The sequence below is a fragment of the Lissotriton helveticus genome, chromosome 3_2, assembly GCF_964261635.1.
Source record: "Lissotriton helveticus chromosome 3_2, aLisHel1.1, whole genome shotgun sequence".
In the NCBI taxonomy this organism is placed as follows: domain Eukaryota; kingdom Metazoa; phylum Chordata; class Amphibia; order Caudata; family Salamandridae; genus Lissotriton; species Lissotriton helveticus.
In genome coordinates this window covers 429,807,614-429,951,792 of record NC_136062.1, presented here as the reverse complement: position 1 = coordinate 429,951,792, position 144,179 = coordinate 429,807,614, and positions in this window count along the sequence as shown.

Below are 144,179 nucleotides of genomic sequence, written 5' to 3'. Positions count from 1 at the left end.
GATCCTGCCGAAAAAGGTCAAAATTACTACAGGGGCAAACCTGAAAGTCATTGCAGTGCTCTATAGTTTATATGTTGTGCTTTTGTACATAAAGAAATGTGTGAAAGTATAATATCTGCCATTTCTATTAGCGTTTTTGCAAGATCATAGTAATTGGCATCTCTACACGCAAAATATTGTTGTAAAGATATCAGTCAACATTCTTCCTTAATGCTTTAAAGCAAGTGTATAACTCCACAACATATAAGGTATGAAATATATTTAGTTTTTTCTCTCAAATATCGTCTTCAAATGTATGTCAGATATCCTTAGAATCTATCTCTTACAAAAGATCTACATTTGTTAACAAAGGACTTTAGGTACAAATAAACAAATTCCAATAGGTATTCTGTAGCACAAACTGATTTCAAATGTAGTCAGTCCTCCCGGTAGGAGTTGGATTTGTTTGTGAACTTAAGGTAACATATAGGTAATGTTACAAATGGGGATCTTTAGTTGGCAGAGGTAGGTACCTTTGTCCAAATAGGGGCCCTTGCCTATAGTCAGGGTAAAGGGAATATACTCCTAAAATAACCCCTTCTTACCCCCTTGGTAGCTTGGCATGAGCAGACAGGCTTATCTCAGAGGCAGTGTGTAAATCATTTGTGAACACATACAGTAACACAGTGTAGACACTACAAATGGACACCACACACGTTTAGAAAAATAAATATTCTTTGTCTAAACAAGACCAAACGGCAAAAATCCACAATACTATATCAACATTAGGCTCTTCAATGGTGGAGATAGTTCCTTTCAATGCAAGATGTAAATGCGACACTTTTCCAACAAAGTACCTAAGATGCGTCACGCAAAACAAACAAAAGGGTCACAGGGAAGGCGATGCATCAGTTCTTTGCTTCAGGGGAGGCTGCGCACCTGTTCCTTACTGCGGCGCAGGGGCGACGATGCGTCTGTGCCTTACCGGAGAGGAGGATATGGTTCAGTTTCTTACTGCGTTCCGGGTACGATGTGACAAGATGGCGCCTCGATGCGTGCGATGATCCAGTGCGATGAGACAAAATGGTACCCTGATGCACTGATCGAGACGATGCATGAACAATTGCAGCCGCAAGGCAGGTGCTGAGACGATCTTCTCCGCCATGCGCAAGGACTCAGTGTGGATGCGGCGCGCTACTTCTCCGGGGCTCGGCAAAGCATCGGGACCAGGTGTGGCTGCGACACGCTTCTTCCTCATTGCGTCAATCTTCCAGCTCCCAAAAACAAACTGTTTCTAGAGGTCCTAATCAGCAGCAGGCACCTCTTTGCAGGTTGGAATCGCCAGCAAGGGAATTCAGGGGAGCTAGGGGTGAAGTCTATGTGTGCTGCGACGATCCTCTGGGCGATGCGTCGGAACCCCAAGTGGCTGCGGTGTGCTTCTTCTCTATGACTCGGCGTTGCACTAGGAATCGATGCGGATGTGACACATTACATCCTTCTTGCATTGATCTTCCATTTTCCAAAAACAAACAGTCTCTAGAGGTCCTTAACAGCAGCAAGCACTTCTTTGCAGGTTGGAATTCCAGCAAGGGAATTCAGGAGAGCTGGGGGTGAAGTCCTAGTGTCCCGAGACTTCAGACAGGAGGCTAGCTCAATTTCAAGCCCATGGAGATCTTCCTCAAGGTGAAACAGCAAACAGCAAAGTCCTTTTCTCTTTTCCTTGGCAACAAGTAACCACTGCAGGCCAACCCCAAACAGCAAACAGCACTGGTGCAGTAATCTTCCTACAGCTTCTCCGGTTTCTTCTCCTTGGCAAAGGTTCCTCTTGATTTCCCAGTAGTGATCTAAAGTTCTGGGGTCTGGGTCCCTCTTTTTAAACACATAAATCCTTTGTCTCTGAAGGCAGAGAGTGTCTGTACCCAGTCCAAACCTCTTCTGTTCTCTCTGGTGCAGCTTATTGGCAGGAGGTGGAGACAGCATAGTTGAAAGCAGGCCTATCCCAGGCAGGTGAAAGGAAATCTCATACCCCTACTCTAAATTCAACCCATGTCCCATTCAGCCCTGCCCTGTCTCATCAGACTGTGTAGCTGCAGCCCTCTCCCACCTCCTGTCACTCACAAGCCAGACATGCAATACACAAACCTAGCAGAGGCATACTGGATGGTTAGGAAAGAAAATACCTACTTTCTAAAAGTGGTATTTTCAAACACAGAACGTTAAAAATCACCCACACTAAAAACTGCACTTTTACACTCTGAGTTCAGGCAAACTAAGCTTTGTTTTCCTTTCTTGTTCCCTGGTTCAGTTATGTTTATTATGAAACTGCCCATTCTGGCCTATGGGAACAGATAGCCTTGCAAAAGTGAAACACAAAATTGGCTGTAATTCACTATCAGGACATGCCACACACATCAGGGCATGTCCTACCTTTCACATGCAATGTACCCTGCCCATAGGGGTACCTTGGGCCTACCTTAGGGGTGACTGACATGCAGAAAAGGGAAGGTTTAGGGACTGGCAAGCGTGCGCACTTGCCAAGTTGAGATAGCAGTCCCAGACTGAACACAGGCTCTGCAATGGCAGGCCTGAGCCACATTTTACAAGCTGCTTATGTGGATGGCACAATCAGTGTTGCATGCCCACAATCAGTATTTGATTTACAGGCCCTGGGCACAAATGGTGGTCTGACAAGTAAATCAAATAACCAATTATGGAGTCACTAATCCATACAACAATTTACAACAGGTAACACTGGGACTGAACAACAGTGGTAAAGTGCCCAAAGCATCTAGACCAGCAAAAACAGACGAGGCAACAGCAAAAAGTGGAAGGGAGACTCACGCTAATGGTGCCAAGTCTAACAGGTAAGAGCATCATGGATGTTTTATCTTAAGATATCTACATTCCATATTACTTTTGAACCCCATCTCCTTTCAGTTATTCATTTTAGAGTCCATTAGCCTCTCCTTAAACTTTGCAGGGTAAGCTATTGATTCTTGATAATAGTCTTAATTCTCCTGCTGTCTATAACCTTCATTATAATAATCAAATATGTTCATTATATCAATCTTCCTGTCGTTGTCACCCTTGCAGATGCCTTTTTTATTATCAGATTTAAGACTAGCCCAATGAAGGTCCACTTTCTATTTTTGGGAATTTATATTCTTTTTCTCATTGGAAATCAAGTGTCTTTCCTATATTTTATGTTGATCTTCTGTAACCTTGCTTGCAAACAGATCAATACCAACAAATTGAGGAACGTGTGGAGTAAAGTTAAGAGAATGGCGTAAACCACCATCAAAGCTACAGTTAGATATAATATTCTTACAAAACCTGACGTGTACCAAATATAATCTTGTAACCTCTATGGTACCTTTATGTATCTAGATAGCAGAATGTGATCAGTTCCCATATCAAATTTGTCTCATCCAGGGGTTCTATATTAAACCAGGTTTGCAGACTCATTGCAAATAGACATGGTTTACCCCAGTTAACGTGCAAGCCTGAGAACAATCTAGCCTGACAGCATTTCCGCAGTGCCTACATTGATGGATGTGGGTCGATAGCCTAGATACAATAGAGTTTTGCTGGCTTCAAGCAAAATTACATATATCTGCCCATCATTCTTTTTGCCTCTATTAGAGACACCCATACTCATCCTACTGACCAGTGCCTCCATGCTTAGAGCAAACAGGGGTGGTGATAAAGGGCAATCAGACCTAATGTGCCTGTCCACCCTCCTGATGACATTTCACATGCAATCATGGACCATAGGTCTGCAAAAAGTAGTGTGACTCCACTCAACAGAACACTATCTATGCTGTTTTTTTTCCAGGACTCTCAACAAATAGCTCAAATCAAGCATACTCCTTGTCTATGTAGACTACCACCAGAAATCGGTCATTATACAGGCATTTTCTAGGACATAAATTAGGCATCCTGACATTAGCCAATGTATTTATCCCTGAGACAAACCTATTTTGTTCAAAGTAGACCACTTCTAATAATATAGGCAATAACCTAGTTAAGATCTTCCTCAATATTTTGTGGTCAACATTGAGCATTAAGAGTGGTTCATGGTATTTCTTATATGAAGGACCCCGCTTCTGTTTCAGGACCTCATCCCAAACCACTGTTTTGGGCCATAAACTGGGGACCTATAGGTAAGTAAAATATGCCATTAAGGGGTATGCTAGTGTTATGCTGATTGGGGTGAATAGGCACTTTACCACGGGTTTGCAGGGTAAAGTGCACCCAGTTCAATGGCCAGCAAAAATTATGTTTCACAAATAGGCATAAGATCCATGGTGATCCTGCCGAAAAAGGTCAAAATTACTACAGGGGCAAACCTGAAAGTCATTGCAGTGCTCTATAGTTTATATGTTGTGCTTTTGTACATAGAGAAATGTGTGAAAGTATAATATCTGCCATTTCTATTAGCGTTTTTGCAAGATCATAGTAATTGGCATCTCTACACGCAAAATATTGTTGTAAAGATATCAGTCAACATTCTTCCTTAATGCTTTAAAGCAAGTGTATAACTCCACAACATATAAGGTATGAAATATATTTAGTTTTTTCTCTCAAATATCGTCTTCAAATGTATGTCAGATATCCTTAGAATCTATCTCTTACAAAAGATCTACATTTGTTAACAAAGGACTTTAGGTACAAATAAACAAATTCCAATAGGTATTCTGTAGCACAAACTGATTTCAAATGTAGTCAGTCATCCCGGTAGGAGTTGGATTTGTTTGTGAACTTAAGGTAACATATAGGTAATGTTACAAATGGGGATCTCTAGTTGGCAGAGGTAGGTACCTTTGTCCAAATAGGGGCCCTTGCCTATAGTCAGGGTAAAGGGAATATACTCCTAAAATAACCCCTTCTTACCCCCTTGGTAGCTTGGCATGAGCAGACAGGCTTATCTCAGAGGCAGTGTGTAAATCATTTGTGAACACATACAGTAACACAGTGTAGACACTACAAATGGACACCACACACGTTTAGAAAAATAAATATTCTTTGTCTAAACAAGACCAAACGGCAAAAATCCACAATACTATATCAACATTAGGCTCTTCAATGGTGGAGATAGTTCCTTTCAATGCACATTGTAAATGCGACACTTTTCCAACAAAGTACCTAAGATGCGTCACGCAAAACAAACAAAAGGGTCGCAGGGAAGGCGATGCATTAGTTCTTTGCTTCAGGGGAGGCTGCGCACCTGTTCCTTACTGCGGCGCAGGGGCGACGATGCCTCTGTGCCTTACCGGAGAGGAGGAGATGGTTCCGTTTCTTACTGCGTTCCGGGTACGATGTGACAAGATGGCGCCTCGATGCGTGCGACGGTGCGATGAGACAAAATGGTACCCTGATGCACTGATCGAGACGATGCATGAACAATTGCAGCCGCAAGGCAGGTGCTGAGACGATCTTCTCCGCCATGCGCAAGGACTCAGTGTGGATGCGGCGCGCTACTTCTCCGGGGCTCGGCAAAGCATCGGGACCAGGTGTGGCTGCGACACGCTTCTTCCTCATTGCGTCAATCTTCCAGCTCCCAAAAACAAACTGTTTCTAGAGGTCCTAATCAGCAGCAGGCACCTCTTTGCAGGTTGGAATCGCCAGCAAGGGAATTCAGGGGAGCTAGGGGTGAAGTCTATGTGTGCTGCGACGATCCTCTGGGCGATGCGTCGGAACCCCAAGTGGCTGCGGTGTGCTTCTTCTCTATGACTCGGCGTTGCACTAGGAATCGATGCGGATGTGACACATTACATCCTTCTTGCATTGATCTTCCATTTTCCAAAAACAAACAGTCTCTAGAGGTCCTTAACAGCAGCAAGCACTTCTTTGCAGGTTGGAATTCCAGCAAGGGAATTCAGGAGAGCTGGGGGTGAAGTCCTAGTGTCCCGAGACTTCAGACAGGAGGCTAGCTCAATTTCAAGCCCATGGAGATCTTCCTCAAGGTGAAACAGCAAACAGCAAAGTCCTTTTCTCTTTTCCTTGGCAACAAGTAACCACTGCAGGCCAACCCCAAACAGCAAACAGCACTGGTGCAGTAATCTTCCTACAGCTTCTCCGGTTTCTTCTCCTTGGCAAAGGTTCCTCTTGATTTCCCAGTAGTGATCTAAAGTTCTGGGGTCTGGGTCCCTCTTTTTAAACACATAAATCCTTTGTCTCTGAAGGCAGAGAGTGTCTGTACCCAGTCCAAACCTCTTCTGTCCTCTCTGGTGCAGCTTATTGGCAGGAGGTGGAGACAGCATAGTTGAAAGCAGGCCTATCCCAGGCAGGTGAAAGGAAATCTCATACCCCTACTCTAAATTCAACCCATGTCCCATTCAGCCCTGCCCTGTCTCATCAGACTGTGTAGCTGCAGCCCTCTCCCACCTCCTGTCACTCACAAGCCAGACATGCAATACACAAACCTAGCAGAGGCATACTGGATGGTTAGGAAAGAAAATACCTACTTTCTAAAAGTGGTATTTTCAAACACAGAACGTTAAAATCACCCACACTAAAAACTGCACTTTTACACTCTGAGTTCAGGCAAACTAAGCTTTGTTTTCCTTTCTTGTTCCCTGGTTCAGTTATGTTTATTATGAAACTGCCCATTCTGGCCTATGGGAACAGATAGCCTTGCAAAAGTGAAACACAAAATTGGCTGTAATTCACTATCAGGACATGCCACACACATCAGGGCATGTCCTACCTTTCACATGCAATGTACCCTGCCCATAGGGGTACCTTGGGCCTACCTTATGGGTGACTGACATGCAGAAAAGGGAAGGTTTAGGGACTGGCAAGCGTGTGCACTTGCCAAGTTGAGATAGCAGTCCCAGACTGAACACAGGCTCTGCAATGGCAGGCCTGAGCCACATTTTACAAGCTGCTTATGTGGATGGCACAATCAGTGTTGCATGCCCACAATCAGTATTTGATTTACAGGCCCTGGGCACAAATGGTGGTCTGACAAGTAAATCAAATAACCAATTATGGAGTCACTAATCCATACAACAATTTACAACAGGTAACACTGGGACTGAACAACAGTGGTAAAGTGCCCAAAGCATCTAGACCAGCAAAAACAGACGAGGCAACAGCAAAAATTGGAAGGGAGACTCACGCTAATGGTGCCAAGTCTAACAGGTAAGAGCATCATGGATGTTTTATCTTAAGATATCTACATTCCATATTACTTTTGAACCCCATCTCCTTTCAGTTATTCATTTTAGAGTCCATTAGCCTCTCCTTAAACTTTGCAGGGTAAGCTATTGATTCTTGATAATAGTCTTAATTCTCCTGCTGTCTATAACCTTCATTATAATAATCAAATATGTTCATTATATCAATCTTCCTGTCGTTGTCACCCTTGCAGATGCCTTTTTTATTATCAGATTTAAGACTAGCCCAATGAAGGTCCACTTTCTATTTTTGGGAATTTATATTCTTTTTCTCATTGGAAATCAAGTGTCTTTCCTATATTTTATGTTGATCTTCTGTAACCTTGCTTGCAAACAGATCAATACCAACAAATGGAGGAACGTGTGGAGTAAAGTTAAGAGAATGGCGTAAGCCACCATCAAAGCTACAGTTAGATATAACATTCTTACAAAACCTGACGTGTACCAAATATAATCTTGTAACCTCTATGGTACCTTTATGTATCTAGATAGCAGAATGTGATCAGTTCCCATATCAAATTTGTCTCATCCAGGGGTTCTATATTAAACCAGGTTTGCAGACTCATTGCAAATAGACATGGTTTACCCCAGTTAACGTGCAAGCCTGAGAACAATCTAGCCTGACAGCATTTCCGCAGTGCCTACATTGATGGATGTGGGTCGATAGCCTAGATACAATAGAGTTTTGCTGGCTTCAAGCAAAATTACATATATCTGCCCATCATTCTTTTTGCCTCTATTAGAGACACCCAAACTCATCCTACTGACCAGTGCCTCCATGCTTAGAGCAAACAGGGGTGGTGATAAAGGGCAATCAGACCTAATGTGCCTGTCCACCCTCCTGATGACATTTCACATGCAATCATGGACCATAGGTCTGCAAAAAGTAGTGTGACTCCACTCAACAGAACACTATCTATGCTGTTTTTTTTCCAGGACTCTCAACAAATAGCTCAAATCAAGCATACTCCTTGTCTATGTAGACTACCACCAGAAATCGGTCATTATACAGGCATTTTCTAGGACATAAATTAGGCATCCTGACATTAGCCAATGTATTTATCCCTGAGACAAACCTATTTTGTTCAAAGTAGACCACTTCTAATAATATAGGCAATAACCTAGTTAAGATCTTCCTCAATATTTTGTGGTCAACATTGAGCATTAAGAGTGGTTCATGGTATTTCTTATATGAAAGACCCCGCTTCTGTTTCAGGACCTCATCCCAAACCACTGTTTTGGGCCATAAACTGGGGACCTATAGGTAAGTAAAATATGCCATTAAGGGGTATGCTAGTGTTATGCTGATTGGGGTGAATAGGCACTTTACCACGGGTTTGCAGGGTAAAGTGCACCCAGTTCAATGGCCAGCAAAAATTATGTTTCACAAATAGGCATAAGATCCATGGTGATCCTGCCGAAAAAGGTCAAAATTACTACAGGGGCAAACCTGAAAGTCATTTCAGTGCTCTATAGTTTATATGTTGTGCTTTTGTACATAAAGAAATGTGTGAAAGTATAATATCTGCCATTTCTATTAGCGTTTTTGCAAGATCATAGTAATTGGCATCTCTACACGCAAAATATTGTTGTAAAGATATCAGTCAACATTCTTCCTTAATGCTTTAAAGCAAGTGTATAACTCCACAACATATAAGGTATGAAATATATTTAGTTTTTTCTCTCAAATATCGTCTTCAAATGTATGTAAGATATCCTTAGAATATATCTCTTACAAAAGATCTACATTTGTTAACAAAGGACTTTAGGTACAAATAAACAAATTCCAATAGGTATTCTGTAGCACAAACTGATTTCAAATGTAGTCAGTCTTCCCGGTAGGAGTTGGATTTGTTTGTGAACTTAAGGTAACATATAGGTAATGTTACAAATGGGGATCTCTAGTTGGCAGAGGTAGGAACCTTTGTCCAAATAGGGGCCCTTGCTTATAGTCAGGGTAAAGGGAATATACTCCTAAAATAACCCCTGCTTACCCCCTTGGTAGCTTGGCATGAGCAGACAGGCTTATCTCAGAGGCAGTGTGTAAATCATTTGTGAACACATACAGTAACACAGTGTAGACACTACAAATGGACACCACACACGTTTAGAAAAATAAATATTCTTTGTCTAAACAAGACCAAACGGCAAAAATCCACAATACTATATCAACATTAGGCTCTTCAATGGTGGAGATAGTTCCTTTCAATGCACGTTGTAAATGCGATACTTTTCCAACAAAGTACCTAAGATGCGTCACGCAAAACAAACAAAAGGGTCGCAGGGAAGGCGATGCATTAGTTCTTTGCTGTCTCAAATGCGGCCGAGGGGTTACATCAAGCTACTCCACAATTAAATAACGCTAATGTAATTAATGCAACTGCAAATGCAACTACAATAATTAGTACAGCTGAAAATGCCGAAAACGCCGAAACCGCAATGACTTCTGGTAGCTGTAGGACAGGAGCAATACCGAAAATTCCTGGCATGTTTAGGAGAAAATCTGTTAATCCTGATGTAACCCAGAAGTCTTTAGATAAACAAGTAGACGCAGAAGGTTCTAGTGGCGGCGGAAAAAATAAAGATCTAAGTCAAAAGCTAGTAATTCCAGCTGATACTCGAGGAGATGATACAGGCAGGCGCGGCCCCTACTTAAGACGAGCGTTCGGGTCAGCTCGGTCCTGGATAATGTTTGTGCTCCTAAATGCGGATAATGATTGAGTTTTGGACACCACGCTTAGAGCGACATAGTTTGTGATAGCCTGCGCGCTTTTTAAAGATATTTCCCTGTACTGTCTAAATATTATTTAATATTTCGTTATTTCTCCCTGTTTTTAAAATTCTAGAGTAGCGCATACTTGCACTCTAATTGTTATCCTCACCGCTGTTTTTGCGGGTCTTTAGGCAGCTCTATTCGATTGCCGCCATCTTGGGGGTAGTTAGGGACGTTCTGCTGGCGCCATTTTGTGAGCGCTCTAGTGCTCTTCACTGCAGGCAGGCGCGGCCCCTACTTAAGATGAGCGTGCGGGTCAGCTCGGTCCTGGACAAGGTTTGTGCGCCTAAATGCGGATAACGCTTGAGTTTTGGACACCACGCTTAGAGCGACATAGTTTGTGATAGCCTGCGCGCTTTTTAAAGATATTTCCCTGTACTGTCTAAATATTATTTAATATTTCGTTATTACTCCCTGTTTTTAAAATTCTAGAGTAGCGCATACTTGCACTCTAATTGTTATCCTCACCGCTGTTTTCGCGGGTCTTTAGGCAGCTCTATTTGATCGCCGCCATCTTGGGGGTAGTTAGGGACGTTCTGCTGGCGCCATTTTTGTGAGCGCTTTAGTGCTCTTCACTGCAGGCAGGCGCGGCCCCTACTTAAACCTCGCATGGCGACGCGCAGCGGTGACGCGCAGCGGGAGGGCCGTTATCGCGCCGGAGTCACACCAGAGTCCAGCCCGTCTGGGCCCGTCCGGGCCCAGACGGGCTCAGGGCCAGGTATTCTGGCCATTAACCCAGGAATAAGGTTGATATATTCCCGTGCGGACATTATGTCATTACGCCCTCCTAAAGATTCGCTGTGTAAATACGTCCATAAAGGATCCAAACCCTTCTCTGGCTGCAGGATAGGTCAGCTGATCCAACCCGACAAGGGAATGAATTCCCTGGCGATGGCTTTGCTGAATTGTAGATCTCTCCCGAACCACGCACTAGAAATTACCTTTCTTATACAAGATCACGACCTAGATATCCTGTTCCTAACGGAAACGTGGATTACATCTAGCTCGGGGGTAGATATAGTGCGAGCCCTCCCCCCAGGCTTTCTAATATATCATCTGGATAGACCTGTGGGGCGAGGGGGCGGCATTGCCATCCTATACAGGGACAAGTTTGTGTGCAGGGCTCAGATTGGTGCGTTGTCGGACTGCGAGAGCTGCCAGTTTTCCCTGCGGATGTCTCCTACGCTGTCGGTGTCAGGCATACTGGTTTACCCTCCACTGGGGTGCGTGGGTAATTTTGTCAGCTCCCTAATGGAGACAGTCACGCTTTTGGCCTCTTCTACGACCAACTTTATAGTGCTGGGAGATTGTAATCTCCACTTCAATGATCCGGCCGATCTAGTGGCATTAGATCTGCAGCGTGATTTGAAAGCCTTTGAGTTGAGTCTAATTAATGAAGGGGCCACGCACAATAAGGGCCATCTGCTTGACCCAATTTTTTCAAATATACCTCGTCTCATAGCAAGCCCCTCTTGTCCTCTCCCGTGGTCAGACCACTTCTTGGTCCCAGCAACCTCGCCACTTGCGGCCCCAGGGTTCGTACTGTGAAAAGAGCATGGTCCAGGTTACTGGTGGACAACTGGATCACTAACCTGGAAGGTACGCGCCCTCCCCCAGAATTGGACCCGATAAAGGCAGATGCTAACTTTGATCAGTGGCTGACCAGCTCCCTTGATGTCACTCTCCCGAAAAAGAGAGTGCTAAGCAGGGAGAAGAGAAGGGGTTCTGCCCCATGGTACACTCCCGAGTTACGTATACTGAGGAAGGGATGTAAGAAGTTGGAAAGGACCTGGAGAAAAGAATGGGGGGTAGCTAGTCGAGAGGAGTATCGCTCAGCAATCAGGGTGTATAAATCTGCTCTTCGTCATGCTAAAGCCCAATTCTTTGAAGAAAGAATAAAAAGTTCCTCCAATTCCTCTAGAGAGACCTTTAGAGTGGTAAAGGAACTTCTCACGGTTCATGAGCCTCTGGCAACTCATGACAGCCCAGGTGTGAAGTGCAAGGAGCTGGCGGACTATTTTCACACGAAAATAGAGAACATACTAAGCGCCCAGCCTGTTCACAGAATAGATATGGTGAGTCAGCCAGGAGGAGCTCTTGTCCACCTGGACACCTTTGGGCCAGTATCAGTGGCCGAAGTCCTTAAGGTATTGGGTTTTATGAAGAGTGGTTCCCCTAGGGATCCTGCCCCTATGAGGTTCTTGAAACAGATTGCAACTACTATTGCGTTGCCTGTTACCGACCTATTGAATGCATCTTTTTCTCAGGGCTTGGTGCCACCGAGCTGGAAGAGAGCAGTGGTAAAGGCTCTCCTGAAGAAACCGAATCTGGATCCCTCGGATCTGACAAATTTCAGGCCCATCTCCCTGCTTCCGGGACTCGGTAAGATTGTCGAAAGGTTGGTGACCCGACAGTTGTCTGGCTTCTTGGAGTCTAATAGCCTGCTGCAAGACTCACAAACTGGATTCCGGCCAGGTCAGGGCACTGACACCGCTCTTCTGGCAGTCGTTGAGGAAGCCAGGAGCATTCTGGATTCAGGAGGGTCAGTGGCAGTGATCCTCCTATACCTCAGTGCGGCTTTCGACACTGTGTACCACCAAGTGTTGATTCAGCGACTGTCTGATGTAGGGGTGTCAGGTGTGGCTCTGAAGTGGCTCAGGTCATTTCTCAGAGGTCGGACATACCAGGTTTGGGAAGGGAGTGAATGGTCAGCATCTATCCCCCTCCAGTGTGGGGTGCCACAGGGCTCCTCTCTTAGCCCGACATTATTTAATGTTTATATGGCCCCTCTGGAGGACGTGGTGGCCACATTCGGCATCAAAATCGTCAGCTACGCTGACGATACTCAGCTGGTGGTCGCCCTATCCCAACTGGGGGATAATATCGACTTGCTGCACTCCTGCATGTCCAAAGTTCACACCTGGATGTGTGAGTTAGCCTTAAAGTTGAACGGTTCCAAAACCGAAATAATGTTGCTAGGGCATAAGATCCCCTCACTTCCTTCGACTATCTGGCCTATCTGTTTTGGGAGAGCTCCCGAGTCCTAAAGAGGAGATTAAGAGCTTAGGGGTCTGGTTAGAACAAGACCTCACTTTTAGGACACAGGCGAAAAAAACGGCAGGAGTCTGTTTTGGACTTCTCCGTTCTGCTCGCAAAATTCTGCCCCTTCTTCCTCTGACATCAAGGAAGTTGCTTATCCAGGGGCTTATTACATCGAGACTCGACTATAGCAACGCTATTTTTTTGGGGGCCCCTGTGGCAACGTTTAATAAACTTCAGCAGGTCCAAAACGCTGCTGCAAGGTTGCTTGCGAATGTACCAAGGACACAATCAGCTAAACCAGCCTTAAAGGTATTACACTGGCTCCCGGTGCGGGAAAGAGTCAAATTCAAGGCGCTTTGCACTGCACATAAAATTCTTCAGGGGAGGGGACCGCCTATCCTGGGGAATCTAGCTGTGCCCTACAAGGCTAATAGAGCGTTGCGCTCTGACCAGAAACATCTGCTTCACATCCCCAGAGTGAAAAGGGCCCGCACCGGTGGGAGAAGATTTTCGGTCAACACAGCCATCCTGTGGAACGTGCTTCCCTTGAAGTTGCACACAGAGACCTGTACTCTGCGGTTTCGCAAACTCCTTAAAACTCATTTGTTTCCTGCATAATGGCTCTGAACCCGCCGTGTGTTAATGGTTGACGTCTGGAGAAGCGCTGGGATGCACGAGGGTAACTACGCTCTATATAAAACTCGTAATAATAATAATAATAATATGCACACACTGTGAGTTGCTTATTTATCATGAGCAACCTGATAAAATGTTTCTTTTGACCAGTGCACGAAAGCAAATCACCGTATTCACCCTTTAATGATGTCTCCAAACATACAATGAGGCAGATTTACCAGCCACTTGCGAGACTTTTACTTTTTTATGACACAGTGGTGGCATAAATAATATTATGCATCTAGGGAGATGCGTCAGGTTGTATAGCCCTGCGCTATATTATACATGCGTCAGGTATAATGTATGCAGGGTTGGTGTTCCGACGTAAGAAAGCCCTGTAAAAGTGATGCAGTGAAACCTACAAGATTTCACCGAGTCACTTCTACGACGCCACTGCGTCAAAACCTTACTCCTGCTTCGAAGTAAGCGTAAGGAGTGACGCAGCCTAATAGGAATAGGCATTCCTAAGTATTGCTGGAGTTGCACCGTGCTTGCGACACAGTAATGAGTTGCCTTTACGCCAACAGATGCGCCGGCATCTGTCAATCCTTGCGCCACGGTGGGCCGCATTGTAAATTCGACGCATCCGTTGTGGCGCAAGGGTTTTTTGACATGACGTAAATTAAATGACGCATCTCTGCTAAGATGTAGAGATGCGTCAGTTCTTATAAATCTGCCCCAGTGTGTTTTCCCCAGTATGACAGCGACATTAACATCAATTGAAAATAAAGGGTTTGACTTTTACGTTCTCTGGATACAGCCATCAAGGGGTAAAAGGAGGCAGGAAGGAGTGAGGAGCATCAGGAAGCATGTCAAATGTCATGTGCACTATTTCTGTATCTTGAAATCTGTTTGAGTTAGAATGGAAACGGTTTTTTTTTCGTTTTTTTTGCTGGAATCACCTGATTGTGCTGAAGTTGATGGATTGTGTGCAAAGGTAGGAAATCCCTAATGCACAGGTTTCCACAGCAGAAAAACCACATAAATCGAGTTCTGTCAATAGTTTATGAACATTACCTATGTGGCTTTGAGGCACTCTACCTGCTCTCCCAATGATGCGAAATAACTGCTACTATGCTTGTAAGAGAAGCATGCGCAAAAGAAACATTGTTGAGTTTCAACGTATCTGTTTTTTCCAAGCTGCCTGTGCTTGTGTTCTGAAGAGGGACATACGAAGAATTTCTTGGAGACACAGCCTCTCTGGATTGAATAGAGTAGCTCGCTGTAATGTACGGTATTCATGCATCTGGCTGACCAATGGCGAACATCCACCATATATGCTTCTGAGAATCATAGCTGAATTTCAATGTCGTATAATTTGAGTCTGTGACGTGATCACATCTGGAGTTGTTTTTTTGTTCTAATTGATACAATAACCCGTTTTGTGTTGTATCATTACTGTGAGAAATTGGGTTATTGGTTGAGGAGATTGAAACTCTACCTAAGCAACAGTGATATTCCCCATCAGGGTGTACAACAAAAAGGTATTAAATTAAAATGTGCTTAACCCTCTGGTAGGTTGGCACAAAACAGTGAGCATTTACTTATACAGAAGAAAAATCCCACATTAATTTAGACAAACAGTGAATGTTAATCAATTATATGACACCAAAATGACAAATATCCAATCAGTAGAACCAGAGTTATGAATTTTTTATGGTTAAAGTGAAAAATAGCACTTCCGTAACTTCTAGGAGTGCCGTCTCTGTGCTGTAACCAGCACTGAATCCGGACTGCGTATGATGCAGAAGATTGTTGGTTTCTAGGAAATTAGAAAGTCGTTTTTGTACCTCCTTCTGGCAGAAGGGAAATGGGTTTAAAATTTTTAGAATGAGGGATCTGCATTTTTTTTTAGGATGGGTTGAACGAGAGCTGTTTTCCACAAGGACGGATAAATGCCAGTTTTCAATGAAGCATTCCATAGCACATTTAGTGAGGGATTGATCAGGTGGGCCAGTGTTTTAAAAAATCTAGCCGGGAGAGTATCCAAGGGGGAGGCAGGTTTAATTTTTTGCAGTAAATTAAGCGAGTTTTCGGGACTGAATGGGCAGAAATACGACCAAGTTTCAATGCATGAGGACCTAGGTGTCATCGAAATCTCATTCTCAGTAAATGAGGTATAGATATCTTCGATCTTTTTGTGAAAAAAGCTCTCTAGTTTCTCACAGAGAGTCTCAGACGAAGTAATATTGCTTTTCATAGTCTCAGGTTTCATAAAGCTTTGGACATTTTTAAAAACTTCTTTAGTAGAGTTATTTGATGCTCTAATTTGAGTAGCAATATCATTTTTTATGGTGGTATGTTTTTATTTATGTAATTAGTTCATTGCTTTCCTGTAAATATTTTTTGTTTCAGTGCTGTAGGTTTTACGCCATATTCTCTCGGGGCTTTTACATTGGCTTTTTTCAATTTGGAGATCCTGCGTGAACCAAGGTGCGGAGTGTTTATGCCTTGCTGATTTCATATCTTTCAAAGGGGCAATAGTGTTCAAAGCAGAGGTTACCCAGTGATTAAAAGTTGCCACAGCGCTGTTAGGTTCACCCAAGAGTAATAGTGGTGTATTATAGAGTGCAGGGCCAATGGTTTCAGTGGTGATTTTCTGCCAGTTTCTACGGATCTCATGTTTATTATCCCTACTGTCTTGGCTAGTAATGAAGATAAATTTGAATGGAACCAAATGGTGATCGGACCATGCCAGTGGGATGGGTTTCTCAACCGAAAGAAGGATAGAGATGTTTGTGAAAACAAGAACCAATATATGTCCGGCTATTTATGTACAGGTTGTGACCATTTGGTTAGGATTTAGCCCTTTGAGGGTATCGACTAGGCATTTTCTAGGACATAAATTAGGCATCCTGACTGTAGCCAATGTATTTATCCCTGAGACAAACCTATTTTGGTCTAAGTAGACCACGTCAAGTAATATAGGCAATACCCTTGTTAAGATCTTCCCCAATATTTTAGAGTCAACATTGAGCATTATGAGTGGTTCATAGTATTTCTTATATAAAGGACCGCTTCGATTTCAGGACCTCATCCCTATCCATTGTTTTGCGCCTACCATGCAACCTTAGTTTGGACCCAGATATATACAAATCAGTCTTGACCCTGCTCGTTATGGGAACAGTGCAGCCAAAATTGCCAAGCCAAGTGTACCCTGATTCGGTACACAGGCAACCTAGGACTAGTATTGACCTAGTTATGATTTTTCACCGAGGTGTAGCTTGGTTTCAGTGGCACAGTGAGGCTGGGGCATACATCTGAGCATACCAAGGGCACTTAGGGCATCAAATACACAAACAACAAGGTGATAGATGGAATGCTTGAACTAATCTCAGCCAGTGGCAACATCTCTGGGCCGCATCCCAATCTATCGTTTTTCACCCACCATGACACTTTTGTTTGGACCCAGCCCTATGCAAATCAGTCTTGACCCTGCTCGTCATGGGAACAGTCCAGCCAGAAACTTTCAGGTAAACTCATCCCTGAACTGGAACACTAGCAACCTACACTGGTTTTGCCCTAGTTAGGAAATTTTAGCTAAGTATAGCTAAGTTTCAGTAACACCATGAGCTAGGACCCACGACTGAGCACACCCAGTGCACTAAGGGTGTTAAATACATAAACAACAAGGTGGAGGATGGAATGCTTGTATAAATCTCTGCCACTGGCAGGCAGGATCACAATAGCGTGTTTTTCACCCACCACGCGACCTCAGTTTGGACCCAGCCATATGCAAATCAGTCTTTACCCTGCACCGCATGAGAACAGTCCATCTCAAAGTTTCAGAGAGGCCAATGGGAGCCAACAGCAGTCCATCCTCTGACATTGACATGGACAGACATGTTGTGGCAAAAACACACTCTGAACATGCCAGTTAAGTTTTCATATGCTTCTCTCAATAAGAAGCTCTCAACAATTAAAACAAATCGGATCTTGAAAATAGATATGCATTTACTGTATATTGAGGCCACTCACTTAAAAACAAAATTGCTGCTTTGAGAATATCATTATGTATTTTCTTCATGGTGGAACACAACTTTCAGAGGTCAGTGAGAAATGAAAGTGTAAGATAGTTCGAGTTCATCACCAGTTCAATGTGTGGAATGTTTGTATGCACACACTGTGAGTTGCTTATTTATCATGAATAACTTGATAAAAATGTTTCTTTGAACCATTGCACGAAAGCAAACCACTGTATTCACCCTTTCATGATGTCTCCAAACATAAAATGGGGCAGATTTACAAGCCCCTTACGACACTTTTACGCCGCCATTGCGTCACTTTTATGACGCAGCGGCGACGTAAACAATGTGATGCATCTAGGGAGATGCATCAGGTTATAAAGCCCTGCACTATAATACACCTGAGTCAGGTATAATGTATGCAGTGTGGGTATAATGTATGCTGGGTGGGCGTTCTGATGTAAGAAAGCCTTGTAAAAGTGATGCAGTGAAATCTACAAGATTTCACTAAGTCACTTCTACAACGCCCCTGTGTCAAAACTCCTGCTCGAAGTAGGCATAAGGAGTGACGCAGCCTATTAGGAATAGGCATTCCTGAGCATTGCTGGAGTTGCGTTGTGCTTGCCACACAACTCCAGCAATGCGTTGCCTTTTACACCAACAGATGAGTGACGCATCTGTCAATCCTTGCGCCACGGTGTGCCGCATTGTAAATGCGACGCATCCATGGTGGCGCAAGTATTTTTTTTTGCATGACATAAATTAAATGACGCATCTCTGCTAATATGCAGAGATTCGTCAGTTCTTGTAAATCTGCGTTTTCTCCAGTATGAGAGCGACATTCACATCAATTGAAAATAAAGGGTTTGACTTCTTCGTTCTCTGGATACAGCCCTCAAGAGGTAAAAGGAGGCAGGAAGGAGTGGGGAGCATCAGGAAGCATATCAAATGTCATGTGCACTATTTCTGTATCTTGAAATCTGTTTGAGTTAGAATAGAAACGGTATTTTTTCGTTTTTTTTGCTGGAATCGCCTGATTGTGCTGAAGTTGATGGATTGTGTGCAAAGGTAGGAAATCCCTAACGCACAGTTTTCCACAGCAGAAATACCACATAAATCGAGTTCTGTCAATAGTTTATGAACATAACTTGTGTGGCTTTGAGGCACCCTACCTGCTTTCCCAATGATGCGAAGTAACTGCTACTGTGCTTGTAAGAGAAGCATACGAAAAAGAAACATTGTTGAGTTTCAACATATCTGTTTTTTCCAAGCTGCCTGTTCCTGTGTTCTGAAGAGGGACAGACGAAGAATTTCTTGGAGACACAGCCTCTCTGGATTGAATAGAGTAGCTCGCTGTAATGTACGGTATTCGTGCATCTGGCTGAACAATGGCGAACATCCACCGTATATGCTTCTGAGAATCATAGCTGAATTTCAATGTCGTATAATTTTAGTCTGTGACGTGATCACATCTGGAGTTGTTTTTTTGTTCTAAATGATAACATTCCAATAACCCGTTTTGTGGTGTATCATTACTGTGAGAAATTGGGTTATTGGTTGAGAGGATTGACACTCTACCTAAGCAACAGTGATATCCCCCCTCAGGGGGAACAACAAAAAGTTATTAAATAAAATGTGCTAAACCCTCTGGTAGGTTGGCACAAAAATAGTCAGGCTTTACTTATACAGAAGAAAAATCTCACATTAATTTAGACAAACTGTGAATTTGAATAAATTATATGACACCAAAATGACAAATATCCAATCAGTAGAACCAGAGGTATGAATTTTTTATGGTTAAAGTGAAAAATAGCACTTATCAGATCAAAGCGCCAACCGCAGATATCTAGTCACGTGCTCCTGGGGTAAGGTCTAAAGTTATTGCTGCAAGCGATAGAGCACGTTCTGGATATACGAAGTGTATTGGGCATTGTCTCAGCTTACTGGAAGAAAATGTCTGAAAAAGTAAAGTTCAGTGGGGCAAGGCAGCCAGCAGTGTCTAAGGAGGAAGGGTCGTCACTGATGAGCCACTGGAGGAAGATTTCTGCCACAGTCTTAGCCTCTTTTTTGGAAGTTGAAAATCTACAGTGGGATGTAGCTGCAGGCATTAGTCGCTTAGGGCTCCAGGAGGCCGGAGACCCTGTCTGCGAGGAGCCGCTGAACAGGATTTGCTGCTGTGGAGAAGAACATAGCGGTAGCTGCAGCGAAGTCAGGCCAATCAGCGATACACCTGAGAAGGACTGGCAAGCAGGTAGGTACCTGTCTCCTCTTAGTTCTGAGAGCACGTTTTCAAAGACAATTTTTAAAGTCCAATGTTTTGGACTTTCACTATTTGGGCACCTTTAGTAACACTTCCAGAGGTCCAGGACTAAAGAGGCCCCACTTGAAGGGTTGAGGACTCACTCAGGCTGGATCCAGTCCGGGTTCAAGGTGGTTGAAACCTTTTCTGTCCCTAAGGCTCTGATCAGGAGGCCAGTCAACTAGCCCTTGGAGTCACTCCCGAAATCTTGTATTCAAGCAGGAAAACATGACTTAAACAGTAGGGAAGTCCTCCGAGAGCACGGGCAGTCTTAATGCTACTGGCCACTCCTCCTAGTACAGCAGGGTAGTGTTCTGAAGTACAAAGCAGGCCATAGGCAGCAGAACAGTGTTCTGAGAGTCCTTTCCCCGGTCAAAAGGGAACCGAATAGTGGTTCTGAGTAATATCCCTGGTTGTCTTTTTGAAGCGGAAAAAACTATTGGAGTTTTCCCTCTACAGAAGTGTGTGAAGTTTCCGCGTTCTCTGCCATGATCGGAGTCTGTCTGGTAGCGCAATAGGCTAGTGTGAGACTCTTTGTGTGTAAGATGCAGCAGAGTCTTTGAAGTGCAAGTGGGAGTGTGCACAGCTCTGCGCTCTCCCCACCTCCCCCCATCATCCTGCTGTGAGTGGTCCAACCTGCCTAGTGTGGCACAAACTGTACTTTGTGTGGCTATCTGGGAGGAATACACAAATGACAACTACCAACTACACCTAATCATGTGACCCAGGAAACAGGCCGCTGGCACCATATGGTTAGGGCAAGAAAATGACAACTTTATGAAAGTGCCATTTTCAGAATTGTGGCTTAAAATCTGATTTTACCATTAAAGATGACTTTAAATTACAATTAAATGTAATAAGGTCACCAAATGTTATCCTTTATCTACACAGTAGTAAAAAAAGAATTTGTCAGTTTTCCACTACCAGGACAAGTAAAATATAAAAGTAGATGCCTGACCTTTTAAATACTAAGCACCCTAATCTGTGGGTAGTGACTTATATGTACTAAAAATGGTGTTTTAGGCCTAACCCAGGGGTTATTTTGACAGTTTAAAACTACTCAGGGGGCAATGTCAGACCTGGGACATGTTTTAAGAGGCTATTTATGTGGGTGGCACAGTAAGAGAAACAGTCCCACTAGTAGCATTTGTATTACCTGCCCTGGGCTTATGATATGCCACTGTACTAGGAACTTATAAATACATTAAATAAGCCAATAAGGTGTAAGCCAATTTTACCATGTTCTAGGGAGGGGACACAGCACTTTAGCACTGGTTATCAGTGGTAAAGTGCACAGAGGCCTAAGGCCAACACAAGTGAATTCTGCAAAACAAGGGGAGATCGCAATTAGTTTAGGAGAATACCACCCTACTGCTGACAGGTTTAACAATTACTATATATAATAACTGAAGCATTTAAAGATTAAGAATATATATACAGACAGTGATTGTTATACCTATGAGATGATGTCCTCTTTCCCCACATTCGGAGAGTAAGCACATCTAGCAGGAAAGCATGCATAGTGATAACTCTCCAAGTAAGAATAAAACTATATACCAGAAATGTACTGCTTGCATTTAGCAGCCTTGGTGACTAGGGGAAAAATAATTGAGTGTGTTTTTTGAATGAATCACAGGCATGGGCACTACCCAGCGACCCCGTTTCTGCTGTCCCTCAGTGTTCCTGCTTCCTGTACTACAAGGCGGCCTGGTGAATGCTGAATTTTCCAAATGGCCGACAAAAAACTCCCTCATTTTCTTTACAATTGTCCCCATCACCTAACCAGACTATATCTTCTAGAGCATCTGCATAGGCCGTCCCTTCCTTGACTTGCATACCATAGCCACTATCTTATTACAGCGCTTGCAGGTTATTTTCTTTACTGGATCCCTATTTGACTGCCACTCTTCATCTTTCCCCAAGCCCAATGAACCTTCCTGATCAGCTGTCCTTGCTCTTACCTGCACACCTGTTATGTTATTGGTGTTCACAATTATTGGCTTCTCCTCGACTTTTACCGCCACCACACCGCATCCCTATACACTTCCTGTATAGTTCAGCTGCCATGTTTTGCTGCTAATCACATACTGTTTTTGCAAGAGGTCCATTCCCTCTTCCAAGGTCCCATGTATCTCCTAATTTCACCTCTTCATTCTTCCGCTTTTGATCTCTTTATGATCATACTTTCTCTCTTTTTCAAAATTATTTTTTTCTTAAATTATTTTCAGGTGAGAAACATAGCAAGCAATCACTGGCACAGGGCGCATCACATCACTGGATACATTATAATTTACTTCATGCATGTATCTCTCTATTAACTAAAATTAACAGAATCAGTAGTTAATCATCAACTTAAGAAATGTCTTGAAAATCACCATATTTTGCACCCTGCATGGTAGGAAGTTGCAACAAAGCAGTAAGACTGTTTTGGCAAAGGCCACCAATGACATCCACTTAATTAGGGATAATGGAGGAGTGGCAGACTACAGGTCCCTGCACCAGATCCCCACAGGCTGCTAGTCCTGCCAGTCTCCTGACTCTGCCGCTCGTGTCTCGCTGCCACCTCGTGCTGCCTCAGCCTGTAATTGTTCTCTTTAGCTGTGTTTAGACTGTAATTGCCAAATGTCAGTATCTGTTTAGCCATGTTGTTGTCAATTTTTCACTTGCTTTGTTTGTCCTCACTGTACTCTGTTTGTTGTTCTCACTCTGCATCTGTTCTGGTGCTATTAAGCCAGCCCACCTCCCCTCTGTTTTTTTCCCCGCCCACTCCCCACTTCCGTTTCCTGCCACCCAGTACCCATCCCAGGACCTACTTAAAGAAAGCTGCAGCGTGACCCCATTGAGCAGGTCTCTGAACCTGCCTCCACTCCTTGCTGCCAGTCTTACAGTCTCCCAACTCTGCTGCTCGTGACCCACTGCCACCCCCTGTTGCCTCACCCTGTAATTGTCAATTGTCAGTATTTGTGTTTAGGTTTGTAAAGTGTCAGCTGTAGGTAACTATTTAGCCCTGTTATTGTCAATTTTTCACTTGCTTTATTTGACCTCACTTTACTCTCTTTCTCCACATCTGTTCTGATTCTATTGTGCCAGCCGGCATCGCCACTCATTTTTCCTGTCTGCTTTGCTGCTCCCGCTTACCGCCACCCAGCGCCCCGCCAAGGACCTACTTAATAGAGGCCACAGTGTGGCTGTGCCACCGGTGTGCCATTGGCGCATCAAAGGCAAGGTTGTCTGGACCTGTCAGCGCCAGCATTGTGCCCAGCTCCAGGAACCCTAGCAGAGTACAGAGTTCTGGTGGTTGGGTATCATTTGAAAAGATGCCTCTAAATATCTGGGCCAGTATTATGCAGGACTTTATGGGTGATACAGAGGGCTTTGAATTTAATATGGCTTCTTACTGGAAGCCAATGTAATTTGTAGATTTCTTAGGAAACAGACTGGAATTTAGATATTCCTAATAGTAGTCTAGCAGCTGCGTTTTGAACCATCTGCAGTCTATTAAGGTGCGGAGCCTGAATGTTCATATAGAGTCCAGTGCAATAGTACAGCTTACATAACACTAGGGCAGTGATGACAGTCCTTTTAGTGTTAGCTGGAAAAACAGGAAGGATTTCGGTGATGATCCTTATTGTAAAACAAGAGGAGGAAACCATAGCATTAATTTGCTTTCCAAAAGGGAACAACTCCAAGTCATGTCCTCTAACCAACAAATAGTAGATTTGAATAAATTCCCACAATCACCCGGTTAACCAAAAGAAACCTGAAAAGTTTGGTTTAGTCGTTTTGAAAATCACCTTGTGGCTATTGACGTTGAAGACTACTCACCCCTGCACAAACTAGCCTTTCTTTTAAGTTATTTAGGCAGTGCTGGTCGACAACTTTTCGACACTCTTCAAGTATCTAGCCCCGCTGGTGAAGGCGATGGGTGGAATGTGTATACCGACGTCATTCGAAGACTTAACAATACATTTCTAGAGCAACCAAGTTTGATTTTAGAAAGATTAAAATGTATGAAAAGTATACAAGACCCAAGTGAAACTGTGGAAGAGTACATTTATGCCTCAAGAAATTTGGAGGCTGACTGTAACTTTGGTTCCTCATTAAATACTTATATTAGGGATCAATTTCTTTATAGCTGCTACTACAAAAAGATACAAGAAAGAATATTAAATTGTAGAGACCCATCTTTAGCGGAAGTTATTTGCATGGCTAAAAGTATTGAGAGAGCTATAGTTTCTTCTAAATGCATTGCTAATGTTTAATGTTTCCTCTGTTAATGTAGTTGAATACTACTCCTCTATTAATTCAGTTACTTTCAGAAACTAATTTTCTAAAACTTTTGTTAAGAGAACTAATACTATATGCTACAGATGCGGTTCAAGGTCTCATTTGGGCAATAGTCCTGTTTGCAATGCATTGGGTAAAAAATTTACAAAGTGCAACACAATAGGTCACTATCAGTCAGTCTGCAGAGGCAAACAAGTAATTCAAGTCAGTTCTGTTGTCTCCTAAGATTGTACTGATTATAATATTAATGATGTTGATGTTCCTTTGAATAAAATATAGGTTCATAAAAGACATTGACTAAGCTGTTTGAAGTAAGGAGTGCAACCCATCTTATGTGAACCTTTACAAAGTGTTCCACAAAATGTAATTCTCTCTATTGATACTGATGGCCATTCACTTATTTCTAATTGCGACAAGAATCCTACTTGCCAGGTAATTACTGGTGATCTTAACATCGACATGATGGCAGACTCAGGAGCTCCGTTCACAATCATTTCAGACATTTTGTTTAAAGATCACTGGTCTTCTTGCACCTCTTTAGAGAGCACATATATCATCCAAAAAGCATATGGTGATAAATACATTGATATGCTTGGTTTCTCTGTTGAAAACATAATTTGCTTAGGAAGAAAAATTTACACAAAAATGTATGTTGCTTTAAAAGGTAAGAACTTGTAGGTTGGCAAGATTTAGCCAGAATGAGTCTCAAACTTGTTCCTGGTTCAGACAACCTGGTAAAAATTAATGATGTGTATGTTGCCATGATTTCAGAGAACTTAAATGACGATGTACAAAAGATTATTTTTGAGTTTCCTGAAGTTTTTAGTACATCCATAGGTAAAATATCCAAATTCGAACATGTTATCAAGTTGATACCTAATGAAGTTCCTATTTTGCAGAAACTCAGATCAATTCTTTTGAGTGTTAAGGAAGATCTTAAACAGTTACTAAATAAAATGGTCTCTTAAGACATAATTGAACCCACAGATTCATCTCAGCGGTCAGACCGATTGTGATTGTAAGAAAAGAGGACGGCAATATTCGTTTATGTACAGATCAATGGTCCCTTAACAAAGAACATTTTAGTGACTGCGTCCCCTTCCCAAAATACAAGATCTCCTAACTGGTATCAGTGGCTCAATTTTTTTTCGCCTCAACATATCTCTCTCTGAATCCAACTATAGTACAATAGAAAGAGGAGCTCTTGCATGTACTTGGGCTGTTGAAAGGTTTAAGACTTTTATTTGGGGTGCACCCTTTGAGTTATATTCTGATCATAAGCCGTCACTTCACTTATTAAATGGAAATGGCACGGGGAAAGCTCCTGCCATATTAGTCTGCATACTATCATGATTACATGAATACAATTTTGTGATGAAGTAAATTACTGGTGGAAGCAATGTCAGAGGCGAGATTACCCGTGGAGGACAGTCTCTCTGATTCAAAATTTAATGACACTGAATGTGTTGTTGCTTCTATTGAAGACATGTTCAGTTCCCCATACTCGCTCACTTACAATGACTGGGTAAAGGCATCCAAAGAGGGTTCTGTTCTTCAAGCTGCAAAGAACATGGCTGTTTCAGGTTGGCCTAAAGAGCGTTATTTACCTGCTTCTTTAAGAACTTATGCTCAGGTGTCAGTTGATCTTCTCATGCATGGAGATAAGTATGTACCCCCTGTTACTCTTAATATTAAAAAAATTCCGAAGTCTCTCAAATGTTATTTAGGCATTAGAGATACTTCTAGAATATTAAATGAGCATTTTTGGTTGCCTGCCTTTGATAAAGATGTTTCACAATGGATAATTAACTGCTAAACATGTTTAGTCTCGGACAAACATTAGAAAGCTATTAAATCTCCTCTACATTGTGTTCCTGTTCCTGAGGATGCATTGCAAAACTAGCCCTTGATTTGGCTGACCCCTTTGATTTATTTCCTGCTGACAAATGGTATATAATTGTACTAATAGATTACTTTTTAAAATGGGTCAAATTTGAGGTCTGTAACACACCCAATACGTTGTCAGTGATTAATTTTGTGACCAGAGTTTTTCACTCTGAAGGTTTTTCAAAAGAAATAGTCACTGACAACACCACACATTTCATCGTTTTGTCAATGCAAGATTTCTAAGGTTTCATGATATGAAGTACCTAAAAGTTGCTTTGTATTCTTCTTCTTGCAACGGCCTCGTTGAAAGAATAAATAGGTTCATAAAGGAGGGAAAACAATCCGCTTTGGCCTGCATCTTCCAGTAGATGATTTTCATCAAAAAGAATGTCTTGATTCAACAAAACATACATTTTGCCTCTGTATTGCAACGTTTCACATAATTTTCAAGTTGGTGACTGGGTCATGGTAAAAAATCCAAACAAGATAAAGAATGGTGCCTCAAACAAATCTCCTTCCTGGTACAAATTCTCAAGACTGCCAAGGAATCACTCTTTTTGGACAAAAAGAGTTGGTGGAACAAGAGGGTTGCGGTTAAACTTTCTCCAAAACAGGCTTCTAAAATACTCTCTTCTAAGAATAGCCTTCTTTAGGATAACTTTAATTTTTCGCATTTCCCTCTTGGGACCTCATATGATGAAGATTCAAACAGTTTTGTAAATAGTCAAGTTAATCATAATGTTGTTTCTTTTGACAGTTCACCCACTAATTTATAACCTGTTGATTCAACTTCTCAACAAGTTGTGTGTCATCAATAAAGTGACGTGACTGGATGTGCATCATCTGCAACTGGTGTTTGCAGAACATATCGTAATTGTTCTTTTCCCTCTAGGTTTAGAGATTTTTATATGCATTAAGTTTCTCTGTTAATCTACCTCTTTTCCATAGGACATGCCTATTTATTTCCATTTATTATGCTGGTGAAACATGTCTGGATGCATGTTTTAGTAAATTTACTGGTAGGGAGAAAATGTAATGGTGCTTTCTTTCTCTCCGTATAGTTTTTCCTCATGTTTATTATTACATGCCAGCAGTTCCATGTTCTGTATTCTACACTGAAGTGTGCTTCCAGAAACATGTGTATGTTTGAAAGTGCATACCTCATGCTCCTTTCTCAACAACATAGTATGAATGCTGTTAACCCGCCCAACACGGTCGCTACCCCACGCCTCCAGACCTCCTAGCATAGCACCTACTCTCGAAGCGCTTCCCCTGCTTTCAGCCACTGCAAGATCTGAGATCGAGACCAGACGCTTGGTATCGTTACATTCTATCGATTTGATTTATCATTGTGAGCCCCCTCTGCCGGTTTCAACAAATTACTCCGCAATATCACATTTAACTGAGCAGTTTGTCAGCGCGACTTCTGTTTACCATTTAGAAAGCCTGCGCTTGCCGTGATTGTTTATTTTGCATCGCTGTTATCAGCCCAGCCTAAGTTTCGTTTTTGGGTGCCCCGACCACCATCTTGTGTTGTGATTCCCTGACCCCGCCTACCCGCCCTGCTACCGCCTCCCAGCTGACCTCCCACCCACGGATACAGCGCTCACCTCCTCCTGCGCCGCTGTGACCGCCTGGACTCGAGCCAACACAGTCGCTCCCCCACGCCTCCAGACCTCCTAGCATAGCGCCTACTCTCGAAGCGCTTCCCCTGCTTTCAGCCACTGCAAGATCTGAGATCGAGACCAGACGCTTGGTATCGTTACATTCTATCGATTTGATTTATCATTGTGAGCCCCCTCTGCCGGTTTCAACAAATTACTCCGCAATATCACATTTAACTGAGCAGTTTGTCAGCGCGACTTCTGTTTACCATTTAGAAAGCCTGCGCTTGCCGTGATTGTTTATTTTGCATCTCTGTTATCAGCCCAGCCTAAGTTTCGTTTTTGGGTGCCCCGACCACCATCTTGTGTTGTGCTACCCTGACCCCGCCTACCCGCCCCGCTACCGCCTCCCAGCTGACCTCCCACGCTCCGCCCCCTCCACTCACCATTTATGACAGATGTCCCAGCACGCAGCGTCCACGCGCTGCGGCCGCGCCGAAGGTGCGCCAAAGGTAAGCCCGTCTACGCCCGTCCGCGCCTGGACCGCGCCCAGCGCCAGACTCCCTGGTCCCCGCACCACCCACCCCTCCCGCATTACATACAACGCCTCCACTCTCCTAGCACTAAACCCCGGCCGACTCCCCAACTGCGCCCAAGCCGCACCTGGACACACCCATGGACCCTTCACATGCAACTCCTGCAAGTATGACGGCACCAAGACCAACTCCACATCCACAAACACCAAACAGAGATCCGACACTAACCACCTAAAATGCATCCTGCTCAACACCCGCTCGGTCCACAGACACGCCATCGACCTATGGAATCTACTAGACACCATTTCTCCGGACGTCGCCTTCCTAACAGAAACCTGGATGAACGCCTCTTCAGCTCCGGACATCACCATAGCCATCCCAGAAGGCTACAAGATCATCCGAAAGGACCGCACCAACCAAACAGGAGGAGGCATCGCCATCGTCCATAGGAACTCCATCCGCATCTCAACCAGCTCTGACGACAACCTCGCTAGCGCCGAACACCTTCACTTCCAGATCCACACCGACCCCAAGACCACACTCAGAGGCACACTCCTCTACAGGCCACCTGGACCCCGTGCACAATTCAGTGAAGACATCACTGACTTCATCACCCCACACGCCCTCCCCTCCGAGGACTACATTCTACTGGGAGACCTCAATTTTCACCTGGAAAAGAGCAACGACAGCAACACCATCACTCTTCTTGACAATCTCGCCAACCTCGAACTCAAACAACTAGTTAACACCCCCACCCACAACGCAGGACACACACTCGACCCTATCTTCAACTCCAGCAAACACATCTCCTTTAGTCACACTTCAGTTCTCCATTGGACGGACCACAGCTGCGTTCACTTTGTCTACAAAAAGACCACACCCCACAACCATCCTCAACCTACTCTGCAAAGAAACTGGAACAAAATCACCATCGACCAGATCTCCTCATCGCTTCTTCAAAACCCCCCTGCCCACTCATCGAACGCCAACCAAGCAGCCATTAACCTCACTCAATGGCTAACCAACAGCGCCGACAACCTAGCACCTTTGAAAAAACGTCAAATCAAACTAGTCAGCAAAAACGCCCCCTGGTTCAACGATGATCTTAAGAAATCCAAGAAACTCTGTCGCTCCCTTGAGAAAGCATGGAAAAAAGACCCAAACACCAGCACCAGAGACGCCTTCAAAAACGCCACCCGCATACACTGATCCGAACTGCCAAGAAAGCTGCATTCAAAGACCGACTAGACAACGCCCACAACAGCAAGGAACTATTCAACATCGTCAAATAATTTACCAACCCCACTGCCAACTCCAACGACATCACTCCCTCTCAAACCCTTTGCGACTCCCTAGCTTCGTTCTTCCACGACAAAATCGCAGACATCCACAACAGCTTCGACAACCAACCCGAAGACCAACCCACCCAACCTTCTACCGTACCTACACCCCCCTTGAACATCCTTAATGACTGGAACCCAATCTCCACTGAGGACACCATCCGCCTGATGAACTCCATCCACTCAGGATCCCCCACAGACCCATGTCCTCACCACATCTTCAACAAAGCAGACTCCATCATAGCACCCTATCTCCAAGACGTCATCAATTGCTCCTTCAAATCCGCCACCTTCCCGGAAAGCTGGAAACACGCCGAACTCAGCGCCCTCCTGAAAGAATCCACAGCTGATCCCACCGAACTCAAAAACTACCGCCCCATTTCGCTCCTGCCATTCCTGGCCAAAGTCATCGAGAAAGCAGTCAACAACCAGCTTGCCTCCTTCCTCGAAGCCAACAAATCCCTCGACTCATCACAGTCCGGCTTCCGATCCAAACACAGCACTGAGACCGCCCTCATCACAGCAACAGATGACATTCGAACACTACTGGACAATGGAGACACAGTCGCCCTCATCCTCCTTGACCTCTCCGCAGCCTTCGACACAGTCTGCCACAGCACCCTTTTACAACGCCTCAACAACATCGGAATCCAAGGAAAAGCACTGGACTGGATCACCTCGTTCCTCGCCGGAAGAACTCAGAGAGTCCGCCTTCCACCGTTCAAGTTGGAGGCCACCGAAGTCATCTGCGGCGTGCCACAAGGCTCTTCACTCAGCCCCACCCTCTTCAACGTATACATGAGCCCCCTCGCGGCCATCGCACGCCAACACAACCTCAACATCATCTCCTATGCTGATGACACTCAGCTGATCCTCTCCCTCACCAAAGACCCAAACACCGCTAAAACCAACCTACATGAAGGAATGAAAGAAGTAGCCGAGTGGATGAAGCACAGCCGTCTTAAACTGAACTCAGACAAAACAGAAGTCCTCATCTTAGGTACTTCCCCTTCCGCCTGGGACGATTCTTGGTGGCCAGCTGCCCTAGGAAAAGCACCCATTCCAACGAACCACGCACGGAACCTGGGCGTCATCCTGGACTCCTCCCTCTCGATGTCCAGACAAGTCAACGCAGTTTCTTCATCTTGCTTCAACATCCTCCGCATGCTCAAAAAACATTTCGCTGGATCCCCACCGAAACTAGAAAAACGGTCACCCACGCACTAGTTACAAGCCGCCTGGACTACGGAAACACCCTATACGCCGGTACCACCGCTAAACTTCAGAGAAAACTCCAACGCATCCAAAACGCATCAGTCAGACTCATACTAGACATCCCGCGTAAAGACCACATTTCCGGTCACCTAAAAGACCTCCACTGGCTCCCTGTCAATAAGAGGATAACGTTCCGCCTCCTCACTCATGCACACAAAGCACTCTACGAACTTGGACCAGAATGCCTCAACACGCGATTATCCTTCTACTCCCCCTCCCGCCAGCTACGTTCCTCCAACCAAGCCCTCACTGCGATTCCACCCATCAACAAATCCACCTTGGGGGGAAGATCCTTCTCCTACCTAGCGGCTAAAACATGGAACTCCCTCCCCATTCACCTCCGCCTCACTCAAAACCACCCAGCCTTCAGATAGCAGCTTAAAACCTGGATTTTCGACAAATAATTCCCCACCCTTCCTCAAGCGCCTTGAGACCCTCTGGGTATGTAGTGCGCTATATAAATTATTTGACTTGACTTGACTTGACTTAACAATGATTGGCACTCTGTACTTCCTTGATGAGAGACGCACTCCTGTGGTTTTGTTGTCACCATCAATAAAGCTGTTCCTACTCTACAAGTATCCAGCTCTTCTGTTCCTGGTTTCTCAGCACTTTACAGAATCCAAGGAGATGCTGTAGGAAACTGGCCCTAAATATACTATACCAAAATGTGGTATAGTGTGTGTAGAGTACAGGTGACCCCAGAGGTAGGCAGAAGTTAAAGTCAGATAGAACCTTACTCTCTATTTGTGGTAGAGTGGTCGAGCAGTAAGGCAGTATCAGAGGACAGTGTTAAGCATTTGATGTACACACTCAGTCAGCAAATGAATTCACACACTCAAGGACTGAACTCTAGACCAATTGTGTTTGAATAAAAAATAAACTGTTCTTATATTTTTAGAACTAAGCAAGCTTGGCACAGGTAAGCATTAAATAGTTTACAGTAATAAGTTGCTGATTCTAGAACTGTTTGAAAATGCAATAGGAATTGCACTTTGTTTGATTTACAGGGGATGCAGTAGATTGTAATACTTAGCAAATACAGTACATTAAAATGAATAGGCTTTTTCAGTAAATTACAGGAAAGTCACTTTTTATGTTACTTTTCTAACTCAGTGCTGGATACCTAGATTCAGCACTGGGACATTTCCTGCCAACAGGTAAGTAAACACGTTTTGGTTATTCGTGCGATTTTTAAAAAATATTTTAGATTTCAAAACTTCACACTTTGAAACTTTTTGCAAGAACATTGTCAATGTTATCCTAGGGAGAAAAAACAGGTTATCGGTTCACTGGTAAGTTATCGAAAGTGGGAGTTAAGGTTTTGGGATTAGACCCAGGAATCCCCCAGGGTCAGTGATGCACTGACACTAGGGCGGCCGGGTGCAGAGTGTAGAGGTCCAATGTTATCCTAGGGGGGACAGGGGGCCCCCGGTTGGTGGCTGCTGGGTTGTGGTAGCAAAGCTCCCAGGGTTTAGGTCAGGGCAAATGGGGAAACAAAGTAGCACAAAAAGTGAACCCCCAGCTGCACTGAGGCAGCCGGGTGCATAGTGCTTTTTTGACTTTGGACGCCGTGTTGTTTTCTATGGAGAACCTCCGGTTTGCAAAAGCACTGCACGCAGGGAGACGAAGGACTTCTGGGTGCGACCACCACTTCGAGAGGTAAGTTGGGAAGCTAAGGGTTGGTTAGTCACCATGGGTTTGGGCATACAAGGCCATTGGGCGTCGGGTGCAGGGGTGCCTTTTGGGGTCGGATCTTCTTACCAGCTCCTGGACGCGGTTAGGGGGGCATTCTGGATTTAGACTACAGGCTTTGGCTGGAGGCTTGAGGCAGGTCAGGGGTCACCGGATCTCGGTTCAGGATCGCTGGAGTGACATCCTCGTGGTGTTTTTCCACTCGAGCTTGGGCCGGGTTCGGTGGGTGCAGAGTGGTTGAGGGTGAGGTTGCTGGCTGTAGGACACAGCGGGATTTCACTGGAGCAGGTTGGGGGGAGACAGGCCTGTAGGGCTGGGACCAAGTCAGTGGGTGTCTTCCTCTTGTTAGCTGGCTGCACGGCTGTTCGGTCCTTCTTCTTTTTTTATTCTTGTTTCCTGATCTGAGGAAGCAAGGTTCAGGGTGTTACAGGTAGGTAAAGGGCAGGAACCAATGGGTCCCTTCCCTGGGGTAGGTACACCCCCAATCGTGCCACCCTCCAGTGGGAGGGGAACAGGCACCTGTCCCTGGTTGGTTGGGGCCCCCATCCTCAAGATGGCGGGGCCTCAGAGTTGTGCTTCACCTCGCCTCCCCAACCTGATGGGTGGAGTTGGCAGAGGTGGACACACCTATTTCCCTCACTTGTTTTTCCTGCCGGCTCTCCCGCCCAAAGTGGGGGTAGTACCAGTGGGGACCAGTTGCTGAAATCAGCAAATGGTCTGGGGCAGCTCACAAAAGCTTGGCCTTCGTGAACCCTGCTCATCCTGGGGGAGGATACTTGGCACCTCATTCCAGGATGTGCTTTGTTTAAGGCCCCAGAGAGCAGCAGGCTCTCGACCCAGGGGCCCAGAAACATTTCTGGTGGAGGCAGCTGAAAGCAGCCCCTCAGCCCGGACACTAGTGGGGGGTTAGTTTTCAGGGGGCATCTCTGAGTTGACCTCTGTGTGCATTTTTCATTAAATCCCACACTGGCACAAGTGTGGGTTTAATGTGCTGAGAAGTTTGATACCAAACATCTCAGTTTTCAGTGTAGCCATTATGGTAGTGTGGAGTTCGTAATGAAAAGCTCCCAGCACCATATACTTTCAATTGCAGCACTGCACTTACTATGTCTAAGAATGGACTTAAACACTGTAGGGGTACAGGGCTCTTGCACCTATTTCCCGTCACCACTGGCATAGGGACCCAGCTAGAGGGATGACTGATCTATGCCAGGGCAGTGGGTTGTAGGCATGGCATACAGGTATGTGTGCCATGTCGACTCTTTACTTTGTTCTGTACCAAAACACACAGCCTGCAAACGCAGTGTGTGTGTGTAAAGGTACAGGGCCTCTAAGGGTGGCACAATAAGAGCTCTAGCCCTTAGAGGTCTTCCCTGGTCACAGTGCCCTGGGTAGCTGTGGAATCATTTACCAGGGGCTGACCTGTGGCCAGAGATGCCAATTGGATTAGTTTCGTGGAAAGGCCACAGGCCCTGGTAACTAGGCCTGGGCGGTAAATTCTGTTCCGCTCACGGAATTTGCGGAATTTGGGTAATTTTGCTTTCCTCGGAGAATGCGAAATTGTCCAAAATTCTACGTTCCGCGACTTCGGGAAATTCTTTGCTTGTTCGCGTTCTCAAAATGAGTGTTCGCGAGATATTTACCCCGAGCGCGCAAACAGCGATTGCGAACAGAAGAGAAGCATCTCGAACAAGCAATTACGCAAATTCCGCCCACCCCTACTGGTAAACTGATTGGCACGGACCCAGGGCACACCAAGAAAAAGTGCATCAGTAGTCTGGCAAAAAGTGGGGGGGGTTACTGCAACAGAAACCCACTTTCCTACAGACTCCCTCAAATGAATCTACTCCTTCCTCATCGGAAGAACCTGAGGAATTAGCTTAACTCTGTTCACCTCGGAACCCAATAACATCATCTGTAGAATCCCCAAGGCTTGGCTCTCAGCCCCACAGTTTTCAACACCTACAAGACCCGATTGACCAACATCATCAGAATCCATGGATAAAACATAATATCCTTCTCAGATGATGCCCAGCTCATCCTCTCACTATCAGAAAACCCCTCCACCACAAGGTTCTACTTCTTCAGGTGTATGATGAATGTCACTTGCTGGATGAACAGCAACTGCCTGAAATTCTACACAGACAAAATGCAAGTGCTGATCTTTGGACCAAAACCTATTCCTACAGACCACGCCCACAATCTCAGCATTATCCTGGGCAGCAAACTCTCCATAGAAAGCCAGAACAATACAGTCTCAGCTACCTGCCTCATCAAGCTTTATATGGTCTGGAAATTTTTCAAATGCTCCCCATAAACACCAAACAAACTGTCACTCATGCCCTAGTCATCAACCAGCTGGACTACGGCAATGTACTCTACTTAATAATCACCACCCACCTCCTGAAAAGACTGCAGACCATTCAGAAATTGTCAGCCATACTCATTCTCAACCTCTTCAAATGAACCCGTATCAGCCCCCACCTCACGAAGCTTTACTGGCTCCCCATTCAGAAGAGATTCCAATTCAAGATGCTGATCCATCGTTAAAAATTCCATCACAAGGGGCCGATTCCGATTCGGTAAAATCCCTTACAAATAGCCGTACGGAGCATATTTCACGTACGAATCGTACCCTTAAACATCCCCGTATGTACGATGAAGTACGATTCGGGCCCAAAGCAGATCTCCGTACGAATCGTACGAAAGACCATATGACTTAAAAATCTGTACGAATTGCATTCAGAACACACAGTACGCGACGTCCGTACGGATCGAAACAGCATTTTCCGACCCAGCAAGTACGATTCGTCTCATCAACACTCCGTACGACTCTTTTTCTACGGGAGCTCAAAACATCCGGAAAAGCAGATTTCAACTCGAACCATGTACGAAACGGACCCCCCGGGTACGGTGCGTATACCCCCATTGCATGGGTACGTTGCGTAGCGGTACAGTGCGTTGGGGCACGGTGCTTAGAGGTACGGTGCCTGATGGGTACGGTGCATAGGGGTATGGTGTGTTTGGGTACGGTGCGTAGGGGTACGGTGCGTAGCGGTACGGTGCGTAGAGGTACGGTGCGTAGGGGTACAGTGTGTAGACCCCATGATTGTAGTGGTACGGTGCGTACACCCCATGATTGCAGGGGTACGGTGCGTACGTGATTGTGTGGCTCTCCGTACGAATCGCTCATATGCAACGTTTTCCGTACGAATCGCATTCTCATTCCCTGGTCCAGATCGTACTTGTCGGGCCGTGCAGCATGTTTACGATTCGTACGGTTCACTGTGAGAGTCCGTGTCGTACGGATTTTCCCTTGCTTTTCGTACGGTTCGCAACGATTCGGTCGTATATTTTTCAAACGAATCGTACTACGCGATTCGGATGGAATTGTACGAGTCATACGGAAAGGGCTACGGATTTGTTTCAGTCGTACGATTGGTTTACCGATTCGGAATTGGACCCTAAATATAAAAATAGTGAGAAACATTGCATAACTTATGATATAAAATTACTATTCCCACTCCATCAAGTTTAATAGTAGGGAAAGAGTTGGATAGCTAGAATGTAAATATTACTATTCCCACTCCAGTGAGTGGAACAGTAGGGAAAGTATTGGATAGCAGGTGGGTAAAAATTACTATTCCTACTCAGTGAGTGGAACAGTAGGGAAAGTGTTGGATAGCAGGAGAGTAAATATTACTAGTCCTACTGCAGTGAGTGGAACAGTAGGGAAAGTGTTGGATAGCAGGAGAGTAAAAATTACTATTCCCACTCCAGTGAGTGGAACAGTAGGGAAAGTGTTGGATAGCGGGTGGGTAAAAATTACTATTCCCACTCCAGTGAGTGGAACAGTAGGGAAAATGTTGTATAGCCAGTGGGTAAAAATGACTATTCCGACTCCAGCAAGTTGAACAGTAGGGAAAGTGTTGGATAGTAGAAGAGTAAAAATTACTATTACCACTCCAGTGAGTGGAACAGTAGGGCAAGTTTGAATAGCGTGAGTGTAAACATTACTATTCCCACTCCAGTGAGTAGAACAGTAGAGAAAGTGTTGGATAGCGGGTGGGCAAAAATTACTATTCCCACTCCAGTGAGTGGAACAGTAGGGAAAGTGTTGGATAGCGGGTGGGTAAAAATTACTATTCCCACTCCAGTGAGTGGAACAGTAGGGAAAATGTTGGATAGCCAGTGGGTAAAAATGACTATTCCGACTCCAGCAAGTGGAACAGTAGGGAAAGTGTTGGATAGTAGAAGAGTAAAAATTACTATTCCCACTCCAGTGAGTGGAACAGTAGGGCAAGTTTGAATAGCATGAGTGTAAACATTACTATTCCCACTCCAGTGAGTGGAACAGTAGAGAAAGTGTTGGATAGCGGGTGGGCAAAAATTACTATTCCCACTCCAGTGAGTGGAACAGTAGGGAAAGTGTTGGATAGCGGGTGGGTAAAAATTACTGTTCTGACTCCAGCGAGTGGAACAGTAGGGAAAGTGTTGGATAGCAGGAGAGTAAAAATTACTATTCCATTCCAGTGAGTGGAATAGTAGGGTAAGTGTTGGATAGCGGGAGTGTAAAAATTACTATTCCCACTCCAGTGAGTGTAACAGTAGGGAAAGTGTTGGATAGTGGAAGTGTAAACATTACTATTGCCACTCCAGTCAATGCAACAGTAGGGAAAGTGTTTGATAGCAGGTAGGTAAAAATTACTATTCACACTCTGATGAGTGTAAAAGTAGGGAAAATGTTGGATAGCTGGGTGGGAATAATTTACTATTCCAACTCCAACAAGTGTAATAGTAGGGAAAGTGTTGGTAGGGGAATACCTTAGTATACCCACTCCTGCAATATAATTAAAATTAATTAACAAATAAATAATTAATAAAAATGTATTTACCTCCCACCTTTTTCCCCTATAAACGTCATCTCCAATATTGTAAAATAGTTATCAATTAACATAGTTAATTAACAAATAATTAATTAGCCAAGGACAATTAACAATAATAACCATCATATCTAAGTTAATTCACACAATTAACAAGTAACACTATAAAATAACTATTAATAAATATTATATAAAAGAAAAATTTGATTTAAATTGAATTACTTCGCAGCCTACTCCCCCTATCAACGCTCAACCTGCTCATAAAAAAAGTACACAATTAACATATTAACAAATTAATAATTAATATCTAATTAATTACTAAGGGGCTAATTCCGATCCGGTAAACTAATCCGTACGACCGAATCGAATCTGTAGCCCTTTCTGTACGACTCGTCCATTTACCGTCCGAATCCCGTTGTACGATTCGTTGGAAAAATATACGACCGAATCATTGTAAACCGTACGAATAGCAAGGGAAAATCCGTAAGACACGAACCCTCAAAGTGGACCGTATGAATCATAAACATGCTGTACAACCCGGCAAGTACAATCCAGACCTGGAATCAGAATGCGATTCGTACGGAAAACGTCACGTATGACCGAGTTGTATCACTATTGTATTGGAACCATACGCGAGCGTGTGTACGCTCCGTACCCCGGCATTCATGGCGAGTGTATGCACCATACCCCGGCAATCATGGCTTGTGTACGCACTGTACCCCGGCATTCATGGCATGTGTATGCACCGTACCCCGGCATTCATGGCGTGTGTACGCACCGTACCCCCGCATTCATGGCGTGTATGTTGGGTACTGGGGATGCGGTTTGGGTCGGACTCTGCTTTTCCGGACGTTTTGAGCTCCCATAGAGAAAGAGTAGTATGGAGTGTCACAGAGACGAATCTTACTTGCTGGGCTGGAAACTGCTGCTTAATTACGTAGGACAATGTGTACTGCGTGTTCCGGATACACATCGCACGTATTTTTTTGTCGTATGTTTTCAGTACAATTCGTACGGAGATCTGCTTTGGATCCGAATCGTCTTTGTTGTTATATAAAAAAATAAAATAATAAATATATATATATTTGTGTAGGATAGTGTGTAGTTAGTTTATGTAGAGTTTAGATGTCTTTGTCCAGTGTCATGATATGCTTTAAGGGTGGGTTGATGTCTTAGATATGTTGTTGCGTGTTTAGGAATTAGTTATGATAGATAGTTTAGGTTGTCATTCACTTTGTTCCAGCTAGTTTAGATTAGGTACGTTGTAGTAGTGATTAGTGTTAGTTTAGGGTATTTTTTTTGTATTTTCATAATAAAAAGGTTACTACTTTTGAATTCTGCTTGCACTTATGTCAGGGCTGATTTGGTGGAGTGTTGCTTTTTACCTTGTATGCAACTTATTCTATCACATGACAATCATTTGAATGTGTGTGTGTGGTCATGACATGTTATTAGCTGGTGTCATAATACTTTAGTTATGAGCACAGTAAACTTGCCTGGATGAAATGGTGGCAAGTTGGAGTTTGGCCTAGTCTAGGGACGATCTTTTGTGAAGTTTAACATCTTAAGTGTGACTCTGGGAGTTGGACAGCACATTGTTGCCCAGTGACAACAGAACCTAGTTACATGGGTTTGAGCAGATATTGACATTGCAACTCTTATCCATCACGAAGATGGATGTATGCGCAGGGTAGCATATACATCCTGTCCACCCCCTGCAGATCACATGAGCCTGGAGCAGAGTCATCTACCATGCACATACATCGGCACATTTTCTGCATAGTGCAAGTGTGTCAGCATCATTTGAATTGGATGTTCACGTGCATGGAGGCTCAACCTCCGGCCCATGCATAATGTTGTCATTTTGCGGATCAAAGGTGCACAACATATGGAAGAACTGTGGGCCCGATTCACAAAACTGATCTGAGACAAAATCGTATCTTTAGGACATTAGGTATTCACAAAAAGGCATTTTGGAGTGGGAAACTTAGGAATCCTAACTTTACTACTCTTTAAGGCCTTTTGTGAATCCCAAAAGTGGTAAAGTTAGGATTTTGTCTCGGATCACTTTTGTGAATCGGGGGCACAGTTCTGCTGCATACAGGAGGGGAAATGTAGCATTGATCCCTGTAGTGCCAGTGTCATAGCCACTTCTCCCAGATGCTACTATTGGCATTGGCTCATAGTGATGCCTCCCTTGAAATGGTGGTACAGCATCTGACTATGTGATAATGCAGGGGTGTGCAAAACACATCCCTAGACACATTGCCCTATCATCTCACAATGGTCACAGCATAAGGGGGTTCCTTTTTAGTAAGGCATTGTTATGCCACAGGAAGGGGCTGACTGTGAACTTGCACTTTGGGATAAGTCGCTATTGTCAATAACACTTCACTGAAGCAGACATTGTGGTTCCAATAGAGGTTGTAGACATGTGCCCTAACAATTATTCATCTATGTGAATATGGTGTGCTCCATCTTTGAATGTGACATGCAATGAGCCCCAACACAATAAGCTTTGTCCACCCGTAGAGTGTGAGTAGATCTACCAAGTGAGACTTTGTAGCAATGGTAAAGGGACACACTACTTGTGGCATGCAACTGACTTGGACATATTTGCATACATGCCTATTTCCATCATGTAAGTAGAGCTAAGTTGGGATCTTGCTATAATGTTGCATTTGAGCAATGAGGGCATGACTAGTACACACATACCCGGTCATCTAACTGCCAATCTGGGTCGCAGTTTAACATGGACATTTCTCATATGTCCCTTGGGGTTGTATGACATTACAATGCATGCTAATACATCGCATGCCATTATATCGCGTTTTTTACAACGCAAGTCATTATAACGACTTGGGTTGGAGGGCGCTGGACTTAGGAGTAGTATAATTAATGCATTAATAATTAATGAGTAGTATTAAATGCCGGATAGTGAATTTTGTACAACATCACAGATGTGACGTTGTAGTTGTACATTATCATCTCAAAGTTTACAGCTATGCCAAATGTAAATGGCAAATTTCTAGACACAAGCCGAACCAGTTGTGTCCTCTGTTCAGTAGTGAAAGTGTTGTAGTTTGTACCACATTGTAGTTAATGTTGATTAGCACAGATTTACGTGTCTGTGCACTGCATTCTGGGAGAGTCACCCCTCCAGCGTTGTTTTTACTGCCCCTTATCCCTTTCATCCAGCGAGCCTTTCACTTATGTGCATTTACAATGATGAGATGTTGCAAGCTGGAGCACATATGGGACTTGGTCAGAGTTGGGACACTTGTGCAGCAGATGTCTTCTTTAAATCAGTGGCTGTATGTACAAGAGGAAGTGTCAGAGTATGACCTGCTTTTTTTTAGGATGACCTCCACACTCAGTTACTTCAGTGACCATGGCCAACACCATGTTAAAATGTTTAGGGTGCAATCTTGCAATTCATCATTCACTATGACTTGCCTTTGTTTTTGCTGGGTACTGCACATGTACATGTGTATGGTGCGAGAATGGTTATGTGTGAGGAGGGACCCCTTTAGGCAGATTGGCAATGATGGGCTAATTTCTTTTTGTATGTGTGCTGGACAATGCAGTACACATGTTTATCCAGGTAGCTTTGGCTCTTGTGATTCCTCTTGTGTGCATGTTTTTCCTTATATGCATTGCTTACTGCCCTCCCGTTGGCTTACCTGTTGTGAGTATGATACAGAGTGAGTTTCAGTTGCTGTTGCTGTTGCAGTCTGAACAGACAGTGGCAACACCCATTACCCTCAACGTTGGCCCCAAGTATGGTGTGTAAGTGGGCCTACATTTGATAGATCTGAATTTCTAAAGGTGTATTATTGGTGCTCAGGCCCTCTCTGCCCAACCCTTCCATCAGATGCAATTGGCAGGCTGATGTGTGTTTGTGTATTTGCCACGCAGATGGTCACATGAATGATACAGGCTGTCCGGGTTCAGATTATTGAATGCCGGGGTTTGCGTGTGGATGATAACAGTCATGACTGCATATTTGTTCACTGACACAGAAGACTTGCAAAACAGACAGGTTTACATGCACATCATGGTGTAATGGGCAACTCACACCAGGACTGATGTTGAGTGCTGTTTTATGTATGGCACATGTGTACATTTGAGAGTGGAGGAGTGCATTTTGACCAAAGGGGCGATGGTGCCATTTTGCTACTTGTCATTATTTGGTGCTACTTCGCTATTCTTGCTTTTTGTCATACTTAGGATGTCATTCTTCTTTACAGGGACATTGTATTTCTGTGAGTATGGCACACAGACAATTCATGTAGTTCATATTTGGTTGACACATTCCTGATATGCATAGTCCATGTACTGTTGTGTTATAGGCATATCCCCATTCTCATAGTATGACATCGCATTTGGACTCATGTCTGCTGAATGTGTGCATTGTGGGATATGCACCTTTTCGACAGATGTCTACATGATCACTTTGTTGTGACAATGCATGTGTTTATGGTATGCAGTCTCACTAGATGCGTTCTCACTTAGTGTACACAGAACAGCATCTCATGAACAAGCAAGGGGGCACATTGACTGTAGCTGCGGCAGGTTGTCAAAATGGCCCTCTTGCCTCAACACCACGCATATACAATATGTCAGCACAAGGTCGCATCTCTCTGACGCCAAAATGAAGATGCACTGTGAATGTGACTGTTCATGTGCATAAGCAGGCATGCCATCACCAATGTCATCACCCATTTTCCATTTTGCCCGTGTGTCTAAGTTGTGTGCAAGATTGTGTATGTGCAGTAAGGTCCCCCATGATGGACATGCACGTTCTTGCACACGACTCAGACACACGGACTGTTGTATAGCTTCTATATATCCTTATATCGTGTTAAGTTAGCATAGGTACATTTCGGATTTAAACGCCATTTTTCCTTTCTTGCAACTTCTGCACACGACCCTTATTTGTTGACTTAGCTTTCAACCTAGTGGTTTGCCGTGGTGTATGTGAGAATAATATGTTATTGCTCTGATATCAGTTTTGTTTAATAAACCATGTCTGCACGGAGAGTGCTGAAGTTTCAGGAGCAACACGATATGGAATTGTTATGAGGTCTGATCTCCACGCCTTCATAGTCATAACACAAGTGCAGCCTTTGCCAACTTGGGCTTGAGGCGGGATTGATATTGCTTTGCACGAGAATTGTTAACACACTTGATGCGGTGCACATGCAGAGAGAGCTGGTGTATGCTGATGTGATTCCTTCATGCTAGGACACTAAGGTATGGGCCCGCCCTAAAACAACCCAAAGAGACCTTCTTAGATAATAATATAATATATGTGTTAGGGAGGGTGAGATATAAGTGTTGTTAACTCTTATTCATTACAGCATGTTAACATGCTGTCACCATTCGCTTTTTATGTCTTAGTAACTATGCTGATAATTTTGCTACTGATAATAAGTGTACTTGTATTATCTAAGATACTGCGCCTGAGAAGACGGCATTAGTAAATAAACATTTCAAATGCACATGTGTCTTCTTTACTCCATGTTCTGGTTTGTAATGATAATATAACGAAAGAGTGTTCATGAGTCCCACGTACCCTGAGGTACTGTAAGTTCATGTTCTGGTTTGTCTAAACATTGGGTGTTTGATATGTCCAATGAGACACTGTAGCTAGCTCGGTAAGGGGTGAGTTGGTTGCTAAGGTAAGTTTTGGGACACCCTAATTTGCCGAGGTTCCACTCCTCTGTGCACAGTTCTGTGTGAGTACAGAAACCCTGCAACATGGCGCCCAACGGTTTCGGTGGTCTTATATCATGACACTCGAGTAGTTTATCGTTCATGCCTTAACCCCTTCACTTCCGTTTCCGGAAAACGGGGTGTTGGTGAAACCTACCTATTTCTTGGAATAGGTCTTTATTCAAGCTTGATTCTTACCTAAACGGTTTCTTTGGATTACTACCCAGTTGTGCTACAAAGTATTCTTTGTTTTTTCTTGTTTCCAGTTCTGTAATGGCGGCAGCGGTGGCTATTGCGCAGCATAGTCGCGTAGCGGTACGCAACCATCTTCAGACGTACCAGGTCCCAGTAGATGGGATGGCTGTGATTTTCGTGGTATGTGCAGATCCGGCGTTTCCTTACGAGTTGTTTTACTCTTGGGTTACGTTTCCGGCTGTGGACGCTAATTCTGGTTTGTTCCACTCCTACACCGCCTCAGATGTCCCAGCTGAATATACGCCGTACAGGGCATTGGAAATACCTATTGATCATTGGCAGCATCGAGTTTGGTTTGATGGCGCCCTCCCCCACTCTATGTCCCCTGCGAGGTTAGGTCCACTCTCAATTCCAGGTACTAATTGGCCTGCGTTGGGTGGCTTTACCCCGCACCCGAATCACGGGGCTTGCACCCTGGCTGAAATTCGCAGGCTGCATGTAGTTTCCATTTCCGTGATTCGTGCTTTAGTGCAATACATCGGTCGACATCTTCCTGGTGGTCCCCAGGGGGGTGCGGCCGCTCCCATGGAACGAGGCGGTATGCGTCTCAATCCAGTGATGGTAAATTCGGTTTTTGGTGCGCGTCCTGTTGACAACGATGACTTCCCATTCTGGCTAGCAGAGAAGTTTGATCAACTGGAGGCGGTTTTTCCGAATTCTACTCCTGCTGATAAACATAGAATGTTAACGATTACTCTACCGAAGGATATTACTCCTGAACTTGCTGACTGTGACAGCTGGGGAAAAACATTTGCGGCAGTTTATACAAGGTGTTTCGGCACCCCGTCTATGACTGCCCTGCCTGAAATCGTTAGACGTGTTCAGAATGATCACGGTCCAGAGGCAGCGGTTGAATTGGGTATGCGCCTGTGTGGTTCTTTTGAGATTGTAAGTGATCTCATTCTCTCCAATGTTAAAGGAGATGCAGTTAACTTTCAGGTGTCGAATGCTTTGGCTGCTCTGCCCGATGCCGACAAACCCCGCCAGTTAGCAAAAATTGTGGTGGCCGCTTATAAAACGATTGGCCGCACAAGTAGGGGTCTGAAATATTTTCCAGTGAAGGAGAAAAAACAACCACAGGGACAATCTGCAGTGACAGATGCCCAGCCCAAGTCCAAGAAACAAAATTGGCCTAAAAAACAGACACAGGGGAAGCAGACAACGCAGACTCAGGGTACTTTTCCTGCAATACAAGCTCCTGCGCCACCCGAAAAAGTTTATGATTTGCGCGACCGCGCGATGATTAAATCGCCTGATCGTTTTCAGGGTTCTGATCAACGCTCTCCTCGTTCCTTTCAGGACACATCGGCCCCGAAGACCGGTGGAGGAGGAGGGGGTGGACGTGGACGTGGTGGCCAACAAGGACGTGGCCAGTCCCGCCAGACGGACGGCGCAGTGAAGCAGGAGGATTCTACGCCTAGGCGTCCGCAGTTTGCGAAAAAGAAAGTCGCAGCCTTAACAGCGCATCGATATGCCACAGATAGTGAGAACGCGGCTTCGGAATCTGACGTGGGCTCTGACCTTGCTGGACAGCGCGGCGGAGATAACCATAGTCAGAGAGGCGCTGCGTCCACTACTGAGGGTGACAGCGACTGATGTCTACGTTGTGATAGAAACAGCGGATACGAGACTTGCTCCCCCTGAAAGACTATATGAAATTGTCCTGTTAATTGAAGGTGACATACAGCGTACCGTTAAAGGTGTATTTTGGGAGAATCTGTCTTCTACATATGATATTTTACTTTCGGAGGCTGACTGGCCCCCACCTTTTGTGCTCGCGGCGCCGCGAGGGGAGGAGGTAATCCTACCCAGTTTCGCGAACACTGTCTCGAAAGAGCATGCGCAGCATTTTGCAGAGGAGTGGGCTCGGGCTCTCGCGCCGGCTCTGTACCGTAACCAATGTGGTTGGGATAAATTGTCGCCTTGCCACGAAATTCCGTTGCGGTCTCAGCCGCAGCCTCAACCTCAATATCCCATTCGGCGTGAAGCAAAATCTTCCGTCGCGGAAATCCTTGAACAATTGGAATATCAGGGAGTTATTGAAACGTGTGTGTCACCGATGAATAATCCCCTTTTTACTGTGAATAAACCTGACGGATCATATCGTTTGGTTTTGGATTACCGGCATTTAAACTCGCATTGCCGTAACTGTGCAGTACAGAATACCCACGGCTCTGCCCTAGTGGATAGTCTCGTGCGTAAGCGTTTCAAGACAACGCTTGACATATCCAATGGTTTTTATGCCCACAGATTGGACAGCTTTAGCTCCCAATGGACCAGTTTTACAAGCGCTGGAGTCCAAAAGCAATTCCGGCGTCTTCCAATGGGCTACAAGAATAGTCCTGGTGTATTTACCGCTCGAATTGTCTCTATTCTGGAGGCACTCGACCCTGATGCTTTTTCGTATGTGGATGACATATATCTCACAGACGACGATATTTGGGAGCATCTGTGTCGAGTAAATTCTCTTGTTTGCAACTTCGCAGACATGGGTTACAAATTCAACTTTGCAAAATCGCACATTGCTGAACACACAGTGTTGTTTTTGGGCTATGAGCTCAACAATGAAGGTAGAGGTTTGGCTCCTCACTTCTTGGAGAAGTGCGCACATTTGCGCGCACCAACAACTCTGAAAAAATTACAATCCTTACTGGGCTTTTTGAATTTCGGCAGAACTTACATTCCGGAATATGCCCAGCGTATCAAGCCTTTGCATGCTTTGATACAACCAACTTTCTCAAAATCTTGCTGGCTGCCTGAGCATTCAGCCATTTTGCAATCCTTGCAGGCTGATCTGCTCGCTTCTAAATATTTACTGACTCGTGATAACCACACCAACCTGGTCATAAGAATAATTCCTGGGACGGTGGGTTTCACTTACCTCGCTTTTAATGAAGGTGACACAGTACCTATTGCTTACAAGTCACACTTGTACACCTCGGCTGAGATGCGGTTTCCCACCATAGAAAAGGTTTTAACTGCTGTACAGATGGCTATTCTAAAGGAACGTGCTCTGTCACAGGGGAAACGCATGCTAGTGGTAACACCCTGTCCTCATTTGGAGGCAGTCACGAAAGCGAGTGTACCAAATTCAAAAGCTTTGCACCCTCGGTGGATTCAGTGGGCTGCGTCATTGTCATCCTCGGATGTCATGTTTATTTTTGACGCTTCCTTACGGTCGCAGGAGTTCTTGCAGTATGAATTCGTTCACCCTGCTCCTCTGGCGATGCGACCTTTGGAGGACTTCCATTGCATCATTTACACTGATGGGTCGGCGCAGGTTGCGCATGGCTCTAAACATGCCTACGTTTCCGCTTGCGCCATTGTGGTCGGTGCTATGTTGAATGATGAGTTCATTTCCAGGGAGGTACACACGTTGCCCCTGGGCGATTGCACCGCACAATTAGCAGAGCTTCGTGCTCTCTTACTAGCTTTGGAGTACGCAGATCCAAGTGTTACTACTCTAATTGTAAGTGATTCTTACTACTGTGTCCAGTCTTACAATGAAAACTTGTTCTTTTGGATTCAAAATGATTTTCATGATTCCAAGGGTAGCACAATAAAACATAAAAAGATCTGGGTTCGAGTGGCAGAGCTTAAGGCTGTGTTGCCACTCGTTTATGTGATTCATACTCTCGGTCATCAGCGCGTGGGAGTTCACGCTGTTGGCAACTCGCTTGCTGATGAAGCAGCGAAATCAGCAGTATCTACATACTTAGTTGCAGCAGTTACTAGGTCGAAAACCAAGATTGATAGCGACATCTTGGCAGCGATTGCTGCCTCTGAGAAGGGAAGTAAACATCCTTCGGGATTCCCTTCGAAGTATAAATACCACTTAAGTCCCGAAAAGGTTCCTTTTGTGACAATACCTGATGTTGGGGAACGGCTGATTCCCAACTCTGATCGCAGAACAGACTTGATTACAGCGGCTCATGAAGGTGTGGCGTCTGCGCATGCGGGCGTCTCAGCCACTGTAACGCAACTACAACAACGTTTCTGGTGGCGGGGACTGTACAAACAGACGCGTGATTATGTCCTTCTTTGTGACATATGCCAGCAGATTAAACCTTCGACTGCTACGCGTCCGCCTCAGACTCAGTTGTACATTTCTAATAAACCACTAGGCTGTGTTTATTTAGATCACTGCGGTCCATTTTCATCTGATACTGCGTATAAATACATCTTAGTAGCAGTTGACTCATGCACACGCTTTGTGTGGTTATGGCCACATCGCAGCGCTGATTCCCGGACTGTCATCAGAGATTTGCGTATCTTTATAGGGATTTTTGCCTGTGGTACCTTCCATTCGGATCAGGGTCCGGCTTTCGCCTCTAAGGCGTATAAGGATGCCATGACTTCGATGGGGGTCCAAGTCAAGTTTTCGTCACCCTACAGACCCGAGGGTAATAGTGTAGTTGAACGAATGAACCGTGATTTAAAGCAATCTTTGACAGCCCGAGTTATAGGCACTGGCAGAAATTGGCTGGCTCACCTCTATGGCGTGCAGCGTGCTCTTAATAATCTCCCTAGAAGGTCTCTGGGTGGGCGGACCCCATACGAAATGCTCTTTGGCATCAAGATGTTCGTCCCTGACCTTGACGGTCTAGACTCGGTGGTTCGCGCCACTTCCTTTGACGCAGATGAACATTGCAATGTTTTACAGAATCTACAAAAGACGAGAGACACTCTTGCAAAGGAACATTTGCCCTCCACATCGGATGATGCGTTGCAGATCCCGGTAGTTGGCTGGCTACCCCAAGTTGGAGAACTGGTTCGAGAGAAGATCGACAACAAGAAAGAGTTTGGTCCCTCCTATCGCGCTCCGGTCCCAGTGCTTGGAGTGAAGGGCACAAGAACAGTCATTTTACCACCACTTCCAGGTCGTAAGGAAAACAGGTTTATTTCTATTGACAATGTCAAGATACACAGAGTGGCCGATTCTTCTTAGCATGACACCGGCTGTTTCCTGTCCTTCCATTGTGAGAAATTCAATTATGCCCACTGCTTCTAATAATGAACCTGAGGTGGCCATCGAATTACCTGCTGTTTCCACTCCATTATTGAATACTTTACCAGGAACTAACCTTGATGAGACAGACTATACATACCCCACTGATTTATCCATGCCTGACCTGCAAGCTCGTTTAGCCACGGAATCCAGGTTTTCATTTGACTCTGCTTCCCTTGCCTCGAAAAAACCCTCTAAAATTGCATTATATGCTAGCCTGTTTAAAAAACATTTTTTGATACCTCCTTGGATATACATTTGGCTGGTCCTTTTTTCAGTTTACCTTTTTATGTCAATTGGTTTTGTGTTTTATTTTTTTCGGATTATGAATGGACACTATGTCGAGGAGAGAACTTGCATTACTCATTTGAATGGAACTTTGGCCCCACTTTCCTCTTCACATTCTACACACAGATTAAAAAGAGACTTGACTTTGGTTAACATCACAGCGTGGCCTGTTCTGGATGGAATCGCGTGGGATGCAGTTCGTTTTCAGATTCATGGTCCAACGGAAGTCGTTAATGTCCCTAATGTACTAAGAGTTAATATGGGGGATGTGGTGAAACAAAACATTCGTTCTGATGATTGGGATGTTAATGCTGTGGAAAGTTTGTTTTCTGATTTGAAATATTATGCTGCTTTTGATGCTGAGGATTTATATTTAGAATCTGCTAATTATGGTGAATTGTTCTGTTACCAACATTATGGCAATCACTTCTTACACAAGACATCTTCCCGAAGGGATGCGGTTAATTTTACTCAGTGGGAACATTGCCCAGCACCAACACAAGGGAGTTCAGAAACGTTTCTTAAAAAGTATACTTATTTCACTGACTTTAATCAGTCCAATCCGGGGTCCTTTTATTTTAAATTTCACAAACAGCCACTGTCCAAGGTTCGACTTACAAATACAAAATTGTTATTTTCAAAGGCCTTCCTGGATCAATTAGTTACTGGAGGGTATGAGTTATGGAAGGATACCATAGACCTTAAATCAGTTTGGGGCTCAAGGGCCTGGCAGGTACAAGGCACTGAGGCTTTGCACCGTGCATGTCTCATCCCAAATCATATGTGGTTTTTAAATGAAACCATTTCCCAGACCACGTGCTTTGGATTGGCTACATCTAAAAGGTTAAACACCCCGTCTTTCCCGGAGTTGGAGGAATATGAGAATTGGAGTAATTTTACTAAATTGTCCATTAGAGATATACAGGCTCTGCTTCTGAATTCCTCCTTTGACATTTCCAGTATGACTCCCAAGGGTTGGCTGCTTTGGCACCGTAGTGCTGATTCTTGTCAAAAAAGATTTTTAAATATAACTGACGGGTTTAAGACTGTTAGATCTGATCCCCGTTTTGATTTGAGTCATACTGTCACCTCTTACTCTGTTGGCAAGTTGTGTCAAGCTTGGCTGAAACATTCAACTTTACCTGCGGTTAAGTATCACCTTTCCAAACTGAATGCAGACGTGGATTTGAATGATTTCATTAAGGGCCCAGCTAGTGGCAGGTCGAAAAGGTGGTTATATGGTGTTTACAATGAAATTTGGAAACTCTCACAGATTGAGGCTGCTTCACGCCTTAGGGCTATTGATCAGGCAAATCTTGAGAAAGTGCTTGCAGTGGTTGACAATAGCATTAACGTGCTTTCCTCTAGAATTTACACATTAGATAATATTGTGTCGTCTGTTGTTGATATTGTGCATGATGAAGTGTCTGTATTATACCATGGTCAAAATCAATTACGTTCAATCATGCAATTTGCATGGACACTACAGACTCTAAAAATGGGTAAAGTTCCCTGGGGATACATGAACGTTTCCTCTTTATTTGCACCATTTAATTTGACAGACAAACAACGCTTGCTTTCAATGCGTGATGCTTCCTTTTCTATGCTCCATATTGAAAGATTGGAATCTTTACCTTTTTCTGTGGCAGAGACCACTGCTGCTACGTGGCTTATCCACGGTTTAATAACGCTGCCTTTTGCTTTATATAAGTTTTCAAATTGTATGAAATATGTGCCAATAGGTCGTTTTGAGCCCTTAGGTAGCGGTTTTCTTCATGAGGTCTGGTCACTCCCATACACATACAGATGTTTCAAGGATGAACAAGAGGTTTATCTAACAGGGGATGAGTGTACTGAGACGCCAGATCATTCTTTAATGTGCAGACACATACAGTTACACGGTTCATGTAACAAGGACCGACCGAATATGGCTTGCGTTTTACAGGGCACGCCAGTTCCTGCTATCATCCCCACGTTTAAATTGTTAGAGAATGGTAGTTATTTAATGCTCAATAATGAAAACTGTTGTGGTTTAATTAAAGGTATAGCTTTCATAGTAACGGTTAGTGAGCGAGTTATTTGCTGCAGAAATGTTCTTTATCCTCCCACACGTGAACATAGGGAGTCTTCCATTTGGCCACAGATACCGACCTTGGGAGCAGAATTCAGCGGCATGGCTAGAATAAGAGCTCTATTGTCCCAGAAAGAGGTGGCCTTGAGCTCGGCCCGTGAAACTTTCGTGCTTCACATTGCTAACACCCGCACGGAGGTTCAGGCTCTTTTAAACACTGATTTGCCCTTGCATTTCGGAGCCATGGTCCGTTCTATCTTTAACGCATCCTCCACAACGGGCCTAGCACATTTTTTTAAAGTTGTTAGCGGTGGTCTCGTGACTTCCTTTGAGAAGATTTTTGGAGTCATCCCTGCTTTCTTCCATTCTATTTTTTCATCCTTGTTTGGAGGGTTCCCGTTTTTGCTTGCATTAGCGGCTGGCGCATTGGTGGTTTTCTGCCTTTTTAAATATGGATGCCCTTCCTGTGCAAGACCACGCACAGTTACTACTGACGCGGTTTCGCAACCGCATGCTTGATTATTATGGCACACTGCCGTTGGCGACTCTAAGCACGGCGTTTGGATTATCTTTTCGGTTCTCCTATTTCACCTGTGTCCAGCCTGTATTTCACTGCCTGACCTGTGATTTCCTTTGGGCCATTGATTTGTGTCTCTGCGGACCAATATCTTCTGACGTCGATTTTGATCAACTGATGAGTCCTATCATTGCTCACGAGTTGGTTTGTTCTGACGAAAGGATTATGGCCTTGGCGGTGGCACATGGACTAATGGGTCCCTGGGATGTGTTGTCGGCAGCGCAAAATTTCTTGGAACGGAGTTTTCTTGACAACCCACCGAGCTGTCCTCTGATGGTTATAGAGGATGCGGTGCTGGAAGATCACGTATGTTCCTTTCATCTTTTAAATTGGATGGCTGAACTGTTTTCGGATGAGGACAATGACTTCCTCCTGGAGGCTGTTGCAGCTTACTTTTCATATACAGTCTTATCATAGACACTGCCTCAAATTGACATGCTGATTGATAGCATTTCCTTGATTTTATTGACTTTTGGTCAAGACATTTTATTTTTTGCTTGCCTATTGGCTTGAGCCACATTATATTTGTGGGCTATTTTTTGGCATTAATTTTTATAATTGAATTTTTATTCATGCTCGTTTATACATGGATTCTGCTCTCATGTGATGGCACTTCTGTTACCTTATTTAGTCCGTTCTCGGATCATGGGGGGGTGTTGTATAGCTTCTATATATCCTTATATCGTGTTAAGTTAGCATAGGTACATTTCGGATTTAAACGCCATTTTTCCTTTCTTGCAACTTCTGCACACGACCCTTATTTGTTGACTTAGCTTTCAACCTAGTGGTTTGCCGTGGTGTATGTGAGAATAATATGTTATTGCTCTGATATCAGTTTTGTTTAATAAACCATGTCTGCACGGAGAGTGCTGAAGTTTCAGGAGCAACACGATATGGAATTGTTATGAGGTCTGATCTCCACGCCTTCATAGTCATAACACAAGTGCAGCCTTTGCCAACTTGGGCTTGAGGCGGGATTGATATTGCTTTGCACGAGAATTGTTAACACACTTGATGCGGTGCACATGCAGAGAGAGCTGGTGTATGCTGATGTGATTCCTTCATGCTAGGACACTAAGGTATGGGCCCGCCCTAAAACAACCCAAAGAGACCTTCTTAGATAATAATATAATATATGTGTTAGGGAGGGTGAGATATAAGTGTTGTTAACTCTTATTCATTACAGCATGTTAACATGCTGTCACCATTCGCTTTTTATGTCTTAGTAACTATGCTGATAATTTTGCTACTGATAATAAGTGTACTTGTATTATCTAAGATACTGCGCCTGAGAAGACGGCATTAGTAAATAAACATTTCAAATGCACATGTGTCTTCTTTACTCCATGTTCTGGTTTGTAATGATAATATAACGAAAGAGTGTTCATGAGTCCCACGTACCCTGAGGTACTGTAAGTTCATGTTCTGGTTTGTCTAAACATTGGGTGTTTGATATGTCCAATGAGACACTGTAGCTAGCTCGGTAAGGGGTGAGTTGGTTGCTAAGGTAAGTTTTGGGACACCCTAATTTGCCGAGGTTCCACTCCTCTGTGCACAGTTCTGTGTGAGTACAGAAACCCTGCAACAGGACACATGCATATGCAAGTGGGACATTTTTATACCCTGCCGCATCTAGAGTCAATGTGCCCCTTTCATATTTCATGTTGCCCTTATTTTGCAGTCTGATGTGAATCTTGGACTATATTTGCGTTACTTTTCAGTGCACATTTCCAAGTCTGTGAGCACACCAATATGTGTCTTGCAATGTGTTGGTTGAGTAGGGTAATATGTGTCCATGTAACTAGGGACAAGGGTATCCAGGCCATGATCTGCAGTCATTGTGAGTGTGCACTGAGAGATATTTAATTGTGCATGAGTGCCATTTGGCCCATCCACCCTCGTCACCCCAGTCCTTCGTTGTTACTCACCCTGTTGCTGATGTGGCTGGTCCTGTACCGCAGTATCTTGTCCCAGAACTCGCACTACTGTTTCCTCGCTGATGACAGTGGTCACCTGTTCCTCCAAAGCATCCAGCTCCTCCTGTGGCGCTGGTCTCCCACCTCCAGTCTGTATTGCTGCTTTGAGATTGGCTGCAAGTTTCATCTTGGTCTTGAGCTTAGCATCATGCCAGCGCTTCTTGCAGTCATCCACTGCCTTCTTCACCTCTCCGACGGCATTCACCTTGACTGTGATGGACTGCCATATACTGCATGTTTGGTTCCCAATGACACTGTGTAGCTGACAATAAGCTGTTGTTGATTTTCTGTCACCTCCGCAATCAGGACCTGGTTTTCCTGCTGACTGAACCCGGTCTTCCTCTTCTCCTTGCCCTTCCCCTGGGTCTCTGCCTGGTCTTCCTGGTTGTTTGGGTGGTTGTAGTTTGCTTCAGTACTGGTTCCAGCTTCCTCCATGGTTCGTCATATATTTTTAATTTAAAAAAAAAAAATTGTGTTTGGGCTACAAAGCGAGAGTTTTATAGTGGTTTTGCGGCCCACACATGAATAAAAGTGGCATCACCCTTATTAGCGTGCAGTGTCTGGCCACTAATTGGCCCACCGCCATTCTTTTCATGTTAGCGTAGAGATTTTTATTGTTGTGCTGCTGTTCTTTACGCGGGAAAGTTCACACCGTTAGATGAACTATCACCATTTAGCAGCGTGTTGTAAATACGCTGCTGACACGGCGATAGTTAACCACGGTATGTAACGTTTACAACGCAATTTTTACAACGCACTACCATTACAACGAAACTTTTACAACGCAAAATCCATTACAACGCATACATTTACAACGCAGTCATTACAACGCATGACACTACAACGCACACCACTACAACGCATACCATTACAACGCAGTCATTACAACGCATACCATTACAACGCATAACTTACCATCCAACACTTACCCTACTGTTGCACCCCCTGGAGTTAGAATAGTAATTTTAACCCCTACACTATCCAACACTTACCCTACTGTTGCATCCCCTGGAGTTAGAATAGTAATGTTAACCCCTACACTATCCAACACTTACCTTATATGCAAAGTAGTGTAATGCGTTGTAATGGTATGCGTTGTAAATGTACTATGTGTTGTAGTGGAATGCGTTGTAAAGGTAGTTTTAAAGTATGCGTTGTAATGGTATGCGTTGTAATGGTATGCGTTGTATTGGATGTTGCCTTGTAGAAAATGCGTTGCAATGGTATGCGTTGTAAAAGTGTGCGTTGTAACGTCATACATCCGTTAACCACGGTACACGGCTATAAAAAACTATCGCTAACTTGCGTTAGCGATAGTTCTCACCAAATCTTGTACATATGCCCCATTGACTCTTAAATTAAGACTGACTATTCTGTGTTAAGCTACCAGAGGGGTGTGCGCAGGTTAATTTAAGGTGTGTATCTAAATTACCCTGACTAGGATTGTGGTTCCTGCTGTGTTGGGGGCATTTTTCTTCCAAACAAAAACACAATTGGTAATAGTAACCCATTCGACAGTGGGAAGGTGTGTACAAGGGACCACTCCCCCTTCAAGAATAATATTTAAAAATACATTCTGAAGAGTAAAAGATTTACATGTTCTGAAATGCATCTTGTTTTCCTCCTCGGAAAATAAGATATATATATATTTTTTTTAAAAAGATTGCTTTATTGAAAATCAATCATAGACCTCATGGTCTGATAACTCCAGCAGGCCATCATCCCTGTGATTGTATCCAATCAAAGTGGGGTGCAATGTGTGACCTACCTCACACATATTAATCATTCAAGTTGCATAGCAACCCACTACGAATGGTGAATTTGTGAATCGACCTGTTAGGTCAGTATGCAATATTAGGTTTAGTGAAAGTTGGTTCACAATCTGCGACCACTTTTGACAAAATCAATTCTTAGTACATCTGGCCCTAGAGACTTCTTAAATAGCATAGATATGGAAAATGAAAGAAATTTGCTTTCTTATTAAAATAAAGTCAGATGCCTTTTCCAGCATTTTCATGTGCAGTTCAATAAATGTATTTTAAACAAATAATGAATTTTTGTATCTATTTTCTATAATTTTCCTGAACGGGATCTCATATACGCCCCTTCACAAAACAGCTGAAGACAACATAGCATACCCTGATAGATAAAACACTTACAAAAATGGACGATGTAATAATGATGGTTGAAACTCAACTTCTCCAGTAAAAATTGTATTTACACAATTTACAGTAAGGAGTATCTGTATGTTCATTCAGTGTTTGGAAAAATACTTTTCTGTCATGTATTGCTTTAGTTGTAAAATAAGACTACTTAAAACTACAAACACTCTTTCCAGGCTGAGCATTATCTAGTTATCAAGCTATGATAAGATTTCCAGAGCACCATATGATGGAAATATTTGCCCCATCAATCTGACAGGGCCAATGTATTGTTCGGAAACAGGTTAGTTGATAGTGTATTGAATAGGTGTCCAATATAAGATGACAAGTATGCTTTTTTACATAAAATATGCTAGTGTGAAAGCAAACAGTCAAGATCAGCTAAAAATGATGTAATATTTATGGGAAGATTCGAGTAAAGTGTACAGATTTTCAGTTTCAAAACTTTCTTAAGGTCAGATTATATTTGGAAGGTGACAGTTCAAAATTAAGCATGGACTTTACATTCCACTGTGATATGGAAATGGTGGTTGATTTAAATATTCTAGGAATACTTTCTACAATTAAATCCTCAGAAGAAGTCATTTTTCAGTGAAATTCTGGGACTTTAAACTTTGTGATGCACATCACACAGAACATAGCTCTTTCAAAAATATTTCTAAATACATTTAGACTATCGTTGAAGTACAAAAGGCAGATGTTTTTAAAGTGATATTGTAGGGTAATTTTGTCAAAATTGCGAATTAATTCCATATTTTGCAATCTCTACCACTAATTACGAAATTATCCAATGGGAAGTCTACAAAATCGATCCCACGTCTGATTTACCTTCTTATCAGGCAATTATTCTTTAGCAAGCAAATGTCTTTAAATTATGCAAACATCAGGACACCCTTCACAGCTTAATCATTACCCACTAAATAATGCACATGATACACTAGAAAAGTATACATCATCGAGCACAGCAGGAAACATCTGCAGTTCCCTCCAAACAACACGAAAATGTGCCTTGGGGCAGCAAACAAAATAGTCACCAAAACCCAATTACACCTTTTTAGTAAAGACCACGGACAATCAGATAATATAATATAATGCAAGACATACTGACTGCAATTTTGTGTTTACGAAAGGCCATTATAATTAACTTCAGGTGAAATTTGAATTACACTTGTGAAATTTGCAAAGTCCACATTACATACAGTTCACAAACCTTCTGGAAATGGTCCATTACCCGATTTCTTGTAATTTTTGCCGACAAGGCACTGGTTGAAACAAACAAAAACAAACACCTTTTCGAGAGGTATGTTGTGCTCAACTCAGTATCCTACCCGTATCTAGTGTGATTTTTGTATGTAAAGTATGCCCAAAGTGATTTTTTCAGGTGAAATACTTAAAAATCATATTTTTTGCCTTACATGTAAATTTGTGCGAAATTGCGTGAACAATTTACGCAGTTTTACACAGCTCGTACTTTTTATATCCAATTAACCAATTCAAGCATGCTATCTAAGAATACATAATGGGTACTGTGGTCGAACGAATTCATTTCGGTGCTATGGTGATGTTTAGAAGCTACTCGACCTTTAGCCTCTTTAGGGCTTATTTACAAGCCGCTTGCGCAAATTTTGCTTCATTTTTAACATGGGAAAAGTGATGTATGGGTGGCGCAAGGGGCTTGTAAATAAGGGCCTTCGTTTCTACCATCACCAATTACTTTACCTTTCTATTTAGATGCCTATATTTTTGCTGAAGGTGGTCCTGTCCTGTACAGGCGGGGGCTGATTTACAATAGTTGCTTGTACAACTAAAATGACTTCTTTTTTCTATAGCGCTTTATACTACACGTATACCTTTTCTAAGCTCTTTAGATAACCATGTTGGCAAAAACCCAATTTTAATGATACTTAAAATATATATGTCACCTGAGATTGAGAATACTCCAGTGACCTGCATGTCACAGCAAGATTCTGAGCTATCATTAATTCCCTGAGCCATCGTTTTGGGGAGTACATTTATTGTATTGATACAGCATCATAGCAACAGCTGGGTACACAATTACAATGCCTGATACTGTAAGACGCCCTGGAACCCCTCCCGAGAGTGTAGATGCACATTATACATCGCTCTTCGTTTGCTGTTCTCGCTGTACCATGAAATTGCACAGAAATACATTTGCAACAAGTGAGTGTGAGACACAAATGCTGTCAGATCTGGATCGATTCTGTACTGCTTTGTGACATTTTTGAATTGCTGCAGACCACAGTGCACATATAATAACTCAATAATGCAGTATTAGAATATAACGCGTCTTAAATCATACATATATAATACATTATTGAACAGTTACCAAATCAAGCAGATGTGGAAGTAATAGGGAGATTCTCCTACCTGCATAGTCTCCCATTTTGGGCCTCTTCTTCCAAGTCTGTTGAGGGTGCAATGCCTCCCATCTCACATGCCTGGACAACATCACTCAGATTCCATTGGCTATCCACAACATCACTTATTCCATTGGCTAACCACAACATGCCTTGTGGATTCTTAAAGCATCTGCCTTACCCATCATGTCTTATCGTCAATGACTTTCCTCTGGAAGCCCTCCTAGAATGCACCATGACTGCAGAAGTGAGAGCTTTTAAATCATTATTGAATCAGTGGAGCTGCCAACCTTGGATTCAGGAGCCACAATAGATCGAGGCAGGTCTCAGAGTTGATGTATCTGAGTTTCTCCACTGAAAAGAAGCTGTGTCGATCCCTTTGGTCAATTAAAGACTAAAGTCAAGAAAATTCCCTGATATTTCCTTCGGCCATGAACCTCCCTCACAGATGCAACACGGATGCACAGACATTCATTCCAAGCAGCACGCCTCCTAGCGGCAAGCTCTGATTACAACTGGCTCCCATTTGAAGTCTCATGCTCTACCCACTGAATTAGCCGGGCTCCCCTGAGAAGGCAACAGTCAAAGGTAACTGAATGCACGGACAGACATTATTCATTTTTCAACTGCATCTTCAGTCCAAGAGTCACCTCAGACCCTCTGGCACAGATTTAGTAAACTTTCAAGCATATCAATGAGGCTGCGGCACTTGGTATGCTGCATTGAGTTATGCGGGCACACTTGTGACAACCTAGTGCCAACCCAGCCACATGACGCAAGGATGTCTGTCTTGTGGTCAGAATAGTTTTCAATGCATGAAGGAAAACTTTCCTACAGAAAAACTATTTTTGAGGCTTATTCCTCTTTACATGTGTGCTGCAGAATTCAAGAGGTAGTAAGGAAGAGCAATAAAGATGTTTCTCCTTGTTACCCCAGCCACAGAAAGGGGCACCCTTTTTTGTGCTAACCGAAGTGTGTATACTTTAGTAAATCTGGATTTATATCAAGATACATCAGTGAATGCACAGGAGCTCCAATTCTCCACTCATTTAACACCTCCCTGATGCAAAGTAATGTTTGCATTGTCAGAATTCCGTCCATTATTTGTTTGCAGTAATACTTTTTGCCCTAAGTGGGATGGATATGCCCAGACGTGCTCAATTTGCCACTGGATTCAAGTTAGCCTGGCTGAAGAAGGGTGACATACCCTGAAACCGGTCCTAGGATGCTTGTTTCCGGTCCAGGGAGGACCTGGCCTGGCAGTTTGGTCTGGACTGTTCCCATGGGGCACAGGGTCAAGACTGATTTGCATATGGCTGGATCCAAACTGGGGTGGCGTAGTGGGCAAAAGAACGATGGATTTAACCCAGATCTTTTGACTGGGGGAGAATGTTTGCATTGTCAGCATTCCCTCGATCATTTGTGTGCTGTAACGCAAAGTAACACAAGGCAGTGCTATTTTTTTACAAAGCCAGCAAAGTCACACAAATCAGGCTTTGCATTTCTTTGTATATCCCGAAACACATTTTGTGCCCTAGCTACACCACAAAAAGTGGAACACCCATGACACAAAATGTTATAACCTAGACCCAGTCTCATTTTATGTTTTCTGGTGTGGCGAGATGTTGAAGAATGAAGGAGCCCTGAGTCAACAGGAAATGATACACCCAGGCACAGTCCCATGATTAACTTGTCCATTAAGAGAGCACAAAGAGGCTCTAGGAATGTAATGTGTGGACAGACAGCTTGAAATGAAGGGACGCAAAGCGCGCATTTGACTTTCTAATAACCACCGTCTCAGTAGACCCAGCACTGAAATGAGAAACGGCCATGCCTGTGTGTCTGTGCTTTTCTGCCATTCGCATTTGGACAATAGGCTGCAATATGAATCAAATATTGTCACGGCGGCTCAGACTGAAAGAGCGCGGGAAGCGCTCGTCACCCTCGCTTCCGACCTAATAGGCTTTTCCACCTCAGTGACCCTTTTGCACCAAGACTTTCCTTGTTCTTTGGGTGGGTGATTTTCCCGCGTGCCTTGGTACACGTCAGAGATGTAATGGTTGAGCAGTTACCATGAAACTAGGCCTTCAAATGAGATTCCTCTCATGAAATGAGGCATTGTTTCTGGGCAGATGTGGTAATAGATTTGGCTTCAAGAATATTCCGAGAAGAAGAGACTTTTATTTGCAGTCTGTTTCCTTAGCCTCTAATTATCCTTAAACTGATATGTTTATCTATAAATATATATATTTTTTGGCAGCTGTTTAGAGCACCACTGATTATCGTTTTGTTACTTCCAAGTACAGGTAGGCACAATACAGATTAATACATTAAAGTGGGGAGTTTGAGTCCAATTAAGTAGGAGTAACCATGTTTAATATTCTTTTTTTGTGCAGTTATTTATAGAGAAAACTTGGTGCGTGGTCATTAGAGCACTTTACACCAGAACCAGACAAAGGATCAGACTTAGAGTTTGACGGAGGGAATGATGTCACAAACATGACAGATATCCCGTCCAATGTATTACATGTGCAATAACACATTATAAGGTGGACAGTATAGCCTCACACTTCTGATGGTGTATCCAGTCTGCTAAGCTCTAAATAAGGCTCCAAGTTATACAAATGCTTTAACCCCTTCTACGCTCATGACGAGCTCTGCTCGTCATGGGCGTAACCTGCGCTACGCGGATGACGAGCTGACCTTGTCACGTAACGCGGGATTTTAAAATCTCAGCGCGCAGCGGGAAAACCGCTAGCGCACATGCGGTTAAGGTGCAGGGGGACTAAGTGAACTGCCCATGATATTAAGCTGACGGCTCTAGCCAGTAGGCCACTTAGCCTTTTCCCTGAGCCACTTCTTGTTGGGTACAGAGCTCAATTTAGGTGCAAGGGTGTTTCAAATGCTACCTCCATGCTCTCCCAGGGATCTGTCTACAAATGTTGGGGCATATTACCAAGGGTGGCGATAATTCTATCGCTCTATTAGCAAGCTGTCGCTAACTGATGTTAGCGACAGCTTTTAGGCGATAGCGAGCGGTTTGGGGCCCGCTTTGCATGTCAGGGATATTTATCGCTAATGACATGCAAAGTGGGCGTACCCAACCTGTGAGTGACTGAAAACAGTCGCTAACGTCGCTATCGCCCATTAGCAGGGCAGGCGTAGCGATGGAAATATTCCCGCTATCGCCAAAAACCAACGCCTGCTCAGACCAGTTCTTAGCCATGTTATCCAATGGGAGGTGGATAACATGGCTAAGAGCATTTCGTCACTAATGCGTGAATATCACTGTATTCTCAGCGATATTCACGCATTTAGCCGCTATTGCTGGATATTTTAGCACAATGGAGAAAAACGTTGCTAAGAGCATGTTTTCTCCGCTAACATATCCAGCGGTAGGCAGCTATAAAAAAATCGTCGCTAAGCCTATTTAGTGATAATTATCGCTACTTGTTGGTAATATGCCCCGTAATCTTTTGGAAAGAGTTTTGGTTAATCAGGTGGGCAAGCAAAATACCAAGGTATTTGGTTGGGACATAGTAAAATGCTGACATTCTGGGGTATGTGAACAGCCCCTATCGCGACTGACATCCACGACTTGGAGGCTGTCGGTTGGTGCGTGTACGCGAAGTGGAGACTTCTATCAATTGCGATTGGTAAAACCCGAGTGAGACGAACGACCGCTAGTTAAGAAAACAGAACCCCCGCTTTGAACCAGCAGCGGATCAGCGCTCAAAACCGAAATGAGTACAATTCTAAATTTGTAAAGACACTGGTAAACAACTTGTCAAACGTCCAAGAATTTTTTCAGCGCAAACTGACCGACATAGATGACATAGATGGCATTTTTCATGCAAACTGGAGCGACTGTGGGCTAAATATCACAAGCTCCCACGAATAGAATCACACGGCCCTGACGAGAATCCAGCAATCCATTAAACTGGATTCGAAACGCGTCGGCATTCTTTCCCTCTTTGATTCACTGGCCAGTTGGCCATTGTTTATTGATGCAAAAATTAGCAATGTCCCTGACATTGATTTGAAAACATTATAATCAGGACCAGGGAGCACAATTTGTTTGTAATATCATTCCTGTCTCCCTTGTGTTTTTGAAAAGTTTTTCTAGCATGTAAGGTTTAATGGCCAATGTTACTTAATTTTGCTCGTGGTGATATGTATTCACGGTATATGTTTTGTGTCATTTTTTGTTAGAAAACGTTATTCATTTGTTATTTCACTGTATATATGCACAAAATCGTCTTTTCTAAAGTGTGTATGGCGAAGAAATGAAGTTGATAGCAGTGTTTGTTCTGCCTCTTCTGAAATCTTTTTGAATGTTTTACGAATTGATTATTGATTAAAAAACATAAAGTGTTGTTTGGGTAAACTAATAAACTATTGTTTACTCGCACATGAATTTGTGAGTGCCCTAAATAGTCCAGAGGCATAGGCAAAGATTTGTATTTCATTCCTATCGCTACTGCAGCATCACTTTTTTGATGCTCCAGTGGCCTAGCACCATTTTCCATATTTACAAGGTGGTGTTTAGCCACTTATGGTGGTGTAAACATGCCCCTTTCTGTCGCAGCCACCTGCAGCAAAGGGGTGTTTGCTGTAGGCATTCCACCGCAACACCCAATGCTTTTTGATGCTGCCCCAGATTTGCAAGACTGAGGCAGCGCCAAAAACTAATGTCAGAAAATACAATGTAAATGTACAGGAATTTATATAGCGCAAATCACCGAGCGGTTTCTAAGCGCTTGCTTAGGGAACCCGTCCTGGTATTCCCCTGTGAGATAACCCCGGCAGGGTATCCGCAAGGTGAAAGCCAGGCATCCGGCCGCGAGGGGCTGTTGTGGAGATTAAGCAAGCTATTGCCCAGAGTCGCAGAGTGTGAACCCGTGAATCGAGTAGGCACCGGAGCGAGAATTGTCGAGTCCAAGGACATTTTAGGACTCAAGACCCCGCGGAGCCGGGAATTGAACCCTGGTCCCGGGCTGACCTTTGCTTCCAGGTCTGCCTCCTCTAACCAGTGAGCCACACTACTCCACAATGGCAATAAAAGCAAAAATTATAAACTTCTCCTCGTTTTTTGCTCTTTCTATGTGTGCTGCATTTTCTGGCATACATAGAAAGAGACAATAGCTCTTAATGATTGCTTATATGCAGAAGGTGTCCCTTCCTATATATAAACCATTGCTCCTGTGAGCGCAGGCACCTTTGCAACATGGCAGCAGGGTACCTGTGTTGGCGCTAGGCAGTGGTTTTTGCACCAGCGCTAGAGGAAACACAGGGGTGTGCCATATTATTGTGAATACTGAGCATCCCTGCATTTAAAAATATGTGTGGGAGCAGTGCGGTGTCAAATTTGCATATTAGCGTGGTTTGACTTTTTTTGTAAATATGCCCCTTTATTTCTATGCTCAGAAGCTTTGAATCAGTGTCTCTCTGCTTCTCACACAGCCAGAATGAGTTTGCATTTGGTGCCCATCTACTCTAAGGCTGTTCCATGTCAGGGATGAAAGGGACATCCTTCCAGAAAGTGGGGTGCAAAGATTTGAGGATTCCATTAAGGCTTCCTCAATAAACTAACATGGTGGTTCTTTGTAAATTGGCGCATGTCACATTCTTCGGTTCTCTCTTCAGTCACATTAAGAAGAATATTGTGAGAACTGGCAATCTTCAGAATGTGATCAGTGAAGCTTTGGAGGAGCAGCTTTTTAGGAACAGCGAGAAGAGCACTCCAGATGGTGTCCTTCGTCAGGGTGTCGATCACTTGGAGGACTAGAACCTGTAGCTATGCATGAACCTGTAGCTATGCATGAACCTGTAGCTATGCATGAACCTGCAGCTATGCATGAACCAGTAGCTATGCATGAACCTGTAGCTATGCATGAACCTGCAGCTATGCATGAACCTGCAGCTATGCATGCACCTGCAAGTATGCATGAAACTGCAGCTATGCATGAAACTGCAGCTATGCATGAACCTGCAGCTATGCATGAAACTGCAGCTATGCATGAACCTGCAGCTATGCATGAACCTGCAGCTATGCATGAACCTGCAGCTATGCATGAACCTGCAGCTATGCATGAAACTGCAGCTATGCATGAAACTGCAGCTATGCAAGAACCTGCAGCTATGCATGAGCCTGCAGCTATGCATGAACCTGCAGCTATGCAGGAACCTGTAGCTATGCCTGAAACTGCAGCTATGTATGAATCTGCAGCTATGTATGTGTGCATTTATAGGTATGTGGTATCAGTGGTCGGCTGGTGACATTTGAAAGTGGTGCGGCGTAAATACTGCACTGTGGCGAGAGAACGAGCCCAAACCACTTATGGGGGGTTCCGGGGGTCTCCCCCGAGAAAATTTTGAAAAAAGAGTGGGCAAATGTTGCATTCTCAAGCAAATTTGAGAAAGAAAATAGGTGGCTTAGCGTGCACATCTCTGGAAGTAGCCAGACAAGTCTCTTTGCACTTGCACAGATGCATCACTCTCCCTGCATTGACATAGATACAGTCACCATGCACTCATAGACCCATTACTCACCCTTCTCTGACAGATCACTAAGCCAGCATTCACCCATCCACATCACTCACCCTGGACTCACACAGGCACACTGCTCAACCTGCAGTCACACAGACATCACTCACCCTGGACTCACACAGGCATATCACTCACCCTGGACTCACACAGGCACACTGCTCAACCTGCAGTCACAGAGACATCACTCACCCTGGACTCACACAGGCACACTGCTCAACCTGCAGTCACACAGACATCACTCACCCTGCACTCACACAGGCAAACTGCTCAACCTGCAGTCACACAGACATCACTCACCCTGGACTCACACAGGCACACTGCTCAACCTGCAGTCACACAGACATCACTCACCCTGGACTCACACAGGTGCATCACTCACCCTCTACTCACACAGGCACAACGCTCCCAAGCATGGGATACCAAAAAAAGAATCTGCGATCTGTGTGCATGAAACAATAAAAAAAGACGCTAAAAGACCATGAGCTTCTCTGCACTCAATACCGCACTGTGGCACGATGCTTAAAAAAAAAAACATTTTGTGGTGGAAAAAGTTGAACAAAGATGCACTAGGCTTTGCGGCAATCGGGGGCTTGTCCTGTAATGCCTAATTGTATCTTACAATGGGCGTTTCAACAAGAAGCTGCGTATTGTGTGAACGCACTTTTGAGAGGAATAGGTAGACTCTCCAGGCACAAAGAAACCTTCTGCCAGCCAGATGATGGTTTTTTTTCCTCTTTTTTTGACAAACATATAATTCAGTCTATGTGAGGCGTAATTGACAAGCAGCACAAAGCCTTCCAGCATCTTAAATTGGAAACACCCTTTCCTAAGACAGATCAAATAGTAGAGCTTTGGAATATTGCACAGAATAAAACAACGCAATACAAAGTGCACATCTTCTGCATTCTGGAGTACCGGAGAACGCCTCCCAAATCACTTACATCTATTTAAATTTAATTTCATCATTTAAATAACCAGTCCATCTCTGGCCCTCGTTTTCCTTTCCTCTGCTAAATTCGTATGAAAAACATTAAACTAAACACAATTTTTCCCAATCGTGTTTCACTTTTCAAAATAAATACTGACCTTGCTTCAGTGATCATTAATTAAAATATGTTATCTTTCCTATGTGAGTTATACAGCTTATGCATCCAAAAGGTTTCACAGCACATTTTTTCCTGCTCAGAAAGACAGATAATGGACTGTCCTAGTCGGATTATCAAACTTTTTCTGAGACTAGTATCTTACTCCTGCCTTTCATGTGAATTACATCGGAACGTTAGAGCCTGATTCGCAAATCTGTCTTCTGGTAGTGAGCACTAATACTCCTGAAATTGTATGGGTTTCACGCGGATAATTAAGTGGGCCTAAATATAAAGCCATTTAACATCACTATTCTGATCGGGCCCTACACTTCTTAAAAACCATCGCACACAAATTAGTTTGCCAAACTGCACTTTAACGACAGATGGCCACCAAATTTCAGATTTTCTGTTGCACGTCGTTCCCGAAATAGGAACAACAATGCGATATGCGTCAGAACTCTACACAAACACACTGCTATTAACGGGATGCATTTTAAGTGTTTCGTGCACAGAGCAGAGTGCTGGGAGAACGGCATTTTTTGTGAACAGGACAGAGTGGAGTATGCAGGGCTTTGTTTTATGCGCTACCAACTTTCCCGCAGGACAGTTTTACATGCACATGTCAAAGTATGGGTGCAGGACAGTATTGTGTGCATACTGCATAGAGCAGCTTCAGTGGAGAATGTGGAATGCAGGGCTCCGTCGTACACAGGTGTAGTGTCCACTCCAGAACACTGTTCACCCATAGGTCATACTGTAATGCACTTGGTAGTGTTTCGTGCACAGGTCAGAGGGTGAGAGTAGGACGTTGTTTCGTGCGCAGCCCAGGTCAGAGAGTGTGCATTGCAGGAGCGTGCGTGTCTCATGCTCAGGTCAGAGTGTGGAAAGTAGGAAGTATTTCGTGCACAACTAAGAATGTGAACATGAACAATAGGACACAGTTTCGTGTAGTGGTCAGGGTGTTGAGAGGAGTGTTTTGTGCACAGGTTAGAGTGTGGAGAGCAGGACAGTGTTTTGGCGGCAATGGCGGGTACAGGTCATAGCAGTCGTGGCTCGCTTGGTGTCGTGCGGGGGGGGATTATTAAAACAGAGGGCACATGCGAGCACTCGCACTGCTCAGCACTTGTACAAACACGGTTCATTCCAGACCACAGATCGGCGAGTCTCGCCTACGCATAGACGAGCATTGCATTCACAATTCACAACAATAACCACATGGCTTTCTACTGGGCCAGACCCCGCCACATAAAATATATTTAAAAAATCCTACCTGAGGTCCGACTCCTGAGCAGGTCCACGCCGCACCGGGTCCGTTGGCGCATCCATGCGCGGCACCATCCTGCTGCAGCAGCCAATCCTGGCGCAGCATGAACAGCGCCACTGCGCCAGGATTGGCTACGAGCAGGACATAATCTGCCCTAAATGAGACCGGGTCCGGGTCCCTGCCTATGTATCTGAGTGTTAAGGGGGGGTGGGGAGGGAAGGTCTACACTGTACGCATGCGCCGGCCAGTCAAAAAATTGACTACTCCGGGATTTAACATGCGCAGTCAGCACCCCGCTGCCTGTCAGTGTGCCCTGCCTGCCTGTCACTCTGCCGCAGCCCCGCCCCCCATGGCCCACTACCTTATGGATGCCCGATTCGGTCGGGTTTTTCCCGGGACAGGTAGCGCGCAGTGCGCTTGGCTCAGAGATTTCATTTTAAAAAGTCTGAATTATATTTAAAGTCATTATTCATTGGCAGTGCGGTCGTCCATGGCTAGTGGGGCAACGCCCCAACGTCCCCAATGGACGCACCGCCACTGTGTGGTATTGTTTAAAGAGGTGCGTCTTCAACTCTTTCCTGAATTGGAGCAGTGTCGGGGTGGTCCTGACGGATACCATATAGCAGATTAGCGGACTGATATTTCCGTACTGTGCTAGAAGCATCTCAACCATGAGGTTTAGCACATGGGACAGAACGGATGAGTGGAGTAAGTGGGAGAGTGTGTTGGCGCTCTGTGTGTGTGAGACAAAAAAACAGAAAGGGTGAGGAACCATGGAGGAGGTCGAGTATTAAAAATAAAATAATATAATAGAGTGCAGAGGAGAAGCAATATTAGCACTCACTCACTCCTAAATTCTATTTTCTTCTAATCACTCAGTGCCAATTTCAGCTTTACACTAACAGCCTATCCCAATGCCCCTACTAGCTGCGCACTGTTGCAAAACTGCCAGGCACTGGTCCAGATCACGAAATCTGGCCAATCGTCTGCTCCGTACTGCAAGACTGCATGTTGTTGGTGTGATATCAACGAACAGATAAAAATGCAGTGGCAAAGCACAGCCAATCAACAATAGCCACTTCCTGGATGTGAAAAGGAGCAGACATTCTGTAGCCTTCTCAGGTCAGGCCCCAGAGAGATGTAAAGTTTTGATGACTGAATCACTAATGCGAAAGAAATGCACGCTCCTTGATTTTCCATAATAACTTCTTGACACATTGACCCCCGCCAAGGTTGGGAATTATTGACAAAACAAATGAACCGGTTTAGCAAGTAGAGGAGAATCCACGTTCAGTATCCCACATACAAGCAGAAACATAAATGCATAAATAAGTGTATTGAACAAAAAGCATGAAAAGAATGATGACTGATGCTCAGCAATACACTCGAGGAAACAGTAACCAGCAAAGCTACGGGGATTGGCAGCAATATTTAATTTGATGTGAGTGATGTTGAGAGAGCACAAGTTTGAAAAAAATGTATAAGTACGCCATATTTACAAGCACGTAGTTAGTTAAACATGTTTTGCACACGAGTGTTTTATATCTAGGAGTGAAATATACAGAGTGTTTTATATTCAGTAGCGAAATGTATAGAATGTTAAGTAGAGTAACTATAATTATAACAGGTGTGAGATTAATGTAGAAATGTTGGAATAAATGTGAAAACTTCATGTTCTCATGTTAAAAGAATCATGTAACTTTGAAATCCAGACTAAATGTGTAGGCCTTAGGGCAATTCACAGCAAACCTAAACGTGCTGCTAAAATAATGTGAGATAAGGTTGACGTGGTTCTTCCAAATGTATTATTGAACTTAGGGTTAAAAGTATATGCTTTATAGATGGTTATTTTAGAAACGTATGCTAGTTAAGAATGTTTGCTGTTTAAATCAAGTTAATGTTTTAAGAGTGCAGGGACCTGCTTCATGTAAATCAAGTAGGCCCAAACAGATAATGTCATGTCGTTTGAACCGCCATGTGCTCGTTAGGGAAGAAGTCGAGAGGTGTCCAGCACAGAGCTTGGAGTGTGTTTTACGACCTAAAGATATGGTGGAGTCTGGAATTTGAGGCCCACTGCAGGACGAGCTGTATGCAGGTGCGAGGGTCCTAATCAGCTCGAATGAAAGGGACTTTGTTCAGTGGCGCCTTGCGCAGGCCTGTAGGAGTTTCCAGGAATTTAGGGGGTATCGGCACATTGGAGAAGAAGCCTGGGAACCAAGGTCAACTTTAACGAGGGTCTTCAAGAGTACCATCATGGAGTTTGCCGCGCACAGAGATACCACGTGAGGGGCGTCCCAAGGGGCGTTTCTGTTGGAAATGTGATTTGGTATTAGGGAAAGAGACCCGGGAGGAGAGCAGGGCAGATGATTTTGGGAGCCTAAGGAAGCGGATGGGTAGGCAGATAGGCTGATCAGGAGAGACCCATTATCAGAGAAGAGACAAAGAGAAGTGCGTGATCTTCTTAGGAAGTCACCACGGCTGACACCTAGAGGGGTAAAGATCTTGTTAAGTAGGGATGTCACTTAGTTTAGTGTAGGGACAGACTAACCTTAATTTTCTTTTCTGTAATGACTTTGAGGTTGCAACTTATATCCATTTTGACAACCCTTATGGTTTTCGAGCTTGTACTTCTTATTCTGTTTTTCAGACTCAGATTATTCAAAAAGTTCATGTTCATAGTGATACCAATTTATCTTTTGAATCTCATTTTGAGAAGTTTGTATCTTCAGTTATCTTTGACTTTATATTAAATCTTTGAAACTTAAAATTTGGTCAGTGGTCCTTTAGAGTGGTGTAAGTTCTTAAAGTGATTGACTTATTGTAAGATTACCTTTTACTCAATGACAGGTACCAACGATTCAGTCGACTTAGTTTGGGATTTGGTAAGGTAACTAGTAACCAGTAATCCCGCGTTAGCAGTTGGTAGCAGAGTGAGGATGGTTATCTTCTTGAGGAAGGTAATCTAGAGAGGTTAGTTTACCCCAAGGCCCGAGACGTCGAGAGACGAGCAGCAGAAGAATCGTGTGCCGAAAGGTGCAGACGGCGCGAGAAAAGCAGCAGTATCGGAAGAGAGTGAGTATAACAAAGGGTCATGCGTGAACAGATTGCGGTGTTTTGTGTTGTATTTGTATTGTAATGTCTTGCGGAGTTGAATGCCTGTAGAGTGAATGAGAGAAGGTTGTGAGCGCGCGCAACCTGGTAAACTGGTAACCTGGTAAACGGGTGAACTGGTGAAATCTTAAGTTCAGGCCAGAGCTTAAGTGGTTTTGGGTGTATCGAACATCCAGGGTAGTTGTCGACCATAGTACGGAGGTCACGAGGTACCATTGACCGCCGTGGATCCAAGATAGGGAGAGTGTAAGAGTGAGTGTATGAGTAACGGACGCTGGTCGAAAGTTACTGTGTGTGAGTAACCTATCGGAGAAGGCGATTGTCTGGAAGTAAACGGAAAGATAAATTAAATTAAATTAAATCCAGTACTTGTATAGCGCACAAATCACCCCCAGAGGGGTATCTCGGCGCTGGGGGCCGTTGGGAAGATTAAGCGAGCTATTGCCCAGAGTCACATGGTGCTGGGCTAACCTGCCGCCGGAGCTGGGGATTGAACCGTGATCCCCAGCATCCAGCGTCAGTCGCCCTGGCCGCGGCGCCCTGGCCGCGGCCGCGGCGCCACAGATATTTCGCCAAGTTAAGGTGACAACTACAGAAAGACTGTGGGCGTACAGTCAAGAAAGGTGATCGCTTGGACGGAAGTAATCATTTTTCAGAGTATGAATGGGATGCGTGCATGACCGAGGAGACGAGCTGAGAAAGGAGGGGAACTGCTGCGAAGGGGGACGGGTGACGTCGGCTAGAGCCGCGCTGTGATTGAGCGGTTGGTGTGACGTTAGCTAGAGCCGCGCTCTGGTTGGGCGGCTAGAGTGACGTCAGAGGAAAGTCGCGTACGGATAGGCCAGTTAGTGAGAACGGCGCTGAGATTGGTGGAGTGTCATCAGGAAGTAAACAAACGCGGAGAAAAGAGAAATCATGAAGTGTTTTAAGTGTTTGAAAGGGATTTTTAAACGTAAATGAAGTGAACATTATTACGGGGAAGAGGCTCCGCCGGAGGGTACGCCAGCTCATTATATGGCAACGAATGTTGGGCTGCATACCATATTATGGATTGGGGCTTGGAATAAGCTTACGGAAGGGAATGAGGAAATGCAGTTCCCGAAGTACGGGACGTTTAAATTAGAGGTGTTACATCGGCTAAAAGCAACCATGTCCTCATTGAAACCCTCACCTAGACCAACACAGTTTGAGGCCCTTAATGCATGGATTAAGGCTGCACACGACCGAAATTTGAACAGGCGTCAACAAAGGCTGACGCGATCGGTAAGGGCAGTACGAGATTCCAAATGGGATGAGGAGGAAAAGCGTTGGAGGGTACAGGCTATTGAGGTGGAAAAAATGTATCCGATGAGGGAGGTGGCAGGAGGAGGAGGAAACCTCATGGAAGAAGACGAGGAAAGCGAGTCGGAGGACAATCTGATAAACAGATTGTTAATGGATAGACCGCCTCCGAGAGTGGGGGTAATAGAAGATAGAGGGCTCGCAAGGGAAGATGGGAATGCCATAGAGGGATATACACCACTCCCTATATCGGAATGGACACCTATCAAAGGCGGAGAAACACCTCAAAACAACACTGTACAGAGTGTAGTGGGAAGGTTTGTGGTGCAGAAAACGCCAACCACCGAAAGGGCTGAGTCTGTGGGATTGCCAGATGCTCTTCAGGTGCCTGTTACCATAGGACCCATAGTTTCGATCTATAACCCTGAGAGAGATAGAGAGGAACAACAAAGGCAATGGGATAGAGAAAGGATTGAGATAGAAAGAAGGAATAATGTGACAAATGCATGGAAACAATTGCCAGGATCGGTAACATGGAATACCCCATTGGACACAACTGTCGGTCCCAATTCAGAACAGGGAGGACCGAGAGGACCAATGGATCTAAGGGGACCGCGGCCAAGACCCTATTCAGAATTAAGAGCTGATTTGAGGGAATGGGACGGGTCCATAGTATCTCCGAGTAACAGGACAAGAACGGAACCAGAGTGGGAAAGCAGGGGTAACGGGACTGTATCTCATTGTGGGGCCAGAGAAAGCAGTCAGGGCCGGGAAGGCCAAAGTCAAGAGAATAGAGGGGATACATGTCCTACAAATCCGAGAGAACAGCAGGAACAAAATACCAGGAGTATGGAGTGTGAGGAGGTGTCTCGCCTCACGCAAACAGAGGGAGACCAAAGAACGCAAGAGTACAGAGATAGGTTTAGGTGCACCCATCATGCACACGCACCTGGGGAGAATGTACAGCACTGGCAAAGAGGGAACAGTGAAAGGTCACGTCATACATCGAGTGATCGGAGGTCACAGATGCATGAGGAAGAAAAAGAGAGTAACGGAATTCCTTACCATACATCCCGTGAAACCAGACAGGATGGGGAACGCGGGGCTATGAGGCGCGAAGGAGTATTTCACTACCCACCCCGAGAAGATGGAAAGGCATGGGACCTAGAGAGATGGGAACAGGGGAGGACTCCCTTTAACTCACCAGTGCCTAGGCGCAGGGCTAGGAGCTGGGACGGGAGGGAGGCAGAAGGTACATCTGGACCAGAGGTGCTGAAAGCTGCGATAAAGGTTAAAAGGCTTGATGTCTCCAGTCTGAAATCCGACTTAGACGAGATTATAGAAGGAACGGTGCCTTTAGAAAGGATCGATTTGTACGAACAAGATGAGTTGCTGTTCATAGCGAAGGATACTACTAGGATAGCTAGAGCATGCCACGAGAAACTGTCTAATTTGGCTGACAGGTATGCTGTAGATTTATCTAGGACAAGGGCACTACAGAGTAACCATAGGTTACAATACTCAGACCAAGACCTAGATGAGAAGAGGACTACTGGATTGAAAACTCACATAAGGGAGCTGATATCTGGAATAAGAGTGTGGAGAGAACTGGATAAATGGGAAGAAAAGTGGTCGAAAAAGGGCACGGTGAGACGAAGTACAAATGTGATGACTCCTGAGGGAAGGGTAATGCAGATGGAGGCATTCCCTTTGCGAGAAATATCAAATGGAAATTATGTACATGTGCCCTGGAGTAGAGGAGACTTAGCTGCATTTACCAACTCATTTCCGAAGTTGAGGGACAATCCAGTAGAGTGGTATAAGCAGGTAGAGAGGTTTGTTAAAATTTCGAAGGTATTGTGGATTGATTTGAACACGTTGTTTGACATCGTGGTCCCATCTGATCTGTGGACCCCTTGTAAGACTAGTGTCGAATGGCCGAATGCTGAACCAGTGAGGGATGTTCGAACAAATGGACCATCTGAGATTGTCATGCGAAAGTATGAAAGGGTAATAGCTTGGTTGAAAGATAAGGTACCACCACAGGATATAGATTGGGTAAAGATAGATCGAACAAGGCAAGAACCGAAGGAGACCGTGCATGAGTTTTATGAGAGGTTGTTGAAAACATTCAAGCAATACAGTGGACTTGATGTAATGGATCCCAAAGATATAGGACAATTTGTGTCAAAGTTTGTCTTGGGGTTGAGACCTGACATTTGCTTGATGATTCAACAACATTTAATCTGTTGGCAGAACAAACCACTAGATGAGATTTTACGTTATGCCAGATACTGTAGTGATGAAATAGACTCTAAAGCCAAGGATCTAAAGGAGAAATTGATGGTGGTACAAATGCAGTCCGCCGGGAAGGGTGGCCAGCAGAAACAGGGGATGGGACGAAAGCCAAACGGTCAGAATAAAGACAATGAGGAAGGGCAGAGACCTAGGATAGACTTTGCCACTTTAAAGAAAACGACAAAGTGTCATCAGTGTCACCAGGTGGGGCATTGGCGACGCGAGTGTCCCTTTAACCCTGAAAATGGAGAGCTAGAAGTAGAAGAGCAGGTCCAAGAAGTCCCAACGCAAAAGGTGACAGTTCCAAGCAGTAAGGTGGCCAAAGGGGGGACTTCGGCTCCACGGGCCCAATTCCCACAGCCACCGAAGATAGCAGCTGGGGGAAAGGTCTTTAAACAAATGCCTCTGTTTATCGAGGAAGAAAAGTGTTATTACATTGATCCATTGACAGGACAACGGGTGAGCAGTGAAGAGGACTGTACCCTCGGGGCAGTCCTAGAAGTGGATCAGAGAGGGCCATTTGTTGAGGCAGAAGTGGCAGGGTGTCCCACTACGTTCTTAGTGGACACTGGGGCTACTCGTTCGACTCTGAGATCAGCGGTGGTTCCAGACTTGCCAATGTCAGGGGAAACAATTCAGGTGGTAGGAGTCGCAAATAAAAGAATGACTAGTCCTTTGACAGAACCAGTGTCTGTGAAAATTGGAAACCACATGAACGAACATCAGTTTGTGGTTTGTGACTCGAGTCCGGTATGTCTGTTAGGAAGGGATTTGTTGTGCAAATTGAACTGCACCATATACTGCACCCCGCAAGGAGTGGAGGTACAGACTACCGACAAAGATACTACTTTTAAGGTGGCCAATTCAAAATCTTGTGTAGAACTATATCCTACTCTGACTGTAGAAGATCTTCCCCAAGACCTACGAGATGCAGTGGCGTCAGAGGTATGGGATTTCACCGGAGAGGAAATAGGATTGATTAAAGGGGTAGAACCGGTAAAAATTCTGGTAAAACCAAATGCTGAGTTTCCAAGAACGCCTCAATACAAATTGTCACAGGAAACGATTGCAGGAATAAAACCTGTGATTGAGTCAATGATACAACAGGGAATACTGAAAGAAATTGTGGGTAGTCCTTGTAACTCCCCGATTATGGGTTTGCAGAAACCTAGTGGGAAATTCAGGATAGTACAGGATTTACGAAAGATTAACAACATAGTTGTTTCATGTTGTCCCGTGGTACCGAATCCTTCAGTGATACTGTTTCAAATACCATGTCAAGCAGAATGGTTCACAGTGATAGATCTTTGCCAGGCTTTCTTTTCAATCCCATTGGATGAAGAGAGCAGGTATCTTTTTGCTTTTAAAATGGAAGATCGCGTTTTAACATGGTGTTGAATCCCACAAGGATTCACAGACAGCCCATCCATCTTTAATCAGTTGTTGAAGAAGAATCTTGAGAATCTAGTACTGCCACAGAACTCGGTTCTGGTACAGTACATAGATGACCTACTTGTTGCGTCAGAGACAGAGGAAGCTTGTAAAGCAGACTCAATTGCCTTACTGAACCATTTAGCTGAAAATGGACATAAGGTATCTCCGAGCAAGTTGCAGTATTGTCTGACAGAAGTACAGTATCTAGGGCACAGGTTAGAAAAAGGGAAACGTAAGGTGTCCCCAGAGAGGATCGAGGCGATAATGAAAATGAATGCGCCTACAACACAGAGGGAAGTTAGAATGTTCCTAGGAATGGTGGGTTACTGCCGACAGTGGGTAGTTAACTTCTCACTGAAAGCAAAGCCCTTACAGAAACTGACGCACAAGGAGGTGAGTGATCCGGTACCATGGGATGAAGAATGTCTGGTGGCGTTTTTACAGCTGAGAGACGATTTATGTTGTGCTCCGGTGTTGAAAATTAGTACGGTTTGGTGAACATTATCTGCGCCATCTTGCCTCTTCCCCTGATGCCACACTTTTGTCGTGCGCACCCGCCATTTTAAGATGCCCTGATCAGAACGAACCCTTTCGCATGCCGCTGGCCCCTGACATAGCCCTTCGCCCTCACTAAGCCTGCACGCTGACCAACCCCCTGCTTGCACCTGCCTTGAATCATAAACCCCTCTTCGGCGCTGCTCTGCCCCAGGCCCTCATCCTGTTCCCAGCGCGACACCTCCCTTCTTCCCTTTCATGATCCCCGGCCCTTAGATGCAAACCCCCTTTTCCCCGTGTGCCCGTTTGTCTTCCCCGTTCCCAGGCCGACACCCAGCTCTGCCGATACTATCCCTTGCCCCTCCCCGTGCAATAGAAAGCTTCCCTCATCAAAGGACCCCCGAGTTGATCAAAGCCCCCACCCCATGAGATCCGATCGAACCCCGCATTCCATGAATTGGCGGAATATCCAGCTGCGCGATAGTCATCACCTGCTGTGACCAGGGTGGGGACTTCTACTGTAGATATGTGTGGGAACGGGCCCGAAGGGGGATTCCGGGAATGTCTTTCCGTACATCAAAGCTTTATCATATGTATGTAAACTGTAATAAAAACCACAAACACTGTATATAAGGGGCCAGGCCTCAAACGTAAGTTAGAGCACCTCAGAACGATACCTGCTGTCCGTTTTGCTGTGTTCTCCTCCGGAGAGAATAAAAACCTTGTTTCCTGCTTTCCAGTCTCCAGCGCCTGCCTCTTCATTGATTAAATAACTAGAGGGTCACAGAGGCAATACCGCCGGGCAAATATCGATTGTCCCCGACCCGACTCAGGTTTTAACAATTGGCGTCCCAAGCGTGGGGCCCATCAGCGACTCGTGGATCCAGTGGGAGAGGTCCCGACGACAGAGTGAACGACTGCAACGATCGGGAGAGCTCTTGCCCAATAGACCCTCGTCTGGCAGCCGATCATCCGAACTTCACTAGCTCCGAACAGACCTCTCTCGAGTGATCTACGGTCCTGACTGGGAACCATTAGGAGTGCCGTGAGAAATACGAGAAAAAGAGGACGAACGGGCGCTGGATTCGGAAGACAAGAAACTGTCCGTACGGTCCGGGTAAGGTCGTGTAAACACGACAAGTGCAAAATAATTGCTTGATTATTTAAATACTAGTATTGCTCGTTATTTGACTTATTTGGAGATTCACTGTCTGCACACGGAGAAACAGTAGGCTCTTTCCCTTTTGCAAACAGTGAAGGATAGGTAACGCAGCCGTCGTACCTATTTTTCTCCCCCACTGATTCTATTATTTATTAACGGTTTTCAGGAGATTCCCTCTCCCACACTGATTAACTGGGTTCCTTGACCCCGAACTGCGGTTCACAGATTGTCTTCTGGAGATTCTCTGTCTGCAAACAGGGAATAACAGATTCCTCTTTACGGATAGTGAAAGGGTAGAGGACGCAGACTTTTGCGCCCCTGCTTACTCTCCCCATTGATTCTATTCTAGTTCTTTATCATTGATTGTTCTTTATTATTGATTATTCTTTGATATTCGTTCATGAGGTATTCACTGCCTGCAAACAACGTAGAATAGAAATATTCTGTCTAGTCTTTGCACACAGTGATAAGATAGGCAGTGCTGACTTTTTGTCCCTCGTTGCGAGCCGTCATGTCTGTCTTCTCCCCATTGATTGATACTTGGTTCAACCCGGACCGTCTGTTAGAGGTGGATCATCTAGCCCCGCTGGAGGGTACCCCTAATAAGGACATGTTCATAAACTATGGATTAGTTACCATAGCCTATAATAAATTGTGGCACAGGTATACCAAAGAAAGTCAAGACAAACAGTGGCCACTGGCAGGATCCTTTGACCTTGATAAAATAGAAACGTTAGAAATAGCCCTTCGAAATAATAAGACAACGCCTATTATGCTCGACAGTCTCGGTATGTGGCGCAGAGAGGCTATGCAGCGACAGAGAAAAGACGAGGACAAACCAAGTAGAGAAATATACCGACAGGACAACCCCAGGACACCGCTACCCACAAGTTATCCCCCGACACTACGCAAAAGACGACCAGACTTAGGGCCAGACCAATGCGCTTTTTGTAGATATGTCGGACACTGGAAAGCCCAATGCCCGACTCTACTGAGCGTGAGAAAAGGCAAAGGGCCGACAGGAACGACAGATCGGCAGTATGAGAAAAAGCGCGAGACAAAGAAGAACCCGACTTACATAGACAGACCAGATAGAACCACCACGTTTGATTATGCCCGATGGCACAGATTTCGCCAGGACAATTTCAGCGGCATGCTCAAGTTCTCCTAGGTCGGGCAACGTCAAGACGGGAACCCAGCCTCGCTTTAAAATTCACAGACGGACAGAGATAATTATGACCAATAACTGTTTTATATTCGTCTTGGGTCTTTGTATGTCGTACTTGTACTGTCCCCCCCCCCCCCGTCTGAGTTTGTGTGTATGTAATGTACGAATCTGCGTCATCCCTCTACACGTGTTTCCGTGTTACTCAACCTCTGTTAAGCAGAAACTTAGCATAAAAGCAACCTGGAAAGAAAGAAATGGTACAACAAAATCCGTAGACCATTGATGAACTTGAACTTTTAATTTAACACAGCAAACAAGAAGTAATAACGGTAAACTGTAGAAAATGAAAGTCAAACAGAACATTCGCCCCCCCCCCCCATTCTGGAACCTTCCAAAATAGGGCAGGGTTACGGCTACGCCCAACCAGCGACAACCCATATAAGGCGGGCCCCGCTGCCAACTCTTGGTCAGGAAATCTTAACATATGGGGAAGCCGGAGGAGAGGCAGGAGCCAGCAGCCTGGGCAGTTGTAGGTAGTCCCGCCACATGTCTCCTCGGCCAGCCGCAACGGGCCTGGATAGACTTAAGTAGTCCCGCCACATGTCCAGAGAAGAACGAGGCACCTCTTCCTTTTCCCTTCCGTAACAGCCGCAGCAGCTCTGGACGGCGGGATGCCCTGCACGTACCTCCACAACAATTTGTCCAAGTTGGGCTGGGAGGGAGAGGCGGCGCGGACGAGCCTCCCCCACCTCCACCGATGGGAGGTCTCCCAGCCCCCGGCCCAACGCCGAACACCCCCAGTCAGGCGATGGTGCCAATACTTCCACAGCACCGAACACACCATGGTGGCACCCCAGTATTTGCGCAGCACCGAACGTGCAATGGTGGCCATATTTTCGGAACACCGAACCTGCAATGACTGCACCGATACTCGTGCCGCGCCGAATGCGCGCCACAGGTGGCCATACTCCCACAGCACTGAGCACAAGACTTGGGGAACACCGGATGTGGAGAGACCTTCATGCGGGGCGATGAAAAAGAGCAGCATGGAGTGCACCGGGAGAAGGAGACGGCGCGAACGAGTCTCCCTCGCCCCCCAGGTGGGGGCATCACAGCTGCACCCCAGCTGAACGTCCCGCTTTCACACGACAGGGACCTCTTCCTTTCACTCCGAAGGATCTCTTCCACTCTTGCAAACTCGACGAGAGTGGCCCCTATAGGGCCTCAAAATGGCGTCTGGGTCCGCTGGAAGGCGGGCCCCGGCCACTAGAGTAACTTCGACCAGCAATATAACTCGGACATTTGCCCACTGGGGCACGAGCCCCCATCTCCGACAGCATCTCCGCAGCCTTGAAGACCCTACAAAAGTCCCCGGCGGAACCTTCGGCCTCTGCAGGTTTCCGGTAAGGGACGGCTGCCTTGACCGCCAACGAAATAAACATGACATTGCCACTCCTTCTGTTAGCATGAATTCTGGAACTGCCGAAAAGGACTCTGGTCCAACTGCCAGTAATGGGAAACATTTCCCCCTGATGCTACTTCCGGACTGAGCCGGCCCCGCCCAAAATGGCTCCGGTATCAAGAGGGACTTGCGAACACCTCGTGGTGTTCCTTCGCACTAATACAAACTTGATGTTCTGAGACTTATATGATCCTTCGTACACTTGGCTAGAAAAGACAAGGAGAGTTCACTCGACGAACATTGTGAAGGGGTCCCGTTAAAAATGTCGATTACAAATGTGCGGTGTATTATATTTTCGTTGCTGATGTATAACCCCATTTATGACGCACACATACGGTATGCATATAGGAAATCTGATTGCGACTATTATGATTATGCTTCTAAATTATGAAATAAATGCCCCCGAACCCCCAGCCAATTAATAGACGTTTTAGTTTCTTACAAATGAATGAATAAAACTTTCCAATGTATTTATTGCTGCAAGACGACACCCCCACTGTACGCACTTTAGCCATTGCCACGTCCGGCCAAATACGACCGCACCCTCATAATCCACGTGCTGAAATGATTTTGCCAAATAAAGGTTTTCGAAACTATGGACGGGTATTGCATGCTTTATTTTAAAAATGTGGGATCGGTGGGAAAGTTCTTTTCTGTGCACCCTACTCTGCTCTCTCTTTAAGGTTGAAAGAAGATGGTTGCCCAGCCCTGGAGGTCGGATCGGATCGACAACACGACACTCTGCCTTCAAAATACGCGACTGAGTCATGAACTCTCGCATGGAGGAAGACCTCGACTTCCAAGGATGGGTAAAACGAACGGTGTAAATGGGGAATGTAAAAGAAGGGTGAAATGAAATGATGTAAATATTATTAAGTACAACGCTCGAAGGTACTAGGGAACAGAGTTGACCAAAGAACTAATGAACCGCAGAATGTCACAACGTTGAAGGAGATTTAAGGACCACGATAGCTAGATGCACCTACCAACTGGATACCTCACACTAGGTATCTTTGGTTTTCTCCTTAACGTTTTCCTACACCCGACCTATAAGGGCACACTGCCCCTCTCCCCTCCCGACCCCAGAAACCATACCCCCGGGACTCTGCCCCGAGGAGGAAAGACGAGTAAGAGGTAAGTAAAGGACTTATGAATCCATGTATTTGAATATGCGCGAATGCTGTCTCCCCCACCCCCTTTTTCCTCCCTCTGCAGGTTACATCAGAGATTACAGCCGAGGTATGTCGAAGACCTGAAGCCTTGCCATGTCTAAATGTACGAAGCAGACTAGCGCTGCAAGGTGGTGCCTAAGCACGCCTACTAACTACTCACGTATCGAACAAACCCGTAAAATTAGTATGACCTGATAAAAAGTGATCACCCTTAAACCAGACCACACGAATGAACCCATGTCACGTATGATGCGAAACTATGAGAGAATGTGTGTGTGTGTGACTGAGGCGTTGACCCAACTGGTCGAAGGACCGAGAATGCGAGAAAGTGCGACAAAATGGTACCTTCTTTCTTCTTTCCTTTTTCTCAAGGCACGTCCCCTCTACCCTGTCTAATGCTCAAACTGCATGATTACAAGATTCTAACGCAGACCCGTGAATGTCCTTTACTGTGTAATGCACTAAATAGCCTTTCTTGAATACACTGCCACCCTCTCTGTTGCACGTGTACTATTTAGCCTGCCGTTGCGCTCTCTCTCTCTCTCTCTCTCTCTCTCTCTCTCTCTCTCTCTCTCTCTCTCTCTCTCTCTCTCTCTCTCCTCTATTTTTGCACTCCCACTCTTCCGAGTGATTAGCCCCGAAATTGGCAGACTGCCACCCCTAGCACACCACCTAATTGGCTTCAAATACCGTCAGTATTTGCACAAAAACTTGTCTTTAATACAATCACCCTGAGACCGCGTCATTACCTCTCCTTTTCCGCTAGAAGTCAATGAACCGAGGTTGGGCCGTAAGGGAAAGGACAGGTAAGACGACAAAGGTTCCCTAATCTGACCCGTAATAAGGGAATTACATGTCAACGGCTCCTATAGGTATAAAAAAAAAAAAAAAAAAGGACCTCAGAATACGCGACCCTCCCCGCCCCGAATTGTCGCAATACCCAAACAGGAAAAATGATCACCCCTGTTACATCCCCTGTATCAGCCGCTCCAAACTGGAGTTATGAAACTACCCCTCACTCCCGGTTGTGAGAGATGGGTCGATTTACGCCCTTACCATAACTTTTCTATGTCCCTAGTTGTTTCCCATAAAACCCCTGTCTTTTCTGATTAAGTAATCAGGCCGTAGGAAGCTACGTAGGAACCAGAATGATGTTTTACAAGGTTAAAAGACTAGACCAAAGTGAAGAAATGTTTGAAATGAACACTGCCGAAAGTGAAAAATGTTTAGTTGAAAAACAGGACGCATTGATAAAAAGAAATGTTTAGCCTATGTTCGTCCCTCAGCAAAATACCTGTTTAGTACCATTTCGATAGCACACAGTACCCTTGGTAAATATAAAGCCCTAGAGAACGACATATCTTTGTCAAACCCGTCTTACGAAGGTGGGTCTCCATCAGATAAACTGTCGAAACTGTAATAAATAATTATGAAGGAAAGTCATAGTACATCCAACAGGCCCGTCATCGGTCATTTATATGTTAGTTGTGAACCCTAAAATAACGGACGTTTTCATTTCTGTCTGAAGCTGGGAGAGAAATAGACTTTTGTGATTACCTTCCTCTGCAAATTCTCTAAAGACTGTCTTTTCAAACTCGTTTAAGGGTACGGCTGTCAGGAGAGAGAAGGACCGGATGTGGGAGCACGAGGCCTGACTGCAGACTATGGAACACCTGCGACATGGGCCAAGGCGAGACCGTGACAGAACAGAGCTACAGGACGAGGCACTACCTCCAGCAAAGTGAGAAGGAAGGGCTAACCTGATGCCCCCGCTCTATGTCCGAATGTGTGCCGAAAGGTCCCCGCTCTCTAGACTCGGTCACGAGCCCGCCCATCTGAAGTCTCTCGTTCCCCTAGTTTGTTCCTAATTTGGCCTTGCTCCATCCCCCTTTTCCTCCGACCTACCCTATGGACTGTTTTGTACGCTCTTCTTCCATCTGAACTTTCTGACAATCACCTCAAAGGACACAGGGCGAAAAGGACCTTTCCGACCAGGAATACGAGGGAAAGGTCGTGCCCTGCAACGCGAGATCTAGAATAGAGCTGGACCCGTAGCTCCATCGCCGGTGCTCCACAGCGCCAACGAAAAGACAACAAAGAATACTGAGAACTCGTTAACTACGAACACTTTGACGTCCTCAATCACCATTTCTGCTGCGCCTCATTTCTCTCCCAGCCGCCATTGTATTGATCATGCTCCAATCCGAATCTGATATATGTAACAACCTGCCAGTCCACGTTATGAAATGTACTTGCTGCTCTCGCTACAGAATCGTTTTTGTATTGCATTCCTATGACTTTCCTGCTGAACAAGTTTATCAAAGTTTATCAAATAGGTCCACCTCCTAAAAACTAGAAATCTCAAAATGTATTGTTTACAACTCTTTTCATCTAGGGTTCCTACCGTTTTCTTTCTCATGCCCACCACAATAGAACCGAGTAGAAAATGAACCAGCAAGATGTCTTGAATATGTTAAAGGGAGGACTGTTGAAAATTAGTACGGTTTGGTGAACATTATCTGCGCCATCTTGCCTCTTCCCCTGATGCCACACTTTTGTCGTGCGCACCCGCCATTTTAAGATGCCCTGATCAGAACGAACCCTTTCGCATGCCGCTGGCCCCTGACATAGCCCTTCGCCCTCACTAAGCCTGCACGCTGACCAACCCCCTGCTTGCACCTGCCTTGAATCATAAACCCCTCTTCGGCGCTGCTCTGCCCCAGGCCCTCATCCTGTTCCCAGCGCGACACCTCCCTTCTTCCCTTTCATGATCCCCGGCCCTTAGATGCAAACCCCCTTTTCCCCGTGTGCCCGTTTGTCTTCCCCGTTCCCAGGCCGACACCCAGCTCTGCAGATACTATCCCTTGCCCCTCCCCGTGCAATAGAAAGCTTCCCTCATCAAAGGACCCCCGAGTTGATCAAAGCCCCCACCCCATGAGATCCGATCGAACCCCGCATTCCATGAATTGGCGGAATATCCAGCTGCGCGATAGTCATCACCTGCTGTGACCAGGGTGGGGACTTCTACTGTAGATATGTGTGGGAACGGGCCCGAAGGGGGATTCCGGGAATGTCTTTCCGTACATCAAAGCTTTATCATATGTATGTAAACTGTAATAAAAACCACAAACACTGTATATAAGGGGCCAGGCCTCAAACGTAAGTTAGAGCACCTCAGAACGATACCTGCTGTCCGTTTTGCTGTGTTCTCCTCCGGAGAGAATAAAAACCTTGTTTCCTGCTTTCCAGTCTCCAGCGCCTGCCTCTTCATTGATTAAATAACTAGAGGGTCACAGAGGCAATACCGCCGGGCAAATATCGATTGTCCCCGACCCGACTCAGGTTTTAACACCGGCTCTGGGAATGCCCGATTACGAGAAATCATTTTCACTCTATTGCTGTGAGAGAGAGGGATGTGCTTTGTCAGTCTTGGCACAGACCCACGGAAATGCCCGTAGACCAGTTGCATATTTTTCGGCTACATTAGATCCAGTAGCCGCAGCGTTGCCCGGATGTCTCAAATCCGTTGCTGCAACGGGTGTCAGCATTGAAAGGAGCGAGAGTATTGTGATGGGACATCCAGTGGTGGTGTATGTACCACATTCAGTTGAATTGTTAATGACCAGGACGAAGACGCAGCATTTGACCAATAGTAGGCTCACGCGCTACGAGCAAGTCATTCTTGCCGCAGAGAACGTGACCCTCAGGAGATGCTCTGTCTTGAATCCTGCTACTTTGATGCCATTACCCACTGTGATAGAAGGCGAAGGATGTGAAGACCACGATTGCCTTGATGTGACTGAACTATGCACGAAACCCAGACCAGATATTGTGGATGAGCCATTATCTGACCCCGATGAAATTTATTTTGTTGATGGCTCATGTTTAAGAGACGATACTGGTCGGTTGAGAGCAGCTTATGCTGTTTGTACCATTACTGGAGTTGTGGAAGCCGCTTGCCTGGAAGGAGTACATTCCGCACAGGTAGCAGAAATTATTGCCCTAACTCGTGCCTGCATAGCAGGAAACGGAAAGAGAGTCACCATCTACACGGACAGCCAATATGGTTTCGGTGTGGTTCATGATTTCGGGCAGTTGTGGTCTCAGAGGGGTTACATGACCTCCTCTGGTTCGCCCATTCGAAATGGAGAATTTGTGTGGCTGTTGTTAGAAGCATTACAAGGTCCAGTTGACATCGCAATAGTAAAGTGTGTAGCTCATACTAAGAATACAGATTTTGTGTCACAAGGCAATAGATACGCTGATGAAGTCGCACGTTATTGTGCGGAACAAAATTATTCTTTCTCAAAGGTGGAAATAGAAGGTGCAGAAGAAAGGACAGAATTAAGCATGATGTTAGAGACCGTGGATTCCTGGGAAGATTTGAGGGTAATGCAGGAGAATGCACCAGAAACTGAGAAAAGGGCATGGGAAACCGCAGGTTGTGTGCGAAGTGAAATGGATTTTTGGGTTTCAGCAGATGGGAGAGCTGTGTTACCTGAAGAATTAGCTAATCCCATGGCAAGAGAAATACATGGTCCAGTACATCTAGGAAGGGATGCTATGATGAGAGTGTTTAGGCAAACTTGGTATTGCCCTAAATTTAGAATAGCAGCAGAATCAGTATGTAAGCGATGTGTTACCTGCCAACAACTGAACGTAGGCAAACGAACACCAGTCACACTGAGTCACATTGGGAGGTCGGGGGGGCCTTTCAATAGAATGCAACTAGATTTCATCGAAATGCCAAGAGTTAATCGCCTTCGGTATGTGTTGGTGATTGTATGTGTATTTTCCAGATGGGTTGAAGCGTACCCTACACGTAGGTGCGATACACTCACAGTGGCTAAATTGTTGCTCAGGGAGTTGATACCGCGCTTCGGGGTGCCTGCCTCTCTGGAATCGGACAGAGGAAAACATTTTAACAGCGAAATAGTGAAGATGTTGTGCTCCACACTGAATATCGATCAAAAGCTGCATTGTAGTTATCGACCAGAAGCTTCAGGAATTGTGGAACAAGTGAATGGCACTTTGAAGAATAGATTGGCTAAAGTAGTGGCATCCACATCTTTGAGTTGGCCAGATGCTCTTCCTTTAGTGCTCATGAGCATGCGCAGCACCCCTGACAGGAGGACAGGTCTTTCTCCCCACGAGATCCTGATGGGGAGGGCCATGAGACTTCCCACAGTTCCAACTACTGCCCTATTGAATATTACAGATGATCTGATCTTGGATTATTGTAAAGGACTGTCTGACGCCATCCATTCTGTGTCCCTTCAGGTGCATGCGGTTGAAGTTCCAGCATCGAGGAACCTGTGTCATGACCTGAACCCAGGGGACTGGGTCTTGGTTAAAAAACACGTCCGGAAGAACTGCCTAGATGTTCGCTGGCGTGGGCCCTTTCAGGTAATCCTGATAACGAACACCGCGGTGAAGTGCGGGGGGCTGCCAAATTGGATCCATGCATCCCATACTAGAAGAGTTCCAGCACCTCTAGAAGGAACAGCTCCTATCCCAGACGAAAGCCCGGAAGTGGAAGAAGAGTCGCAAGAAGGGATTGAGGCAGCTGAGGGGGTGTCGGAAGAAGTTGGGAACGCAACGGATTCAGAAGAAGAGCGAAGGCAGGACGGCAGTGAGACGGAAGACGCAACTGAAGGAGAGAGCAGAAGTGAATACGACTCAGACTCAGATCCGTATCAGAGCGACCAAGAACCAAGTGAGAGGACAAGGAATAGGAGAATAAGGCTTGGAGCTGCCACTTGGCCAGCAAGGAGAAGAAGGCTAAGTTTGAGGTCGGCCCAGGAAGAAACGCTTGCTCCTATATCCGAAGACTCAGATCCAGAAGAAGATATCCAGGATCAAGCCGAGGAGGGTCTTAGAAGATCAAGGAGGGTGCGAGTGCCTAGCAGAAGATACTCTACTCCCGACTGGACCTACCTCGTTGCAGATGTCCGGGAGACACAGAACCGGGAGGATCAGGGAAGTGGACCTGGTCAGAACTGACCCGATCATCACCGTGCAAATAAGGTTTCTACTGCCAGGAGCGGAGACCGAAAGGTTGCTGACACTCAACATCGTTCATCCTCCTCTCCTGAGCGGAATAAGAAAATTGATTTTAGAGACAGTTGAGTTTCCAGTTTGCTGTTCACGATATCCAATATTGGAGGGAACTCTTCTTCGTTTGGAAATGCTTGAACGAGTAGTAGAAATGCTAGGAGCGCTTATTGTAGTGGATTAATACCATATTGCGAATGTCTTCAAGGGGGCGCAGAACTGGAAAGCTGAAGAAAGTGATCTTGATTAGAACGGACCCCTTTGTAATTGTGGATGTAGAACTGAAAGTACCAGGAGTAGAAATTGAAAAAACGTTAACTCTCAATTTCGTCCGTCCACTTGTCCTGAGCGAAATAAGGAGAATAATCCTAGAAAAAGTTGACTTTCCATGTTGTGGTACGAACTGCCCAGAACCTGAGGGAATGTTACTTCGGATGGACATTTGTGAAGACGTAGTGTCCCTCCTTGAGCCATACATAACTTCAGACAAAAATAAGACTTTTGAAAAGAAATTGTAAAATTATTGCAAGATAACCTAGCGCCGAGTGGAAGAAGAAAAAATGGTAGGGGTTTCATTTTAGTGGATGGAGAAGGGCTAGGGTTGTCTAATTTCTACTGGACTTTGAACTGTTTTGCGGAAATAAATTGTCAAGCTTCCAAGTGTTCAAAAGAGAGATATTGCGAGAAAGAAAGACTTTGTTCGAAAAGAGGAAGAAGTTGATGCAGGAAGAACGTCCAAAGCGACACTGTTTGAGAACATGGAGGCTGGCAACCCGAACCGCAGGGCAAAATGTATAGTTGGCACATTGTTGGGAGTAGTGATTTCCTTGATAGTTTTAGTGGTTACTGTCTCATACATAGTGGGACACGAGGGAGATGCAACTGCAATAAAGGAGGCTAAGGGAGTGTCAACACCGAAAACTACCATTATTAATGATAAGGGAAACATCAATGATAAAGACAAAGCGTTGTTAGATGCAGAAGTAAAAAGGTTACACACTGATGAGTCACAGGGAAATTTCAGGTCAAATGCTTATGCTAAATTGCTTTATGAATACGTTGATGCCATGGAAGTGAAGAATTGTTACGTTTGTATGCAATTACCAGCTTCGGTAGAGGAGGGTATCAGATACCATCATCTTCCGTTGACATATGGAATCACGTGCAGTTTGTTGTTGAGCATATTTTATGGACGAGAAGGATTTGAGTATTATTTCTCGAATTTCGACTCGACATTGCCAGAGGTCCCGAATTTCAAGCATTTGAACAAGTGGGACTATTACAAAAGCGAAGACAGATTACACAAATGGTTTATTCCATGGAAAACGTTAGATACTTCACATGCTCGAAGAAACAATCTGACTTGTCAAATATCAGAAGTTGAGAAAAAGTTTATAGGACAGGTAGATACTAGATACAGGAGGCAGAAGATTTTGAAGGCATCAGGACAATGGGAAACAGATTGGACCAAGGAGGAAAGGGCACATCAAAGAAAAGGTAGTATTGGTCCAATTGCTTTGGATAAGGAGAAACGGGGGAAACTGTGCATTCACAGGAGTTACTCCTATTATGAAAACTTTTATGTAGGTCAAGTCAATTGTGAACATGCCTTTCAATTGGAGTATTACTCTAAGGACTTTTTGAAAGGGATGCAAGCAATACCAAATGTATATTTTGTATGTGGAAGAAATGCCTATGTGAAGTTACCAGATAATTGGTACGGATCATGCTATCTGGCTGTTGTCTTCCCTAAAATATATCATGTTGAGAATTTAGAAACGCCAAAGAAAGAAATACCAACTAGGTGGAAGCGAGGGCTGGGTGCAGCAGAAGTAGTTGGAGATGTACTCGGTGCTGCATTCCCTATCTTAGGACTGATATTAAATGACATTAAGATTAGGAGGTTAGCTACAGTCGTAGATAGGCTATCTGCCAGTACTGCAAGATCATTGATGCTGATAGAAGGGGAGATGCAATCGATTAGGGCAATGGTTCTTCAGAACTGACTTGCTTTAGACGTTCTGTTAGCTAAAGAGGGAGGAGTCTGTAAGGCTTTGAAGGTCCAGGAATGCTGCACTTACATTCCAGACAATTCAAAACCTCTAGAGAAGTATATACGAAACATCACTGCCATACACTTCGAAATTGAGGACCTGACAAAGGTAAATGTGTGGGAAAAAGTAGGTCATGGAATGGGTAAAGTTGGAAGTTGGTTTGCCAACTTAGGAAAGGGTATCGTTTGGTACATACTGAAACCCATCATCATAATTGTGATTTGCGTAATCACTTTGTGGGGATTGGTGCGTTTGTATCAATGTTATAGAGCAAATAGGTTGCAGAGAACTATGAGGAAACAGGAGGAAGAGTTGACAGTGATGCAGGACACTCAATACAAGAGTCTGAAAGCATTGGAGAATATGAAAAGAGGTGGCACAGCCATGACTTCACTTTGAAGGGTTCTACATTTTTAGTGTCTTGATGGTGATGACCCCTGAAGGTCATCAAAGGGGGGACTGAGAGAGCACAAGTTTGAAAAAAATGTATAAGTACGCCATATTTACAAGCACGTAGTTAGTTAAACATGTTTTGCACACGAGTGTTTTATATCTAGGAGTGAAATATACAGAGTGTTTTATATTCAGTAGCGAAATGTATAGAATGTTAAGTAGAGTAACTATAATTATAACAGGTGTGAGATTAATGTAGAAATGTTGGAATAAATGTGAAAATTTCATGTTCTCATGTTAAAAGAATCATGTCCGAATTAAATGTAACTTTGAAATCCAGACTAAATGTGTAGGCCTTAGGGCAATTCACAGCAAACCTAAACGTGCTGCTAAAATAATGTGAGATAAGGTTGACGTGGTTCTTCCAAATGTATTATTGAACTTAGGGTTAAAAGTATATGCTTTATAGATGTGTTATTTTAGAAACGTATGCTAGTTAAGAATGTTTGCTGTTTAAATCAAGTTAATGTTTTAAGAGTGCAGGGACCTGCTTCATGTAAATCAAGTAGGCCCGAACAGATAATGTCATGTCGTTTGAACCGCCATGTGCTCGTTAGGGAAGAAGTCGAGAGGTGTCCAGCACAGAGCTTGGAGTGTGTTTTACGACCTAAAGATATGGTGGAGTCTGGAATTTGAGGCCCACTGCAGGACGAGCTGTATGCAGGTGCGAGGGTCCTAATCAGCTCGAATGAAAGGGACTTTGTTCAGTGGCGCCTTGCGCAGGCCTGTAGGAGTTTCCAGGAATTTAGGGGGTATCGGCGCATTGGAGAAGAAGCCTGGGAACCAAGGTCAACTTTAACGAGGGTCTTCAAGAGTACCATCATGGAGTTTGCCGCGCACAGAGATACCACGTGAGGGGCGTCCCAAGGGGCGTTTCTGTTGTTAATGTGATTTGGTATTAGGGAAAGAGACCCGGGAGGAGAGCAGGGCAGATGATTTTGGGAGCCTAAGGAAGCGGATGGGTAGGCAGATAGGCTGATCAGGAGAGACCCATTATCAGAGAAGAGACAAAGAGAAGTGCGTGATCTTCTTAGGAAGTCACCACGGCTGACACCTAGAGGGGTAAAGATCTTGTTAAGTAGGGATGTCACTTAGTTTAGTGTAGGGACAGACTAACCTTAATTTTCTTTTCTGTAATGACTTTGAGGTTGCAACTTATATCCATTTTGACAACCCTTATGGTTTTCGAGCTTGTACTTCTTATTCTGTTTTTCAGACTCAGATTATTCAAAAAGTTCATGTTCATAGTGATACCAATTTATCTTTTGAATCTCATTTTGAGAAGTTTGTATCTTCAGTTATCTTTGACTTTATATTAAATCTTTGAAACTTAAAATTTGGTCAGTGGTCCTTTAGAGTGGTGTAAGTTCTTAAAGTGATTGACTTATTGTAAGATTACCTTTTACTCAATGACAGGTACCAACGATTCAGTCGACTTAGTTTGGGATTTGGTAAGGTAACTAGTAACCAGTAATCCCGCGTTAGCAATGTATTCTAACAGAGGCCGGGGGGCTCCAGTGAACAGATCTTTTTGTGCCGGGCTTGAATAGAATTATAAAACTCCAAGACTCCCATATACTATAATGCAAGAAACAATTATTATTAGTGGGTTGAGTCATTCTTTATTCTGTTCATTTATTCTTTTACTCCTTCATGGGCACCAGTTCAAAAAATGAATAATAACTTGTACCAACGTTTCCACATCACATGGAAATTACTACAATCTGACTTTTGTTAGCGGATTTAATTTGTAACCGGTATTTACCGGAATTCAAACTCCTTATGAACAGGAACCTCCACCCTTGCCTGATTCCTGAGAGAAAGATTAGGCACAATGAGGGATCAACTGAGAAGACAACACAGTCTCAGTGGTTAATTTGCAAAGACATAAGTGCCAGGGCTCTCGTCAGGAGGCAGCTTGCACCAGGCCATTTCTTCTGTTAGCGCTGCCAAAAACAGAACCAAATACTAATCATGAAAGTGGGGAGAAGATGTGGTTTAATGAACAGACCTGCCGGAGCTGGGGAACCAGGATTGAGTCTCAGCAACGCCTCAACATCCTGTGATTCTCGGCAAATCACTTCATCTCCCTGTGCCTACCATAAATGAATGTATCCTTAACTGGTGCTTATAAAAAGCACCATTGTTGATTATTAAGTGGGGGTGCTGAGCACTGGAAACCACCATCTCAAATTAAGCACTGCACAGCCTGCACTTTACCTGCATGTATAGCACCAACCTGACACTCATCCTGGCATAGGCTGAATTCCAAGAACAACAAGCAGGATATAGCACAAATCTCTAACTCCAACTTTAGGCAAATACCAAGTCACTTGGAATGACCCTGGACACCAACTACTCCCTCAAGGGACACACTACCCCAAAAACAAAAATAGCGTACTATCAACTATCTTTACGGAAGAAAGGCCACCATAAGAATGAAGATAAAAACTTATAAAAAAGAAAAATACAAGGCAACACGCCTTTTCAATCTGTGAATCCAGGATCTGGAACAACAATCTTTATCCATCAGGACCACGTCCACTGTGCTCTAATCTAAGAAAGAGTTGAAGACGCACCTCTTTAAAGAACACTGCATTATGATGTACTAAAAGTCAATAAACATGCTACACCTGAAACCATTAGTTGCCCGTCTCTTTGTTTTTGGCACTCCACTATCTTTTATCTCGGTTTACCCTGTTCAAATACCATATACATACATACATACATATATACATACATACATACATACCTGCATATTACGTCCCCCAGATGATCCTCAGGTCAAGAGTGAGGCATCACAGTTAGAAGGTACCAGGTCCCAATTGTAGCAACTTAGGGGCATATGCTCAAGGACTTATCGCCAAGTTAGCAGCACTTTATCGCAGCCAAAGTGGTGATAAATTAATCTCCCTATTCACAAGCTTGTGAATCGCCACAGATGACACAGATGACACCGGCAACTAACGCTACTGATATGCAAAGAAGGCGTTCCCGTGCAAAAAGCTGCAACAACACCACTTCGCAACATTCTCAACGAGCAGCCAGATTGGCGATAAGATCACAAAACATGCGATAAGGCGCATTAGCAGCAGCGTTTTAACACCTGCTCTTACCTGGTGTAAAGTCGGACGACAACCTGCACCATAAAAAGGAGCCGAGCCCAGAGCCACACAGAACAACAGATGTCATGGTGCTACTGATCATGCAGCTTGGACACCCAAGAGGGCCAAAATACCCACCTCCCCCCAGGACCCCTCCCCCCGCCTCCTGGGGCCCTACCCCGGACACTCCCCCCTCCCCGATAAAGATATTTTACATCAACTTTACGAAATCATAAACAAAACAATTGGCCTGATGTCGCACAATTACAACAATTAACATTCATGTGTGGTCAGAAAAAGGAGAATCATTCATTCATCTTTGAATTTCCAAACAAATAATTTTATTCAAATTAAACTCAAAACAACTATATGGAAGAGTCATGGCGGGTCTTCACTGGACAATCTGTCAGTCACATCCTGCAAGACAAAATTCAAGATATGAAGGTGTGTCATGTGCTCATCAAAGGACATAGAGAGAGAGAAAGAGAAAGAAAGGGAGAGAGAGAGAGTGAAAGGAAGAGAGAGAGAGAAAAAGAGAGAGAAAGACAGAGAGAGAGAGAGAGAAAGAGAGGGAAAGAGAGAGAAAGAAAGGGAGAGAGAGTGAAAGGAATAGAGTGAGAGAGAGAAAGAGAGAGAAAGAGAGAGAGAGAAAATAGGGAAAGAAAGAGAGAGAAAGAAAGAGAAGGAGAGACACTGAAGACCCAGGCCTCACTGCTCACCTGATGCCACCGGTGTGTCTCCAACCAAGTGACCGTATACACTGCGGTCGACCAGGTCCCCTATCTGAAACAGTGTGGCATGGATGTGATGGCCAGACCGCAGTATGCAGACCACACACATATCCATGTCGACATACACCGCTTGTGTATGGAGTGTAGTGGACAGTGGACGCAACCACGTCACCCCGACCAGTGGGGAAGATCGCGGAAATGTAGCTTGTTATGTCCCCCAGTAACCGTGAGCGAAGTGGGCTGGGTCAGCGTATGCCAGGCCACCGTAGGGGTGTGAAAAAAAAGCAGGTAACTCTGGGTGTGGTTCTATTCCTGAATGCCCAATGTCCCTGTCAGGGCTGCGCCTCTCACCCCGCCATGAGGCTGACGCCATTGCCTGAGCTGTGTTGCCTGCGATCCTGTGGGCCTGCTGCACCCCGGGGCGCTGGTACCTGAACACGTCTTGTCCGCCCCTGTGCACCCAGGCCTCACTGCTCACCTTCCGCCACTGTTGTGTCTCCAAGAAGGCCCACCACATGCCGGTACAAGCTCCAAGCCCGGGGCCCATGACTTCGGCAGCCTCCACATCATGCAGCCCGTACCGCGGGCCACCAGGTCACACACGTGATTCTGGGTCTTGATATCGCAATGGCAGATATCATATCAGTGCACACGGCATCATTGCAGGCTGCACACCTGCTCAGCCCTTTAGGACACCCCCGCGCTGCACGGCCACCAGCTGCGTGTGTGCCCCTTGCCCCGCTGCTGCCCGCAGCCTCGCCGTGACTGCCTCTCAGTTCCCTGCCCTTCCGCTGCATTTTGCGTGCGTGTTCTTTGCTTGTATCTGAATTAACCTTTATCTCGTTTTGTAACTGTTATTTCTTCTCTGTTTATCGTCACGTCCCTTGCACGCTGTTGTGAAGGCTCATTGTTGTTGTCTCTTTCCCCCTGTGCCCGCCCCGCTCCCCGCTTTCCGCCACCGTCCAAGCGGCCACGCCCCCATTTTGTTCTGTGCCCTCCCCGCTCCCGCCTCCCAGCTGCCCCTCCCTCCCTCCCACTTCGCCATAAATGGCAACCGTGCGTACGCGCAGCGGGCGCGCCGATTGTGCGACAAAGCAAAGCCCGTCCGCGCCTGGACCGCGCCCAGCGCCAGGACCCCTGGCCCCCGCCGATGCAAGACTACCCGACGGACCTACGACGCCGCCACACTCAACGCACTCAATGCCGGCCGGAACCCTGCCTGCTACCGAGCCACCCCGAGACGCACCCACGGACCCTTCGCCTGCCAAGCCTACCGATTCACCTGCCTCCGGACCTGCACAACCCCCGCCAAGTCAAGCACCAGCAGCAACCACCTGAGGTGCATCCTGCTGAACACCCGCTCCGTCCACAGGCACGCCGTGGAACTCTGGGACCTGCTCGACGCGACTGCACCGGACGTCGCCTTCCTCACCGAAACCTGGATGAACGCCTCCTCAGCGCCCGACATCGCCATAGCCATCCCGGACGGCTACAAGATCACCCGGAGAGACCGCGTCAACCAGACGGGAGGAGGCGTCGCCATCGTACACAAGAACACCATCCGCATCTCGACTAACTCCGATGAAACCTTCACCACCGCCGAACACCTGCACTTCCAGATACACACGGACCCCAAGACCACCCTTAGAGGCACCCTCATCTACAGACCACCGAGACCATGCACAAAATTCAGCGAAGACATCGCAGACTTCATCAGCCCGCACGCCCTTCCCTTCGCCGACTACATCCTCCTAGGGGACCTCAACTTTCACCTGGAGAACAACAACAACAGAAACACCACCGCCCTGATGGACAACCTCACCAACCTCGGACTCAAGCAACTGGTGAACACCCCCACCCACTACGCCGGCCACACGCTTGACCCCATCTTCTCATCCAGCAAGCACATCTCCTTCAGCCACGCCACCGGACTCCACTGGACCGACCACAGCTGCGTCCACTTCAGCTTCAGAAGAACTACGACCCACCACCACCCGCAACAGGTCCCCTGCCGAAGCTGGAGCAAGATCACCTCCGAGCAGCTCACCGCCTCCCTCAGCCAGAACACTCCGACCAGCACAACGGACCCCAACAAAGCAGCCAGCAACATCACCAAGTGGCTGACCGCCTGCGCCGATGACCTCGCACCACTAAAGAACCCTCCCAGCAGACCCAGCAGCAAGAAAACCCCCTGGTTCACCGACGAACTCAAGGAATCCAAGAAGAACTGCCGCACCCTCGAGAAAGCCTGGCGGCTCGACCACACCACAGACAACAGGACCGCCCTCAAGCACGCCATCCGCAAACGCCATCAGCTGATCCGCGCCACCAAGAAGACGGCACTCAAAGAACGACTGGACAACAACACCCACGACAGCAAGGAACTCTTCAGCATCGTCAAAGAGTTCTCCAACCCCAGCGCTGGAAACAACAACATCACTCCCTCGCAAGACCTCTGCAACTCACTCGCCTCGTTCTTCCACCAAAAGATCGCCGACATACACAACAGCTTCGACGCACAGACCACGCACCCTACCACCGAACCAGCGCCCGCCACCACCACCCTCTGCAACTGGACCCCGATCAGCACCGAAGACACCACCCGCACGATGAACTCCATCCACTCCGGATCACCAACCGACCCGTGCCCACACCACATCTTCAACAAAGCCGACGCCACCATTGCACCCCATCTCAGAGACACCATCAACTCCTCCTTCCACACGCCACCTTCCCAGAGAGCTGGAAGCACGCCGAGCTGACCGCCCTCCTGAAGAAACCTACCGCGGACCCCACCGACCTCAAGAACTACCGCCCCATCTCACTCCTTCCTTTTCTGGCCAAAGTAATCGAAAAGACCGTCCACAAACAGCTTGCCGCCTTCCTCGAGACGAACGGATCCCTCGACCCCTCGCAGTCCGGGTTTCGGGCCAACCACAGCACCGAGACCGCCCTCATCGCCGCCACCGACGACATCAGAACCCTGATCGACAACGGGGAAACAGCGGCCCTCATCCTCCTGGACCTCTCCGCAGCATTCGACACCATCTGCCACCGCACCCTAGTCGAGCGCGTCAGCAACGTCGGAATCCGAGAGAAAGCGCTAGAGTGGATCATCTCGTTCATCACAGGAAGAACCCAGAGAGTCCGCCTCCCTCCGTTCAGATCCGAGGCCACCGAAGTCATCTGCTGCGTACCACAAGGATCTTCACTCAGCCCAACCCTCTTCAACGTCTACATGAGCCCCCTCGCTGCCATCGCACGCCAGCACAACCCCAACATCATCTCCTACGCCGACAACACCCAGCTCATCCTCACCCTCACCAACGACCCCACCACCGTCAGAGCCAACCTACACGAAGGGATGAAAGACGTCGCCGACTGGATGAGAAACAGCCACCTCAAACTGAACTCAGACAAGACAGAAGTCCTCATCCTGGGATAATCACCCTCCGCCTGGGACGATTCCTGGTGGCCCCCGGCCCTGGGCAACGCTCCCAAACCAACGGACGACGCACGAAACCTGGGCTTCATCCTGGACTCCTCCCTGTCAATGACCAGACAAGTCAACGCCGTCTCATCCTTGTGCTTCAACACCCTGCGCATGCTCCGCAAGATCTTCAGATGGATCCCCACGGAAACCAGGAAGACCGTCACCCAGGCGCTCGTCACCAGCCGACTAGACTACGGGAACACCCTCTATGCCGGAACCACAGCCAAACTTAAAAAAAGACTCCAACGCATCCAGAATGCCTCCGCACGACTCATCCTCGACATCCCCCGACACAGCCACATCACCGGACACCTGAGAGACCTGCACTGGCTCCCCGTCAACAAGAGAATCACGTTCAGACTCCTCACCCAGGCACACAAGGCTCTCCACAACCTGGGCCCCAAGTACCTCAACGACCGCATGACCTTCTACACGCCCACCCGCCAGCTACGATCGACCAGCCACGCACTCGCCACCGTACCATGCATCCGCAGAGCCACCGCCGGAGGAAGATCCTTCTCCTACCTGGCAGCCAAGACCTGGAACTCCCTCCCCACCCACCTTCGGCGAACCCAAGACCATCTCTCCTTCAGGAAGCAGCTCAAGACCTGGCTGTTCGAGCAGTAACCTACCCCTCCCCCAGCGCCTAGAGACCCTCCCGGGTGAGTAGCACGCCATACAAATGCCGTGATTGATTGATTGATTGATTAACTTGGTAAACCGCGAGGCAATGCCACGTAGTGGCAAGCCCGCGCTGCCTGCTGGCTCAGGCCTATACTGCGGTCCACTAGTGCCAACACAAATCTTTACCAGTCTGGACCACCAGGACGGCGCATCATCACAGGCTGCACACCCGCTAGGCACTAAAGGTGCCCCTACTTCAGTGCACTGACAGTCACCATCCCTTGGCAGTAGGCCCGTGCTGGCCGCAGTGTACCCGGGGCCACCAACTCTTTGCAACGCAAGTCATTGATCCTTTATAAATTTAGCATCGTGGTGTGGACGCCATCCTGTCACCTCCGGCAGTGGGGAATGAGATGTGGTAGGGCCCTCGGCCCTCATGCATAAATAATAACCACATGGATACACCCAAATAGAGAGTGGGAATGGCATCAAGCATGTGCGCCCGGCCCTTTTTATTGGCAGGGTCACATGTCCTGTGATGCCTGTGCTGGATGGGTGTGGTGTGGGTGTAAACCAGCCTTCAGGGAGTGGCTGTGGCATTCTGACAATTAGTACTGTAATCAGCAGATCACTACAGGGAAGACCTGGGACATGTAGCATTGTCGTCCCCCCTGTAAGGGTAAGCAGAGTGGGCTGGTCTGGTGTGTCCCCTAGTCACTGCTTAGTCACAAAAGGGTTGTAGAGTTCTTTCTCTATCACATTTGATAATTGTAGATAATCAATCGATATTCAAATCCTTTGTATTCAAAGAACCTTTATTTCTTTAATTCATTATTTTCTTATTTCATCTGTTCAATTCAGAACAAGTTTATGGCATCCAGCCTTATACCCAGGATGTTATCCATCCAATGCATTTCGGCTATATGTTAGCCTTCTTCAGGGACAGGGTTCTATAAATCAAAAATATATAATCATGCATGAGGATTCATAAAGGAAAACACATATGGGAATAGTTGTGCCTGTATCGGTGTACTGAGTGCCCATTATAAGTCTAATTCAAAGTGGCATGACTGAGAACGAGGTGAATCAATGAAGGGGTTAAAAGAAAACGGCCTTAAAAAACATGCAGCTATATAGTAGTGCTTATTAGTATCCTAGTTCAAGGAGCGAGTGAAAGAAAACGAGGTGAGCAGTAAAGTAAAATGACAATATAACGAAAAAAATATTGTGTTGCCATAAAAAAATAAATACAAAAGGCGAGCAATGAGATTTTTACATGCGATGCAATGGTAATGATGAAATCAACAGTTGCGGCTCATTTTTGTGAGGCTTCACATAACATAAGCCAGCTAAGGTATACCATTTTGGAAATCGTTGTGAGACAAAAAGGTGTGGAGAACAACAAAAACGTATTACAACGTGAGAATTTCTGGATTTATAAAATGAAAACTTTAAAACCGACTGGACTGAATGATCGCACCGAATATAGCTGTTACCTATAAAGTCATTGTTTTTCTTGACTTGTTGTTGCATGTCTTAAGCACTGTAATACTATTTTATTCTTTGAATTTTAGTTCTACTGTTTTTTCGCATTTACCAATCAAGGGCCACGCTTTTTCCTTATACTAGTACTTTGTGACGGAGAGTACACCCTAGAGCACGCAACAACTGCAAAAACTCAGATGACCCAGTGTGCAAGTGTGACAAGATACATCTGGCCTGGTGTGTGCCAGTCCAGCATAGGTGTGTGGACAATGACCACGGGGCTCTGGGCGTGGTCATTGTTCACACCTATGCTGGACACGGAATTAACTAATGCGTGTGTCTCTTCTGTACCGTCGGTGCCACCCGGACCGCAATCAGTAATGTTGCACCCTGTGTGTCAAGTCCCACAACATGAGCAACATGAACGTAAGGGGGAATCACTGACCCTACATTCATCCATTCTTCCACACGTGAATGATCATGACACATCTGTGTGAGTATGAATGTTTAATGCACATTCAGTGGAGTGTTGTAGCTGGAGCACTACAGGGCCATGCAAACCCCACTTTACATTGTTGGCCGGTGGAGTGCCAGCCAGAGTTCTTTAGGGAATTACAAGTTCATCGGAAAAGGAAGAGTCAGTACACAGTCTGATTGCTGTGTCATTGGTAACCAAATAGATTATTGGCAGTCCATGTCGAGGTCCAAGGTGAGTGTTGCAGAGTGTATCGGGGTACAGTGGAAGGTGATGATGCAGAGGGCAGTACCTAGCAGAAACAGGCCATATGGCGGAGATGAATGCTACAGCTTCCTTCTTACCAGTAAGGCAGATTCATCCACATCTTCGTCCTCTGCTGTTTCATGTGCCTCACATGTGGGTGGTGGTGTTCTGTCTCCAGCACTGTGTGGCAGTGACACATCAGGGGTCGGAGGTGGAATGTCTGCCGCACTGTGTGGCACTGACACTTCAAGGGGCGAAGATGAGGATGGAGTGCTAGCAGCAGCATTCATACGCGCCAGGCCTTATTGTAGCAATGCTATAAGGAGGGTCTGCAGGGCATTGAAGAAACCATCTACCTCTGGCTGGTGTGCAGCCGTAGCAGCCGCTCTTTCTTCCTGTGTCCGCTCCATGTTCTCCATGATCCTCTGCATGTGTCCCAACTCCCGGGTCGAAATCGCTGGAGCCCCTCTGACTAGACAGTTGTTCTTGTCTCAGAGTCAGGACTCCAGCGATGTCAGGCATGGATCATTGGAGAGCATGAGCGGACTGTGGGTGTCCATTAGGGACTTTGAGTGGTCCCAGATGGGACTAAAACGCCCACGTAATTATTTAATTAATAATTAAATTAATAGTGTTATTTTTTTAAGAAACGGGTTATATGTTTATTGGGGAACAGGGTGGGAAGTAATTTAATTAAAATAAAGTAAGTAATATTTTTTTATTTATTAGTATTTATTTTATAGTGTTGTTTGTGGTAATATATTTACTAATAATTAATTATTAAATAATTGTAAATTAGAAATAATTAAATGGTAAATATGTTATTGTGTGTGTAGGAGTGTGTTGTGCCTTTATAGGGGAATATGGTGTGAATTAATTTATTTAAAAATCATTAATAAATATTTTTTTGATTATAATTCATTTATTTTAAAGATAATTATTTGTTTGTAAGATGTTGTTTTTAAACTTTTATAAATTAATGTTTGAAGTACATTTTTTGTATTTTTTAACATTAAATCATTTTTCTATCTTTTGGAATGTTTTTATATTTTTATATTGTTTTTATTTTTGTGTTATTAACAATTTTTGTATTGTAGTTGCTATTTGTTTCTTTTTTATTTAAATTTACATTTTTGGGAAATATTAATTTTAACACTCAGCTATCCAACACTTTCCCTACTGTTGCACTCACTGGAGTGGGAATAGTAATTTTCACCCCTACGCTATACAACATTTTCCCTGTTGGTGCACTCTCTAGAGTTGGAATGGTAATGTTTACACCTCTGCTATCCAATACTGTCCCTGCAGTTGCACTCACTTGAGTGGGAATAGTAATTTGTACCCCTCCGCTATCCAAAACGTTCCCTACTGTTGCACTCACTGGAGTGGGAATAGTAATTTTACCCCTACGCTATCCAACATTTTCCCTACTGGTGCCCTCTCTGGAGTGGGAATCGTAATGTTTACACCTCTGCTATCCAATACTGTCCCTGCTATTGCACTCACTGGAGTGGGAATAGTAATTTGTACCCCTACGCTATCCAAAGCATTCCCTACTAATGCACTCACTGGAGTGGGAATAGTAATTTTTACCCCTCCGCTATCCAAAATTTTCCTACTGTTACACTCACTGGGTATAGTAATTGTTACCCCTACGCTATCCAACACTTTCCCTACTGTTGCACTCTCTTGAGTAGGAAGAGTAATTTTTACCCCTTCCCTATTTAATACTGTTGCATTCGTTTGAGTGGGAAAAGTGATTTTATTCCCTCTGCTATCCAACACTTTCCCTACTATTGCACTCGCTGGAGTTGGAATAGTAATTTTATCCCCTCTGCTATCCAACAATTGTTTTCTACTGTTTTAGTTAATGTAGTATAAAATGTATTTTCAAAAGATTACAAACATTTTAATATTTTAATTTATTAAATATATTTTTTTTATGTATTGATGTATGTTTATATATATATATATGTATTTATAATTTAATATGTTTCTAACAATCTATAATGTATTAAAATAATTATTTATCAATATTATTAAGTAATATATATATTATATTTTATATATATGTGTGTTTAATTTATATCAACATTATATGTATTAATAATAATTCTAAACATTTTCTAATAATTTTAACAATATTTTTTAATTATATATATTCATTTTTTACATTAGTTTTTAAACATAAAAGAACAATATTTTTAACAATGATATTTTTAACAACAATATTTTTTTTTCGATATTTTTGGTACTTACCGTTATGTAGACAGGACTACGATATTCTGGACAACAATATTTTTGCTGCGATCTTTATGTACCTCGATATTTTCAATGTTGATATTCTGTCAGTAATCTGCCTCCTACATGTGCATATTGTTCTCCCTCAGGGAACTGGTCCTCCACAGGGGTGGTCTGATTTTAGGGAGGGGTGGCACACCTGAGTTAGACCAATCCTTTGTGACCCTGGTCTTCCCTATGGGAATTGGGTGCAGTGTGCTCTTTGGTGGACAAACCCCCGGGGAAGATCATAATTGATTAGCCACACCCCTTCATGGCTGAATGTCAGGATAAACTGGGTTTATAGGCACATGGAATTTATGTGACATAGGGGATTTGGAAAATAATTACTTGACTCGTTGGCGATAGACCTCTGATCAGTTTTGCAGCTATGCTGTACACTATCACAAAGCAAGTGGCATATTTGGTGCGCTAAATTTTCCTTTTTTTTTAAATTTTATTTGACAAGCAAGTCCAGGAGCATAGCAATTTTCGTATACATACACAAAATATTAATGTTCAGTCGTTGGCGGGACAGATCAACGTTCAGCAGAAAGAGGTACCTAAAAAGAAGAAAACTAATGGCAGTCGAACATAAATATAAATTCTTAACAAGATCAAAAATGTCATCCAGAACACAGAAATTCCAATAAACAAATCCAAGTAAGATTTACGAGAAGTTATCCCATATTTTTTCAAATTTGATGGTTGCTTTTAAGCTTCTACCCTTAGCCAGTGCCTTTTCCATAGTATAAATTTCATGTAGAAGATTCCACCACTCGATCGTGTGAGGTGGGTTCTGTGAAATCCAAGCCCTAGCTACCACCAATCTGGCGCAAGACAAAGCTATACTTAACCAACTCCTATTTATAATACCCGTAGGGTATATAGAAAGTAGTACCAAAGATGCAGTAATTGAGGTATTGATTAGTTGCTTTTGGAGTAAGACATTTTCAATTTCTAACCAATATTTAGTTAGCAAAGGGCATGAGTAGATCATATGTATGAGGTCTGCTGCCACCAGACCACATTTAGGGCATTTTGTACGAGCACTGCTAGTAGCATTTTGTTTCCATTTGGATATTTTTAGTGGAGTATAATAAAGTATAATAAAACCGTCCTATAAAGTTGTAATTTCAGACTAGAAGAATGGACTACTTTATTAATATTATATAGTGCATCTGAAACATTCTGGGATGTCACTTTAATTCCCAAATCGTCAGACCATTTTGACGCCAATCTAGGGCAGTCGTCTAATTTATTTAGGCGAAAGCATTTGTATCCCAGACTAATTAGTGATTTCTTTTTCGTAGAATAGAAACAGCTCCAAATAGCTGAGCTAGTTATTTGCTTCAGATTCATCTTACGGGTCAAATAGTCCTTGATTTGTAAGTACTTGAATATCATTACCTCCGGCAAATTATACAAAGTTTGCAATGTTGTAAATGGTAAGAATCCATCTGTGCCATACAAATCTCCTAGCTTCTTAATTCCAAACTTGGCCCAGTCCCGCCCACTTTTATCACAAAAAATATCAGGAACTCGGTGTGAAAAAAAGAAGTATCGCACTGACTGAGGATCAAGTTCCAGATACGTACCGCATCTCTCGCTGTCTTGAATTTTACGCGTTTAAAATAGTTTGGATCTTGCACTTTTGCCAAGAACTGCTTTGAGTTTGTGCCAAGCATGAACTGATAAAAAAAGTGTGAATTGCTAACAAACAAACTACGAAGCCGCCCTAAGAAAGATGCAAAAAAATAAGCTTTAAAGTCCGGAAAATCCAGACCCCCTTTTTCAAGTGGTAGTTTTAAAATAGTCATAGACCTTCTGGCCTTCTTATAACCCCAAATAAAACTATTTAGAATTCCATCTAATTTTTTAAAGAATAGATTATTAACCCGAAAAGGAATGGAGCGAAAAAAGTATAAAAATTTCGGCAAAATGTTCATCTTGATCAGATTGATTCGACCAAGTAGATTAAGTGGAATCTTATGCCATTTTGTGAGCAGCGTGGTCACCTCTTTTAGTAAGGATTCATAGTTTAGTATATTTATTTCACTAGGCTTAGAGGAGATTTTTATCCCTAGGTAGACTGCGGATTTACAAAGTCCTGACACTACGGAATTAGCTTGGTAGTTCATGATGACTTGTGTTTTATTGATGTTTAATTTATAACCTGAGATAACTCCAAAGTTTTTAGCTTCCTCTGTTATTCCAAGTAATGCATCCACCACATTAGTGGTGTAGATAGCTAAATCGTCCGCATATGATGTTATTTTAAGGATTTTATCTTTATGCTGCATTGGAACAATCTTTTCTTGAGTTTGCAGGGCATTAATAAACGGCTCCATGGAGAGAGCAAAGAGCAGGGGCGAGAGCGGGCACCCCTGCCGAGTCCCCCTTAAGATCCCAAAAGTAGAAGAAAGTAACCCGGCATAGCTTATTTTAGCGGTAGGATCCCTATATAAAGCCTGTACACTTCTGAGGAATTGTCCCTTAATGCCAAACTGCTTCAAAACCGTCCACAGATAATCCCACCCCACTCGGTCAAACGCCTTTTCTGCGTCTAAAAGTATCATACCGAGTGGGGTGAGATTAGTAGCAGCCACATCAAAAGCTGTGATGGCCATATTGACGTGGGTAGTAGTATCCCTTCCTACTACAAAGCCATGCTGTTGATCATTTACCAAATATGGCATAAGGGGTGCCATTCGCATTGCTAACAATTTGGAATAAGCCTTGGCATCGGCGTTTATCAGAGAAATTGGTCTATAGGACCCACAGTCCGTAGGTGTTTTTTTTTTTTTTTTTAAACATGATTTTGGCAGTTTTCCAAGAATCTGGGGCCTTTCCTGTATCGCCAATTGAATTAATCACTAAACACAGAAACGAGAGAATTTCATCTGCACAAATTTTATATAATTCTATTGGTAGTGTATCCTCACCTGCTGCTTTATTAGATGGGAGAGAAAAGACCGCTAAGCGTAATTCAGCTATTGTAAAATTTTCTTCCAACTTATCAACACTTTCCCGATCTAAATATTCTTTTGGCGGTAGTTTCTCATTTATATAAGCTTGAATCTGATCTTCCGTACTCCTACTCTCAGGAGTGTATAATTTTTCGTAGTAAGAGACAAACTGTCCCATAATTTGGGCAGGTTGGGAGTATAAGGTATCATTAGGGCCTTTTATAGATTTGATTAGAGTTGTTGCTCTATCATCAGCAACTTTATAGGCCAGTAATTTCCCCACTCTATCCCCACACTCGTATTGGGACAGTTTATATTTAAGTATTTTACGGCTATTTCTCTCCCTAAGTGAGGTTTTAGTCGTTGAGCGTAAAATCGTAAGTTCCTTTTCCAATTGCTCCACATCACAGCTACTTAACCCACCAACCCTAAGATTGTCAGCTAGTTGATTTTCAACCAATGAGATATTAGCAGTTACTGCCCTAACTTCTTTCCTCCGCAATGCGTTTTGCCTAAATACATATTGTTGTACTAGCCCCCTTATTGAAGCCTTACAAGCATCCCATACTGATAAAAGAGTGGCAGTATTGATGTTGTTTTCAATGAATTCTTTTATATGTTCCTTAAGAATTGCTACAAAAACAAGATCTGTTAGTATGTATCTCAGAAACGTAAAAGGTCGTAGCAATGTTAGCCTATGAGCTAAGCGAAATGCAAATAAAATAGGGTTGTGATCAGAGGATATCCTTGGAATAATCTCCATACGTCCTAATTCAATTAGTTCATCTGAGGCCCACGCCAGGTCTATTTGAGAGCATAATTTATGGGGGGATGAATAGTAAGTATACCCTGGTATGGATGGATGGAGATTGCGCCATATATCTTTCACATTATGTATCTTCGCTAATTCCAAAATTGCAGCTCTGGTTTTACGCATGCGTGGAAATATCCCTCTCTTTGTCACATCTTGTTCATAGTTTAAAACACAATTAAAGTCCCCCATCAAGAAAAGCTTACCCTCCCAAGATAGTAGTTCTATATTTAACCAGTCAAAAATACGTGGCTCATCTTTGTTTGACCCATAAATGGCACAAAAAACATAATTACAATTTTCCATCCTTATTTGCGCTATTGCCCATCGACCCCCATCATCTGCAGCGGTTTTAATCACGTCCCCCCTCATTTGTCGCTTCTTCAAAATTGCCACTCCCCGTATTGGAACATTTAAAGTAGAACATACCACCATCTCATACCCTAATTGGGCCAGAAGTTTTTTATCCTTAAAACAAACGTGCGTTTCTGTTAACATAACCAAATGTGCATCATACATTTTCAGTTCCTCATATACCAAGCTTCTTTTAATCTTGTTGTTCAGGCCTGACACATTCCATGCTAAGCAACTAAAATACGACATTATAAATAGCAGTTAGCTCATAAAGATCCGTCCCGTTCCTTAAGTCCCTACTTATTTCTAGTCTCATACCTGCCATCTTGCTCTCACATAGACGTGTCATGTCTTTTTTTGTGTTTTTCCCCTCCACACCCCATCCCCTCCCAATACCACCCCTTACCGCAATCCCCTCCCCCTGTACCATGAGGAAAGACCCCCCCCTTACGCACCTGCTGCCGCTGGAAGGGCAGCCACCTGTTGGTGCAGCTACCTGCAAATCCCTCGCCCTCACCCTATAATGTGTCAATCTAAACCCTCCACATAACGTGTCATTCTATCATCATCAATTGGTCAGCCATAATTGTAATTCAGAAAGTTTAAGTTTAAATCAGAAAGTTTAAGCGTCTCAGTTATTTATACACTAGTAATTTTTTCCAAGACCTCCTCCGCCTCCTTAACCTGATTAAGAAAATACGTATGACCTGCTTTGATGACTTTTAAGCAGGCCGGCTCCTGGAGAAAGACCTGTGCCCCTGTAGCTTTGAACGAATCAATTAATTGCCGTAGCTTCCAGCGCCTATCCATTGTGGTCTTACACAAATCTGACCTCACAAAGAAGGTTACATCTTCTGTGACTATTGGGGAATTAGGTCTTGCCTTCAGAGAGACCGCCTGCCTAAGTAAAAAGTTCCCAAAGAAAATCAGAAAAGGACGGGGAAATTTACTCCCCTTGTTTCGGCAGTCTATGAACTCTCTGTAATTGAGAGTCCCAATCCCAGTCCGCCAGATCGGGAAAGGCCCGCTGGAAAAGTTTAACAATGTAGGCACGAGGGTCTGAGCCTTCCGAGCCCTCTGGAACTCCGAAAAGTCTAAGGTTCTGCCTTCGCTGTCTATTCTCCATGTCCTCAATTTTATATTGGAGAGCACGGATCTCTTCTTCCTGACGGACAGTCTTTTGCTCTGTGCTTACCGACCGCTCCTCAATATATACAACCCTCTGCTGAAGTTCTTCTACCTCTTGGGTAATACCACTCATTTTATTATTGCCATCAAATAAAGAATTTTGTATCTTATTGTTATCTTGTTTCAGTTGTAAAAAGTATTGCTGAGCTTCATACCGTTGTTCAGCCAGAGTGTGAAGAATTAGTGCAAGAGAAGGGCTCTCAGACTCTAATGTATCAGGGAGTACATCCGTATCCGTGCGAGAGACTGTCTCAAGAGAGCCTGATGTGGGCGTAGGCGGGGCGGGGTTAACAATGCGAGTAGAGGTAATATTGTTTGCCTCCTCCCCTCCCTCACTTGCAACTTGCGGGCATCCTCCCCCCAGAGATCTGTCTACAGGAGGTAAATCTAAGGATTTAGAAGAATTAATACTGCTGCTTGTCTCATTTAAAGAGAGAGGCGGCTCCGTAGGACTGCCTCCTGATAATCGTAGGGCCATGTTTTTGACCCCCCCTTAGCCTGCATCCACTTCCGCATTGGACTCTCGTCTAAGATAGGTTTGACTCTAGTATTGCCTCTAGTGTTCGCGAGTGCTATAGCTGTAGAAATGGTGGAGGGGTTAATATTCTTCTAATTCTTCATTTTATTTTTGGCCTTGCCCTTTCCTTTTTTCCGACCAAGCTGCTTAATTATGTTCATAGAAGAGTCCGCCCCTCCGTGTTCTTCCTCTTCACCCAGCTCCTCGTATTCATCATTGGAGCCGTCAGGCTTTTCGAAACTCTCCAAAGAAAGGTCTTTAAGAGGGCCCTTTAATTCAATGTTCTCATGGTCTTTATGCACAGTAACGACCAGTGAAGAGTTAGCCGGCACCAAAGTACTAATATTCGTAGCGCCTACTACATTGTTCAAATCAGAACCACTTGATTCTAGTTCTTCATCTGCTATCTCCAAGTCCAGCTCCTGTTCATTGTCCTGGTCTGCTACTGGGACCTCCGTAGCCACTTCATCATTAATAATTACTTTGCCTTGGTCAGTTGCTTCATGGCTACAGTCCTCACTCGAATCCTGTTGCCCATTTACAATTGTATTGGTATTTCTATTTAACTGATCATTTGAGTCAGTATCAGTGTCATTTCTACTGATCTTGCTGGTCTTACTGTCAATCACTGCTGCAATAGCTGTAGCCCTTTTCAGTTTAATCAGTGCATTTTTATCTGCTACCGTGAACAAAGGGGGGCGAATAATTTGCTGCTTACCGATTGAGAGGCCAGCCTTCTCCTGTCCTCCCACAACCTCAGTGCCTTGCAGATTTTGTAGATTCATTTCTGCTCTTGTTCCCCCGGCAAAAGCCGGCGTGCTCACCGGTGCATTCACAAGGATCCTCTGCACCTCGGTCGTTGCAGTACTCAAAGCGGCCACTGAGCTCCCCTGACTGCCTCCATGACTGCCTCCATCCTCCGCTGTTGTTGCCAGGGCCGGGGCGCCCTTCCCCGCTCGTGTACCCCGTGGAGGGTTCTTTGGGGACCATCGCTCGCTCTGTAAGAGCCAAGGCCGGATTTAATCTCCCCTGTGCTGTCTCCGTGCCAGGAGCGCCCGTCACCCGCCAAGCGCGACGATCCAAAACGCGGCTCGAAACAGAAGAGCCCAACCAGGGAAACAGCGTCCAGCGAGCCCAGCAAGCCCAGCTCGTCCCGGAGCTGCAATCCCGTCCGGCGTATTCGCCCAGGAGCAGAAGCCGCATCCGTCGTTCTCTGAGAGGTAATTGTCACTCTCGCCCGAGATAGTTACCTCCGTGTGAGTGAAGTGTAGCTGAATTGTAATTTTGCAGCACTTAGTGACAATCCGTTCGTTTTTACCGCTTGTAAAATGTAAAACGAGCGCTTCCAGCGTTAAACTTTAAGGCTTTTTTTTTTTTTAAAAGCTGATTAGCTGTCGGAGGGTATGGTCATCCACTACTGCATCGGGCTGAGGGAGCTACAGATTCTAGCTGCACCGAGTGGCGTCTTCAATCCGCCATCTTGCTTCTTCCCTCTCGGTGTGCTAAATTGTCCAATGACTCAGCATGTGAGAGACGTGTAAGTACACCACCCTATCAGACCTATGCTCCAAGGTTAACCCTCTTTATATCAAGTTTATATGCACAGGATCTATCTAGGTCTCACAGCCTCTGCATGAGCAATTCAGGTGTCCTCTTGTCAGGCTGGTCAGCTAAACAGAGGTAGAAGATTCCCAGCTCACCATTCTTGTGTTTCCCTAATCCTCCATGGATAACTGGCAATTCTCTAGCCAATCTGAAGCAGTACATGCATTCATTTAGCCCCCATTAATGACAATATTCCTTGGGCTGGATTCTCTCACAAGATATATGAACTTCCTTCTTCCAGATTGTTCTACTATTAGTTAGGTAGAGCACTGAAATTACCAGCCAATATGGGCGTAATTGTTGGCTATCATTTCGATACACAAGCTCAGAATCACAGTGCCTTGAGGTTTCAATAATGCCAGGGCCGTTGTTGTGCTGTAGCCTTATCTGTTGATGGACGTGCTCCAGGGCCACAAAGTGTAAGTGAAACAGAACTGGAGTACATGCCTCATTCTTCAGCACAATTGGAAGACAGCCAGTGTTGCCTGGGTTGAGAGGCTTAAAGATGCAGTAATCTCAGCTCCATTGGCCAGCCCAAGCCCATAGGCAAGATTCATAATACAGGAGATTAGATTGTAATCGTGTAACATGCCATACATTTGCTTCAGGAGTAGCGTGTCCCCCAGAAGGAAAAAACAAATCTCTGATCTCCAAGCTCCCGTTTACATTAACTCTGGGTGGAGCTGGCGAAGCGGTACTACATGGAGGTCCACAGAGTTGGGAACAAACTCTTTGGAACTCCGGTCCACTCCACTCCGCCACCCCCCTCTACCCCTTTATTAAGAATGAATTAAAAATACATTTAAAGGTGACAGAAGAAATATATGTACAGTGGAGTGGAGTAGAATAGATTGGAATAGAGTCCAATACGTTAGAGTTAGGTGGTGTAGGGTGTAGTTGCACATACCTGAGTGGAGTAGAGTGCAGTGGGGTACAGTGTAGTGGTGTACAGTGGAGTAGCCGATAGTGACGTTGAGTGGAAAGCTGTACAGTGGAGTGTTGTAGACTGGAGTGGCATTGAAAGGGTGTCGTACAGTAGAATAGCGTATAGTGGAGTGGGGAAGAGTGGAAAGATGTAGAGTGTAGTGTAGCATACAGTGGAGTATTGTAGAGTGCAATGGCATAGAGTGGAGTGCAGTGCAGTGGCAAGAGAGTCATTGTAGTAGCATACAGTACAATAGCGTAGAGTGGAGTGTAAGAGAGTGGAGTGGTGTAGAGTGGAATAGCATATAGTAGAGTTTCGTGCAGTAGAGTGTAGTAGCATACAGTGGAATAGCGTATAGTGGAGAGGCGTCGAGTGGATTTGAGTAGAGTTGAGTGGCACTGAGTGCAATACCATAGAGTTTAGTGGAGAGTGTGGAGTTACGTACAGTAGAATAGTGTAGAGTGGAATAGGCTTGAGTCAACTACAGCAGATTATAGTGGCATATAATGGAGTGGTATAGAGTGGAGTGGGGTAGAGTCCACTGCAGTACAGTGGCATAGAGTGAAACTGCATACAGTGGAATATCAAATATTAGATTGTCCTACAGTGGAGTGGCTAACAGTGGGTAGTGTTGAGTGGAGTGGCATAGGGTGGAATAGCAAATAATGAAGTGCTGTACAGGGAAGTTGCACACAGTGGAGTAGTGTTGAGTGGATTAGCATACATTCTAGTGGCGTACAGTGCAGTGGCATTGTCTTGTGTATCGTAGAGTTGAGCAGCATTCAGTGGAAAAGCATGCAGTGTAGTGCTGTACAGTGAAGTGGCGTACAGTAGAGTATGTTAGAATGGACTGGGGTACAGTGGAGTTGTATAAAGTGGAGAGGCATACAGTGGAGCGTTCTCAAGTGGACTGTAATTGAGTCTAGTGAGGTATAGTTTAATGGTGAACAGTATCAGAGGCTGTCGGGACTGTTTCCTCTTACCCACGTGACTGGGAGCATAGTGGAGAGCGAAGCAGAGCGGTGGCCGCAGCAGAGAGGCGAGCCGAGCCGAGACCGAGCCGCGGTACCGGGGCTGACCTGCGGGAGCGCGAGGAGAGCTGCCGCGAGCAGGAACCGCGGCCGAGACACAGGGGCAGAGCCGCGGGAGGCAGCGCCGACAGACACCAGCCCCGGCACCGGCAAGTACACCCGCCATTGCCATTGCTCTGAAACGTGTAGCAGCTGTGGGTGCTCCAACAGGGTGCTCCAACTGCCGCTATCGCGAGTGGCGGCCGGTCACACTGCCCGCTAGTGTTGAGGGGCGGTCAGGTGGTCCTATCTGACAGTGTGTACCCCCCCACCCCCACCCCCTGGAAAATCTTTTTGCCTGTTGTTGTTAAGAAAACAGAAAATACTACCACATACACCAGTAATGCAATGTACTCCCAGCAACGGAGCGGAGTTAAAACTAGCAGCCCCGCGGCGGAGGAGGAGGGATAAAGCGAAGCGAAGAGCGAGGGTGGTGGGGGAGGCAGCAGCGAAAGAAGGTTTTTGCCTGCACCACTGAACACCACCTCAATACCACCGCACCCCCCAGCTCGGTAAAAAGAGGTGAGGCAAGGTTAAACACAAGTCGGCATAAGGAGTGAGCCAAGACGCCAAGACGCGAGCGCGGCTGCCGGTAGAGGCAGCCGCGAAGTAAGAGCCGGGGGTGTGATCGGAAGAGGCAACTCGACTAGGTCTGATTTGCCTGCGGTCCCCCCGCGAGCTCCGCTCGCTGATCAGGCTCTCGCAAAGCTTAGCAAAACTCACAGCTGCCTACCAACTAGCCTCATCCTCAGTCCGAGAGGAAAAACTCCTAACTCAAACATATCAAGGACCCCGGACCTTGAACCCGGGACCCTCGGACCCCGGACCTCGGACTTCGGCGAGAAGTTGATCACTGCTGAGCCCAACCACAGCCAAGCAAAGCCAAGAAGAGAAGAGTGCAGGGAGCACAGAGAAACAGAGTAAATAGAGCAAATAGAGTAAACTCCTCGTGGGAGCCCCAAGTAATAAACAAACAAATAAACAACCAAAGCTAACCACCCTGTCTCTAAAAGGATGAGATCAGGAAGGGTCAGGAGGACACCAAAACAAAAAAAAAGAACCCCAAAGGAAAAGAAATCCCTACAAACCGACCAGTCCAACGCAAATCAGGAAAAAATGCCACTCAATAATATGGACATAAAAAAAGGCCTAACAACAGTGCTACCCAGCCAACTTATCTCCCCGATCGCAACAATGTTCAAAAACAAAAAGCAGGATGGGAGAGAGAAATTAGAGAAACCAGAGATAAACAAAGCCTTCTTTTTTCTGAAAAATCCTGGAGCCACCCTTCTTACTACTCAACAATCTCTCACAGGTCTCCCGTCACCACTAACCCCCGAGAAGGTCACCAGTAACAAAGGCTTAACATCGATACTTGGAAGACCAGCTCCTTATATACCGGGGGCAAACCTAACCACCTCATCTCATCGAAGCCAACATCTCCACGAGACCATAGTAATGGTCCATCAGCAGGAAGAATCAGGGAAGCGCCGCGACCGGGAAACCACCTTGCTACACAAGTGCAGCTTAGGAGAAACCCCCATCCTGGGTCAGAATAATATACAGGCGATTGGAGCTACAACAGAGTTCACCCTAAACAGCAAGAGGATGAAGGAAGAAGAGACGTGTGTAGAAAAATCATCAACTAATGCAACATCAATAACACCTACAACAACACTAACTTTCTTCACAAAATTTTCAGAAGCTAAATCACAGAGCCCTCACAAAAAAATGCGGATGCAGAAATTATTTGACAAAGAGCCTCAGACACCCAAAGCCCAGATACACAGGGAACAAAACACAAGCCAAACGGAATTTGTTCACCGGAAATCCGCAGAAACATCATGGCTGAAGTTAGTAAACTTCACATCAAGCCCAATATCAAGTCCAACTCCAAACAAAGAATGGACGAAAGACACAAGTAAAAACAGCTATAAAAATGAAGCAAATCCCGAGGAATTAAAGTCATTAAGTCCCACACCGAGCCCAAAAACTAATTTAAAAAAGCTGCATGATACAAGTACAACCACTCCCAAAGAGGGAGTAAAACCAGAGGAGAAAAAAAAAAATGCAATAAAAACGAAGAAGGCCAACCAATCCAGTTGCGAAGCCAAGAAAAAACACCAAAAAAAATCAGAGAACAAGGCGATACCTCGCTTCGTCGAGAGCACGCTGATCTTCTACTTAACCAAAACCCCGAACAGAGCACAAGTGCAATACACTCAGGGCTGCTTGTCTCAGTAATAGACACCCTTCAGACATCAGCAATGGCTTTAAATTGGCAATCCGACAAAATGGATATCCAAATTGACTTAATGAATACCATAGCTCATTATATTGCGGGAATTGACAACAAACTTGACAAACTAAACAATTTGATAATAACAGCTCAATCAAAGTACACATTGGAACAAAGCCCCTGGTCGTGCGGCCCAATCATAGACAAACTGAGCCTTCTTCCCAACCTAATAGAACAAATACTGGCTCTAACAAAATCAGACCAGTATCCCACCAAAGCAAAACCTGCTATAAACTCGATAGAGCATAATCCTGTCAAGAACCCAGAAATAGACACACAAAAAGTAAAGCACATTCCAGAAGTAAATCCAACGGTAAACACACTAATTTTGGACAAAAAAAACGCTCTAACCAGACGCCAAAAGAAACGAGAAAGGAAAGCAAGGAATAAACAACTACCAGGGCACACGGAGGAAGAGGTGAGCATGTTCCCCATATTTACCTCAGTTAAAAGCAAGGAAGAAACGATAAACACGACAAGACAATCTGATGACCTAAATGATCAAACACACATTTCATCAAGACAACATCTTTCAACAAAAAAAGGAAGGGATGTTCTACCTGCAGAAGTCACAAGTAACCAGGGCACATGCACTGTAGTAGTGCCCACAGGCGAAACAAACAACAGAGACACACACCCAAGGCTGAGCACGGGCAACACAATACAGATAGATGTCACTGCAGAAAAAAGCAGTCACACAGAAAGTGGGAGACCATTACACTCAACTGGCTCCCCAGCGCAACCTACACCCTCAGAGACAACAGCAAAATGCAGAGCGATGCCTGCGAACAAAAAACCAATACCAGCCGGAAAAAAAAAAAACGATTTAAAATCGGAAAAGCAGCCCGAAGGAACTAAATGCAGCCCACAAGGCACAGAAGAATTAAAACCCAGACAAAACAGGTCACAAGGTATGCCATGCGGGATCCTTACGCAATACCAGCCATCCAACACAACCAACAACCAAGACGTGTCATCTAATATCATCGGAAGAACCCCAAACTGGAAATCCCAAGTTGGGGGCGAAAAAACCCAACCCGTTATCGCTGACATAAAAATCTCACTAAGCCACAGAGGCCGAAGTGTAAAATTGAACTGCATGGAGAGGGGGACAGAGCTGGAGTATACCAGAGCCCTCCAGATTAGCCCAGGCACGAGCGAAGGTTTGACGAAAGAGAGCAACCAGATCACAAAGATTATAACATCACAATGTGCACAGGCAATTGGTACACTTGGAACACAAACACTCTCCGGGACGGGGCGTTACTGTGAAACCAGCTCAGACTGCAGACCAGAATCAGGGAAATGCCCTGGTAACTGGTCTAGCAAAGATGATTTACATCTCAAACAACTCCTCTTCACCCCAGAATACGAAACGCAGGGGAGGCACGAAATCCTCAACAGGGGCAACATACTTAAACTTTATGCCAATATTGAAGGGCTACAACATCTAACCAATGCAGATTTACTTTCAGTTAAATTTCAAAAGCAAGATAACAATAACTCATCGGATCAAACATTAACAACATGGCGAACACCAGAGATCGCTCAGCTAATACTATCCTTTAGAGAGAGGTTCGACTCATGGGGCATAAGGCTTTCCAGGCAGGCAAAACCACGCTACCCAGGCCCACTTAAGGAACCTTTTGAGGAAAAAGAAAAAAAAGAAAATCTGCTAGAACATAAAGCCCAGGCCGTCTCAGTACTACGGAACGCAAGAGGGAACAGCCCACCACCGGCACTCCATCCTCTTCTCAACATAGGTAAACAACCAAACCCAAAAGACGATGCCAACTATTGGCGCGGCCTAACAGACACCTTGAACAAACAGAAGAAAAACTGACCACCCAAAAAACTTGAAAAGGATAACAGCCAGGAAAACTTCCATCTACTGTCCTGGAATATAGCCGGGTCCAGGAAGTGGTTGGAAGATGGCCTACCCCCCCTCAACTGGACCGCATGCGATATCATCGCCCTTCAAGAAACTTGGGCACTTGAGGGGCTACCCCTCGTTGGGTACACACATTTTAGCATCCCTGCGAGGAAAAACTTCACCTACGGTCGACCAAAAGGGGGACTATCAGTTTATATCTCATCGGAAATTAACATTAAATCAGAACAAATAGCACCGCAAGGGCCAAATACACAACTAATAAAACTATCCCTACCAGGCAGATCAGCTCCGGTACTATTGATTAATTTCTACGCACCTCCAAAGGCGAAAGAGAAACAAGCCCAGCTGGATGAGCTAGTATCCACTATCAGGGACATCCGAAATAACAATCCCACCTGGGAAATCATCCTGACAGGTGACTTTAACTCAAATTTAATCTTTTCACCAGAGGAGGATGAGATGCTAAGTGCTGCCAATGAATACTGGAATGTCAAACCACAAAGCCAGCTTAAAACAGAGCGTTTCGATCAAATCGGGCAACAACTGGTAACAACCCTGGAATTCCTTGGGCTGCGGTTCCTCAACGGAAGAACTCCAGGTGATAATCCACCACAGTACACCCATTTAGGAACCTTGACCACCTCAAGACTCGATTACAAAGCAGTCTCACTTCCATTACTGCAATTCGTCCAGGAATTTTCAATTGAATACACATCAAAAAGTGATCATTCATACCAACACACTTACTTTAATTTAAAACTCACCAAACATCGCTGCTCCAGGTCAGTGGGAAATAGCTCCCCTACCACTAACCTGAAACGACTTAATTGGACAACGGCCAATATAGACGAGTTGCAGGCCAATGTACAGAGATTAAAAATGGAAAGTGAGACAACTACAGGCAACCAAATACAAAAATGGGAGGACTTCATGGCAAAGTTAACAACAACTAAGTCCATTACAAAAAAAACACGGCCCCTAACTTACAAAAACCCACTCCCAAAGAACCTGTTAAAACTCAAAATAGAAATAAGGAGAAACGCCAGATCACTAAAAAAGACAACCACATCCCCAAAAGATTGGGCTCAAAGACAGAACCTTAAGAAAGAGTACAAAAAGAAACTGTGGGAACATAAAAGATCACTGAATGATGACTTCTGGGCAAGACTACTCTGCACGGCAAAGAACACCAACTCAAACGCATTTTGGAGGATCATAAACAGTTTAAACCATCCCTCAAACCCAATAACATCTAATGTCCAAGAAGCGGATTGGGTCATGCTACTAACACAGAGATTCTCGCAAACAACACCCGACCAGCCCAACATAGAAGGAAACCAACAAAATACCACCAATGAGGACATACAAAGAAAAGCGAGCACCGTTTCCATTGGTGAACTCAAAACCACTCACAGGCAAACACAACATCCGAAGGAAGAACGCAGAGCAAATCAACCATCAGAAGGGGAACTCCTTACAACAAGGCTTCACTGTGACATGGTTCAGCCATGGGAGATGAGGCTCTGCGAAGAGGATATAAGGAAAACTCTAAGGAATACTCGCGGCAGTGGAGCTCCAGGGCCAAACGGGATACCACCGATAATTTTCAAAACTGATCCGGACTTTTGGAGCGGAAAATTAAGAAAACTCTTTGACGAGATAGAAAGGGTAAATCAAATTCCATCAAGCTGGCGGGGCTCCATAATCTCACCCATCTTCAAAGGAGGAGACAGGACATCCCCAGCAAATTACAGACTGATCGCCCTCCTGGACGTGGAGGCGAAGTACTTCGCATCCCTTATCCTGGAAGATCTAACAAACTGGTCTGATGCCACAAAGAGAATACCGCCCAACCAAACAGGCTTCAGGAAAGGGACCGGGACGATGACAAACATCCTGTCTCTCTCAGTGTTAGACGATAAATACCTACGGAAAAAACTGCCCCTCTACCTATGTTTCATCGACTTAAAGGCGGCCTTCGATAGCGTAGATCGTAACATCTTATGGAGAAAACTGCGCAGTTGGAACATCCCAGACAAAACACTGAGAGGAATCCTACTCCTTTATTCCAACACTTGGATGGAAGTAAAATTGGGGAACGGTACACGGCTCTCAAGACGAATCAATACCAGCAGAGGCCTCAAGCAGGGCTGCGTTCTGGCACCTCATCTTTTTAATCTTTTTATGGCAGACTTAGCCCCAACCCTAAACAAGATCTCATCCCATTCACCCAAGCTAGGCTCCTTACCATTAACCCATCTATCCTACGCGGATGACGTGGTATTGCTGACCCTAACGAAGATCGGCCTTCAAAGGTCTCTAGTAGGGATTGCGGAATTCATAACAAATAACAACCTGGAGATAAATACAACAAAAACAAAAACAATGGTCATCACCAGACGACGATCAGTCAACTCATACATTCAACTGGAGGGAACAAAAATAGAGGCCGTGACCAACTATAAGTATCTGGGCTTCTATTTTGACAATCGACATAACCACCAGCAGCAAAAGACATACATCGCCCAGAGAGCAAACTCATTGTCATTTGCTTTTAGATCCTTGGCCAAAAAGCTTAAGGGGCCATCTTACAAACCCCTATTGGCAACGATAAAAGCAAAGGTGCTTCCCACCCTGTCATATGGCAGTGTGGGATTGCACGGGAAAGACGCGGAATTGCTCAATAAAATGCACACAGCCATCCTTAAATCCACCTTCCAAATTCAACGGGGAGCTTCACCAGCCCAGATGAGATTGGAATTTGGAATAATAAATGAAACAGTGGGAAGAATGTACACAAATATAAAGTACTGGTATAGCTTGAAACAGAACATAGCAACCTCAGATCTACATCAAGCATTGTGGGAAGAGATAAAAAATGATGTTAAATCCCCACACAACCAGTACCTTGAGAAGGCCATAACCGAGACTGGAACAAGAAATCTCTGGGAACTGAATTTGCCTTATCCAGTGTTTAAACAAGCCATCAACAAGTCAACAAAATTCCATTCTCTTCTACTCGATAAAGCCACGTTCAGCACAAGAAAACACGCTTGGATGATCATATCAAACTATAAAACTCTCACTGCAGCCCCATATCTAACAATTACATTCCCGGCTTGCAAAAAACAAAAGTTAATGGGGCTCCATCTGGGAAACTTTCCATCAACTATGGACCAACCAATTTGGCTACACGACGGACCCAAAACCTGTAGACTATGTGGGAGCAGCAAGGAGGACTTTACTCATCTAGTTTGTATCTGCCCGAATTTAGCCCAAGCACGAGCAGTTTTTTTAAAAAGGGCAATGAATGAACGAGGCATAAGAACGTGTAGATCCGCGATTATGTCAACTTTGAATCCAACCGACACCCGTTTGAACTGTTTACTATTAAAGTTCCTCATGGCTCACGCTCAAGCGTTAAAACACAACCAGGCATCCGGCCCACATAATGACAACAAAACTGCGGTAGCGCAGTGAGAGGGCTCTTTTGAACTGAATAAATATCAGAACTCTTGGAACTATAAACAACATGGACTGCTTAATTGTTTTTAACAACAAATTTTAGCACTAGACTCAGAATGAACTAATAGAGAATTTATCTATATAAAAGGAATTTTAAATGAGTAGTTGATTTTATAAAATTGTATTGTTATGGTTTTAATTAACTGAAACAATAAAACTTTTTCACAGTTAATGGTGAACAGTGCAATATCATTGAGTGGATTGGCTAGAGTGCAGTGGCATAAACTGGAGTGGCATACAGTGAAGTAGCATACACTAGAGTGGCATAGAGTAGAGTGGCATAGACTAGAGGTGAATAGCGTAGAGTGGAGTGGAGTAGTGTACAGGAGAGTGGAGAGAAGTACAGTGTAGTGGCATCAAACGGAATAGTGTAGCCTGGAGTGATGTAGATAGGAGTGGCATACAGGGTAGTTGTGTCGAGTGGAGTTTTGTAGTGTGGAATACTGTGAGTGGAGTAGGGTAGACTGTAGTGGCGTACAGTGTAATAGTATAGTGTGCCGTGGCAAAGAGACCCATGCCATACAGCAGAGTAGAATACATTGTAGTGATGTACAGTCTACTGAGGTGGGTGGCACAATCAGTGCTGCATGCCCACTAGTAGTAATTATATTTCCTGGCCTGGATACCTGTGGTGCCACTATTACAGAGACGTGCAAATAAATTCCATGTGGCAATTGAGTGTAAGCCAATTTTGCCATGTTTAAAGGAGAGTGCACCAGCAGTGGAGGAGTGTGGCTCACTGATTAGAGCGGCAGACCCTGATGCAGAGGTCTGGCCCGGGACCAGGGTTCAATTCCCGTCGCGGCAGGGTCTTGAGCTCAAATGTCCGCGGACCCGATAATTCTCGGCACGGTGCCTACTCTAATCATGGGGTCCCACGCTGCAACTCTGGGCAATAGCTTGCTTAGTCTCCACACCGGCCCTAATCGCTAAGGATGCCTGGCCTCACCAGGGGGGTGCCCAGGAGTTGGGTGCCTCACAGGAACAGGCCAGGACGGGTTCCTCAGCGGTTTATTCAGCGCTGGGACACACTGGTAAGTGTAACCAAGCGCTTTATAAGATTCACAATTACTTCAGCACTGATTAACAGCGGTAAAGTGTGCAGAGTACTAAAGTCCAACAAAAACAGGCTCAGAAAACCAAAGAAGTGAAAGCTAAAGGTTTGGGGCTAACCCTGCAGAGAGGGTCAAGTCCAACACATACATGTTCTTAATTGAATAACAACAATAAATATAACAGGTAAATTACAATTAAATAGAAAATTACATTTTTAAATAATAAAAACCTTAAATAAAATAATAAAATATGTTAAAACCAAATATAAAAAATAAATACAAGTTACAAAAGTGCTGGACTACGATGAAGTCAATTTTAACAAAAATAGAAAATGTGCTGGATTTTGGAGCGGTTAGATCTACTATTCCCACTCAAATCTAAGGAACAATAGGAACAGTGTTGTTATTTGCAGGGGATACATGTACTATTCCCACTCCAATATTGGCAACAGTAGGGAAAGTGGGGTAGAATTAATATTTCCACGCCAACATCAATAAAAGCAGAGGGAAAATTAAATATACCATTCCAATTCTTAATAATTTTAAAGACCATTTAAATACCTAGCAACATCAAAATATTAAGATATATAAAAAAAATGAATTATCAATAAATGAAATACAATCTAAAAATATTAATTAAATAATACAAAAATAAGTTAATACGTATAAATAAAAAAAAAAGCTGGAGCCTTTGGAGGCTGGGTTGCTGGTTGCATCTCTGTCACAGGAATGGAAGTAGCAGCTCCTGTAGAGAGGGAGAAAAAAGGAGAAAGAGGAAGGGAAAGAGAGATGAGCATGCAAAGAGGAAGTGATCAAGGCTGGTCTGTACATTTGTTTTGGGGCTACTTTTGGGTCCCAGTCCGGGTCTGGAGGCAATACAGTGGTATCAAGTACCGAGAATAGGCCACATAAGTATACTGAGAACAATTAAAAAAGAAACAAAATGAAGACGATGCAGGTTTAGGGCTGAAGTGCTATGGCTTAAGGAAACTGAAAGTACCCGAAGTAGCATCAAAGTTCTGCTTGATTCAGGTGATGGGCTTGCTGGTCCTAAATCTTCTCCTGGTGAGTGAATGAGTTGAATTGGGTAAACCGTGTCCAAGGGATGCAGAGGAGTTAGGGGGAGAGTTTGTTCATTCAGAAGCACAATGCGTTTTCAGAGAGGAATTCTGGAAACTAGGCAGAATATGCATTGTGGAGGTGGGTGGTGTGCTTGAGCAAAACTAATGAATGGTAGCACCTACAAATTACACGAGAGGCCTGCACTCTGTAGTTTAGGCGTAGTACTACTGTATCTTGTGGTGCTTACATCTGTGCTGAGTATATTTTGCTTAAGACAGCAGAAACACTTTTACCACTAAGAAATTAGCCACGTTGGAGAAAAGCAAGCACACCTTGTGCTGTGGACTGAAGAAAGTCTGAAGGTGTGTCACGTGCACAACCCAGCAGTTAGTATAATTGAAAGCTAAAATCTATGCATAGGAAATATGCCCTCTATAATCTTCTATTAAAGGCCCTGGAACTATATTTGATATGTCAGCAGATGGAGTAGACACGTGCTGGAACACAAATCCTGTGAAAGGCAGACGGTAACAAGGAAGAACACGTCGCAACAGCCATGCTGGAAGAGGATGTAGCATCTCTTACAGCAAAATGCGCAAAAGCGCACAAGCAGGCCATGCCTGATTAATGCAGGAAACTTTGTGTAATATATTTATAAACTGATCTGTCGCAGGTGAATGCTGTTCTTTTACCACAGGAGAAAGAACAGAGTGGGGTGACCTGACCACATCAGGATGTCACATCCAGTGGTCTCTGTCACAGCGAAATGAACAATAGGGCCAGTGTGTGAATGGAGTGGTCAGAATACAGTTTGGGGATGTGAAGATAAAATTCGGAGGATGCCTTTCCTGTCCAGAGTGTCTCAGAGGCCGGGGAAACCAAGATTCAAGGATTTTCAGCTGTCTGCAACCAGTGGCGCTGGATGTACGGAGGATGGTGGGGCGGGTGCAACAAAAATACAAGTAAATAAATACGTACAAAAATAATTACACTTACCTGGTGTGACGTCCTCCTCGCTCGAGTCTTCTCCAGTCATTCAGGCTCCAATGTGGGACCAGGGAATTGCATTAACCAATCCTGGCGCTGCTCTCATGCAGCATGAAAGAAGGGCCAGGATTGGAGCCAGCGGCCTCCTTCGGCGTGCCAAAGAACACTGGAGCCCTATACTGTCTCATTAGAGAGGTTTAAATGTGCATATCTGGTTAGCCGTCACAAGATGACCGGCCGCAGAGACATGTACATATTAAACTTAAAGTGCCCTGCCTATCACTGCTATAACTGCAGAAAGCATAAAACCCTACCCCCCCCCTCCTGGCGCTCGGCTCAGGGCGGGGTTTTGTAACAAAAAATGGTAGTAAATTAACTTTATTACCATTTTATTTTTCCATCCCTGGGGAAATTCATTTGGTGAGGCGACGCTCCTCCACCTTAACGGAGGAGTTGCATCTGTCTGCAACCCTCCAGAGATCACCCATTGAAACCAACAATGGAGGATTGCAATCGGAGCTGGACTATCCTCAGAGAGCACACCTGGTGAATGAAATTTGGTGCCCCATGTTAGAAAGTCACCCCTTTTGGCCTGCTCTCCCCATTTTTTGTGCTGAATGGAACTGGTGGTAGTCGACTCTGACTGTGTCCTGGGATCTGCTAGTCGGATCCAGGGCCAGTGCTATGTGAAACACAAACACATACACTTAGGTACACTAATAATTGGCATGACCTACCCTTTATGTCCCTGATGAATAATAGGGCAAGATGATTACAACTACCTATAAGTCCCTATTATAAAAAAGTGCCTGACAGTCTAGAGGCCAGTAGCCTTTTTTGCAGTTGCATGTGTGCACTGCTGGGAGTCTAAGGTTATTTTAAAAGCAGCTCTGTGTTGCAGGACTGCTTTTATTAGTAAGAGTCACTGTAAACTCGACTTTGGGAGTATGGGCACTGTGAAGTAATACTCAAAATCATTTTTGCATATTAGGAACCCCCAGGTCTGCCCTAGGTGTTCCAGGTGTGTGTGTGTGTGGGGGGGGGGGGGGTCCTGTAATTATGAGCAGAGACTTTATAAAAGAGGTTGTATGAACCCTTATTGAGGAAGAAATTGCACATTTCATGTTTTCCACTAGACGTAATCAGCCTCATAGGGTAACATTTCAATTTGTTATGAACAAATAACTATTGCTAGGAGATTGTAGAAAAAATGTAATTCAAACAATGAACAGAATGGTATTGATGAATTCAGAAATATGGCATTGTTGAATTTATCAAACTTGTACATAAAAGAAGATGTAAGACTTTCTTTTCTGTAAGCCTCTAGCACTCTTCCCTGATTGGTCAGCCCGGATGGGATTAGCCAAGCTGCCTTGATTAGGTGATAAGTGATTGGCCGGGCAGAGGGTTTATGGTGAAGGGAGCTCTGTGGGGCACAGGAATGCCAGAGCATGGGGTAGGGCCATAAAGCATCAGCTTCAAATTAACAACAGGTCAAGCAAGCCTGTCAGCCAGGGCCACCCACTCTCCCTGCCAGATGTGAGGCTTAAGGAAGGAATTCACAGTACTCTCAGTTTAGTTCAGTTAGCGCTTGCTGCTCTGCCTTGATGGATTTTGAGAGAATAATGCTTTCTGGAACAAGACTGTGCCACACTTTGAAGGAAGTTGTCATGCCTTAGGATGCTGTACTACACCTCATTGGACAGGGGTGCACCCTTGCTTGTCGCCAGAGAACACTAATAAATATGTGACAGGTGCAGAGCCTCTCAGTTCTGCTGCTTGAAACTACAAGAAGAGTGAAGATTGTCCTGCTGGAATCCTGATCTACACCAAACGGCCTGCCTGGTGAAGACTGCACCTGCTGCACCCGCTGGGGCTAAAGCTCTGAGGATTTGCCTTGCTGCAAGAAGGAGCAAGGCATGGACCCCTGCAGATACAGGTTAACAGAGCTTTACCTACCCTTCTCCAGCCAGGGTCCCCCTCCTGGAGTGTGTCCAGTGGAGTTTAAAGGGGTTGTCCAAGTACATTGTGGGCATTGAAGTGCAGGCTTTCCAAGGACAATCTAGGGGATTCCAGACCCTAGAATTTGTGTTTTGGCCCTTGGAATCCACAGGTACACCTCCTGGAAGGACCTCCAAAAGTTAGGTAAAGTTTTGTAAAGGGCTTCACAGGGAGCCGACTCGACCGCCAGGGTCAAGCCAGCCATCTTCAACTGTGCTCCGGATTCCAGGTTTGTCCAAATGACGAGCTCCGACTTCCAGGTTTTGATCGGGAGCTCGCGGAAAGTCATGCCAGTGAACCCTCACCGAATCAGGACTGATGAAGAGCATCGAGGGCCCCTGGCAGACAAAGCTCCAGAAATGTGTCTAAGTGCAAAGGTAACATTTTGACCGAGGCTTCCCACGTGAAGGTTCCAAGGAGGTCTCCATTGCGGTCAGCCTAAACTTTAACTTTGTCTCTATTACACGATACCAGATGTCAAGAAGTTGCGCTATTGGTTAGATAAGCACTAGAAAGTGATAATTCTTTAAAAATTCATATCTCTGGTTCCCCATATTGGATCTTGATGGTTTGGTGCCATTTTAAAGATATAAATGTTTTCTATCTCTATACATTATTGTAGGATTTGTATTGTGTATTTTATCTTACTTATTCATTGTACTGTTTTTTTTAATGCTTATATTCCTGTTTAAAAACACTTTTCTTTGCTCCTAAGAGAGCTTCAGAGCCCCTCTGGAGGTTGCCGCCCTGGGCATGGCACAGCTCGCACATCATAAAGGCACAGTACAAGGTGCAGGGCAACAGTACACTGTAAAGGCATGTGACAAGCAGGGATAGTGACAGGTATGACACGTCGGGCATGAGTTACAGGTCATGGCCAGATTAGTCTGAGAAAACTGGTGCTGGGGAGGGATGTGGGAGAAAGGCAGTGGCTCTGCCCTTCGCTGGGGGGAATGGGGTTCAAAATAATGAATTTGTCGGGGTGGGTATGGGTTAGTTCGGTTTCCAAACAAGAGCAGTTCAATAGCTCTTTGCGATAGAGAAAATATATCCCACTCTCACGGAGGAAGACTGATTTAGCTAGATTTTTATATACTTTTAACTATTAATAGATTTCAAATGTAGTTGTTGGACAACTTGTTTGACACTGAAGCACTGTAAAATTACCCATTCAAACCAAAGCAGCAGTGCATTTTCCTTGAATGAAAAACTGCTGGTAAAAATCTATGCCACTATTCAAAGCGCAAGAGAGGAGCACGTATTCTGCATCCTGCGACCAATGGTTCATAAGACCCTGATATTGGAAACGTGGCAGGCAATGACTTCCCTTCTGTTTTGAAGTGAGTTTTACACTCCTCTCTATCACTGAGTTTAGAATCTCAGACTGATGCTATAGCACCTAAATACTACCATGCTCACTGTACTGCATTCTATACTCCCAGGTACTTTTGAGACAGAATCTGAACATCTCAACTTTGCTTAAATCATGAATATATAAATGAACACAAGTTTTTGCACCCAGTACAAGAAAATGTAGCAAATGAGGGTGCAGCTAGCAACACATGCAACAGGAGACCAGAGGCTGACCTCCCAGGCCTGAGCCCCTAAACTTCCCAATTATTATTTTTCACTGAGAAGGCATTAATATTTTTTAGCCACCTGTTCCCCACAGGAAATGGGGGGGGGGGTTGCACCAGACCATTCTTCAGGGCACCAGATCTAGTCCGTCTGCCCTGAAGTGCTGAGGTGCTACCCTCAACATGTTTGGTAGACCTCTGTGAGCTGAAGGAATGCAGTACGGGTTGGAGCATGCGCCACACCTGGATTAGATCATCAGAGGCCCGATGTGAGAGTAGATGCTGAGTCCTGACAAAGAAAACCTAAGGCTGATGACCAACAACCTGGCTGCTGAGGTAGGATGGAATAGCTCCTGCAGATGTTAGTGGCCAGAAAGGGCCTGCCCAAAATACTGGCAGACAAGGGCCCCTTTATAGTAACACTAAATCTATGCCCATGGAAACTCCCTGGTGGCCCAGAATTATAGAGCATGGAGCCAGCTAGAAACTGGGGCCTCTCCTGATGGATGCACTTGTTGCACTTTACTGAGGAAGAAACAGAATGGAAGATACCAAATGGAGAAACCATAGGAACAATATAGCAGTGGTCAGTATGCCAGAGGGGGTGGAGAGAAATGACATGGTACACTTCTTAGAACAGTGGCTGCAGTCAGAGTTGGCACCCATTGGATTGACTACCTTCTTCGCTTTGGAATGGGCACACAAGATGACCCCACCAGACAGCCCAACTCGTACTATTGCGGTCAAACTCCTGCACTGCCAGGACGAGGATGTGCACCTAAAGAAAGCCTGGGAGTCAGGTCTGTACAAAGTTGAGAATGCTTCAGTAGCACTATTCCCTGACTACACAACGTTGGTACTGAAGAATGGCCTCCTTAATAGCAATCAAACAAGCACTTGGGTGATGGGCATACAATATTCCATGATATTTCTGGCTGGCTACAAAATCATTGCCGACAGCATAGCAACATGTTTCACTAAACCTGCCAAATCCTAGAAACTGGCTGAAGGCCTGTGGTGGTGATGAGGCACGGCACCCGCATGCCTTCTCATCCACATCATTCTCCTGGCATAGGACACTGACCGGACTTGTGACTGAATGGGACAGAGCTGCTGAAGTGCTGTTGGCAAGTGAAATTAGCGAAGGATGCCTGTTTGGGGGGGAATTGCACGCCTTTGACATGCAACCATCGGAATCAGACTCTGATGCAACCACCACAGCAGGGGACCACCTGACTCACATTACCTCAAATCAGTGGTTGGCCTATAAGTATTTGTAATGACTGTAAGCAGGGGTAGTGTTGAATAAGGAAGGGGCCAGCTGTGACCTAAAGCCTAGTCCTGGAAGCTAGGAGATGGATTTTAGGTGAAAGAGAACTTAATATGCACCTCTCAACTGATTAAATATCTGCCTGAAGCACTGTAGCCTTGTTGTTATTTTGCAAGAATTAGTACATGACTGTGGCCATCATATAGGGAGTCTACGGGCAGCCATAAACCTTGATTCGCCTAGAGTTAGGCTCAGACGTGATCGTATAAGCAAGCTGTTCTTAGTTAGGTAGTTCAGCCAGGAGGCCACTGCTTCACCGCCCTGGGGACTGGAAGTTTGGTTCATAAGTTTTAGCCTGTTATCATCCTCAACATACCTTCAGAGTGGGAAGCTGAAACAGGAGAGGGACTGCTCTGGTTCTGAAACAAACACAAAGTTCCCTTCTACTTCTACGCTGAGAGCATGAGGATTAGATCCTCTAATTAGATTGGTTAGTTCAATTAAACACGGCCAGGCACTAAAATATAATAAGACAAATGTTACCAGGTTGCTAAATTTACAGACAAATATATAAAATCATACATAGAATAGTGAGTTTCCAATTAAACATATACATTCAAAGGAATGTACTGTGAATTATATCTTATTAAAAATACATGTTTTATAAAATTTATATTGACAAACTTAAAAAACATATTAAAATCATATTTTTTTAAAAGAAAACAATGTGTGCAATGAATACATGAAGAACAATGTTGACGCTGCGTTTCAGTGCTAAGGTGGAATGTCACTGTAGCATCCTGCTACAAGGAACCACAGACACAGGTTGTTATATTTTAGGAGCTCTATTGTATATAACTTGTCTCGACCCTGTCCCTACTCTAACTGCCCTCATCCTGTTCTCACTCCTCCTCTTCCCCTCAGCCCATCTAGCTCCGCCCATCCCAGCTACTAGACTGTCAACTATATTACATCTCCCCCGTTCTTAACAAAATGAGCTTAATGTTTTCAGTGTTCGCAATTCTTCAATCAACCACACGGGTTGGCGGACAGCCTGTTCTTCAAGCTTCAGTAGTGTCGAATCAGTGGTGGGCTTGGCTTTGGTCAATCTTTCTGTTGTCTTGATCAAGGCATTCTTGACCACGTTGCGTGTAAACTGTTTACTCCCACGGTCCGCAGTTCTCATATTTCCTTCCGGTGGTGTAACCACGGTTGGTTCAGATGCTCGATCTCTTTCATGAGTGGATAATGTTCCGGTCCTCTTCCGAGCACCCGCATCTGCTTTTGCTTCCTTTTGTCTTGTCCGGCCGAGGGCAATACTGCCCTCAAATTCAGAATCATGTATACTAGACAGTACGGAGTTACCTGATGAGACTGTCTTGGTTTGGTTCGGTAACTCATTCGCCGCATCTACCCTTACTTCCTTTTGGCTAGCCCGGTCGAGAGCAACACTGCCCACCAATTCAGAGTCATGTATGCCAGACAGTACAGTGCTATCTGATGAGACGTTCTTGGTTTGGTTCGATAACTTATTCCTGGCCTCGGGTTGTCTGGCGAGCTCGTGAGCTATCGGTGCATAGACACGTTTCTCTCTCATCTGATGATATTTCTCTACTGACACGTCCGGCGTCTGTGCATAGGCATGTTTCTCTCTCATCTGATGATCTCTCTCTCCTGACACGTCCGGCTTTCCTTGCGGAGTGACTGGCTGGTCCCTTCCCATCCGGTTACTAAGGTCCACTGTCTCTGTTTTCCTTTTGTAGATCCTTTGAGTCAGCCTCGCGGACCCCTTCAGGGGTGACGGTGTCTGATCTGTGTCGTGACTGACATGACAGGTTGTCCTGTGGAGTGACTGAGTGTTCAGAGACCTTAGTGTGTGACATGTTGCTCTTGACGGGAAGGATGTCCTTTGGTTCCATGGTGCGTTCGAGTGGCTGACGCCATGTCTGTTGTCGGGACCATGACTCGGTCGACTCACGGGATTGAACAGACATGTTCTCTGGGTCAGAGAAGTCTTTTGTCGATTTCCAGGATCGGGTAGATGCGCTCTCTGAATCAGAGGAGGTCCAGGTCATACCCCTTTTAAAGGATCGGACAGACGCGCTCTCTAAACCAGAGGAGTTCCGGGCCATAGACGTGCTTTCCGGGTCAGAGAAGTCGTTTGTCAACTTCCAGGATTGGATGGATGTGCGCTCCGCGTCAGAGAGATCCTTCTTCCCATTCCTTCTCAAACGTTTCTTTGAAACTGTCTTGGGTAATGGATTTTTGAAATCCGTAGTCCGTGACAAATTGCTCTTTCCCTTTGAATTGTCTTTGAGATGCTTCTCCGTGTGCCTTTGTTGGAACATCTTCAATGCCGTCTCATTTTGGAGGTTGTTTGATGATCCCGTGCTTGATCTCAATCTTTTGCCTCTTTGTCCTTCTCGCCTGAAGTTAACGATTTCCTCTCCGTTTCTTCATTGTCGTGGGAGCCAAAGATGCATGGATCTTTTCTGGTTCGTTGCTGTGGAGGATCAGTCCGTCTTGTGCGACCTGTTTCTCCTTCACGCTTTTTTGATGCTCTAACACCTCTGATCTGGGGGTGATGTGTTCTCCTGCCAGATGTTTCCTTGGACTCATCTTCACTGCTTGGCGACTGATGTTCCTGCGCCGATTTCCGGTGTTGACCAGTGCGACCCCGTCTTCTAGGGTTTGTCTTTCTCTCCCACTTGTTGTGCAGGATGCCCTCTTGTCCAGGAGTGCGATCTGTCCCACTTGACGCTCTTTCCTCATCAGAGTACTGTGTGTCATAAGTTGAATGACAAGAGTCCTTGAGGAACTCTTGGGGGGTGAATAACTCCTTGGAATTGTCTTTTGGATGGTTGACTCTGAGTCATCTGACTCTGACTCTGAGTAGACCTTGGTTGACTTTGGGTAGTCGGACGCTGAGGAGTCTGACTCTGAGTAATCCTTGTCACTTTCTTTGTCGCTGTATCTTTCCCGTTGTCTTTTTGAATGACTCCTTGAGAAACTCCTGAGGGGTGAATAACTCCTTGGAATTGTCTTTTGGATGGTTGACTCTGAGTCATCTGATTCTGAGTAGTCCTTGTCACTTTCTTTTTTCACTGTATCTTTCCCATTGTCTTTTTGCTGGTCTGCCTTCCCTCTGTCTCCTTTCAGTTTTGTTTGTTTTCTGAGTTCTATCTTCCCAGGTATCTCGATGGTTTGCTCTCAGGTGCACGTCCTTCAATCCGTCTCTTGCTTTGATCTGCATTCCAATTTCGGCCTTCTTGATGATTTCCTTTAACGACCAATGCCCTTGCAGGATCTTGCGCTTGGTGTCAGGATTTGTGCAACCTTCAACTATCCGAAGTCGAACCGCATCCTCATTTGTAAAAGTGTTGAAATGGCAGCCTCGTACCAGACTTTGTAACCTAGTGATGAAATTTGGCAACGGTTCGCCTGGTTCCTGCCGTGCTGTATTGAAAACCATGCGATTATGATCCACATCTGTCTGTGCGTTGAGATGGGCACAGAGCTCCCTTTGGAGTCTTTTATAGATTTCTGTATCCTCTTTGGAAAATGTCCTGATTGGGCATCGGCCCTCAGGACCCACCAGATGGAGGAGTAGTATCAGACATTTTCTCTCTCTTTGCTCACCATTGGCTTTTAAGAAATCTTCCAAGGCTTCGAGCCACCAGTGTCGTTTGAGATCCGAGATCCAATCATCAGTCTGCACCGCTGGGGGCGGTACTTCAATGTGTGGAGTGACCCGCTGTGCTACGTTTCTTCCCGCCATGAGAGAGGGAGATTCTGGTCCAGGTCTTTGGTCTGGTCGTTTGCTTAGAAATTGACAGTCTTTGTAACCATCACAGTATGCGCCGGTGAATGAACTTGGATGGTTCTACTTTCTCCGGGGTCCTCTGTAGGACTGCCCTCCTCTGGGTCTTCGGCAGTTCTGCCCAGCGGCTCTTCTCCCTTCGGCGCTCTTCGGTTTGTGCTCAGCGTCGTCTTTATCTGTCTCTTGCATTTGCTTATGCTTGTTCCATTGTGCTGTTGTCTTTGCTTGGTCCTGGTGTTCACTCGTGCTTCTTTTATTTTACAGTCACGTGTTACTTCATTACATTCGCCACTGCGCATTCGCTTGCATTTCTCAATGTTCGCGTTTCCACCCGTGCTGACATTTGTTTTTGTCAATGCATGTTTGTTAAGTCACTCTTGTGGTTGCTCGTGCTTATCTGTTTTGGTTGCCAAGACTTGTTTGTTGTTGTTCACGCGCCGTTATCCACGCTTATTTATTTGCCTTACCAATGCCTATTTATTTGCATGTATCAATGCTTGCTTGCTTGTCTTTGCCGATATTTGTTTGTTCTTCGCCAATGCTTGTTTCATTTGCATATGCCAATGTTTGTTTCTTTGCATGTACCAATGCTTGTTTATTTACATGTATCAATGCTTGCTTGCTTGTCTTTGCCAATGTTTGTTTCGGTCTTTGCCAATGCTTGTTTTATTTGCATACACCAATGTTTGTTTATTTGCATGTACCAATGCTTGTTTATTTGCATGTACCAATGCTTGCTTGCTTGTCTTTGCCAATGTTTGTTTGGTCTTCGCTAATGCTTGTTTTATTTGCATATACCAATGTTTGTTTGTTTGTTCTTGCCAGTGCTTGTTTATCTCCATTCGCCAATGCTTGTTTATTTGCTTCAACCAATGCTTGCTTATTGCCTCTTGCCTGACTTCAAAATGGCCGCCTACAGTTCGCACAGGGATGGTGTCCCGAGAGTTGCCTGACTCAAAGATGGCCGCCGTGGTTATCTGCAGGCACTACTTTCTCTCTCTTCATTCGACCCCCTTTCTTCACACAGGACTCACCGGCAGTCGTTTTCAGGGTCAGCACACTCTGGATTTGGCTCCCTCTGGTCAATGCCACAGTCAGGTGAGGATGGGGTGGGCTCCCGCCTTACTTTGCAGGGTCCTTCGGCGGGGCATGCCAAAACCCACGCATCCGGAGTGAGGTTTTCCGACGACGGGATTCACTCGGCTCCAATTTTGCCGCGCTCAGCAGCGCTTGGCAACAGACCTTCGTGGGGCAGTTCCCACCTGGATTCACACTTGTTTGGCCATAGCAGTCATCAGGTGAGGTTGGGGTAGGCTCCCAACTCACTTTTTGGGCTCCCGCTCTTCAGCGCCGATAGCGTGCCAAAGCTCACGCATCGGGCGGGACTCGCGTTTTCGTCGCGAAAGGCTTCTTCTTTTCTGAACGTTTCAGCGCTCAAACGCTCGTGGTAATGGCTCCCTCTGGGCTCCTCACGGTCTCTGGAGGGGCAGGGTCACCTACTGCTGGCTTCTTTTCTCGGGCAGCAGCTTACTGTACTCGGCAGCGTTTTTCTGGACGTTACCTGGGACAGGGTGTCTTCTTCGGGTTCTGCATGCAGTGGGCTTGTTCATCCCACCCTCGTCGCCAGTTGTAGCATCCTGCTACAAGGAACCACAGACACAGGTTCTTATATTTTAGGAGCTTTATTGTATATAACTTGTCTCGACCCTGTCCCTACTCTAACTGCCCTCATCCTGTTCTCACTCCTCCTCTTCCCCTCAGCCCATCTAGCTCCGCCCATCCCAGCTACTAGACTGTCAACTATATTACAGTCACCTTCTTCAAGACAATAGTTCAATGTTTAAAAATCTGTTGGTTTATGTAGAAACTCTTTCATTTTTCTCCAATAATATTTTTGGACGTCTTTCTCGTCTAGTTTTCTCAGTCTCCAGAGAGCCGGATTATGCACTGTAATTTTCTTTGGAGGGCCTTAGTTTTATTATATTTCTCATCCTCCTATTTCTATGAATTCCTTCAAAGGTTAATGTGATACCTTTATCAATCACACTTTGATTGGACCATTCGCAAATAACTATTATACTGTCGGGTCCATCTTGAATCAAAATATTAATCTCAAAAGAAAATCTTGTTTGTTAAATCCACAGACTTTTTCCTTCTTTAGAGGTGCTGATTCCAGTCAATTTTAAATCTGATCCAGAATTTCTTCAGGTTCAGAGCTAAAAAGCAAGCGTCCGTCTTGCTGACTTGCCAATTCGAGTCTGAAGGGTAGGGTGGGCGAGGGCTATTTCGAGCTGGGAGGGAAATGGTAATAGATGGGAGATGCACCGGCTCACTAATGATGCAGTGTACCACAGTTAAATTAACACAGACCTACTCTCTTGTAGCCTGGAAAATATGGGGTAAGGCTCATCAGAATAGAGGCACAAGGTATATACCTATGCCTATGTTAAACAGAGGGGGGCACACATAGTATATCTCGACAAGACACATTTGAATGCTGCAAAGGTCACATGCTTATGCCGGAAGTGGTGAGACTAGCTGCTGCGACAGAATATTCTGCATTTGCAAGAGGAGCTCCAATCAGGGACATAGTTGCCTTCTCTGCATCGTAGATCTGAGTGTACAGGGAGGGGATAAAGGTACTAGTGACGGCCAATAGGTGCAACTTTGATGTGTTTATGCTTGAAGCCAAGACCAGCTGGCGTTCTTTGCTTCACTATCCCTACAGTTGGGCAGCCGTGTGCTACTGGGTGACAACTTTAATTGAATTAGTGACACCCACTTGGAATACCCCATGCCTCTTGCTCCTGGAGCTTAGTCCATAAAAGTTGCTCAAGGTTTCTCCTCCTAGGTCGGTGATAGGGACCTGGCTGAAATATGGCATCTGCATCATAGTATGACCAAAGATTATTCTTTTCACTCCAACCTGCATGGAATCCATGTCAGACCGGACAGATTCTTCTTCTCTGGACAACTGTGCCTCCTCATGATGAGATCTGAGTATCTGGGCAGGAAACTATCTTATCATAACCACTTGGTGATAACTATGTGGCTACGCAGACCATCCCACGGGTGCCCATCTGGAAGCCGAAGCCCACTGCGTTCGCAGACCTCCCCATTCTGAAAGTCATACGGTGCTGTCATTTCAGAGTAGTTTGAACAAAATTCAGGGCACCGCCTCCAGCCCTCATGCCAAGTAAAAGGCTTGTAAGGTTGTAGTTAGAGGACATTGTCTGGGAAAAGCAATTGAGATCCAACGAGAATGAGGGCAGAACTAATATAGTTAGGCATTTAAATACACTAACTAGAGCTAGAATTGGTGGAGGATCCATTGATGAACAAGAAGCTTTGAGAGTGTAGAGAACAATACTCTCACTCTGTGGAGAGGTTGAGATGCCACCAACATAGGATTAACATGAAGGAGAGGACAAACCAGAATGGATCCTGGAATGGCTGGTGTGCCACAAATCTAGAAATAGCCCCATTACCCAGATAAAGAGTCCAGATGGGCAGCTGGTATACTCATAAAAGGTAATTGACACCTCTTTCCTTTGCCTACAATTGGGAACTCTGCAACCCTACTACAGAAGCCTTACCCCTAGTGGCTGACCACCTTGGAAGACGCAGATAGGGAACTACTGGGTATCATGATTTCCCCAAATGAGGTATGGGGCGCTATCAAGGAATTGACACTAGGAAAAATACACACATCCAAAGCCTACTAGGTGAATTTTATCAAATGTGCTTGAACCTCCTGATATTGCACCTAAGGGTATAGGGAGAGGTCAGGGATAAGGGTGAACTTCTGGTTACTACCCGCAAGGCATTGGTGGTCCACTCTTGGAACCTGGAAAACCTACTGTAATTATTTTATCCTATCGGCCGCTCTCAATCCCAGATCTTCATTTTAAAATCATTGGCAAGGTACTGGCTAATGAGGTTATGTAAACATATATCTACCAATCCTGATCCAGATATAAATGGATTCATCCCTTCTTGGAGCACCCCACTAAATTTGAGGAGGCTCTTGTGGCTATTGAATATTAGAGACAGAACCGCGTATGCTGAAAAGATAGTGGCCTACTTGGATATAGAAAAGGCCTTTGACATGGTGAGTTTGCTCTTTCTTATGGACACCATGAAAAGAATGGGGCTAGGACCACACTGGATTCAATGGGTCGAAATCCTTTATTCTCAGCTCATGGCTTGGGCAAACAGGGATGCAGATCTCTCTGCAATACCCAATCCTTCATGAACCGGGGCTGCGGATAACTCTTCTTTACGCAATAGCTATATAACCACTAGTGGAGTGGGTATATTGGTAGGTGGCGATAGGGGAATACCGCTATGGGTCTACACCCTTATATTATCACTGGATGCCCCTGGCATGCTATTTCATGTCAGGGAAGGAGCACAAGCCCTGGAATAGATGCAAACCCTCAGGATGGAATTTGGTGTAGTCTCAGGGCTGAAGGTGAATACCACAAAAACCAGAATCTTCCTAGTCCATCTGAGTGGGCCAATAATGGATATGGCCGAATCAGGAATAACATGAGCCCCACTAGCCTTAAATAGCTAGGGATGGATATTTATCACACATTGTAGGACCTTTGGGATGACAACCTGGTGGTGGCACTCTGAGCACTGAAGGGCCAGGTATTCTTCTGGTGGTCTCTCTATAGCTCCCTATTGTGTCCAGGATAAACCTCATTAAGTTGGGCATGCTCCCCAGACTCTTCTATGTCTTTGTGAATGTACCAGTGTAGCTTTTCAAAAAATGGACTGGGGGCCTTGTTGTGCATCTACAAAACTTGGTGGGGGACTTGGGCAGACAGAGGGCAGTTTTAACCATGCTGACATATCTGATAGTGGAGGGGTGCGTGGGATTCCCAGATGATGGTATTTATTACCAGCCAGTACAGATTCAGTGGATAGCGTGATGAATGGATGTCCAGCACACAGCGTAGCTGGAGGGGATGGTGAGGAAAGCAAACCAGGAGGAGCTTACTACACTCTTACTGCACAATAAACTCCAGAAACTGCCCATACTGTTTTCAGTCTCCTGGCAGTGCTGAAGGCAATGTGTCAAATTGAACTGCCTGGGTTCTCCCTATGCGCCAGCACTTCACCTGGTTGATTTGCCATACGGGGACAAAACCGCCTTCTTTTTGGCACATCAAATAGTGCACTGGTCCGAAGCTGGCCTTCTAATGGTGGGGGTCTGTTTCTAACACTAACACAGCTAGACCAGTTAATAGCCACACAAGGATTGCCACCGGGGCAATTTCTAACCTACAGAGCTCAGATACAAATGTTTGCACAACTATGGCAGACGAACAACCAGGAACCTCCACACCACAAATTATTTTAATTGCTTATAACCTTGGGGAATAACAACCTCTTAGTTACTTTGCCGGACACTTACTAGGGTGGTCTGGAGAGGGTTACGCAAGGCCAATAGCAGATGGGAAGCAGACCTTGGACACAAGAACGCAGATAAAGTATGGGAAAATGTGCTAACTTAAACTCAGACAGTATCCGGGAACACCACAATACACAATTTAATATACTACATCAGACATTTAAATAATTATGGAGGAGACCCATGATCCTGCCCAAGATGTAGGTCCCTGACCTTGAACTTATCTAACAAGGTCTGTCTACTGTCGGTAATACGATCCTACTAGACTTGCATCCTACTTCAGCAACACATTTTTGCTTATATAGGTGGGCAACTCCTGTTCGTGCCGCATCACAATGACTGTATACAGAGTCCCTCAGAGTTCCATTCTAGTTCCTGAAATCATCAAGCTCGACCTAGAACTACTGTAAGTCCTCCTGGTAGTCATGATCTTTAAGATTCATCAGCAAATGGCTAGCCCCGTTTGGTATTTCAATTACAGTGCCATAATTGTGTAATTTCAGAAAGTTTGTGTTACCCTTGTTGCGAACAGTTACAAAAAATGCACCATTATTTTACATGGCATAAATATACCGCATTTGTTGCAAATTTATAACATGAGAACAACGTGAAGGACCAGAATGTGAGTGACTGCAGCTTGTTGCACTTATGTTTTTTGTTCAATTTGTTTTTGTCATGAGTGATGTACTATGTAAGGTCAATAGCAGTGCATTGCGGCTTGCGAGTAATAGTTTGCTCAGCTAACTATAACTGCTGATTTTCACTGGTTTTGTACAAGTGAATCCTGAGCCTAACTATAAGGTCCCTGTAATTTTTAGTTTTTCAGAGAATTTATAAGGTTTTTAAAGTTCCATTTCATACCTATACTGTACCAGTTACCTTTGTTTTTTCAGTGAATTTCTTATGTTTTTGTCAACTGGTTGATGAAGTCTCTTTGAATCCTGAGGGTCCCTGAGGGCCAACTAGCCCACCAGCTACCTCCAGTAAGTGCCACAGAGCTGTGTTGCAGAGTGGAATAAAAAGTGGACGTGTCCTTGGACCACAACTTTGCAACACAGCTCCCTGGCGCTTACTGGAGGTACCTGGTGGGCTAATTGGCCCCTGTAGTAAATTGCTTGTGGAAATTTGCACATTTAATTAATTTTTATTTGTAGAGTTTGGATACCTTGACATTCTGTGTTCTGTACAACAAGTGGAATTTTAGGGAGTGTACTGGTCATTATTATCTTGCCCACGACCTCTCTGGAAGTTATTTACTTATGTTTAATAAAGACATTTTATTTATTAATTTAACCTGCTTCCTCGACGTTACTACATCATTTTGGCGACGATCTGGGATTCTGAACTTCTGAAGACTTTCAAAGGATTTTTTTTAAAAACTTTTGTGAGTACGTGGCTTTTGAAGAAATCACTCATTTTTGAGCATTTAAACTCGGTGGTTGTTAGTATATATTGCGGAGTTAGACTTGCGCTCTCCGTTTTAAACAACAATAGAACCAGCCTGAAGGCAACCAAATATAATCACTTATTCGGACTTGGAAAGACAAAGCGGACTTCGAAAATTAGATGCAATCACTCCAAAAGCAGTAAGTGTTATATTTTTCATGGAATTATCTACTTATACGGAGTGTGGGACGTCGGTTCACTACACAGCATAACGTGTTATACTTAACTTGACGGTTAGCCTTACCGGTGGCATCTTTACAACTCCGGTGCACGATCCTTCACCACGCGCCTTGTGTTTGTCTCTGGAGTGCATCTGCTTGGTACAAAGCATTATGGTTATCTTCACGTACCACTAGCATTCCAGATTCTCACGCTGAGGTCGCGCTACACAGGCAATCATCACATTGAGGGACAAAAGGGGGTGGTGATGGACGGAGCATCTGAACCAATCAAACACTCACACCCAGTCAACAGATCTGGGTTTAATCCATCCCCGTTCTTTAGCCCACCTCTGCCAAATCAGTCTGACCCTGTGCCGCATGGGAACAGAACAGTCCAGCCCGAACTGCCAAGCCATGTCTTCCCTGGACCAGAAGCAAGCTTCCATGGATCGGTTTCCTTATGGCGAACAAAGCGGGTCAAAAGGGAGTGGTGATGGACGGAGCATCTGAACCAAATAAACACTCACACCCAGTCAACAGATCTGGATTTAATCCATCACCGTTCTTTAGCCCACTCTGCCACCCCAGTCCTGTGCCTCATGGGAACAGTCTAACCCAAACTGCCAAGCCAGGGACTATAAACAAGCTTCCTAGGACCAGTTTCTGGCATTGCAGCCGTCTTCAGCCAGGCTTGAATCCAGTGGTAAAGTGAGCAAGGGACTCACGTCTGACCATACCCTGCCAACTTATGGCGAACAAAGCGGTACAAAAGGGAGTGGTTATGGACGGAGCATCTGAACCAATCGAACACTCACATCACTTAATCCATCACCATTCTTTAGCCCACTCTGCCACCCCAGTTCAGACATGGCCATATGCAAATCAGTCTGACCCTGTGCCTCATGGGAACAGTCCAGCCCGAACTGCCAAGCCATGCCTTCCCTGGACCGGAAACAAGCTACATAGGACAGGTTTCTGGCATTTCAGCCGTCTTCAGCCAGGCTTGCTTGAATCCAGTGGCAAAGTGAGCAAGGAACTCACGTCTGAGCATACCCTGCCAACTTATGGCAAACAATGCGGTACAAAGGGGGGTGGTGATGGACGGAGCATCTGAACCAATCAAACACTCACACCCAGTGAACAGATCTGGGTTTAATCCATCACCGTTCTTTAGCCCACTCTGCCCACCCCAGTTCAGACATGGCCATATGCAAATCAGTCGGACCGTGTACCTCATGGGAACAGTCAAGCTCGAACTGCCAAGCCATGCCTTCCATGGACCGGAAACAAGCTTTCTAGGACCGGTTTCTGGCATTTCAGCCGTCTTCAGCCAGGCTTGCTTGAATCCAGTGGCAAAGTGAGCAAGGGACTCACGTCTGAGCATACCCTGCCAACTTATGGCGAACAAAGCGGTACAAAAGGGGGTGGTGATGGATGGAGCATCTGAACCAATCAAACACTCACACCCAGTGAACAGATCTGGGTTTAATCGATCACCGTTCTTTAGCCCACTCTGCCACCCCAGTTCAGACATGGCCATATGCAAATCAGTCTGACCCTGTGCCTCATGGGAACAGTCCAGCCCGAACTGCCAAGCCATGCCTTCCCTGGACCGGAAACAAGCTTCCTAGGACCGGTTAATGGCATTTAAGCCGTCTTCACCCAGGCATGCTTGAATCGAGTGGTAAAGTGAGCAAGGGACTAACGTCTGAGCATACCCTGCCAACTTATGGCAAACAATGCGGTACAAAGGGGGGTGGTGATGGACGGAGCATCTGAACCAATCAAACACTCACACCCAGTGAACAGATCTGGGTTTAATCCATCACCGTTCTTTAGCCCACTCTGCCCACCCCAGTTCAGACATGGCCATATGCAAATCAGTCGGACCGTGTACCTCATGGGAACAGTCAAGCTCGAACTGCCAAGCCATGCCTTCCATGGACCGGAAACAAGCTTTCTAGGACCGGTTTCTGGCATTTCAGCCGTCTTCAGCCAGGCTTGCTTGAATCCAGTGGCAAAGTGAGCAAGGGACTCACGTCTGAGCATACCCTGCCAACTTATGGCGAACAAAGCGGTACAAAAGGGGGTGGTGATGGATGGAGCATCTGAACCAATCAAACACTCACACCCAGTGAACAGATCTGGGTTTAATCGATCACCGTTCTTTAGCCCACTCTGCCACCCCAGTTCAGACATGGCCATATGCAAATCAGTCTGACCCTGTGCCTCATGGGAACAGTCCAGCCCGAACTGCCAAGCCATGCCTTCCCTGGACCGGAAACAAGCTTCCTGGGACCGGTTAATGGCATTTAAGCCGTCTTCACCCAGGCATGCTTGAATCGAGTGGTAAAGTGAGCAAGGGACTAACGTCTGAGCATACCCTGCCATCTTATGGCGAACAAAGCGGTACAACAGGGGGTGGTGATGGACGGAGCATCTGAACCAATCAAACACTCACACCCAGTCAACAGATCTGGGTTTAATCCATCACCGTTCTTTAGTCCACTCTGCCACCCCAGTTCAGACATGGCCATGTGCAAATCATGCTGACCCTGTGCCTCATGGGAACACTCCAGCCCGAACTGCCAAGCCATGCCTTTCCTGGGATAGAAACAAGCTTCCTAGGACCGGTTTCTGGCATTTCAGCCGTCTTCAGCCAGGCTTGCTTGAATCTAGTGGCATAGTGAGCATGGACTCACGTCTGAACATACCCTGCCAACTTATAGCGAACAAAGCGGTACAAAAGGGGGTGGTGATGGACAGAGCTTCTGAACCAATCAAACACTCACACCCAGTCAACAGAACTGGGTTTTATCCATCACCGTTCTTTAGCCCACTCTGCCACCCCAGTTCAGATATGGTCGTATGCATATCAGTCTGACCCTGTGCCTCATGGGAACAGTCCAGCCCGAACTGCCAAGCCATGACTTCCCTGGGCCGGAAACAAGCTTCCTAGGACAGGTTTCTGGCATTTCAGTAGTCTTCAGCCAGGCTTGCTTGAATCCAGTCGCAAAGTGAGCAAGGGACTCACGTATGAGCATACCCTGCCAACTTACGGCGAACAAAGCGGTACAAAAGCGGGTGGTCATCACATTGAGGTCACGTTACGTGACCCAGGGAAGCCGCCATTTTATTTTACATTATCGTGATTGACCGCTGGTAATTTGACAATGCTGATACTGTTTCATGAATCATTTCTACCAGTGAATTTCACCACCAATTTACCATTTTACCTCAAGGAAGTTTACAATTAATTTTTTTTCTTCTGTTTCTCTCAGTCATCTAACAATTTTCAATCAGACTGACTAACACTACAGCATCTGCTTCAGCCACAAATTCTAATTCATCAATAAAATAAGTAAACTAAAGGATTTTTTATCTGCGCCTGGCGAACCTATTGTTAAATGGCTTGAGTGGAAAGACTATTTTTTAAATTACATTGCCACTCAAGAAAATAATGCAGGCATATTATCTCCGGAGGGAAAGAAAATAATATAACTCCATTGCTTAGGTTCAGAAGGTTTAAGGGTTTATAACCAAATGCAAAAGCCCGAAAGAGTAGGTGACATTGATGTTTTTAAAGCAGCCATTCTTGATCTTACTGATCACTATTTTCCAGTTGTATGTATTGGTGTTACTTTTAAAGAGCTTTCTTTAAAAGGAAACAATTACAGCACGAGTCTGTCGCAGAATTTGTATCTGCATTACATTTTTAGCTGCGCCTTGTAAATTTGGCTCATTACATGATAAACTAATAAGAGACCAAGTTGTTGTCTGTTCCAAAAACAAAGATATACAATATAGACTGTGGATCGAAGGAGATTCTAATCTTAAAGATGTCATTGCTTTGGTCAAGAAAGCTGAACTTTCTGAAAGGAGTTCTAAAGCTATTTCTGAGCAAAATAAATCGACCAACTCTGTCAACAGAATCACAGAAACAAAAAAAGGGAAAGATACTACTAAAAAAAAGAATTCTAATCAGAGCAAATCTTTCAACTCTAAAAACTATTCCAGACCTAAATTTAACCAATTCGATTCATCTTCACTTGCTTGTTATTGTTGTAGCAGTAAATCCCACAATGCTAGTTTCTTGAAATGTTCAGCTAGATCAACTAAATGCTCCAAATGTGGAATTGTTGGACATTTTGCGAAATCTTGCAGAAGGAAAATTGCATATACACACTGTGGCCTAGATGTATCAAGATTCCAATTTGCGAATCTTAAATAGCGATTTTTAGCGAATCGCTATTTAGAATTCGCAAAATGGAATGTATGTAAAAAATCGCTTTTTTTAGACAATCCTTATTATTCCTTATTTGCGAATTCGCATTTTGCGAATTCGCAAATAAGGAATAATTTCCCATGCATTCCTATGAGCCAGGAGGCCCATAGGACTGATTGTTAAGTAATTCTCAAATTGCGAATTCGCAATTTGCTAATCGCAATTTGAGAATTATTTCAAGGGTGCAGGGGTGTCTCATGGACACCCTGCTGCACCCCTGAAACTTACATGTGTGTGCATATGGCACACATACATGCCCTTTGGGCATGTATGTGTGTCACATGCCACCTTCAAAATTGTCATAGTTTCGTTTTTGAAAGGATATCGCAAATTAACACAAACCTCAAATTGGTGTTAATTTGCAATTCCTTAACCTGAATTCGCAATGTAAAAATGTTTCATACATGGCATTTAAGGAATCGCAAAATAGCGATTCCTTAAATGCTTATGCAAAATAAGGAATCGCAATTTTTTGCGATTCCTTATTTTGCTAATTTCTCATACATCCCAAAAGATGCAAAATGTCAGTTTGCGATTCGTTAAGGCCGAAATTCTGCGAATTTCGGCCTTAACGAATTGCAAAAAGCTTGATACATCTAGGCCAAAATTACTTGTCTTAACGAAAGTGGCTCTGATTCATTTTCGTGTGATTCTGATGAGAAACATATTTCAGAACATAGAAAGTGTAATATTGTTCTTATCCAGTCAAATGATATAGTAAACCGTTACGTATTGTTAAGTTTGGTGGTATTTCCTTGCAGGTTTCTGCAGATACTGGTTCACTATTCACCATTTTTGCCAACTTACTTAGTTCACTTGGTCCTCACCTCGAAGCTCCTAATGTACTTCCTGAAAGTTTTACTGCTGACAAAATTGATTTATTAGGATTTAGTTCTTTGGTTTTTAATTTTAAAAATCGGTCTGCTGTTTGCAAACTTTATATAGCTACTGATGGTCCATCTGTTTTCGGCTGGAAGGACCAAAGAGCGTTAAATATCTTTCTTGATCCTAACAGTCCAGAACAAGGCCTTGCAGCTTGGGAAAGTGAAAGTACAAAAAATTGTGTTGTTAAAGAGTTCCTAAAAAAAATTCCGGAAAGATTGGTAAACTTGATGGCTTTTAACAAAGTAAGGTACATTCCCATGATTGTTAGAGATGAAGTAAAAGCAGAATTACTTAAATTACAAGAGAATGGTAGTATTGAGCCCATAGAGGCCTCTGACTGGATTTCTGCATTGGTTGTGGCAAGACGTGACAATGGGAAAATCCGCCTCAGTGTTGATTTGAGGAATTTAAATGAAAAAATAATTGTGGACCAATTCCCTTTGCCAAGGATTAATGAAATGTTATCTCTTACTCATGGTTAGAAATATTTTACAACTATTGATTTATCATCAGCATGTCATCAGATTGTTTTACATAATTCCAGCCGTAGTTCAAGAACTTTCTTACACCTTTTGGTTGTTTTTGTTTTAAACGTACGCCTTTTGGATTAGCATCTGCGGCTGCAGTATTTCAAAGGTTAATCAATCAATAAATCAATCAATCATTACCATTTGTAAAGCGCCCAACATAACCGTGAGGGTCTCAAGGCGCTGGGGGGGAGGAGGAGGGGCAGCTACTGATCGAAAAGCCAAGTCTTGAGAAGTCTTCTGAAGGTCAGCAGGTCCTGGGTCTGACGTAGGTTGGTAGGGAGTGTTCCAGGTCTTGGCGGCGAGGTAGGAGAAGGATCTGCCCCCGGCGGTGGTTTCCCGGACGCGAGGTACTGTGGCGAGGGCGAGGTTGGCAGAGCGGAGGCTGCGGGTGGGGGTGTGGAAACTGAGTTGGTTGTTGGGGTATGATGATCTGGCGTTGTGTAGGGCTTTGTGTGCGTGATGAGGAGTTTGAAGGTGATTCTTTCTGTTGACGGTGAGCCAATGCAGGCCTCTCAGGTGGGGTGTGATGTGGCTGCGTCGGGGGACATCGAGGATCAGTCGTGCCGAGATGTTCTTGATGCGTTGCAGCCATCTCTGGAGCTTGGTTTTTGTTCCTGCATAGAGGGCATTCCCGTAGTCCAGTCTGCTGGTGACCAGGGCCTGGGTGACGGTTTTTCTTGTGTGGGTGTTGTAGCAGGAAGCGGAGACGGCGTTGACCTGCTCAGTCATGGAGAGGGTGGAGTCGAGGATGATCCCCAGGTTGTGTGCGTGGTCGGTGGGTTCTGTGGCCGTTCCTAGCGATGTTGGCCACCAGGAGTCGTCCCAGGCTGAAGGGGTAGGGCCAACGATGAGGACCTCCGTCTTGTCTGAATTCAGCTACAGCCTGCTGTCCTTCATCCATTCGGCGACAGCCTTTATTCCTCTGTGGAGGTTGGCTTTGGCGGTGGGGGGTCTTCGGTGAGGGATATGATCAGCTGGGTGTCGTCGGCGTAGGAGATGATGTTGAGGCTATGTTGTCGTGCGACGTGGGCGAGTGGTGCCATGTAGATATTGAACAGCGTCGGGCTGAGGTATGATCCCTGTGGAACACCGCAGATGATCTAGTTGGCCTCGGAGTGGAAGGGTGGGAGGCGGATGCTCTGGGTTCTGCTTGAGAGGAAGGACGTGGTCCAGGCCAGGGCCTTCTC